Raw genomic sequence first — 144,179 nt, 5'->3', positions numbered from 1 at the left:
AGAACTGGATAGCCACATGTAGAAGACTGAAACAGGATCCACACATTTTATCTGTCACAAAGGCCAACTCACAGTGGAAAACAGACTTAAACCTAAGGCATGAAACTATAAGAATTCTAGAGGAAAACGTTGGAAATACTCTTCTAGCCATTGGCCTAGGCAAAGAATTTATGATGAAGACCCCAAAGCAATCACAGCAACAATAAAAATAAATAAATGGGACCTGATCAAAATAAAAATCTTCTGCACAGCCAAAGAAATTATCACAAGAGCAAACAGACAACCTACAGAATGGGAGAATATATTCACATGCTACACATCCAATAAAGGGCTGATAACTAGAATGTATTTAGAACTCAGGAAAATCAGCAAGAAAAAAATCAAACAACCCTATCAAAAAGTGGGCAAAGGACATGAACGGAAAGTTTTCAAAAGAAGACAGAAGAATGGCCAACAAACATGAAAAAATGCTCAACATCTCTAATCATCAGGGAAATGCAAATCAAAACCACAATGAGATATCACTTATCTCCAGTGAGAATGGCCTTTATCAAAAAGTCCCAAAACAATAAATGTTGGCGTGGATGCGGAGAGACAGGAACACTCATACACTGCTGGTGGGACTGCAAACTAGTGCAACCTCTGTGGAAAGCAATATGGAGACACCTTAAAGAAATACAAGTAGATCTACCATTTGATCCAGTAATCCCATTACTGGGCATCTACCCAAAAGAACAAAAGACTTTCTATAAAAAAGACATCTGCACTCGAATGTTTATAGCAGCACAATTCACAATTGCAAAGATGTGGAAACAACCCAAGTGCCCATCAATATATGAGTGGATTAATAAAATATCGTATATGTATATCATGGAGTACTACTCAGCTATAAGACATAATTGTGATATCGCACCTCTTGTATTTTCCTGGATAGAGCTGGAACCCATTCTACTAAGTGAAGTATCCCAAGAATGGAAAAATAAGCACCACATGTACTCCCCATCAAATTGGTTTCACTGATCAACACCTAAGTGCACATACAGGAATAACATTTATCGGGCGTTGGGCAGATGGGAGGGGGGAGGTGGGGATGGGTATATACATACATAATAAGTGCGATGCTGACCGTCTGGGGGATGGACACGCTTGAAGCTCTTTCTGGGGGAAGGGGGCAAGGGCAATATACATAACCTAAACATTTATACCCCCATAATAACCTGAAATTTAAAAAAAGGATGAATGAATGAATGCTATCTCACATACATTAGGAAGGCTATTATCCAAGAGGATTGGAATCAACTTCTTCCAAACTCCCATAAATACTGATATTTTGACCTCCTCCCATGAGTCACAAATGTTCTTAATGGCATCTAGAATGGTGAATACTCTCCAGAATATTTTCGATTTACTTTGCCCAAATCCTCAGAGGAATCATTATCTATGGCAGCTATAGCCTTACGAAATGTATTTCTTAAATAATAAAACTTGAAAGCCGAAATTACTTCTTGATCCTTGGGCTGCAGAATAGGTGTTGTGTTAGCAAGGCATGAAAAATCACTAATCTCCTTGTACACCTCGATCAGAGCTCTGGGATGACCAGTTACATTGTCAATGAGCAATAATATGTTGAAATAAATATTTTTGTCTGAGCAGTAGGTCTCAACAGTGGGCTTATAATATTCAGTAACCATGCTGTAAACAAGTGTTCTGTCATCCAGGCTTTGTTTCATTTATAGAGCACAGTAGAGTAAATTTAGCATAATTCTTAAAGGGCACTAGGATTTTTGGAATGGTAAATGAGCATTGGCTTCAACTTAAAGTCACCAGCTCCATTAGCCCCTAACAAGAGAGCTAGCCTGTTCTTTGAAGCTTTGGAGCTAGGCAGTGACTTCTCTTCTCTAGGTATTTAAGCCCTAGATGGCATCTTCTCCCAACAGAAGGCCGTTTCATCTACATTGAAAATCTATTGTTTAGTGTAGCCACCTTCATCAGTTATCTTAGCTAGATATTTTGAATTACTTGCCGCAGCTTCTACATTAGCACTTGCTGCTTCATCTTGCACTTTTGTTTTAGTTTTAGGAGATGGCTTCTTTTCTTAAACCTCATGAACCAAGCCCTGCTAATTTCCAACTTTTCTTCTGAAGCTTCCTCACCTTTCTCAGCTTTCATAAAATTAAAGAGAGTTAGGACCTTGATCTGGGTTAGGCTTAGGCTTAAGCGAATGTTGTGGTTGGTTTGATCTTCCATCCAGACCACGCAAACTTTAACTATATTGGCAAAAACGTTGTTGCTCTTTCTTATCATTCACATGTTCACTGGAGTAGCACTTTTAATTTTAATGTCCTTCAAGAATTTTTTCTTTGCATTCACAATTTGGCTGTTTGGCATAAGAGGCACAAGAGGCCTAGCTTTTTTTTTTTTTTTTTTTTCAGAGACAGAGTCTCACTCTCTCATCCAGGCTGGATAGAGGGCAGTGGCCTGATCATAGCTCACTACAATTTCAAACTCCTGGGCTCAAGTGATCCTCCTGCCCCAGCCTCCTGTTTTCTTGGTTTTTGACGTATCTTCCTCACTAAACTTAATCATTTCTAGATTTTCAATTAAAGTGAGAGACATGTGACTCTTCCTTTCATTGAATACTTAGAAGCCATTGTAGGGTTATGAATTGGCCTAATTTCAATATTGTTGTGTCTCAGGGAATAGGGAGACCCAAGGAGATGGGGAACAGCCAGTCAGTGGAGCAGTCAGAGCACACACATTTATTAAGTTTGCTTTCTTGTACGGGCATGGTTTGTGACACCCCAAACAATGACAATAGTAACATCAAAGATCACGATCACAGATCACTATAACAGATATAATGATAATGAAGAAATCTGAAATATTACAAGAATTACCAAAATGTAACAAACAGACACAAAGTGAGCACATGTTGGAAAAACAGAGCCAATAGACTTGCCTCAAGGTTTGTCACCACGAACCTTCAGTTTGTAAAAAACATAATACCTTTAAAGTGCAATGAAATGAGGTACATCTGTACTTTAAGAGTGACTTTATCATTCGTGAATTATATCTCATAATATTCTCATAAATAAAGATTATATAATTATATCTCACAAATAAAACTGTCATTTAAAAAATGAGTGGACAAATGAGGCTCTAAGTATATCCAGATCATTGAGATTGTTTTAATTCAGTGTCAATTCCAGCAGAGGGAGGTTGTCATGAGTGATTTGGGTCAGAAATACAGGTATCAAGAGGTTCAAATAGGTACTGTTAGCAAACCTTAGTCTCAGAGTCCCAGGAACCTTTGGGATTTGCTGGCTAATAGCCTGCCAAGAGCTGCTGGAAGCCCTAGGGCTAGGTGTTGACGGAGGACCCACATCTCTCTGGAACCACTAGGTTATCATCTAACTAGGCAGTTTCTTCAAGGCCCTAGGACTAGAGGCAGTACATCTATTCCTCGAGAAACACCCTACAGGGAATTCAGTTTACTACTTGCCATTATAATGATGTAATTGCATGCTACTCATCGATAATGTGCAAAAACAATCACGAGAGAGTATAAACAAACAGCTGGTGAACAACCTCCTTGCAAAATGCTAAAGGCAAACTTCAAAAGATTTTTTTTCAATCAGTTTTAAAAGGCTGATGCAGTAATCCCAAATGTGCAGCAGAGCATATGTGACAGCTCGGAAGCAACAGTGACACATTCTGTAAAATGGCACATTGTCAGCACCATTCGCAGGAGAAAACCTGAAGGCAGTGATGAGGCTGAAAGTGGAACTGCAATGCACTGGCAGGTCTTTATTTCCATCAATGATCCAAACTTTTCATGCTTAAAAACACCTTCTGTCCCCATAACACATTTTCACACAGCACATAAATTTCCAGTTGCTTCTCCTGAAAACACTTTTCTCACCCACCCGACAGGATCCTGGAAGACTTATTCACAAAGCTCTGCCCAAACAAGTCTTTTGTGCTTGTTGTCTGGGGTAACGTCCAGAGCATGTCTGGTTCCCAACCCCACCAACCCACACTGCACAAGGACCTGGAGCTATATTTCTAACAACCAAAATGGGGCTTCTAGAACTGAGTCTTGGAAAAACAACAGAAGAAATGAAGTATTTGAAACTTACAAAACCATCACTATGGTTCAAATATAATCACATGTAAACACTTCTTATGGGCCTGGATATAATAATGATTATAAACATAAGAAGCATAGTTTTATTCATTGCCTATCCATCTTTACCAAGGCATTGGTAACTTCTGCAAGCCCCAGCAAAGAAAGGCAGAGTCTTGGGCCCATCCAGGTTCGTCATCTGAACCCTACTGTATTTGATGTCCTTCCTGCCATCTCCTGTGGGTTCCAATCGAGGCATGACAAGCTCTGAGCATTTCCTTAGTTCTGATCCACAGAACATGAGCTGACTTCATTCCCTGTGATTGCTTCATTTTTTTCTCTTTTAAAATTAAGATATAATCTGCATGCCATAAAATTGACCCTTTTGAAGGGTACAATTCAGTGGCTTTCAGTATATTCACAAGGTTGTACAGCTATCACCACTATTTAATTTCAGAATATTTTCATCACCTCAAAAAAATTTTCCTGCCCATTAGCAGTCATTGTCATTTCCTCCTTCCCCAGCCCCTGGACACTTATTTCTATGTCTAATGTCTATGTCTCTAGATTTTCTTATTCTGGACAAATTCTGTCTAAATGGAATCATACAATATGTGGTCTTCTGTGTCTGACTTGTTTCTTAGCATAATGTTTTGAAGGTTCATCCATGCTGTTGCATGTATCAGGACTTCATTCCTTTTTCTGACTGAATAATGTTCCACTGTACAGATATACCATATTTTGTTTATCCATTCATCAGTTGGTAGAGATTTAGGTTGTTTCCACTTTTTGGATGTTATGAATAATGTTGCTGTGAGCTTGTCTATAGGTTTTTATGTCAACACGTGTTTTCAGTCCTCTTGGATATACACGTAGGAGTAGTACTGCTGAGACATCTGGGGACTCTATGTTAAACTTTTTGAGGAGCTGCCAGAGCAGCTGCACCCTTTTCCATCTGTGGTTGCTTATTGCTATGGCAGTGGTAGGGCCTTTCCTTGCCTTCTCCATTTCATGCCCCTCGTATTCTGCCTGAGCCCCAGGTGCCTCCTGCAACATACTTCTAGATATGTTCTTATTTTCTCCTCCAACTTGCCCTATGTCAAAGAGGAGTAACCTGCTCCCAAGCAAAACGCAAGGAAGGAGAACAAAAATGCAGCAAGAGCCAGCTCCACACCAAGCACTGTACTGCGTGATTTATGTATTTAGTTTTTTTGTTACTCACAATGGGATAGATGCCATTGTCCCCTCCTTATCAATGACGAAACGGAAAAGGCTGTGCTAGTTTCATTGCTTTAAGCTGCTTCTCAGGCCTCCAAGAATGTGCTTCTCAAACTGTGCACCACAGAAACTGATGGTAGTGCTTCAGGGGTTCAGCAAAAAATAGCATTTTCTGCCAAGCATTGAATCTTTAACATTCTTGAAAAAGTCACGCTTCATTTTTATCTATTTTGTAGTTCCATGAAGACCTTATCAGCCTCATTCACCACTGTTTGCCCAGCGCTTAGAATAATACCTGGCATACAGTAATTGTGCAATAAGTATTTACCTCGTGAATGAATTTTTCTGCTACAAATTTGGCAAATCATTATGCTAAGGCATTGCTTCCCAAACCTGTAAAAGTCAAAAATTGCCCATTGAGTATTTGCCCATTGAGTAAATTGCCCATAGAGTACCTTGAAAAACATAGTTCACTGGGCCCTGCCAAATCAGACCCTGTATGGTGGACACTGGAATCATTGTGATCAAATCTGCCCCGGTGATGCTGATGGAGCTTTCTGCAGATGCTATTTTAGGTGCCACTGCTCTGAAAGGTGCTGGCTTTGTTCATCTGGCTTCAGTGCCAGTGACATCTGGTTACCTTCCCAGGCCTAGGAGATCTTACTCTGGTCCAGAGCCACATCAGCAACTGTACAATCAGGGGTCTTTTTCTGGATCCGTTGTCACTATAGTCCACTAACCACTGCTGGCTTCACTCCAACCATTAGACCTTTCAATGTGACCATCTAAAGAGCACCAGAGGTCAGTCTTTCCCCAGACCTCTGCTTCACACCTGCTTTCCTATTATTAACTAACAGGGATTAAATCCATGCTAGCTTGAACATCAGAAGTTCTCTGTGGCTGGAGAAAATAATCTTAACACTTCTTATATTCTATAACTCTTCACCCCGACATCTCCCCAAGGACCTGAGGGATAAACACACGCCACGCAAGCAAGTATGTGGTTCCCCATTACCCTCCACCTATAAAAAGGTGTTCCCATAAGTTTAGTTCCCATAAGCTCGGTTCTGCTTTCAAAGTCAAAGACAGTGTAAGAAGTTGTAATATCTTCCATTCCATTCCATTATTCTGGGTCCCCCCACTGATGGGGGACCTAAAGAGAAAAAAAAATTCCTGACTCACTTTTATTTTCTCGTTTCAAGTCTCACTTCCCCTTTTCTCCTAGGAGGAAGAAGGACTTTATCATACTAGCAAATTTAAAGATTCTCTAGAGATATTCAGTTATTTATCTACAATCAGAGTAGTCCCACAGAATAAGGAAGAGCAGGCCATGGCACTAGAGCTGCCCCTGAGGCAGAGTAGGGGTAGCAGAGTGAAGGGAGGGAAGGGGGAAGCAGGAAGGCAGGGTGAGTCTGGAGGACCGCTAGGTAGAGCACAGTCAACACAGCACAGTAGCCACAAGGGTGCAACAATCTCCAACCCCAGTGCAAGCAAACCATTGGCACCAGGGACTTGAGAAGTCTCAACATGGGCCCCACCAGTAGGCATAAGAAATCAAAACAGACTCTCTAGCATTTGCCACCCAAAGTGTGGTCCTCCAACCAGCAGCAGCAACATCACCTGAGAGTTCGTTAGAGACGCAGAATCTCAGGTACCACCACCCAACTTAACAAGACCTCTGCATGATGTGAATGCATACTTAAAATGCTCTGAACCAGCTTGAGAACAAGCACAACTCAGTATTAATCACAGTTCAGCTGAGGCTGGGACTGAGCAACTCTTAATCATTAGAATTGCCTGGAAAGATTCTGATACAGTAGGCTTTGGGTAGGGTGCAGGAACTTGTGTTTTTAGCAAGCATACAGATGATTCTGATTCCAGAGGTTCCAACTGGTTTAGGTCTGGACAGATGACATGAGGTTCCCACTTATGTGTGTACAGAATAATATTTTAAATTCTAACTAATTTTTTCTGTGTATTTTTCTCTTTTGCCTATTGTCTATTTCTAGCAGAAAGGCCATTTGGTGCCCATTGCCATTTGGAAGGGATGTAAGAGGAGGGAAAGCTAAAGAACAGTGACATACAGACAGACAGACAGACTTCTTCCTGACTGTGGCTCCCAAAACTCTAAAGCTCTTAGTGGTACTAGAGGCACTAGACATAGCCCAGTGTTTAGAAATAGGATTGGGGAACAAGAGGACTTTCCCACATTAGAAAAAAAGTGCTTCATGGTGGAGAAAGGAGGGACAGGCAAAAGGACAGATGTCACTGAGGCCTGGAGACTGGGACTTTGTGCTGTAATTGCTGCAGAGAAGAAGTGGCCACCTCAGAGTTATTCCTATACCCTCAAGAATGGCATGGAATCACCCAGAAAAGGCCACGTGACTTGGAGAAGTCTCTGCAACTTGCATGTTGGGGGACCATTTTGGCAGGCACCTACGTGGACATGACTAGAGATCAGATGGGCCTTGGCCACTGCCACTACCATCATGCCTTGGTATTCTGAAGCCCTCCAGGTGCAGACGGAAACTCAGATAAATGCCCATAGAAGGGACAGGGTATTGAGTGTGAAGCCCAGAGGGTTAGGGACTCAGAATTAAGTTGTTACAAAAAATAAAGAAAGCTAGAATGTGCAGTGAAAATTATACCAGATACATGGGAAGGTTGGCAGGACTGGAACTCAAGAAAATTCTTCCAGATAGTCCTCCAGTGGGGCCCTCACGTGGCCCCTCTTGTGCAGCGGCCCCTCTTGTCACTAACTCCAACTTTTCTCCTCAGAATCCCCGCCTTTTCTCCCCAGAAACCCTATTTTCTCTGTTCTTTCTTTGTGTACTTTCTTTATTCACCTCAAAACTGCCTCTAATGGTCCAGCAGAAAACACCTCCATGACCCTTTAAAACTAGACAACCCAAACAACAGCGAAGGGAACAGCAATTCTCTTTTTGATCCATTTTCTCCTGGGCTAGGGAGAACCCAATTTTTCAAAACACATGGCTTCTGCTTCCTTCCCTGGAGAGAGTGACCCATGCGAATCCTTCCTGGAGAGGCCAGCCTTGGGCCTAGGGTGGGCTGAGGTGCTCTTGAATGGGCAGAGAAAAAGGCAGTGTTTCCATATTAAAACAAGATTAACTTTCTCATCTGGTTCTCAAGTATTCTCACCAACATAGTTTTTCATTTGAAGTCAAAGTGAAATATGTCTTAGCTTTTGGGAGAAATGCCAGCTAATAACAGCTAAGGTAGTATCTTGATTTCCACATCTCTAACCTTCCCAAGCTCAGTTTTCCTAAAGCTTCAGGGATTCACCACCTGAAAAGTCAGCCCCAGAAAGACGAATTCCTATGAAAAGCATTTGCCCTGTAATTGGTTATGGAAATGAACCTTTAAGTGAGTTTCCAGGAGTAACAGTGGTCTGTGAGAGGCAATGGAACCCAAACCTCCTCCTTCCCGAAGTGAGCACGTACCCAGAATAGGAGACAATCCCAGACACATCTCCAGTCTCTGTTATTTCTGTGCAGAAACTTTTCCTCCTGGATCCAAAAAAACAACAGGATCTGGCCTTGCGCCAGCCCCACATCTCCACACCTGCCAGCAGCCTCTCTAGCAGCCTGCCCCAGTGCTCCCTGGGGGCCAGCAGCAGGAGGCTGTCTCTCCTCCGAACCCAGCAAGGTTTTTGCTCACTTTCCCAGTCAAAGAAGTGGAATGAGCTTCCTAGAAGTGGGCACAGACAGTTAACATAAGTGACTCAAATGACAACTGCCGCCTCTGCCTGCCCCCCACTTCCTCTTCCCTCTCATCATTTCTGAGAGCTCCCTGTGGGTGCCTCCTGCACGTACACCCTCGTAACCTTGGCTGAGGCATCTATATGACAGCATGACCCCACCCCACTCCAGAGGCACAGCCAACTGTAGGGGAGTCCATGGATTCTGGGGTGGCCTCCTTTGGTCATGTTTTTCCTTAAAAAGAGAGAGAAGGCACAGTTAGAGAGAAGAAACTGTGAAATGGGCAAATGAGAGAGGATCAGCCAGTCCTGGATCCTGGTAGTTCATTTCCTGCTTCCCTACTTCCTGAAGCCCGATGGCCCAGCACCACTGAGCATCAGCGACTGTCTCACGTCTCTGTCACAGCTACCCTATTTCTTCACTTCTGTTGTCTGTTTCTCTCACAATGAGCCAGGACACCAGGGACCTTTTTTTATTCATATTTGTAACTCCAGCCCTTGGTGGAGTCGTCTGACACAGAGAAAGTGATTCAAATGTCAGTTTAATAAATAAAAGGACAACTTGATTGTCACACATTATCCTGAAAGAGCATGTGTTTCATAATGAAAATTGCTGGACATCATGTTTGGTGCTTTACACACACACAAAGACAAATACATACACACCACACAAATATTAAACATCTTTCCTGATATCTCCTTTGTAAATAAACATGACTATTTATATAGAACATATGGCAGCCAAATAAAAACACTGTATGCACATGAATGACTTTTAAAAATCACATGTAATGTTGTAGGGAGTGAATTTAATGCTTGTGGGGGTTTCTTGCCCAGACAGAACAGGGGTGAGCACATTTTCTCTGTGGAATCCAGGAGGCTTTGTGGAAACAATGGGTTTTGAAGGAAGAGGTACCATCTAAAGAGTTTCTGAAACACAAAGAAGGGGACCACAAAGGTTAAAGGCAGGGATGGCCCAGCTCAGGGAGCTCCAGGTGCCGGCTGGGGAGGAGCATGCAGCCAGTATACACCTTTGAAGGGAGCAAGGGCAGTGAGAAAGTCAGGGTGTTTACGTTTGCTGGGGCCACTGTAATAAACTACTGCAAACTGGGTGGCCTAAACAACAGAAACTTATTGTTTCACAGTTCTGGAGGCTAAAAGTCCAAAAATCAAGGTGTCAGGTGTGTTGATTCCTTCTGACCTCTCGCCTTGGCTTGTAGACAGCCATCTCCATGGTCACATGGCATTCTCCCTATGTACATGCCTGTCTCCAAATATCCCCTTCTCATAAGGACACCAATCATATTGGATGAAGGCCAACCCTATTGACCACTTTTTAAGCTGATTATCTTTGCAAAGATCCTATCTCTAACGAAGATTACATTCTGAGGTATTGGGGATTAGGACTTCAACATAAGAATTTTGAGGGAGAACATAATTCAACCCATAACACAGGAGTGCTCTGGAAGTGCTATGAGATCAGGGTATGTTCATGGCCTAGTTCAAATTCTAGATCTCCAATCAAAAGGGTTTTTTTAAATCACCCATTAGCACACCACCACCACCCTTGCCCCCAAATCTCCTCATTACATGTGCTTTTCTATGGCTGCTAGAAACAAGGGTGCTTTGGTGGGACCTATGCCTGTGGAATCCCCTACAGGACCTTCAGCGTGAGCTGCGGCCTCCCTAGCAATCATTTAACCTCCTGGCAGCAGCACCAACATCCTGCCGCAGAGCTTAGAAATGCCAGACTCGCAGATTCTCAGTCTAGTTTGTAGCCAGAGCACAGGAAGGTGACCCAGTCTTGGCTAACGGGATCTGATGTGGCTTCTGCTGGAAACTTCGGAAAGCACATCCTCCTTAATAACTGAATGACACAGAATGGGAACATCCCTCCCTTCTTGCTCTGGACATGGCCTGGTGAGGATGCGCTGCTTGGAGCTCCAAAGTGATTTTAAAACCATGAAGGGAGATGGCACCAAAACACTGAGCATGGCAGACCAGGAAAATGAAAATTTCTTAACCACTTCGGTAGGCTGATATCCATGTCCTAAGCCCTGGAACCTATAAATCTTACCTTACAGATGTGATAAAGTTAAGGATCTTGAGATGATGAGATTATCCTGAATTATCTGGGTGGACCATAAATGTAGCCATAATTGTCTTTATAAGAGGGATGCAGGGGGGTGTGCCTACAGAAGCAGGAAAGGTGATGAAGGAAGCAAGAGGTTGGAGTGATTTGAGGAAGGAGTCGTAAGCCAAGCAATGCATATGGCCTCCAGAAGCTACAAGGCAAGACAACAGATTCTTCCTGAGAGCTTCCAGAAAAAAGCGGCCCTGCCAACTGCCTTAGGTCTGGTGAAATTGATTTTGGTCTTCTGGCCTCCAGAACTATAAGAGAATGAAGTTGTGTCGTTTTATGCCAAGTTCGTGGTAATTTGTCATAGCAGCAACAGGAAATTAACACAATGAAACATCTCTGGGAACACCTCTGGATTTCTTGTAAAATGACATCATTTTTTAAACTCCTATGTTTTTAGGCTACTTTCAGCAAGGCTTGTTGTTTGTTACTTGCAGCCCAAAGCATGCTAAATAATACTTTTAGCATGATTTATGGCAGTTTTGGTAGAGCTATTAGGATATAAGTACAGCTGCTAACACAGAAGGAAGTTTTTTAAAAAAATAGAGGGCTGGTAGTGCAACTCTGCTTCAAGAGCTTTGCTTAGAACTAGGCTTCTTTTTTTAACATATTGGATACCTCCCACTTTCTTTTTTTTTTTTTTAGTAGAGATAAAATAAGTAACAATATTTTTAAATTACCATAAAACTAATGTCTCATTGTTCTGCCATTCCTGGAGTGTTGTTCTCATCCTCACGGCCTGAGATAACCTGCTACCATGACAATTGCAAGCCAGCCCAAGGGAAGAGCAGAAGGCTCAAGGACAAGGCACACCCCAGAAAGCTGCACTTCCATTCATAGTGTAATGGTCAGAACTTGGGCATCTGGCCAGGTGAGGTGGCTCACACCTGTAATCCTAGCACTCTGGGAGGCCAAGGCAGGAGGATCACCTGAGCTCAGGAGTTCGTGACTGGCCTGAGCAAGAGCAAGACCCTGTCTCTACTAAAAATAGAAAAATTAGCCAGGTGTGATAGCATGCACCTGTAGTCCCAACTACTCAGGAGGCTGAGGCAGGAGGATCGTTTGAGCCCAGGAGTTTGAGGTTGCTATGGGCTAGGCTGATGCCACCACATTCTAGCCTAGACAACAAAGTAAGATTCTGTCTCAAAAACAAAAGGACCTGGGCACCTGGCCACACCTACTTATCTGGGGAGCTGGAAGTCTTTAGTCCAATGTGCACAATTAGAAACTCAAAAAGGCTGGTGTGGTGGCTCACGCCTGTAATCTTGGCACTCTGGGAGGCCAAGGCAGGAGGATCACTTGAGGTCAGGAGTTAGAAACTAAAAAAAAAAAAAAAGAGAGAGAGAGAGAGAAAAAGAAAGCACATATTGGGGGACAACAAACGGTCTCTGTTTCAGGAAATATTACATGAGCACTAAAGTGAAAATCCAGGAGGCTTCAGCATTTCAGTACAATGACCTAATATTCAATCGTACTGATGAAGCTTAACTCATTCCAGACCTATGCCTGGTCTACCACCATGGTTTAAGATATACATATATATATTTTTTGGTAGCAGCAGAACCTGCAATATATAAGAAAAACAAATGGTAGTACCCTTCCTCCTTACTGACCCTCACACCTAGGACACCTCTTTGGAGCATTAGTGCTCAGAGCAGACACTTCGAAACAACACATTACTCTAAGAGGAAGCAAAACCGTGCTTTGCAGACAGAGTAATTCTTGGGGATTCCCAAGGCTGCTGAGTTTATTTCTCCTGTGAGTTATGCTGAAACACACCCCCACACACACCACCCCTTGGTAAAGAAGCTGAACCAGTCCTGTTGGTACATTCAGTGCCTGGTATATTCTCAAATCACTGCAGGGGCAACAGAAGCTGGAATACTCCACTTGCTAGGTGAGAAGCCATTTTCAATTACACCCTGTAGTTCACGGTGCTATCTGGGGCCAGAGTGAATGCTGGTTGCCATGGCATTGCTTTAAATTGTGCCTGTGCTAACACATCTTGTCACACTGTCACATGCTGCTCCCATACACTAGGTCCACATCTGTCTCTTCCTCCTGTTTGCTGAGTGATGCCTGAGCTCTGCACCGGAAATAGAGAGATGTCACCCAGAAAGCAAATCCAGTGGGTGCCACACCTTTTCCTCAGCTCATTTATAAGGTACGGGGGTTCGAAACACCTGAACTAGGAAACGAGATATGGGTTCTACCCACAGTTCTCCACTGTGTGGCTTTGGGCAAATCCTTTAATTCTTTGTGCCTTAGATTCCTCACCTGTACAATGAAAGAGATGGAGTAGAATGTGTCCAAGGTCTCTCGCTGATGTAACTGTCTCTGATTCCTGCATGCTGTTTTGAAGCAGCAGAGGCTCTGCAGAGAACCAAGATCAAAATGTGAGTGAGGCAATTCCTGTAAGTGGTTGCACAGTTCTCCCATGCTGACTGATTCTAAAACTCCCCTCCAGCAACTCTGAGCTGCTAGGGATTTGTTCTGAGTTAATTTTCTGGCAAAATGCCACTTGCCAAAAGGTCCCTTCTAATGTACTAAGGGGACTGTTTTCAGCTTGGGTTAAGTCATTATTTGCTCTGGAAATGCTTTCCTCTCAGGATAGTCCCCAGTTCAATGCTCACAGCTGTGGCCCCAAAGATAGCTATCCTCCTGAACAAAGTAGGTTCTAAAACTAGAGAAAGACATACATATGAGGCTGGCCTCTGGACCTGTTTTACAGAGTAGCATCTCATGGGATTGAGAGAGCTGGCAGCTCTGGTAATTGTCTAAGCGACGTGCAGCTGATCTCACTGGCTGGAGTACAAATGAGATCATCTTTCCATTTCTGCTTACATCACCCTGACCCCTAGCGCTCACCTGCTGATTGCAAGAACTGGGCTCCCACCTTCACATTCTCCTACCCACCCCACCTCAATTATGTCTGGGAATCCCCAGATGGGGTCTCACGTATATCCACCGAACAAAAATATGGCCTGGGAGACAAAGGGAGACGAGGGCAATAGGGTGTCTTGGCTTAAACCAGGGATACACAAGTCATAGAAAAAAATCCAAGGCCTCAATAACAATCAACATCTTGATAACAAAGATGGTGCCCCTCAGTTTACCTGATAGAGAATGAGAGAAAAATCTAGACAGACTTCACAGAGAAGGTGAAACATTAGCTGACTGAAAGAATGGATGCTGGATCAAATGATGATGGCTTTCAGGGAAGATGTCATGAAGCAGATGCCCAGTGCCTTGCTCCCCGAATGACTGAGCATCCCCACCCCAACCTTCAGTTGGAGTACCTGTTCATGCATTCTATTTTTTAACATGTCTAAAAGAATTAAAGCAAAAAGATAATTGCATGTCCTTTCACTGCCATGCTGGAGCATTGTCTAACAGGCCCACTCAAGTGTGATAACTCTGGAGAATGTACCTTAATTTGACTTATTAATTATTATTATTAGAGTCCAGATTCTATGAAGTTACTTGTTAATTTGGAGGTTTTTGTCTGTTAGAAATGCAAACTATTCCCATTCAGTAGGAAAGACAATACCAAAGATTAAAGTGTATTGGCCTGTAAGACATTAACCAGATTTGCCTTTAATTTTGCTAATTTATTTCAGCATGCCTTCTCTAACTCTGTATAAACCTCTGTTCCTTGAATTCTCCTTGGACCAGCTTTATTATCTTGCTGGTTCCTTTATTAAATGAGCTAAATAAATATGCAACACATGCTTACTATATATTTGATGACAATATGTTTTTAACTCAGGGAAAATTATTCCTTGGCATTCATGGAACAAATATTTATTGAGCAACTATTATAGCTGTCTTAGTCCATTTAGGATGCTATAACAGAATACCAGACTGGGTGGTTTATAAACAGCATAAATTTATTTCTAACGGTTCCGGAGGCTGGGAAGTTCAAGATCACAACACTAGCAGATTTGGTATCTGGTAAAAGCCTGCTTACTGGTTCATAGATGGCCCCACAAGACAAAAGGGGCAAAAGAGTTCTCTGGGGCTTCTTTTATAATGGCACTAATCCTACCCATGAGTGCTCTATTCTTATGACCTAATCAACTGCCAACGGCCCCACCTCCTAATACCATCACATTGGGGGTTAGGACTTCAACATATGGATTTGGGGGAAAACATACGTTCAGTCTATGGCAATAGGCAAGGCACAGTGCTAGGGACAGGGTATATTACAGAGAACAAGACAGACAAGGTCTTTGCCCTCATGGAGCAAACATTGTACTGGGTCAGGGAGGGAATTGCAAATAAATCACTATATTATAGATTTGATTAAGGCAATGAAGAAAAATACATAAAGTGCTGTGACAGAGATTAATGGGGGAAGCAATCAAACAAGGCCTCTCTGAGAAGGTGACACTAAGCTGAGATTTGAAAGACAGAAGCCAGCCCTACAAAGAGACAGAGGTGGAAAGTTTACAAGAAAAGGAAAGCAATGAGCACAAGGACCTGCAGGGGGGCCAGGTGCAGCATGTCCTAGGAACTACAAGAAGGGCGGCATGCCTAGGGTGGAATTGATCAAAGGAAAGATAGCATGAGGTAAGGTCAAAGACGTAGTGTGGAACTTAGAATTTTAATGTCAGAGCTTGTCATTTACTGAGAATTAAGGAAGAAGGAAACTGTTCACCATCTAAAGCTGGTAACCTCCACACTTTAGTTATTTTAATTTGTCAAATTATTAGCCTTCTTAATGTTAACATCTCGCATACCGTGGTACAGTACATTTCTCAAAAATAAAAAAATTGACATTGGTACAATGCTATTATTAATAATTATACAACTAAACTCAGTTTATTCCAATTTCCCAAGTTTTTCTACTCTATTGTTTTTTCTGTTCCAGGATCCAATCTAGGACACCATATCACACCATTTGTCATGTCTCCTTAGTCTTCTCCAACCTATGACAGTTTCTCAGTCTTTTCTTGTTTTTCTTGACCTTGACACTCTTGAAGAGTATCAAATAGTTTGTAGAATGTTTCTCAATTTGATTTGTCTAATGTTTTCTCATGATTAGACTGAAGTTATGAATTTGGGGAAAGAAAACAACAGAGTTGATGTGACAATTGTTCTTTTACATTTTTTTTTCCTATGACAGGCTTTCTTTCAACACAAATACAACTTAAGAGCCTGGCTGATAATTGTCTTATGGTACTTAGGGGAGGCAGGATTTTCTGATATTCAGGCTAGAAAATGAGAAGGTTCATAAAACTGAGGTGAGGGAAAAGGATTTCACGTTATTCCACAGAGGAAGGGAAGCATGATTGTAAGTGAGCAAATGCAAAAGGCTGGCTTCAGTAAAAGATGTTAATAGCATACATATCAAATGGAACAGAGTGTCCAGCAAAAAACTTAAAGAGCTGGGATTTTGCTAAGATTTTAGCTTTTTCTCTAACTGGCTGTTTGAGTAATGTGAAGCTCTATTGTTGGGAGTTGTTTTCTTTATCGGTAGGCATGATGAAGAAAAGGATATAGTCACACACAATTATGATCTACTTTCTGTTTCTATTAATTTTCTTATTCTGGACATTCCATATAAATTGAATCATTCAAAACGTGGTCTTTTGTGTCTGACTTCTTTAACTTAGCATAATGGTTTTTAAAGTCCATCCATGTTGTAGCATGCATCAGAACTTCATTCCTTTTTATGGCTGAAAATATTCCATTGTTTGGATATACCACATTTTGTTTATCCACTCATCAGTTGAGGGACATGTGGGTTGTTTCCATTTGTTGGCTATTATGAATAATGCTGCTATGAACGTTCATGTGCAAGTTTTTGTATGGACATATGTTTTCATTTCTCTTGGGTGTACACATAGGAGTAGAATTGCCTGGTCATATGTTGACTCTATGTTTAACTTTTTGAGGAACTGCCAAACTGTTTTCCAAAGCGGAAAACAAAGTGGCTGCACCATTTTACAATTCCATCAGCAATGTATGAGGGTTCTAATTTCTTCACATCCTATCCAATGCTTGCTCTTGTCTATCTTTGTTATTTTTCTCATCCTAGGGGGCATGAAGTGGTATTTCATTGAGGCTTTGATATATATTTCCCTAATGACTAATGAGGTTAAACAACTTTTCACATACTTATTAGCCACTTATGTGTCTTCTTTAGAGAAAGTCTATTCAAATCCTTTGCCCATTTTCTAAATTGGATTATTTGTGCTTTGATTGCTGAATTGTTAGAATTCTTTATATACATATTCTGGATCCTCACACTCTTTTTAAAACCAGCTGAAAGGCATCACTAACTGTGATCTTTCCTCTGTAGATTTTTCAAACTGTACTAGGCTAGGACAGGGGACCCTTGTCAAGACTTTTAGGTGGTTCTCTTGCAAGTATGGCCCATAAATCTCTCTCTAATTTCCAGTCTTTTTGATCTTCAACTCAATCTTGACCTTGAGATGGATGAGGGGATAAGAATAACAAAAGTACTTTTTACCTGCTCCCTTTATAAGCCCTGCATGGTTAAGGTGACTAAATAATTTATCATTCAAACCAGAACACTTTTCAATGAAAGTGGGAACTAAAATACTGAAAATTATATAAATGATTAGAATATTTATTCATTAACTGATAGATTGGCCTTATTTTATCAGTGGAGTTACCTATAGTAAAATTCTTTTCAAAACCTACTTTGAAAAATACATTGTTTCCTAAAAAATAAAAATAATGAAAACTATGTATAGCAAGAACCTTCTTTACATTGGTTATCTACACATTAAAAAACAACCTAAGCACAACCAATTATCCTGGCATAAATTCATGTACCATAACCAATTTCTCTCAGCTGTGCTCCTTCCCTCTTGCCTTACCTACAGGAACTATGACCTCCCCTCCACCACTTGGGAGCCACAGGAAACTTAAGGGATATTTCCTGGCTGCCTCCCACTAGTCTCATGATGCCAACATCTCTTCCGTTCTCCTGATGTGGTGGTGGGCCATCTCTGCCAGTCTTACATTGCTAGATGAGAAGCAGAGGATAAGCCCATGTTGCTCTTAGATCTCTGTACAGAAAGAGAGATTCCTGCCCCCAGGGCCATTGAGAGTGGGGTAGGAACAGAGCATATGGCCCTTATACTCTTTCTAACTCCCTCTCAACTCCTTTATTCTTCTCAATTGGAAAGACTTTTTCCTTGTTGGGGAGGGAGGGGGCCAGAGAAAAAGGGTTCTTGCCATTTGCAAATCCTTTCAAGTTTTCTATTTTAGACTTTAAACTCTCAGCTCTAGAATTAGAAGTTGAGAATTTGGCTACTTTGCTTGCCCATATCTGGCTCTCTCCTGAGATCCATGGTGAACCCATGTTCCACGGTCTGAACCAGGGCGGTCAAAGGAGAGAAAAACAAACACTACTTTATTAATTTTATTATTCTGGACTATACATGCATATATGTGTGTGTGTGAGAGATATTTATACATCAACTTATTGAAAGAGGTAGACACTTAGAAAGAAACACTGCAACTGGTCACTAGTTGATATTTAAGAGTTCTTTCCTCCATTCTCTAAGTCCTTCTTCCCCTGACCTCTGGCCAGTACCTCAGCTAGATGGCAGTTATTTCACCCAAGGTTGCATTACTAAATGATCTCAGCCTTTGGTGGCCCTGCCAATGAAAGGTTGAAATAATCTTCCGCTGCCCATAACTACTGGGCATAGAAATATATGATAGAACAAGGAGGGATCCCTGAGGAATTTTCTGGGCTTCTTTTGTATACCCCTGCTCCCATTGCATGCCAGAAATCTCATTTCCCTTTGAGTAGTACCAATCTAGGGTGACGCCATAACCCTTTTCGGTACCTATCCATGGCTAGGTACCTGGGACAGAAAAACATTATTGTGTCCGCTAAGGGAAGTATTTCTCCTTTGGAGAGTAAAGCCACCAAGACAGCAAGACTCAGAGTTGTATAAATGAGAAGCAAACATTTTATAATTGGGTAATTAGACATAACTTTGAAAGGCACCACCCTCAAATCTGCTACCTGTATTTCCATCCAGGCATCAAATGCTTCAAGTTACTAACTGAGTACATGAAAAAACTAGTTAACTGGTTAGCACAGTATCTCATTGCCTTTCTAATCTCCTTATGAAGTGAGTTCCTCAATTGAAAACTTATCTCCTTCAGACACTTGGATGTCCCATCACTGTATCTGCTGAGTCATAAAGGAAAATTGGCACCTCCTCTTCCTCTGTGGTCTAGATGAGCTGGAGAGGTTTTTCTTGTTCTGTACTCAAGGCTGGCAGATCTGGGTTCACCAGTAAATGGGTTGAAGCAGGGCCACCAAATGTGTTGTCTGTTTCTTCCAAAACAGAGAGGATATCTATACATATTTCAGTCCAATAGGTCATCCCATAGAAGATAAACTGATGAAGCAAGTCCCGTGTATTTTCATAGGATTTATTTTTCAAACACTAGCATATATGGGTCTAAGATATCTATATCAATATCTGTGATACTGGTTTCTTCCTACTCCCCAGGCCTTCTATGTGTAGTGGACATTCAATGAAGACCAGCCTTATGTCCTGTAGGATGATGAGATGGCCAAGATGTCTATTGGACTTGACATACCCCTGAGGCAGTATGGGAAAGGTACATATTTCTATTGGGTGAAAGCTATCTATCTCTGGAATATCCTTTATCAGAATAAGAAAAAATGCACTTACTAGATTAGTTGCTGGTACCAGGGACTATGGTAATATGCTCCAGAAAGGAGACTATATCTTTACTAGTCACTGCCATAGGAGTTACCAACTAATTAGGCTTACTTAATCCATTGTTGTTTCCAGAATTTATCCATCCTGGTACTGGCCATACTGGGAAACTAAGCTATAGCTTCAAAGTCTTTAACAGTGGTACTAATCTTTGTGGTTCCCCTAGGGGTGTGGTATTGGTTTGGATTCATTATTATGGTAGGGAGAAGAAACTTCAATGGTTTCCATTTGGCCCTTCCCACCATACCAGTCAGAGAGCCACTGTGGGGATTGTATCCTGTAATAGAAAAAATAATAGAGTAGAAAAATTGGGGAAATTGGAATAAACTGAGTTTAGTTGTATAATTATTAATAATAGCATTGTACCAATGTCAATTTTTTTTATTTTTGAGAAATGTACCATGGTATGTAAGATGTTAACATTAAGAAAGCTAACAATTTGACAAATTAAAATAACTGAAGTGTGAAGGTTACCAGCTTTAGATGGTGAACAGTCCCCTTCTTTCTTAGTTCTCAGTAAATGACAAGCTCTGACATAAAAATTCTAACTCCCACGCTCCTCCATTGACTGTCTCTTTCATTTCATCAGCCAGAACTCTGCCATGTGTCTAACCCTAAACCAAATACTAGAACAGGTGAACCAGATGATCATGTTTGATTGAGATTAGTGGTCCTCAGGCCAGCAGCATCAGCATCACCTGGGAACTTGTTAGAAATGCACATTCTTGGGCCTCACCCAGACCTGTTGAATCAGAACCCCTGGGAGTGGGGCCCAGGCCTCCAGATGATTCTGATGCAAGCCAACATTTGGAAGGTCTGGCTTAAATCTATCACAGTCCATTCAGAGGTTGGGGGAGGAACCTGAGCATCTTGCCTCCTAGAATAAAATCAGGGTTCTATAAACTAAGGAAGAAGAGAGTAATGCTGTTGGGTGAATGGCACTCTTCTATTATTTCCATTTAATTATTCCTAATTACATTATTTACCCATTGATTTCCTTGCTGACTCCCCGATCCAACTGCACACTTCTTGAGAGCATGAACTTTGTCTTTTATTAGTGTTTGTGTCCCTAGCATAATAGTAGGCACTCAATCAATGTTTGCTGGACACACAGATAAATGTTAAAGTGTCTCTCCTTTCTAATTGCCCAACCCCTTAACAGCTGCTTCCTGCTGCTTTCCACTCAAGGAACATTTTCACATCAGTTCACGTCAGTGAGCCAAGCGCTGTCTCTACCAGGGGCTCTGAGAACAATTACTCCTTTGCATATGGGTGCAAGTAGAAACTCTGGTTTCCTTAATGCACATTGGACCTTTATGCACATTCATTTTTGTTCAGGGGTGTTCTCAGAGAGCACTCCCATACAATAGCACAGAACTGAACACAATTGTGCTGAGTTCTGGCTGCCGACTCCTGGCTGGCAATCTTTCCCAGAGGCAGCTGTGTACTCAGAGTCAGACACAACCTGGAAATAAGCCTACAGGCTTCATCCACAGCAAAAGCAGCATTGAGGCAATGGCAGCTAGCAGCACTTATTTTGTTCTGCTCAGCACAGTGACCTGGACAAACCTCTTGGACTTTCTGAAGCCACTTGTATTAGGTCGCAACGCTTTGGGTTGCCAGCAACAGAGACCCAAATCCAAAGTGATGAAAATAAAGGCGTGGGGGAAGTCTCGTAGGCAGATACACCTAAAGTATCCTGGGGTAGTATCAGTTGCAGCTGCAGCTGGATCCAGATGCTCAGACAACATCCTCAGGAACCTTCTCTCTTCATTGCTCAACTAGATCTTTTTCTACTTGGCTTCATTCTCCAGCAAGCTTTCAAAAAGCGCTCCAGACTTGTATCCCATATGCTTGACACTCTCAGCAGAAAGCCCCTCTTTCACAAAAGTGTCAGCAAAAGTTCTGGGGCTGACTCTCCTCATCCTAACTTAAGTCACATAGACATTCCAGTGCAATCAATTGCTTAGGTTGGCATAAATGCCCAGCTTGGAGCAGGAGCATTAAGTAGGGTGAGTGGGGTCAGTCTCACCTGAACCACGTGGACTGATAATGAGGAAAGGTGTCCCCCCACCCTCCCCCAGCTAAATCCTAGCACTGTTACTAGAGGAGAGGGGAATGTCTGCTGAGGAGGCAAAAATCCACAGATGCCCAGTCTACCACTGTTTCTTATTTTGGGTCCCTGAGTAGCACTTCATAAAAAAGGCACCCACGTGCATGCAGAGCCAGGTATAAAATGATACTAAAACAAGGAAGAAAATAGAGTGCCTCCTAAAGACAGTACAGACTCTTTCCCAGCTATTTCTGGCTGGAAATAGCTCCCAGCGCTACACAGCAGGGCTGGGGGACGGCACCAACAGCCGCACTCTCCGTGTAATTTAATCCTCCGGAGCATCTGCCTGAACACTCAGCTCAAGAACGAACGTCCACCCCCTCCCACCCAGGGTTTCTTGGCCTGCTTTACTGTCTTTTGTAATCATCAGCTAACATCTGCGATATTTTATTCTCGGCAGGAAGGATTTTTTTTTCTCCCTTTCCCTCCTTCCTCCCTAGTTGAATGCAAAATAGAATAATAAAACAAGGCAGATGGGATTCTTAACATTATAACCTAAAGATCTGTTAAACTGGGATCCCTCCCCTCTGCCACCCCCTGAGGGCAAGCCCTCTCTTTCCAGCACTCTCCTGGCTCAAAGCCCTGGATCTATCCAGGAAAGAACTGGATGAAGCATAGTGACGGAGGATTCTGAGGAAGAGGGCACAGGGGTTAAGGGAAGAAAAAGCCACGGTAAAGAAGTAAAGGAGGTAAATCCAAGGGAGATAGAAAAGAAAGGGAAGATGTCCTTTGCTGTCTTTCAGGGAGCCTGTATATTTTCTGCAAGTAGACAACAATGCAAGCTCCATGTGGAGGTGAGTCTTTAAATTGATGACAAAATTGAGAACTTAATGCTGGACACAGTGGTACGTACCTGTAGTCCCAGCTACTAGGGAGGCTGAGGCAGGAGGATAGCTTGAGCCCAGGAGTACAAGGCTAGCCTGTGCAACATGGGGAGACCTCCATATCAAAAAAAGTTTTTTGTTCCAAGAAAAGCAGGATTACATTTTTTCCTAACAGATTTAGTTGACATAGTGTGTCCTTGGTTACCAAAATACTCACATAGCTTTGGGATTTTGAATTGGTTAGTGTTCATGACATGTGAAAAAGCATGTCACGTACTGTTCCATCTCAACCCCATAAAATTGGAAGTTGTGTATTTATACACACAGGACCTAGAAGGACACGTCAAACTGTAAACTGCTCATGATTGTGGATGACTTTCTTCTTTGCTTCTGTTTTTCAGTTTCATATACTGTACGTACTAATTTTAAAACATAAAGGTTATTTTTAAAAAAAATTTTTTAAATCAAGGATTTATTCTCTTCCCCCAAACCTAGCTCTTACCAGAAGTTCAAGAACTAACAAAATGACTAAAAGGCAGATAGCAAAGGAAGGAGAGACAATCTGGCTCAAGCAGTTCTAAACTGAGGTTTTCCACAGCAGGAGGAAAACTACAAGGCAAAGCTGGCAAAATAGGGCAGAGAGTACACCCCCAAATCTCCGGCTGCCCTGTGGACCCTCTAACAGACATTCTTCCAGACTCAGTGTCTGCACTTCATCAGCAAATCCATTTGTGCAGTGGATCAGACAGTTACTTCCTTTCCAACGCAGGGGTAAACCAAAGGGATTACATATTTATTTATTTTAAAAGCATTCAACTAGTAAATCACAAAGCATAATGCATCATAAAAGGGATATTTTGCTGATTTAAAAATTCTCTATTGAATTTGTTTCTCAAGTGAATATATTTCTTCTCCTCTACTGAACCTGTAACATTCCCCTACATGTGAATATTATAAGTTCTTTTCAAGGAACTTACTCCATCCTCCCAGAGGTTAAGTGAAAGCTAACTTCTCTATTTCTGGGTTTCTTCCTATGGGACCCTTCTCTTCCTCTTACAGACCCCAAAACTCTTGCGTTTCTTCCTCCTCTCCTCACTGGTTATCTTTTGTGTCTGCATTGGTCAGGATTGTTAGTGATAGACAAACACCCTCTCTAGTTAGTTAAAACACAAAGAGATTAATTAAAGAGCATTAGGTGGACTCAACCTATGGTGAGTTGTATAACTATTTCATTATATATTACAATGTAATAATAATAGAAATGAAATGCATAATAAATGCAATGTACTTGAATTATCCTGAAACCATCCCCCCCTCTCCAGTCCATGGAAAAATTGTCCTCCATGAAAACGGTCCCTGGTTCCAAAAAGGCTGGGAGCCACTGGCCTAATGCATTTCTGAGAGGACTAGGGAAACACTCAGTAGAATCTTCTAACTACAACCCCACTATTACCACCACAGGCCACTTAGCATCTCTGATCAGGATTCTCTTTACAATGCCAGGACATTCTGGTCACATCGTAGACATCTTAGATTTGTTTATTATAATTCCTAGCAGATAGCGTCTTATTTTAATATATTGGCATACTAATGACAAATTTTTTTACAGATGGAATTAAAATGCTTTAGGCAAAATTAGGTATCTTTTTTTAATTAATACAAAGATGCCAGCAGGTTAGCAGTAACCATGGCCATGACATCATATATGAAACAATAGAAACTTCACCACGGCTGTTCCAGAAGAACCAAAACCTCCACAGGGGTGCTTTCCAGAATGTTACCGAAACCAAAAGGGGTCCACCCTAGGTCCAGTTACTCCCCATGCAGATAGACAATTATTTAGATAATGAGGATTTGGGTAATAGGGATTGCCAAGGAAAAAAGGAAATTTTAATTCAGTCATTTTTAATGTGGGGCTAAGTGCACTGGGGCAGGTTGTATTGAAATTAACAAGGGGCTACGCGTAGTGGAGCAGATTAGTGAGGGATGGGGAGTCTTGGCATCAGTAAGTCTGCCTAGGGGTTGTCAGAATCTCAACTCCTTTGTCTTGCAGAAATTCTGCCATTTCTGAGAAACTCAAAAATGGTCAAGTAGTTAGTTAAAAGTTATAGGTTCTAGTCATTAAGCCCTACCGCCCTGAGAATCTAAAACATGAGAGGGAAAGGATTATAAAAAGTATATAGGAATCACTGAAATTCATTCATAGAGGCAGTTACAAAAATATGTAGAGCCTTCAGCCAGGGTCTCACTTCCACTTTCACGTGTCACCCAGTGGGTGGTCTGGTGGAATGGCAGTCTCACGAGAACCCTAGCTGCAAAAGAGTCCGATGCTGTCCAACCCCTGCACATACGAATTTGTGGAATGGTGTTCTTTGAGCCAATCCACAGGGCAATCTCTGAGATTTGCAGTGGAGCATATCACATCTCCTTGTTCCCCCTTCTTTGCTGCCTCTGAAAAAAAAAACTGCTTAGACTCTGCTCTTTAAATGATTCTGCTGGGACAGGGCACAGTAGCTCATGCTGTAATCCTAGCACTTTGGGAGGCCAAGATAGGAGGATTGCTTGAAGCCAGGAGTCTGAGACCAGCCTGAGACCCTGTCTCTACGAAAAATAAGAAAAATTAGGCAGGTGTGATAGTGTGCACCTGTAGTCCAAGCTACTTGGGAGGCTGAGACAGGAGAATCACTTGAGCCCAGGAGTTTGAGGCTGCAGTGAGCTATGATCGTGCCAGCGCACTCCAGCCAGCCTGGGTAACAGAGAGAGTCCCTGTCTCTATAAAAAAAAATAAATAAATGAAAGGTTCTACTGATACCTATAGTGAAAATCTGAGGAGCCATGCAGGAAAGAGAGATTCTGGAATCAGCAAAAGTATCCCTTTTTATGATGTATTATGCTTTGCAATTTACTAGTTGACTGTTGTATTATATTTGTAAGGCTATTGAAAATCTCAGAAAGTTCTCTGTGTTATTTCTTCAGTTTATATTGAAATGCAAATGAGCTCTGGTTCACCTCGGTAATCTGAGCACGCACATTAATAATTACCCCTGCCAACACCTGATACTTCATCAAAACTACTGTGAAGGAAGAGAATGGAAGGAAGGTATCAACAGCTGAGGGATTTCAGAGGCCTGAGGGTGGAGGAAGTCGCTGCCTCTAAAATACAGGGAGTGCCTGACCCAGAGGAGGAAGCAGACAGCCCGACAGAGGGTCTGTGTCAAGTGGTCAAACTGTCCCTGAACAGCAGCAACTCCTGCAGCTGCCAGGTCTGCTGCCTTGCCAAGCTTCCATAGATCTGGCCATGCCAGATAGTTGTAGTTTATCGCTCACAGCACAGCAGGCAGCACAAGCCCCATGTTCCCATCAATTCTGCTGGCCCCCCAAACCTCGCAGGGGCAATACAGTGTCAGCCAGGTCAATGCTGTCACTGAGGAACACTGAGCCTATGAAGCCCCCAATTTGCTGGGGGACCTGCTAGCAAATCTGCCCCACCTTTGCCCCAGAGGAATATATTACCTTTATTATAGTGGTCAGGAAGCAAAACTGTCCTCTGACATAGAGGGAGACAATAGCTCTAACGTTCAGTGATGTTTGCTAAGCAAACAATCTTGAGAAGACTGGTCAAAAGTTGTCAAAAAATGCATAGGAACACCAGAGAGAATGACCTCCCAACATTCTGTGGGTATGAGAGAGGCAGGTGAAATGAGGTGTAAAACGAGGGGTTAAAACAAGGTCTTCAGTGGGAGGAGCCATGTCCAAGTAGCCAGGGCTCCAACCCTGGCAGGCAGGTGGGAGTCTTAAGCTATAGCTTTCCACCCCTCAAATTCCAGGACCAATGTAGGGAGATCTCACCCCATGAGTTTTAAGGATATAGCCTCTTTTCTGGGGCTTAGTGAAGTCACAGGATGTTATGAAGTGTAGGATAAACCATTACAGGAGCTAAGCAAAGGTTTGGGGACAGACAGGAGCCGCTAGGTTGCACTGATATGGAAAGAGGTGCTGCCTACTACTGAAGAGGTTCCCAAGGGGTGTCAGTGGGAAGCAGAGCCTGCCGAGCCCCTGGGGGTATGTCATGACCAGTGGAGACCACTGGTCTGCAGATGACTCAGCTCCCACTCTGTTCCGGTCCTTGAACAAAGCCCTTTCATGAAAAGCCCCTTATTCCTGTCCACGTGGGCCCCTCAGGCCAGGCCCTCTCTCAGGGGAGCCCTGAAACCTCCATCCACATTCCCCTCCTCCCCTGGAGATGGTCACCTCCTAGGACCACGCTAGAGAGACAAAGCCTGGGGGAGTCAATTGTGGCTACAGAACAGAAGGTAAACCCTACCAGCCTCAACAAGGTGAAAGTAAAATTACAGATGTCAGGAATTGGCAAGGAGAACATGCAGAGATGAGTTTAAGGGAAAGTCAAGCTTTTTTTTTTGCTTTTAATGAAAGGAGAAGTCAAGAAGATACTGCTTGAAATCACTGGAACAAGAAAGAGAGATTTCAGTCTGTTACTTAATGTTAAAACAGTAATGTAGAAGAACTAAAAATAACAATGTCCCTCTATGGGGAGGGGAGTGTGAATGAGCGAAATCCTTATCTATCACAACAGGAAGTCAAGAGATAATGTCTAAATCAGGAAATAGCAGCATAAGCATAGTATTTAGACACACAGAGGTAATTACCTAAAAATTGAAACCAAGCAGCTGCCTCTAGGCACAGGGATAGGTGTGCACATTTGTAGAATTTGATTTAAAAAAGAAAATCATGTGCCTGTAATACTTTGGTTAATATGTTAAACAATTTTAAGAGCTATAAATGGGGTTATGCCTGTCTCCCCACTCTTCCTGTGTGTTTCCATGAATTAAAAGGTTCTTAAGCGTTTTCCCTTCTTCCTTTACTTCTGGTAAGAATTATCAATCTAGCCCTCTCTTCCCAGTCCCACAAGCACCGATACTAAAGGATGTTCACCAAAATTAAGGATGTCCGGGCCGGGCGAGGTGGCTCACGCCTATAATCCCAGCACTCTGGGAGGCCGAAGCGGGCGGATCGTTTGAGCTCAGGAGTTCGAGACCAGCCTGAGCAAAAGCGAGACCCCGTCTCTACTAAAAATAGAAAGAAATTAGCCAAACAACTAAAAATAGAAAAAATTAGCTGGGCATGGTGGCACATGCCTGTAGTCCCAGCTACTCGGGAGGCTGAGGCAGGAGGATCACTTGAGCCCAGGAGTTTGAGGTTGCTGTGAGCTAGGCTGACGCCACGGCACTCTAGCCAGGGCAACAGAGTGAGACTGTGTCTCAAAAAAAAAAAATTAAGGATGTCCAGTGTATCAAACATTTGGCTGAACCAAATGCCCAAGACCAAGATGAGGAATTTCCCTGTTAAGTATTTATTCATTCATTCACACATACATTCATTCATTCAACATATACTTTGTGACTGCTTAATACGCACTAGACACTGGGGATCCACCGGTGAGTTTGACAGAATAGTACGCTGCCTTCGAGGAGATTATAGTCCATTAAGAGAGAAGCCTGATTAACTCATGACACAATAAACTTTGCTGTGACAAGTGCCATGAAGTAAAAATAAATGTATAGGAAGCCATGAGAGCTAGATGTCACCTCTGAGATCGAGAGGCAGGGGAAACTGTCAGGTGAGAGGAGCTCTAACATATTTCAACTGTTTTCATATTTCTGGGCACTCACAGCCCAATTCTCAACTATTAATAGTACAGCAGTCTCAGATACAACTGTATCTGCCTGGCCATACCTTACAGCACTTTGTCCTCTTTGGCACCTTGCCCTACCCTGACGCTGCATCTGAGAAGACAGGCAGAGTTCCTTCTGCCCCCAGGGTGTTTGTCTTCCCCCCAACCTGCCACCCCATCCCTGTGTGCAGAGACCAGTGTCCTCTTACGTGGGCATCCATCAACTTCCACGCCCACAGGGCTTCTACTCCACTTCCCCCAGTCACAGACATCTTTATGAAGTCCAGGGTGCCAGGGTGCTGGGGCATGGCTTTTGCATCAGATGATTTCTAAGTCCTTCCCGTTCCCTTCAGTGCTGGGCCATTAAAACTCAAGCTGAACTGAATGTGGAGGAAGGTGGCAAGGACATTACAAGAAATACACAGTGAATAGATGAATATTGCCCTGCCCTGTATTTCTAAGGGTGACTATTCACAACTGATAATAAATGCTTGTAATATGAAACAGTTATTTATTGCTGCTCTTATTATTTAATATTTATAACAGGTATTTATTCCACACAATAAAAAAATACATATGATCAAAATATAAAAGACAATCGAGTAACACTTTGGTATAATGATGACGACTCCGCAGTGGAGCCAGTGTCCAGTCTAACTGTGCTAGTCCCTCCTGCCCTACTGTGTTAGGCCTAGGGGAAGGAGGGAGCTCACACCAAAAATAGGAGTTGTCGAAGTGTGTCCTTGGTGGCTTCCCACCCCTTCTGATGTTACTCCTGCAGGCTCTTCTCAATTCTCACTCCTGCCCCAAGTACCTGATGCCCCATTAGTGGCTGATAACTATTTTTTTTTTAATTTTAAGCACTTTCTTTAGAGTACAAAAATGTATATAATTGGATGTATATCATATGTAATAGGATTTCATGTTTTTTTAACACTAAGATTCATGATACCAAGGAGTCTGTATGACAACTTAGTATTCCTTTAAAGCCGTGGTTCGGCTCTGTCGCACAATGGACAGTTCATTGGAATTCTAACTCAAAGGTTATGGGTGCATATTTTTAAAAAGTAAAAAAAATCATAAAACTGTGGTTCCAAAGCAGAGACATTTTTGTCCCCCAGAGAGCACTTGGGAATGTCAGAAGACATTTTTGGTGGTTACAGCTGGAGGAGGGGGTACTACTGGTGTCTAGTGGGTAGAGGCCAGAGATGCTACTTCCCGTCCTATGTGCAGGACAGCCCAAAACAAACGGTTGTCAGGCCTGAGATGTCACCTCTGAGATCGAGAGGTGCTTTAGAGTGTTAAAAAATTTGTTATTAAGATGTACTCTACACACAGTAAAATTTGTCCTGTTAATGTACTGTTCTGTGAGGGTTTTTTTTTTATCATTTACATTTGTATGCTTATATCTGGTATGTTTAGTAGATAAGGAAGGCTGCAGTTTTTAAGTCTCTATCTTTTGTGGTTTGCTTTGGTTTGGATGTTGTCCCTTGAAGTCAGGGAGAGCCCTGCTTCACGAGGGGGAGGAATAAATTACTGTGACTTTTGCCAAATGAGTAATGAGGCGGAAGGAGTTAAGTATCTAAAAGGGTCTCACACTGCCTGACACATGCGAGAAATTTATTAAATATTGATCCAGCACATGAACGAGAGGAACGATGTTCTGTTCGAGCTGGAAATCCATGAGACCCCTGTTTCTCATATTCATCACCCAATCCTATTGATTTTACATTTTTACTGTCTCTTGAATCAGCACTTTTCTATCTCCAATGCTTCCTGCTGGCTCCAGTGGCCATTCTTTCTCGCTTGGACTACGAGGCAGCCCATGGCCAGAACTGCCGCAGGCCTGATGCAGCTTCCTGGACCACTAGACTTACGGGGCAATGAGACCCAGGAGACAAGACCGGAAAAGGGGAGCTGGGGGCCTACAGAGCAACCTAGGAGTTTATTACAACTAAGAAATTTTTTAAAAAACAACGGTCTTCCACACTAGCTATGGTGCATGACTTCATCTAGCATGAAGTTAATCCAAAAACGGAGCTGTTTCATGTCAAAAACAGGAAGACAGACTCTGGGGCACTTTGGAGAGAGCTCTAATTTTATTGGATCTACAGTGTCAGGAATAGGAATCAGAGGGAGGATAAAATCCATAAAAGAAAGCAGAGTGGAGGAAAATAAAATCTGACATGGAAACTTTGAGCTTGAACTAACAGATCTCCCAAGGAACGCTGCAACTTACAAGGGATTGTAAATCGTCCAGACCGGGACCCCAGCCGGCTTCCTGGGTTTGTGACCTGCACAGTTGCACAGGGCACCCTGTGCAGAGAAGGGCCCTGCTCTTAGTTAATGCTTTACTGTCAACATCTTGAAATTCTTAATAATTTTTTAATAAGGGCCCAAACATTTTCATTTCTCATCAGTTCTCGTAAATTATGTAGCCAGTCCTGAAAAAACCACCTACTTTATGGTACCCGGAAAACAGAAGCTCTAAGTAACTTTGCGTTTTCACTTTAGGTAAAGCTAATTCCTTTCTTCAAGGAGAGGCTCCTTTTTCCCTATACTGACTTCACACTGGGGAGTAAGTTAGGGGGGAGCCAGAACGGACATGAGTGCCCCACCCAGATCCTCTTGACACTGCTGCACTCTGAAGGCCGCTCACCACCGACACCCACAACTCCTCCTGAAGACTCTTTTCTGGCCACGGAAGCCTGCCTGGCCTGCAGGCAGTGCAATCCTGAAGTACTAGACAGAAATAGCCGTCACAGGGAGATGAGGTGAGCTCCTAGCACAGCCCACCCTCTGGATGGATGCCTCACTCACTCTTTTCTAGTAAGCTGTGACTTCCTTTGTTGTTGATGCAGCTGGGCCATCTGCTCACAGCCTTGAAACAAAACAAATACAACTGACAAACAAAAGATGGAATGTAGGTTCTAGGAATTTCTGTGTCAGTTTTCTCTTTTCTTTCTGTATACAAGGAGAGGGGTCTTTTCTTGTGATGTAGTCTTTGATGACAAAATTGAGAACAAATGGTAGTCTCACCCACTCAGTTTTTGCCATATTTGCAGAGAACTGATGACATGGTCTAAAAGTAAACTAATAAGAAAGAATAAGCAACCAGCTCAAAGAGTTTTCAAATGAAAACTAAAATAATCTAGAGTTAAATGCAATCTTTAATTCATTGTCTTTATAAGCCTGGTTTAGCACCAACAGCTGTAGGGTATTGGCCAATTGAAGGGTTAACAACTTCTATGGCCTCTGCGAAGAGGCTGGGAGCCCCCCACACCTGGAAGTAATCATCTGCGCCTGGCTCCTGCCCAGGCCCAAGCCAGGTCTCTGACTGAAATCCATGCGCCCCCTGGTGGTGGAGGTAAACAACACTAGAAAATCGCCGGTTTTTATATTCTTGTATTTCACCTCTCTCTTCCATTCACACCTACACAGAGCTTTTTCGGGGATCTGCAGGTACAGAGTCCTCCTCAAAGCTGCAGCGGAGCTGTTTGACAGGTAAGAATGTCATAGTTCTGGTGGCATCCCCACACATAACCTGTACACATCAAACGTTTGCTGGGTACTTTGATACTTCACAAATGTAGACATTGAGCAACTCTTAAAAGCACAGTTCTTGTCTGGCCCAATTCCTACACACAAAACCAGGCTAACCCACTAGTATATGGCACAGAAAGCAGTCAATAAAAATCAAGCCTCAATCACTTCAGCCCCACGTTCAGCCTGGATCCTCTGGCTTCCCAGCACCCCCACCAATCCCAGTCCTGACCAGTTTCTCCCCTCCCACACGGGGTCTGCTTTTCCAACCCAACACTCAGCCCTCATTGTGGATCCCAGAATCTGCTCCCAAGGCAGAGCTTACATTCACTTTGTAATCCTGAGGTCCCTGTGGCCAGCACATCCACCCCCTTCCCACCACTCCAGTTAGAGAAAATCTCACAACTCCTAACCTGGAAGTAATAGAAAAAGTCCTACGAACCTTTAAAAGGGGCTTGGCATTAACCAAACACTCTACTTACACAATTTTTTAAATTTTAACTATAAATTACACAGACACATTCTGTTGTTTTTAAAAATTCAAATACAACATACAGAATCCATTGTTATTAGTTTGCCACATGTCCTTCCAGAATTTTCTATATATATTCACATACATACATGTACGTAGAGTTTTGTTGTTTGTGGAGCTTTTTTCCCCACATAAACGGGGCCATATTGCACCTATATTCCGCTTTTTCTTTTGTAGCTTGATTTTCTAAATTAACAATGAGACTTGTTTAATCAATAAATCTTTCCATGTGTATACCTATGGAGCCACTTAGTTCTTTTTTAACTGCTGTATACTACTCCACAGTATTTAGAAAGGCAGAATAATATTCCTTTCTTCCTTTCCTAAGTCTAAAATCAATGGAGAAATAAGACAATGAAAGCAGACAGATACAAATCAAAAGCTGACATAAATCAAATGCCAGCGTTGTTAGCAAGCTATTTGGAAAATATGTTTTAAGGGTGTATCTAAGAGAATTTGCCAATAGTTTACCCCTGAATGAATACAGGCTTACCTATTGGGTTGCATGCATCCCTGGACATCCACTGTGTGTGTGAAGTAGGATTCAGAGCTTGCTACAGAGCAGGGCACAGGCCAGAACACCCTCCAGACAGATACTTTGGAAGATGGCAGGGAAAGAACTGAGCTAAAGTGCCCAGTCCCTTGTACCTAACTCACCAATCAGGCAAACCATAGGGATGAGTGAGCAGATAAGGGTGGAAGAGAAGACAAGAGTATCATTCTAAAATCTAACAGAGGCCAGGGAAATAGAGATTCCCCTAAATATTTTCCAGATCTTTATTCTTGTAACTCTTTTACCTCAAAATCTGCATGAGCATGGCTAATTCCATTCCCTCAATACCAGCCACTGCTCTTTTGTAGATCTGTCTCATGGACAGTGTACTTTGGCCTCAGGAAACTAACATGGGTTAGGATAGTACATTAACTTCTAGACCATGATGTGTTTCATATTCTGTTTCCCATCAAAACATGCCCAGTCACATTGTTCACTGTAATTCACTAAATATCATATAACTAAATAAAATGATAGCAAAAAGATACTCCTTTCAAAAATGCAGTATCTAACATAAAATAGTTCATATACGAAAAATTCACAGCTGCCATCATATTCAATGGTGAAAGACTGAAAGTTTTTCCTCAAAGATTAGGAACAAGACAATGTTCCTAGCCAGAAGTCCTAACAAGAACAACTAGGCAGGAAAAACAAATAAAGGGCATCCAAATCAGAAAGGATCAAGGCATCTGCTCACAGATGACATCATTTTATACATAGAAAACTCTAAATATCTCACAAAAAACTGTTAGAAATAAATGAAATCAGCAAAATTGTAGGATCAAAATCAACACCAAAAAATCAGTTGCATTCCTATACATTAACAAAAAACAATCCATAAAGGAAATTAAGAAAACAAGTCCACTTACAATAGCATCAAAGAGAATGAATTACTTAAGAATAAACTTAACTGAGGAGGTGAAAGACATGTATACTGAAAACTACAAAACATTGCTGAAAGATTTAAAGACACAAATAGGCTGGGCATGGTGACTCAAACCTGTAATCCCAGCACTTTGGGAGGCTGATATATGAGGATCACTTGAGCCCAGGAGTTCATAACCAGGATAGGCTACATAGCAAGACCCTGTCTCTACAAAAAATAAAAAAAATTAGCCAAGCATGGTGGTGTGTGCCTGTAGTCCTAGCTACTCAGGAAGCTGAGCAAGAAGATCACTTGGGCCCAGGAGTTTGAGGTTGCAGTGAGCTATGATTACACCACTGCACTCTAGCCTAGGCAACAAAGCAAGACCCTGTCAAAAAAAAAATGACACAAGTAAATGGAAAGACATCCCATGTTCATTGATTAGAAGATATAATATTGTTAAGATGTCAGTACTACCCAAAGTGATCTAAAGATTCAATGCAATTCCTATCAAAATCCCAATGATTTTTTTTTTCAGAAAAAGAAAAATCCATCCTAAAATTCCTATGTAATCTCCAAAAACCCTCAATAGCCAAAACAACCTTAAAACAGAAGGATAAAGGTAAATGTCTCACACTTCCTGATTTTGAACTACAGTTATTAAAGCTGCAGTAATCAGGCTGGGCATGGTAGCTCATGTCTGTAATCCCAGAACTTTAGGAGGCCAAGGCAGGAGGATCACTTGAGCTCAGGAGTTTGAGGCTGCAGTGAGTTATGACCATGCCACTGCACTCCAGCCTGGATGACAGAAAGAGACTGTGTCTCTAAAAAATAATAAAAACAATAAGCTACCATAATCAAAACAGTGTGGTACTGGCATAAAGGCAGACATACAGACTAATAGTATAGAATAGAGAGCCCAGAAATAAACCATAATCCCTAACATATGTGATCAAATGATTTTTAACAGGGTTGCCAGGAACATGCAATGGGAAAGGGACAATCTTCTCAACAAATGGTGTTGAAAAAACTAGACAACTACATGCAAAAAAATGAAGTTGGATTCTTACCTAACACTATATACAAAAATTAACTCAAAATAGATCAAAGACCTAAATGTGTGAGCTAAAACTATAAAACTCTTAGTACAAAACACAGGGGAAAAGCTTCATGACATTGAATTTGGCAATGATTTCTTGGATATGACATCAAAAAACACAGAAACAAAAGCAAAAATAAACAAATGGTACTATATCAAACTTAAAAACTTCTGTGCAAAGGGCACAATCAACAGAGTGAAAAGGCAACATATGGAATGGGAGAAAATATTTGCAACTCATATATCTGATAAGGGATTAATACCTAGAATATGTAAAGAATTTCTACAACTTCAAAGAAAGCACAAAGAACCTGATTAAAAATGAGCAATGGACTTGATTAGACATTTTTCCAAAGAACATATACAGATGCCAATAAGTGCATGAAAAAAATGCTCACAATCACTAATCATCGGGGAAATGCAAATCAAAATCATGATGAGATACCAAGTCACTCCCATTAGGATGGCCATTATAAAAAAATACACAGAAAATAAATATTGACAAGTATGTGTAGAAATTAGAATCCTCGTGCATTGCTGGAGGGAATGTAAAATGGTGCAGCCACTATGGAAAAGAGTATTGATTCCTCAAAAAATTAAAAATGGAATTACCATATGCTCCAGCAAGTTCACTTCTAGGTATATACCTAAAGAACTGAAAGCAGGTACTCAAACAGATATATACACACCCATGTTTTTAGTAGCATTATTCACAATAGCCAAAAAGGGGAAAAAGCCCTAATGTTCATTGACAGATGAATTGATAAACAAAATGAGGTTTATACATAGAATATTATTCAGCCTTAAAAAGAAAGGAAATTCTGACATATGCTACAACATGGATTAGCCTTGAAGACATAGTGCTAAGTGAAAGAAGACAGTGTCACAAAGAAAAAAAAAAATGTATGATTCAACTTATATGAGGAACCTAGAGACAGAAAGCGTTAATAGAATGGTATTTGCCAGGGGCTGGAGAGAGGGGGAAAGGGAAATTATTGTTCAATGATTATGGAACTTCAATTTGGGAAGAGGAAAAAAGTTTTGGAGATGATGGTGATGGTTTCACTGAGATGGTCAATTTTATGTGTCAATCTGACTGGGCTAAGGGATATCCAGATAGCTGGTAAAACGTTATTTCTGGGTATGTCTGTGAGGGTGTTTCTGCAAGAGATCAGCATTTAAATTGGTGAACTGAGTAAAGTAGTTGGCTCTCCCCAGTGTAGGTGGGCACCATCCAATTTGTTGGACTTGGACTGAATCACACCATTGGCTTTCTTAGTTCTGTAGCTTGCAGACAGAGTATCATGGGACTTCTTGTCCTCCATAACTGCATGAACCAGTTCCTATTGTGAGACAAAGTAGCAAACACAAAAGACCATCTTTGCTAAATTCCGCTTGAACCCCTGACCCTGTGAATACATGCAGCTCTCCAGAGGAATGCTCTGAGAACAAAACAGGATAGAGCAAGTACATGCCCCCCCACCATGTCTCTTACTTAAGTCACTATATTCCTTAACAGATAAATGACTCTCATCCTTTCCTTTTCCTACATACAAGATAATGTCTGACAGGGTAAGTGATTATGCCTCTGTAATCTATAAGCAGATACTCTTACACCCAAATATTGATGTGATTCGGTAATTTCTGAGCAAGCTTGATGTGATTTTGCATGTACTGAACTCCCACCCCCTGTAAATAAGAAACGGGCTGAAATACTGTGCTGGTGTAGTCTGATAACACCTATCTAAAGGGCTGCTGCCAGGCTATGGTTTTCAGTAAGACTTCTAAATAAAACTAATTTTCATTCTTTAAAAGCTTCATTTTTTTCTTTAGTCGACACTATAATATATCTCTATCTACCTATCTATGATTGTATTAGTCAGGGTTCTCTACAAAGACAGAATCAAAAGGAGATAAATATAGACATATAGACAGATATTGAGGAGATTTTTTAGGGGGGTTGGCTCATGTGATTATGGAGGCCATCTGCAAGCTGGGGATCCTAGGACGCTGGTAGCATGGCTCAGCCTAAGTCCAAAAGCCTCAGAAGCCAACGATGTCACTCTCAGTTCAAGGCCAAAGGCCTGAGAACCTCGAGAGCTGCTGGTGTAAGTCCTGGAGTCCAAAGGCCAGGGAGCCTGGAGTTGTCCAAGGACAAGACAGGAAGTATATGTCCCGGCTCCAGCAGATAGCTTGAGTTATTTGCCTTCCTCTCCGTTTTTGCTCTCTCTGGGACTCCAGCAGAGTGGATGATGGCTGCCCACATTCAGGGTGGATTTCCCCACTTTGCATACTCAGACTCACATGCTAATCTCCTCTGGAAACACCCTCACATACTCCTCCAAAAATAATGGTTTACCAGGTTTCTAGGTATTCCTTAATCCAGTCAAGTTGACACCTAAAATTAACCATCATAATGATACACGTCCCTTGGTTCTGTTTCTCTGGAGAATCCTGACTAATACACACAGCAATGTAAATGTATTTAATGCCACTAAACTGTACTCTTAAAATGGTAAATTTTATGTACATCTTACCACAATTTAAAAATGCTATATCTGCAACAGAGATTTTTTAAATTAATTAATTTATTTATTTATTTGCTGAGACAGAGTGTCACTCTGTTACCCCAGCTAGAGTGCAGTGGCATCATGATATTATAGCTTACCGCAAACTCCTGGGCTCAAGCAATCTTCTCGCCTCAGCCTCCCAAGTCACTGGGACTACAGGTGTGTGCCACCATGCTCAGCTAATTTTTCTATTTTGTAGATATGGGGTCTGCTCTTACTCAGGCTGGTCTCAAACTCCTGACTTCAAGTAATTCTCCCGCCTCAGCCTCCCAAAAGTGCTAGGATTATAGGCGTGAGCCACCATGCCCAGCCCAACATAGAGATTTGAATGCACTGTCCTTCCTATTATGCCTCTCTCAGAGAAACATTAAAGTCCAAAAATTGAATTCCCTTATCCTTGTAAATTAAAATTTAAAGAGAATAAAGGTCAAAAATATTTAGTTAAAATCCAAAATTCTTCCTCTTCAATTTCTTACTATGTTCGGTTTCTGTCTGAGGGTTCTAAGACTGGTGCCCGGTAGAGTCAAGTTCATCTCAGCAAATCGCCCTCTCACTGATGTCCACTGGAATGAGTATCGTTCTTTTAAGATTTCAGACGTTGAATCCGTTCAATGATAAGACTCTAATGTTCCTCTCTTTTAAAGACTCCAAAGAGTAAATAGGACTCACAAGACTGTCATAGCACCAAGCCCATACCTATCATATTTGGAAACTCAAGCAATCCCAAATCCTGCCCCCTCCAACCCGACAATGTTTCTAAAAACTCAAAGCTTACTCTAGAAACTTATGATTACCAAAGATCGAGACAGTGGGTGAGATCTGGGAGAAGGAGAATAGGTGGAGAAACCCTTTTGTTTCCAGCCCTACAAGAAAGTTGGTCATTCCATGTCAGCTATCTGGAGACATAAAAATAAACTACATCAGAAAGAACTCCCTCAAGAGGCAAATTAGAGAACCTGACATTTGATATATCTAGAAGAAAAAATGCCTTCTCCTTTGGAGGGTGGCATTTGAGACGTTCCTGCCTCCTTACAAAGTCACCGTGTTTTATTTGAGGTTCCTTTCTTAGCCATCTAGCTGATTTCAACCCTCTCAGTTTCAATTTCCCCTTGTGTTCCTGGCCACTCATTCTCTGTCTGGTGATAGCCTGCACACTGTCTCCTGAGCAGACATTTTAGCCCTCTGCTCCTCTTGCCATAGAATTGCCCAAGCCCATGCAGAGCTGAGATTCAGTACAGAAGCCCCAGGAAAGCCATTCTTACCACCAGCATTCATTGGGAATCACCCCTGGGCCTTTGAAATCTGCCTCTTTCCCCCAGTCCCCACATTTGTTTCAGCTGGAATCAGCCCCAGCAAACTCCAAACTGAAGCATCTCTCTCGATGCCTAGAGGCCCAGGGAAAGCCTATACCTTTGCTTTTCACATCTTTGAAATTCTATTTGAATATCAGGTCTTGAATTGCTTTCCTGTGGTGTGCCTTTTTCTGCAGCAGTGGAATGTGCCTCTGGGGCTCCATGTTGCCCTGTAGTAGCTCCCAGGAAGATTTTAAGCAGTTTGGCCAGCTACTTGTGTTGGTTTACTCTCTTCTCTAACTCACCGGGCCTGAGCGCTTTCACCTCCACCTGCTTTCTGCTTTCTGGCCCAGATGTTTGTTTTTCTCACGTCATTCTCTGCAACTTATTTTGTGAGGTCCCAGAGAGAGAAACATAAAATCAGTGAGCCCTGGGTTTTCTGAAAGCATTCATTTTCAAACAAACAACAAACAAATTCTAACATCATCTTTCTGCCTCAAATAATTCTATCCTGTGGATAGGTATTCTCTCTTCAAAACATTTAACAAAGTCTAGACTTACTATTGTTCTGTCTGTCCCACCTTTTTAATGTTTCATAGTCCTTAGGCCTCTCCTTGGAGTCCAAGTCTATATATATATTTCAGGCATGTTCCCTCAGGGCCAGATAATATCCATTTCCCACCTACAGCAAATGACATTTACTCAGTAATGTCCTGGTTATGTGGAGGCTTATTTTTCTGATTTTTTAAATGATGGTAAACTATACATAACATAAAGTTTGCTATTTTAACCATTTCTAAGTGTATGGTTCAGTGGCATCAAGTCCATTCATATGGTTGTATAACCATTACCACCATCCAGCTCTAGCACTTTTGTTTTTAATCACTCACATTTTACACCCAGCACTTTTTAATCATCCCAAACTCAAATTCTGTACACTTTAAACAATAACTCCCATCTCCTCTCCCCTACCCCAGCTCCTGTCAATCAATCAGCCACCACACTGCCTGCTGTCTCTATGAGTCTGACTACTCCAGGCACCTCACATAAGTGGAATCATACAGTATTTGTCCTTTTACATCTGGCTTATTGCACTTAGCATAATGTCTTCAAAGCACATCCATGTTGTAGCATGTGTTAGAATTTCCTTCCTTTTTTAAGGCTTAATAACACTCCATCCTGATCTTCTAAATCTACCCCAGTCTTCTTATGTAATTCCCTAGTTGTTTATTGTGGATCCTCCATCTAAAGATTAAAGAAGACCTTTTGTTACCGAAGCCGAATCAGAAGAACAAGAACAAGTGGTTTGGGGAGGAAGGAAAGAGACATTACTTTGTCGGCCAATGAGGAGGGTTGAGACTCCTGTCTGAAATGCTATCATCCTAAAAGCAGAAATACAGAGCTTTTAAAGGATGGGTTCTCAGTTCAGGCAAGCACTGTTCAGCTACAGTTGATGACTCTGATGGTCCCATCTCCGCTGAAGACAATCCCCTGACCTCCACCCAGGCCCTCCCTTTACCAGCTCAGGCTGAGCCAACTTCTGTAGCACAAACTAAAGACTTATCCTGCCTCTCCCAACCACTGGCCTGAGGCAGGGATGCAGGTTTTAGTTCTCAAAAAGGAGTGGAGGATGTTTTAAAGAGACAGAAAATATTTTTGCCATTTTTTCAGGCCATTCTGTCTACTACATATTCCCCACTCTCAATATTTCCCTTCCGTATCTATGGGAGAAGGGGTCACTAGTCTGTTATACTTTCTCAATAGTTTCTTGAACCTGGCTCCTTTAGAGGAGTCCCTTTAATCTGTTGAGGTCGTATTTTCTGAAATCTAATTAGATTGCCCTGAGTCCAGGTAATCTTCCTGATCTAGTGATAACAAGATAATTCCCTTTTTTAATCTCTTCCTTAATGACTCTTTTTTTTTTAAGGACTGAACACACTTAAACAGAAGAGGAGAAACTATGTTATATTCCAAACTAATAGACATAGATAAATAATCTGAATCTTAGAAAATATTAAATTATATCTAGAACCCTTTGATTTTTTTTTCATTAAGCCCATTTCATTCTAGAAGAGGACTGTTTGATTTTTAAGACTGATAATGAATGATATATTTTAGAACAATTTGATTTTTTTTAAGTGGCTAAAAATAAACACAGTTTTGGCACTTGAAGGGGCAAGTTTGCATTACATGGAAATATCAGTTACGTGGAATTCTCATTCCCCACAGTTTTGCTTTTAGTTTTTTTCTGTTGCTTGTTTTGTTTTTCTTTTTTTTTTTTTTCCTTTTTTTCTTCTTTTCTTTTTAGGACACTCCCTAACAAACAATTTCCCCACAATTTTGGATAAACTAAGTGCTGCTATAATTCTTAGACATGAAGTCACTATAGAACCAAGCTCATAAATACAGACCAAGAAAGAGCTAATATTACCTGTAATTTTAAATAAACCTGAAAAAGACAGGTGCCTTCTCTTCTTATGCCAGGCGTGGGTACTACATTTCCCTGCAAGGGTGTGTGGCCCTTCGGGTTACAAGTTACAAGCTCTCTGTGTTCAAGTTCTCAGCCCTGTTGCTTCCTGCCAGAGAGAGATATGTTCACAGTCCTGTAATTTAAGCTTCCGAAAGGCTCAAATTTAGCCTGAAGGTAAAAATCAAGGAAGCTCAAATTTAGCCTGGAGGGTGAAAATCAAGGAATACTATCAAAGTAACAGTAACAAAGGAACAATCTTCTGCTTCTTACCCTTACCCTTGAGTTTCTCCCTTCTCATTCAAGATGTCTCCATGGTAACTCACTTGTGCCTCCAAACAGCCTGGATGGCCCTGTGGGAGACTGGATTACTGCTCTCAATTCTCCACTTTCTGCCTACAATAGAATTAAACATCCGCAGCCTTTGCCATGGGACTTTGCAGGGTCCCCACTAGAGTAGGCAGAGTACATTTTCATGACCCACTGATGTTGGGCTTGATTATGTGATTTGTTTGCCAATGGAATATTAATGGATGTCACCTGAGCAGAGGTTTTCAATGCACTTAGTTTGGGTTGGTTTCTTGAACCTCTGCCGTCTGCCGTGCTGGTCCCAGCAGGAAAGCCACGTGGGGTGAACTTAAACCAGACCCACAGCCTGAAGCAGAACCACCACAGCTGACCTGAACACCTATAGGTGAGAAACGTAAATGTGGTGTTGATGCTGTTGTAAGCCAGGAAATTCGGTGTGTTTTCTGACACAGAACCACTGCAGTAAACCCTGACTGATCCCACCCCTTCTTTGGCACATCCCTAGTGTTAACCATGCAGCTCCCGTGTCATTCCCGTATCACTCCTCACTGGACATGCCCTGTGACTCTTGCTGTACAGGTATGTACCCTCCCTGCTGTGGCCGGTGCCCTGTCTGTCATCCCTGTAACATCTCCCAAATCTCTGAGGTCAAAGGCAAAGTACAGCTCCCTTCCTTTGCTGCTGAAGTAAAACAGCTTTTTTCAACCCAGGTTAAACAATATGAGGCTGTAAAACACAGCCACCCTGTGCTGTTATCTACCGCTCTTAAGCTTGACTGAGTTTTTTCATTTTAGTACAAGAGCCTTCTCCCCAGGAGACAGATACATAACAACCAGGCCTAAAGATCATTTGAGATTCTCCTCAGGGCTACATTCAAACCATCTCTCCTACCAACTAAAACGGTGTTCAGAAGCCAATCATGAGCGCCCTTGCTGGGGTGAGTTGCTTTTTTTCTAGAACACCACCGGGAAGGTTAAAGTAAAGTCATTGTTCTCTAATTGGAAGTCCCTGGGGGCCAGCTGACAGTCTCAGTACACCAGGCACCAGGCCTTTTTGAAAGAAAAATTCCTGGTGGCCCAAGTGAAAATTGACATGAGCTCCATCATCTAAGCCTATACATACTCTGGGACTCTACCTAGGAAAAGTGGCTAGTAAATGGTATTTTCACTTTTCCATTCTCTAAAGAAGATATATCTGTATCAGACTAGTCTTGGAAGAGTCATTCATTCATCCTTCCAACAAAGACTTATTTACCTATGGTGCTAAGCACTAAAGACGCAAAGGTGAAAGAGACAAAGTGCGTGCCCTCATGAAGCTTACATTCCTGAGAGGAGGACGAGGGCAAGGAAACAGAAAATAAAGACATAGACACATAAGTATATCATTTTAACTGGTGATAAGTGCTACAAAAAAAAAAAAAGCAAGGCAAATGGCTGGAAAAAGTAGGGCTCTTTGACATAGAACGAGGGAAGACATCCCTGAGAACCTAAGTAGACACCTGAATCTAAGGATCTACCTGATCACAGGTGGGAACAAGCCATAAGTATGAAGGGAAAACAAACTAGAATAGGAAGAGCAAATATAAAGATCCTGAGGCTGGGCAAAATTCAAAGACCATGGTGATGGCCGGTGGCTGGAGGAAAGAGTGGGTGCACAGGGGCCAGGTCACATAGGGGTCTGTTGGCCATGTAAGGAATTTGGATTTTATTGCAAGTGGGAAAAGAAGCCACCAGAGAGAGTTGATCAGGGGAGTAGCTTGTGACCTAATCTTCACTGATACAAGGGACAAAGGAGGAAGCAGAAAGACCAGTTAGAAAGTTACTGCAATAGCCCAGATAAGGGATACCAGTGGTTGGGACTAAGTGGTAGGAGTGGAGGTAGTAAGAAGTAGTCAGATTTGGGGTAAAGTTTGAAGGAAGAGTCAATAGTACTTGGTGAGCAATTGGAGGTGAAGAATGAAGAAAAGAATCAAGGATGATGCCTTGGGATGGGCAGACCAAGGTGCCAGTGGGTCTCGGCAGGGGAATGATCCCAAGGCCTGTTTCACATATGGCAACTTTGAGATTCTCCTCTGTCATTTAGATGAGAATGTTGTGAAGACACTTGGATATGTGAGTTGGTGGTCAGGGGAGAGTCCAGGGATGGCAGTTTGAACACAGAAATCATTAGCTTTTAGATGAATTTGAAACTGTGAAGCAAGATGAATTCTCAAGGCAGAAATTATAATGAGAGAAGACCAAGGAGCTGGGGACAGCATCCAAGACATTCCAGTGTGTCTGGAATCCCCCAATCTGGATGATACCTTGAGAAATGTGAATCGTTCTCCCTTTGGAAATAATGGTGGATCCATGTTCTTGAGAGCAGAGGCTTCAAGGTTCTTGGTTACCCCTCCAGTTTTTTCATAGGCCCTGGTGTCTGTCCCTTGTTTCTGAAGCAGGAGATGTCTCAACTGGGGCTTCAGCTCTGAACCGGAAGGAACACAGCCAAATCAGGGCCAAGTTGCAGCCAGAGATTCAAAGTAGGCTGACAATTTACTGTGTGTTGTACATAGTTTCACACAAGTTCTGTGGCTAGGATGTCAATTCTGTTTTGTGGGAGGGGGAAGATCAGGATGAAGATTTCTTAGCATTTGAAATGTTCAACTGTCTTTTAAGCGAACCATTCAATTTTAAAAATATTAATAAGTCTTTCGTGGTTGCTAGGGTAGAAATGATCACCTGCAATCAAATTGTGCTGGCCATATCATAATTTTTTAAACCTTTCACTTATGAAGAATTTATACCTTACACATAAGTAGACCAAATAGTATAATGAGCCCCCCCCATATCTATCACCTAACCCTCAAAACCAACAACCCACGACAGTCCTGCCCCATTCACACCCTCATCCTTCCAAACTATTTTAAAACAAATCTCAGACATGACATTATTTGACCCATGAATACTTGAGTATATTTCTCTAAAAGATTAGTTTTTTTAATATACCCACATATAACTATCACACCTAAAAAAATTCCTTAATATTATAACATGTTCGGTCAATGTTCTAATTTCTAATTGTCTCATAAATGCTATAATTTTTTTTCTTTTTTTGGTTTGTGGAGGTTTTTTTTTTTAATGGGATCCAAATAATACCCCCACATTGCAAATGGTTACCATGTCATTTAAACCTTTTTAAATCATAAGTTCTCCTTTCACTGTGTTTTATAACATTTAGAATTTTTTTCTTTCTTGAGACAGAGTCTCACTCTGTCACCTGGGCTAGAGTGCCGTGGTGTCACCCTAGCTCACGGCAACCTCAAACTCCTGGGCTCAAGCAATCCTCTTGCCTGAGCTTCCCACGTAGCTGGACAACAGACACTCACCACCACACCTGGCTCATTTTTACTATTTTTAGTAGAGACGGGGGTTTCACTCTTGTTCAGGGTGGGTCACTTAGAATTAATCTGTTGAAGAAATCAGGTTCTTTATCCTGAGTAGTTTCTATCAGTCACAGATTTTGTTTATTTCATCATGTGGTTTATTAAACATTTTCCTCTGTCCTCTGTATTTTCTATAAACTGGTAGCTGGAATTAGATCATTATTTTGTAATGTAGAAAATTTTTAAAACCGAGAATTGCACAAAAAAAGAAAGCACAGAAGCACAGTTTACTCAAAGTTCCAACACTTTTAACCCTCTTTTTGAACAGTAAAGAGTAAAAAAGGGAGCACTCCCGTCTCCTGGAATCTCATCTCTCAGGAGTAATCACAGTTAACAATTTAGGGCTGGGAAGAAATAGTTCAAATTTTTAAAAATGAAGGAAGGTGTGATAGTTAATTTTCTGTGTCAACTTGGCTGGGTTTTGGGTTACCCAGACATTTGGTCAAACATTATTCTGAGTGTGTCTGTAAGAGTATTTTTGGATGAGATTAATCTTTGAATTGGCAGACTTAGTAAATCAGATTGCCCTCCCTATTGTGGGTGAGCTTTATCCAATCAGTTGAAGACACGAATAGAACAAAAAAGCTGACCCTCCTATTAGTAAGAGGGAGCACCTCCTGCTTGACTGTTTGAGCTGAGACATTGGTCTTTTTCAAGTCTTTGAACTCAAACTGAAACATCAGCTCTTCTTGGATCTCAAGCCTGCATGACTTTGGACTGGAACTTATACCATAGGCTCTCCTGGTTCTGAGGCCTTCAGGCTTCGACTGGGTCTATGCACTGGTTCCCCAGACCAGAAGAGGAGAAGACCAGACTGGAAGAGGAAGAGGAGACCAGACTGGAAGAGGGAGGCTACCAGACCAGAAGAGGAAGAGGAAGAGGAGACCAGACCAGAAGAGGGGGAGACCATAATGGAAGAGGTAACCAGATCGGAAGAGGAAGATGCAATGAGACCGTAAGAGACAAGACCGGCAGTGGAGGAGGAGACCAAATCAGAAGAGGAAGACGAGACCAGACTGGAAAAGCAAGAGGGAGGTGACCAGATGGGAAGAGGAGACCAGACTGGAAGAGGAGAAGAAACCAGACGGGAGGAGGCGATGAGACAGGATGAAGAAGAGGAGACAAGGAGCCTAATTTGGGACAGATCTATAGTGCAACTAGTAGAGAAGCTTTCATGACCTGAGCAAGTTGGTTGACATTGTTACGCTCATCAAATCACTTTGATGCCCTTGGGTCGGCCGGCACTTTACTTATGAGAGAACATTGATGGCTTACAACCTGGAAGTCATCCTCTACATTGGTGGTTCTTGACCAAAGTGACATTGCCTCCCAGGAGAATCTTGAAAATTTGTGTTGGTATTTTTAGTTGTCACAGTGACCCCACTGGCATTTGATGGTCAGAGGCCACAGATGTTCCACATGCTACAATCCTCAGGACAGTCCTGTACGACAACGGATTGTCCCACATCGTGCACTACTTTATGATATCAAAATGGACATACATGTATGTGTAAAGAGTGTTTGTAACAGTCTGAACTTAGAGTCTAAGTTGGCTTTGACATATAAACACAAAGTATTTTTTCCCAGTTCTTAACATGCTCTAGATTTTAAAGGAATATCATTACCATTTAAATGGAAGAGTGGTTATACTGTGTTCTGTTTAGCATGATAGCACAGATTGTTTTACCATTTCAGAAAATCTGTGTCACCTGTGCCTTCCTAATTACCTCGTATATTACTTCATTCAGTCTGCACTTGCAACTGTTGCTGCCATGGAGATTTTTATACAAGATGCAAGCACCTTATGTACTCAATGTCTTACAGAATAGTCATGACTAAACATTAATGTACTGAAATATACATATTTTATTAGAAAGTTTTTACCCTCTCATTTTTTCTTAATACTTCAGCTAAGGCACTATATCACTATTTTTAGCTATAACATTACATTTTTATTTTAAAAATAAAAAATTTTAAATTATGCACATAGTACATATAATTATCTACAACTTTCATTTTAGGAGAGTACAGAGGATGGTACAAAATATTTGTTATAGGCCGGGCGCGGTGGCTCACGCCTGTAATCCTAGCTCTGGGAGGCCGAGGCGGGTGGATCGCTCGAGGTCAGGAGTTCGAGACCAGCCTGAGCAAGAGTGAGACCCCGTCTCTACTAAAAAAATAGAAAGAAATTATCTGGCCAACTAAAAATATATATACAAAAAAATTAGCCGGGCATGGTGGCTCATGCCTATAGTCCCAGCTACTTGGGAGGCTGAGGCAGTAGGATCGCTTAAGCCCAGGAGTCTGAGGTTGCTGTGAGCTAGGCTGATGCCACGGCACTCACTCTAGCCCGGGCAACAAAGTGAGACTCTGTCTCAAAAAAAAAAAAAAAAAAAAAAAAAAAAAATATTTGTTATAAAAAGGGACCATTTGAGTTTGATTAAGCAGGGAACCACTGCTCTATGGGGCTATTTTTTTTTTAAGTAAAGGTTAGTTTGAAGTAAACACACATGCAGAAAAATACACAAATCATGAGTGACCACTTAATGAATTTTTATAAATGACCCATTTCTTACTCAATTTATACATTTATTAATTAAATTATATAAGTTACCCATCTCTTCTGATGGACCCTAATATTACCAGCCCACTCCTGACTTATAACAAAAGAGATTAATTTTGCTTGACTTTAAAACTCCACATAAATGACAACATATTATCTATACTTATATCTGGCCTTTGTTCTTGTTGTTCAACATTATATTTGCAGAAATCATCCATGCTGTTGCATCTAGCAATAGTTCACTCATTCTCATTGTTGATAATATTCTCTTTTATGAATAGAATAGAATTTATTTATCCATTTGACTACTGATAAACATTTGGGTAGTTTCCAATTTTAGACTGATATGAATAGTTGCTCCCATGAATATTTTTATAAACATATACACATATTTCTGAGGTATACCTGGGAATAGAATTGCTGGATCGTAAGTATGCACTGTTGAGCTTTAATAGATTCTGCCAGTTTTCCAAAGTGGTTGAAATAATTGGCACTCCCACCACAGTTATGACAGTTCCACTTGCTCCACCTTCTTGAATTTAGACATTCAAATGTTTTCTTCTAACCTTGCATCGCACAGAATCTTACCTATGTGCCTTTGAGATGTTGCTACCTGAAACTAGAGAGGTGGGAATGTGGCCACCTCAGCATAGAGTTCCTGGTCCATGTCATCTCTGAATGTACACCAGGTTGGGTGCTGCTTAAGGACATTGGTGGCAAGTCCTATGAGAGAAAGGCCTTGGCCAAGTCACAGCCAAGCCCACCAGTCAGCTCTGGGGCTTCCACTCTGTATCACAGAGAGGATGACTCACTCCACACACCCCCAACCCCACCAGGCAGAAGAAGGGGTTGTTCAAGTGCTCCTGGCCTCCAGCCCAGCTAGGGCTGCTGGAGTAAGGTGGGGCTGGCTGTGCACAGGTGGAAGGTCCTGGAGTAGGCAGAGGAGAGGTAAATGAGGGGGCCGTCCAACAGCTAGAAAGCAGATTCAAGGTAGGTGGGAGTGGGGGAAGCCAGGGTACAAATAAATGACTGTATTTCCAAGACATATGTAAATCAGACATACTCAGAACTAGATTTTTAATTGAAAAATTAATTCACTATATGGGGGAAAACGTTTTTTCCAACTACCACAGAAGAGCATATAATGAAAAAATAAAGACTCTTTTATTAATCCTTCTTAGATTCACAGTCCTCCTGGCTTCTTCTCCATAGGAAGGCATAATCCTTCCAGAAGCAGAAGCAGCCTGTACTCACACAAGCAAAGACACAGGCATCTTCAATAAGTTATTCAACTTCTCTGGGTGTCTTAGTCCATTTTGTACTTCTATAACAGAATATCACAGATTGGATAATTTATAAAGGAGCAGAAATTTATTGGCTTTCAGTTCTGGAGGATGGGAAGTCCAAGATCAAGGTGCCAGCATGTGGTGAGAGCCTTTCTGCCACATCATCACATGGTGGAAGGCAGAGGGCAAAGAGGAATCCTGTATCCTCACAAGGTAGAAGAGCAGAAGAAAGACAACTCACCCTTGCAAGCTCTTTTTATAGCAGCATTAATCCATTTTTGAGGGTGGAGCCCTCATGACCTAAACACATCCCATGAGGCGCCACCTCCCTACACTGTTGCATCAGGGATTAAGTTTCCAACACATGAGTTTTGGAGGGGACAAAAACATTCAAACCATAGCACTGGGCTTCACTGCCCTCATCCTTAGAATGATGAGGCTGGACACTTCCTTGCTGATAAGAATCACTTTGGGGAACTTGTTCAATATATGATTTCCCAGACTATAGTCCTTGGGATTCTGATTTAGTGGGACTGCAGTGGGATTCAGGAATTTGTATTATTGGAAGAATCTCTAGGTGATTCTTTTTTTTTTTTTTTTGAGACAGAATCTCACTTTGTTGCCCAGGCTAGAGTGAGTGCCATGGTGTGTCAGCCTTGCTCACAGCAACCTCAAACTCCTGGGCTTAAGCGATCCTACTGCCTCAGCCTCCCGAGTAGCTGGGATTACAGGCATGCGCCACCATGCCCGGCTAATTTTTTCTATATATACTTTTAGTTGTCCAGATAACTTTTATTTCTATTTTTAGTAGAGACGGGGTCTCGCTCAGGCTGGTCTTGAACTCCTGACCTCGAGCCATCCACCCGCCTCAGCCTCCCAGAGGGCTAGGATTACAGGCGTGAGCCACCGCGCCCAGCCTAGGTGATTCTTATCATCAGGAAAGTTGGGGCAACACTGGTTTTAGAGAGTCTCTAACATCTAAAATTTTTCAAGTACCTAGAATATTCTGTCCTTTAGAAATCTTAACATGATATTACTCAGTAGAGATCAGAAGGAGTTTCTGAAGGAGTAATAAAGAAGAAAACTTCTTTCATTGCAGCACATTAAAATTGTCAAAAACATCATCTCTCTCAGAAGAAGGACCAGGCAAAAAAAAAAAAAACCCATCATCTGGGCCTTTTGTCAATAACACTGATGACTGTTGGCCCCTCTCCTTGGTCTTGTGGCTTTTCTGTGCATGGAAGCCTGTAATGGTAATTGAGTTTCCTCTGATGACAATGACTCAAAGAGAGGAAAATTTTTTCTGGGCAATTCAGTGAAGAACAGAGAGCCTGCCTCAGTGGGGAGGGAAATGTATGAGACTTCTGTAAAAATCAGGAAATGCCTGGAGATGGCTATGGACAACACAAGGCAGACTAAGCCTTCCCCAGATAAGGGGTATGGCAGGCCTTTAGCCTAAATCACAGCTTGGACAGATAACATGACCCAGGCAAAGACCTAGAACTCAAGACTAGAGATGCAGCCCCCTCAAAAAGGACTTCTTATAGCTGAAGAATCCCTCAAGTGGTGCAAACTAGATGCATTATTTTCCCTACATGGACAGTACCTTCTGCAGGGCCCTGCCTGACACGGGTGTGTGTGTCTACAAATGTGCATGCTTGTATTTTCACTTAGTTTTTGTGTTGTTGGGGGAAGAAGGGATGAAGAACCTAAAGAACCAGGCTATATTTTTTCTAGTATTCCTGACATTTGAAAGGGAATAAGGGCACCTAATGCAAGTTTATTTTGCAAAGTTGGGGAGTTGTTATTATTGATGCTAATCATAAATAATAAATCTATATGACAAAATGAAACTGGCTTTGGGGTGAAAGTCAGGAGATGTGTCTAAATGTGGCACTGTCACTAAGGAACTATGTGATCTTGAGCAAGTCACATCTCTGGACCTGTTTCCTTATGTATGATAAAAGGGTAGATTAGCTGGTACCTTATTTCACTGATTCTAAGGTGCACTTTTTCCCGCATTTTAATATTTCTGAACTTGGAATGCTTCTTATAATCAATGGTAGCAGAGTTTTCTTCTTCACTGTTTTTACAATCTATAGCATATTAGATTCAATTAAATCCCATATCTAGCTCTATGAGTAGCTGCATGTCTTACATTTGTACATTAATCTAATACTCTGTATTCTTTTAGTTACATTCTAAATATTCATTCATTCATTTTTAGAGGATCCCAGCTGGTGGTTTTCTACTCTGGCTTCTGAGAAAAGAAGTCACTTGAGCTAACTCTTTTTTTTTTTTTTTTGAGACAGTGTCTCACTCTGTCACCCAAGCTGGGGTGCAGTGGTGTCATCATAGCTCACTACAACCTCAAACTCATGGGTTCGAGCAATCCTTCTTCTTCAGCCTCCCAAGTAGCTGGGATTACAGACGTGCACCACCACGCTCCGCAAATTTTTCTATTTTTTTATGTAGAGATGGAGTCTTGCTCTTGCTCAGGCTGGTCTTGAACTCCTGACCTCAAGCAACCCTCCCACCTCGGCCTCCCAAAGTGCTAGGATTACAGGCCTGAGCCACCGTGCCCCGCCACTTGAGCTGACTCTTATAAAAGAAGTTATCACACACCTGGCAGGTAGAAGAGAAAGAACATAACAGGCAAAGGGAGAAAATATATGGGGAAGCACAAAGGTGTGGAATAACAAGACACATTCAGAAAACATCAAGTATTTTGTATGGCTGGAGGACAGAGCATACACAGGTGGGTGGCGAAAGACCCAGGAACCAGATCTCTGAGGGTGTTGAGTACTATCCTAAGAAGCTTGGATTTCATCCTCAGGGCTAAATGTGCTAATGGTTTATAAACAAAGGGATGATGTAGCTGGATTCATGTTTGAAGTTCAGGAAAATCACTCTGGTGGCATGGTATATTTGGTTTAAAAGCGTGCGGGAAGGAAGATGAATTAAGAGGTTGTTGACATATCCAAATGAGAAATGATGAGGGCTTGAGCTGACAACTTGGGAGGGAAATGGAGGAGCAAAGATAAAGCTGAAAGATATGTACAGAATGTTGACCAAAGAGACACAGGATATAAGGGACAGGGAGGGATCAAGGACAATTCCCAGGTTTCTGGACTAGCGTTTAAACAAGTGACAGTGCTGTAACCAAAGCTGGGGGCTTACGGAAAGAAATGAGTTTGGAAAGCAAAGACGAGTTCTGTTTTACTCATGTTGATTTGAGAGAAATATTCGATTGAAGATGTTCATAAAATAAGTGAAAAATGGGTCTAGGTCTCAAATCAGTTTGACTCTTATAATATCTTTAGGTTAGAAACGTCTATTTATTTGCTCCTCCAAATCTACTCTCTACCATTCTCCACCCTTCTCCGTGTCCTGAGAGGCTGAGCTATATGGATCACAGAGTCATCTTACTAAGGTTGGCCAATCTAGAGCCCTGGCAGATCAGAGAGGGGGAGCAGAGGAGCTCTGGGTATTTGTGCGCTCCCATCTCCCTCCCTCCCAGGTCAACAGCCCCTGTCTGGTGGCGTTTTCCAAACGGCACTCTTTCTCAGGGTTCCTGGACCTAGTCCTTTCCTTGATCCTTTAGGTTAAATTACCCAATTGGAATGTGCTCTCTGTTTTCTGTTGGGTCCTCACTGTATAATGTAACAGGAGAGGCCAAGGAAGCAGAAATGGAAAAATAGAACTGGATTGCACCCATATTTGAGGAGCACATGGAACTTCACCTTGCCCAGGGGAACAGGGATATGAATAGACCCTGGCATGTGATGGCATCACAGGTCTCACATTATGACTGCTGGGTGGCATGAGACAATGTGAAGGGGCAGGACAATGCATTGGGAACTCAATTGACCATCCAAGTAAGAAAATAAGTTGTTACTTGGGAACCGTCAATGGCAGTTTTGACTCAGTCCCTCATCTCCTATGAGGTCATACGGAAGAAATGGCTAACGACCAAGCCCAGGGCTGAATGGTAAGGGCCAAAGAGTTTCCACACCAATTAAAGGCTGAATGTTGACAAGTGTTTAACTAAGGCTACAACACAGGTGGGGAAAGAGTGGAACCTTGAGACATGGGATGGGATAGGGACATTTTGGAAGGGACAGTCAAGGCTAAGAACTGTGAACCCCAAATCCCCCATACCACACTTGGCAACAGAGGCAGCCCTTCTCCAGTCAGTGGGAGCCCACCTACCCTCACAAAAGCTTTTTAATGCTGCACTTGGAGCAGCTGCCTCATAAGCTAATGCCTCCTCTGAGGACCCACATCCAAAACCCTTATTGCCCCAAGGCACATTGCTTGGTGGGCATCTTTGGAGTTGTGAGGCAATACGGACTATATTTGGGCATGCTACTCTACCCCACTTACTGGGCAACCCATAAGGCTACCAGTTTTGAGTATGAATCAGTTACGAAAAGGATCTGAAGAAGGTGCAGGCTGTGATCCCAGCTGCCCTGACACGGGGCCTTATGACCCAAGGATACAGTGGTCCTGGAAATGTCTGTGGCAGACAAAGATGCTATATGCAGCCTCTGGCAAGCCTCAATAGGAAAATCAAGCACAAATCCCTAAGGATTTGGAATCGAATTGTTTCTGCTAACAACTATTCTTCCACTTGAAAAGCAGCTCCTGAGAGGCTTCTGAGCCCTAGTAGAGACTGAACACCTGAGTATGGAACCCCACATGCCTATGAGAACTGTCCGTCATGAACTGCATATTATCTGATCCACCAAATCATAAAATTAAACTCTCATAGCAGCATTCCAAAATAGAAGTGGTTCTATAAAAAAACAGGCTGGAGCCATCCAGAAGGCACCAATAAACTATCACAAGCAGGTGACCCAGAATCCCATGGTACCTTGTACTCTCTTCCACCAGCCATCCTTGTAGCCTCACGGGGAGTTCCCTATGACCAGTTAATGAAAGAGGAGAACAAGGAAGACTCAAGGACCTGAATCGTTGATCAATCTGCATGGTATGTCAGTATTAGCTGAAATTGGACAACTGCTGCCCTATTGCCACATGCAGCAGGGCCTTGAAATAATAGTGGTAAAGGGTAGATTTGGGGGAGTACACCTTATTATCTACTTCATGTGTAAATAAAGATAGACTGAGTATGGATATATACTTATATACTTATAAGTATATATGCATATATACTTATATATGGGGACTGGCTGATGGGTTGGCTAGCTGATCAGGGACTGAGAAAGAACAAGGGTAGAAAATTTTGAGGGGTTGGCCGGGCAAGGTGGCTCACACCTGTAATCCTAGCACTCTGGGAGGCCGAGGCAGGAGAATCGCTTGAGCTCTGGAGTTCGAGACCAGCCTGAGTAAGAGTGAGACCCCGTCTCTACTAAATATAGAAAAATTTATCCGCGTGTGGTGGCACACACCTGTAGTCGCAGCTACTTGGGAGGCTGAGGCAAGAGGATCGCTTGAACCCAGGAATTTGAGGTTGCTGTGAGCTAGGCTGATGCCACAGCACTCTAGCCTGGGCAACAGAGCAAGACTCTGTTTCAAAAAAAAAAAAATTGTGAGAGGGTAGGCGCAAAAACCTATGTAATGGGTACTATGAACACTATTTGGGTGAGGGGAACACCTTTAACCAGGACTCAAGCATTACAAAAGTGATCCATGTAACCTAAAACATTTGTATCCCCTTAATATTTTGAAATAAAAAAAAGAAAATTATGACCAGAAGGACCGGGGGAGAGGTACATGGATATGCCTTTCTGAATGGTCAAAGAATATAAAGATATTCATGTCCCACGTGTCTTAGGCCCCCAAACCTAAGAATATGTCATCTTACATGGAAAAAGGAACTTTGCAGATGTGATTAAGTTAAGGATTTTGAGATGGGGAGATTATCCTGAATTATCCAGGAGAGCCCAATGTAATCACAAGGATCCTTATAGGAGGAAGACAGGAGTGTCAGAGTCTGAGAGAGATCTGAAGATGCTATGCTGCTAGCTTCGCAGACAGAGAGAGGGTCCACGAGACAAGGAATGTAGGCAACCTGTAGAAGACAGGAAAAGCAAGGAAATGCATCCTCCTCTAGAGCCTCTAGAAGGAATGCAGTCCTGCTGACAATTTGATTTTAGCCCAATGAGACTTCTAAGCTACAGAATTGTAAGATAATAAATATGCATAGTTTTAAGCCAGGAATTCTGGGGTGATTTGTTACAGCAGCAATAGGATACTAATAAACTATGTAAATACCCACCAGAGAGTGTTCCCAGTGGAGTAGACACTCCACCAATCAGGTGGGCAAGGTGACTCATTTCATGGATGTCAGTCAGCCTCTTTCTCCAGCCAGTCTTGTGCTAGCTTGATGGACCCATATACGAAATGTATTCAGTTATTTAATCCTCATATCAAATTTATGAGGTAGTATTATTGTTATTTATCTTGTTTTGTAAGTGGGGAGACCAGGACACAAGGAGATAAATTAGCCAAAGTCATATTGTCAGTAAGTAGTGGAGCCAGGATTTGAACTTAGGTCCTGACTCTACTAGTGTATTGTCTAGTATGGTAGCCACTTGCTACATGAGTATTTAAATTGAAGTTAAATAAAATTAAAAATTTAGTTTCTGCCGTACTAGCCCCACTTCAAGTACTTAACAGCCACATGTGGCTAATGGTGACCATATCGCACAGTGCAGATAGAGAAAATTTCCAACTTTAAGGAAAGTTCTACTGACAGTGTTGCTCTAGAGTGTGGGTTCTACACCAATATGCTTTTCAGCATTGCTCATTAACAATCATATCAAGCTTTAAATCAGGTCACAGTGTGGCTGAGACTCTTCTCAAGCCCCTAGTTAGCTATTCCTGTGGCTGCCTTGAGTTCTGCAGGTTTTTCAGATTCCTAGGGATGTGTTACTGATACAAAGAAAACCTTATAACACTGGTGTTGGGTGTTGAGACTTGGCAGCAAATAACACGTACTAAAATGTCCAGGGAACCAGGAGGACTAAAATAGGTTGGCATTTGCTTATGTGCCTAGTACCATGTCAGGTGGTAGTTGGGGGAGGGTGGAGGAAGATATCAAAAACATATATCAGAAAACCATTGCCCTCAAGAAATGGACACAAGACTAATTTCATTCATCCCACCAATATTTATTAAGTGCCTATTATGTTTTAGGCATGGTCCTAGGTAGTAGAAATTCAGTGGCAGATAAAACAGACACGGTTCCCCATCCTGTGGAGTTTCTTTTCTTTCTTGGGGGGAGGAGAGATATTGAGCAAGAAGTGACAAGTCTGATGAGTGTTAGGAAACGTGAAGTGTTGGATGTCTTGAAATGAAATAATTAGAGAGCCAATAATATAAGTGCTCTGGGGCTTTATAAATAAGAAATAGTCATATGCATTAAAATTGGAAATATAAAGATGACTCTAGTGACCCACCAGTAAGAGGACATGTTCTTACTTTAGGCAAGTGGGAATCCTTGCAAAGTTTTCAGCAGGGTAGTGACATGTTGTTCAGATGTGTGTCAGGGAGGCAGTATGTCACAGAGGTTAGGCATTCTGGAGACAGGTAGGCCTAGTTTAAATCCTGCCTCTGCCACCTACTACCTTTGTGAACTCAGTTTTATCATCTCTGAATGGGATGATCATAATAGTACCTACCTTATAAGTTTTTATAAAGGATAATGAGATAATTCATTGTAATGTACACTGTTGTTATTATTATTACTACTATTTTTTAAAATCTTAGATCCTTTGTTAATTGTGTAGGGATGGTTTGGGAGGATTAGATCCTTAGGAAGAGAGAACAATTAGTAGTTTGTTGAAACAGACTTGGGCAAGAGATGAACTGGGGCAGTGGTTGTAGACGGGAAAAGATATACCACCAATTCTACTCCTAGGGATATACTCAGGATAATTGAAAACACATGTCCACAGAAAAACTTGTACATCAACAATTCATAGTAATATTATTCATAATAGCCAAATAATGGAAACCCAAATATCCATCAACTTATGAATGAATAAACAAAATGTGGTATATCCAATGGACAAGGAAACTTGAACACGTTGTGCTAAGTGAAAGAAGTAAGATACAAGCCACGTATCATATGATTCCATTTGTATGTCCAAAATAGACAAATCCCTAGAGACAGAAAGTAGTCTTGTGGTTGTTGGGGGTTTAGAGGAGGTGGAAATGGGGAGTGACTGCTAATGGTATAGAATTTATGATGGGGATGATGAAAATGATTGACCTTACGAGTTGAGATGAGGGGCCAGAGCAAGTGTGGAAGGGGTTTTAGATTCCTGCCAGCACCATGAGATTCCTCCCTGAGCAGTGTCCAGGTGTCCAGGGTGTGGCCCAGACAGATCTTGGGAACCAGCCTAGAATTTCCCAAAAATCTCTGGGGACTAGCAAACCCCTGGTCTGTGTTTTTTGTTTTTTTTTTGGCAGTGGGGGGGTAGATGCCACACCCTCAGACCACACACCCTTGGGCCATACAAGGCGGATGTGGCAGATGCCTCAAGGCTGTTCACAGCAATTGCCCCAGACTCCTCCTCCTTGCTCCATCCTGATCCCATTCTAAATCCATCTGTTTGCTCCTGCAGTTTGCCTCCACTCTTCATTTATATTCTTGCTCCTGCCAGATGAACTTGATCTACATGGCTTTAGCATAAGCTCTCCCTCAAGGACCCAGTTCAAAGCCACCCTACAAGTTCATTCTATTTGGATTCCTCCAAGAGGAAAGGGGAAAGGAGGAAGAAAGGAATGCAGATAGGCTTACTTCCTGGTGTTTCACTGCCACACTCCAGCAGCTGGAGTCCTGAACAAGGTCAGATCTTTACCTTGAACTGTGAGCACTGTCCTACCTCACTTGGCCCTTCGGAGCCAGTCCGAGGGCTGGGTCAGCTCCTTTGACTGATTCTGTTGCCCTCCGCATGCTATCCCCTCCTACCACCACCTGCCTGTGTTGGTGAGGTCCCAGAATGCCTGGAGTCTCAGCCTGTCTGAGTCATGACCAGAGCTGGAGCCTCATTTCCCTTCCTTTATGTATTACCTCCAAACGCAATGACTGTAATTATCTGTCCTAGGAGGGGACCATGGGCTCCACATGAGCTTCCTGGCTTCCTTGCTCCCTTTGGGGGCTCCCAAGTACATTGAAACAACAGCAGTTTGTCCCTGGCCTTCCTATGACCCTCCATGCTGCTGCCCTGTCTATCCAGGTACCTCCCATTTTATGCCTTTGTGAGCCTGATCTTCCCCTTCCCCTACAAAAAACATGCCAATCCTTTAGCCATTTTCCAATTTTGATAAGAATGGGTAGTGGTTAGAATAACAGTGCACACTTACATTGTGCTTGCAAAGAGCCAGTCACCGACCTAAGAGCTTCATATCTAGGAAGTCTTTAACCTGACCAACAACCCCTGATGCAGATACTACTTTTGCATCTCCATTTACAGAGGAGGAAAAAATGAGGCACAGAGAGATTGCGCCAGAGAGTGACAGAGCTGGGATTTGAAGCTAGATGGGTCCAGCTTCAGAGTCCTTGCTGTTATTCACCCCACTATACTCCTCTTGCTATGGAGTAGCTATATGATATACTTTCTGGCTAACTTAACTGTATTTTAACAAGGCCTTTCAGGATACCGGGCCTTGATTCAAAGATGTGACTGAAGGTAACGATATATTTTGGTGAGTTTAGAGGCTGGCTTTCTCAGGCTAGCTCCACCTTGTGGCTAATTGACTGCCAAGGAACATTGACTCACTTGCCTTCAGATCCTAACTGAGGTTCGTAATTATGACCCTGAAGCACTACAGGTTCTTGAACTGCCTTTTGAATCATCAAAGAAAGAGTAAACTGTGCACAGCCTGGTTCATTCATTCTATAAGTACTTATTGGGTGCCTACCACAAGGTACCCAATAATGGCACCTTGCCCTCATGAAGCTTATAGTTTGATGGGAGAAATATATATTAATCAAATAATCACGCAGTAAGTGTAAGATTGCAGCTGTGACAAGGGCAACTAAGGAGAGACACCTCATGCTCTGAGAGCATAATAAGCGTCTGACCCATCAAGGAGGTCAGGGAAGGCTGAGGAGGGGGCGACTGAGTTGAGTTCTCCAAGCATGAGAGTTAACCAGGTAAGGAGATGAAGGAAGAACATTCTAGGCAGGAAGACTACGCAAAGTCCTGTGGTGGGCCGGGCGCGGTGGCTCACGCCTGTAATCCCAGCACTCTGGGAGGCCGAGGCAGGCGGATTGTTTGAGCTCAGGAGTTCGAGACCAGCCTGAGCAAGAGCGAGACCCCGTCTCTACTAACAATAGAAAGAAATTATATGGACAGCTAAAAATGTATACAGAAAAAAATTAGCCGGGCATGGTCGCGCATGCCTGTAGTCCCAGCTACTTGGGAGGCTGAGGCAGAAAGATTGCTTGAGCCCAGGAGTTTGAGGTTGATGTGAGCTAGGCTGGTGCCACTGCACTCTAGCCAGGGTGACAGAGCGGGACTATGTCTCAAAAAAAAAAAAAAAAAGTCCTGTGGTGGGAAGAAGCATGGCAAATAGGAGGCCAAGGTGGCTGGAATAAAGAGACTAAGGAGGAAGACACTGAAAAGGTAGGTAGGCTAGACCAGCAGTCTCGTAGGCCACATGGAAGGATTTTGCTCTATCCTGAAAGAGGTGGGAAGCACAGAAGGGTTTGATCAGGCTTGCTTTTGAACCATTTCTGGACATGATGGATAACAAATACATGTTGTAATTGGCTGCTTCAGGCCAAGTCTCTCATCTTCTGGTTTTTGGCAAGTGGATTGTAGACTGCCATGTTGCCTAGACTGGGTACTCTTCTAAGGTAAAGCCACTTTTTTGGTTGTAGGTGAGTGACCTGCACAATGCATTCACTTACTAGAAGGTTGATGTACAAAGGTTCACCATCATTCAGCCTAGTTTTTTTTACATAAAAAAGCTAGGTGTTATTTTACATAAACACTACTTCATTTAACCCCCGCCAAAGTCCCGTAAAGGAGATGTTATTCCTATCATATAGGCTCAGAAAGGTTAAGTAACATGTTCAGGTTATTCCACTACTAAATGCCCAGAAAAATACCCAAGTCTTCTTGATTCAAAGTCCCCACCAAAATTCCTTCCTTAAATAAGCCCAAGTAGAGGCTCTTCCTATAGGCTGCATATTTGAGGAGAACGCTGTTATAAACAATTTTCACTACCTCCTCTGACCCCTAAGAACAGTTACCAAAGAGAAGAGGCATATCTTCCTCTTTCCAGTTATATGCTCATTCATTGAGGTGTGCCAGTGCCATGCCATCTTCCAAAGGTTTGCCAAGCAACCAAGCATAAAATTGGCCTACACAGAGTCTTTTTAGGCAGGTGATAAACACCTGTCTTTTCTTCTCCAGTTTTATTCAAATAGCCTACTAATTAATAGGTTTATCAAAGCAGTTACAGTCAGTGTCTTCAGGCTTGATTGCTCAATGAAGTTCAAGGCAAATTACCTTTAAAATACAGTTCTAATATCTTATGTGTAGGAGATATTTTTTCCTAGCAACACACTTGGAGCATAAATAACTTTTGCCTGGGGAAACATCAGTATTCTCAAAAACAATGACATTGATTTTTCTCAAATGTTCTACATTTTCTCTTTTTCAAATGAGTAAGAGGACAAATCAGACAGGTTCTGAGAACCTGTACTTTTGTAGGAGGTGTGGGGGAGCAGGGTTGGCAAAAATAAGAATTGAGGCATTGTTTCTGTTCTGGCATAAGAAGGTGGGATAAAGCACTAAATTTCACGGGTGGGCTCTGATTCACCCTTTGCATTTCTTTTTACTGCTCATATCCAACACTGAGGAGAAATGAGTAGCAGGGGGACTGGGGGATGGGCCTGGGGAAGGTGAGGAACAGGTGAAATGGAGCACTTATGCATTGATGAAAGGCAGGAAAGAGGTAAGGTGAGAATAAATAGTCCATCAGAAGAGGAACTGTAATCCCAGCACCTCTGAAGGCGGAAGCAGGAGGATAGGGACCACGAGTTCCAGGCTGCAGTGAGCTATGACTGCGCCACTGCACTCCAGCCTGGGTGACAGAGCCAGACACCGTCAATTAAAAGACAAAGAAAAAGGAAGAGGGACTGCAAGAGGAAAGAGAATGGTTGAAAATGAACTGAGAAAGTAAAGGGAAACAGTGAGAAAGCAGAGGGAAGTATGAAATGCTTGCAGGGAGGAGAGTATTGTTCTGTCTTTACCGGAAAGATCTGGCACCTTTACTAAGCACTTTTCTAATCTGTTCTCCCTCAAACTCAGCTCCAGACAGATTGATCTTGTTGCTCTTGAACATTCCTGCGTTAGGACCCTTCCACTTGCTGCCCTTCCCCGAACTTCAGGCTCTACTCAAGTGGTCGTCCTAACCACGCTCTACATAAAATAGCACCTCCCTTCCTTCTTTATCCTGCTTTATTCTTGAAGCTCCAATTACCACCCACCGGACTTTCTATGTTTTGGCTATAGTGGACACTTGCCCCGTCCTAAAATATTGTAAATCCCATGTGAACAGAGACTTTGTTTTGTTCCCTGCTCCATCCTCAGTACACACAACGGTGTCTGACACCTTGTGGGGGGCTCAATATACGCTGAATGACTCAAAGAGCGGGTCCAGGTGGGGGAGAGGGTATGGCAAGAGGTGGGTTCAGGAGGGGTGCTGGGGTGTGTCTTCAGTCCAACAGAAAAGCACACTTTGCATTCTTTTTCTCTTTCTCTCCTCCCCTTCTCTCCCTCTGCACTTCAGAGGCTGGAGAAAAGCAGCGGGAATGAGGGAAATAAGGCAAAATCCTAATTAGTCCAGCTCAAATTCTGATGGAAAATGAACGGGTGAGGACAGAAAGGTAGCAAACAAACGCATACGCAAAAGTGGAGGAAACAAGTGAAAAGTAAAGAGGAAAAGGCGAACAGACGTCACTCTCTCTGGTCACGCTCCCCTACGCCCCTACGGCCAGGCGAGGAGCGCGTCGCATGCACCCCTGTCGCTGCGCTGCCGCTCGCGGTCCCCATCACTTGGGAGAAAGCCAGACCCCCCCCCCTTCCCAGCTGGCGTCCGGGTACCCGCACCCGCGGCCGCACCGCCGAGGCCCCGGCTTGCGCCCGCCTGAGCTGCGAAGGCGGCGGGAACTACAGCTCCCAGGGTGCCGAGCGCGGGTGCGCCTGCGCAGTGCGGCCAGAGGCGGCGGTCTGTTCTCCGCTGAGGAGGAGCGGGGCAGAGGAGGGAGGCAGCGGGTGAGAGTTCAGAGTTCAGCAGCAGCAGCCCGAGCCCATGATTCCCATATGCCCTGTAGTTTCTTTCACCTATGGTGAGTCTAATGTGGCCCGCGGGGCCTCTGCCTGGCCTTCTCCCCGGCCCGGGGCCGCGGGCAGGCGCGGGGGTTGGGGCTGGCTCCGGGGAGGAGGCGGCGGCCGCCACCCGGGCGTGCGAGTGAGTGAGGGAGTGCGAGGCGGGAGGGGGAGGCGGCGCGGCCGTGGCCCGGGCCCTGCCAGGGCGGCTTCTCACGGCGCCTCTCTCTCTCTCCCCCCCCTGCCCTCCCTCGGCGTCCCGGCCCCTCCACGTCTCTGCTCCCGCCATGGGACCTGACTCTCCGTGCCCGCCGCAGTGCCCAGCCGGCTGGGGGAAGATGCCAAAATGGCGACCGGCAACTACTTTGGATTCACCCACAGCGGGGCGGCGGCGGCGGCGGCTGCGGCCCAGTATAGGTAACGGCTCCCCGCTCTCTCCCTTCTCTTCCTCTGCTCGCCCCTCGGCCGGGATCCCGCCGTCGCGACGCCCCCGGCGTCCGCCCCCGCGCCAGCCCCCACCCGGCGGCCTCGATCCCTGTCCGCCGCCGGCCCGGCCCCACGGTCTCTCCCGCCCCGCCCGAAGCGGCCCCCCGTGGGGGCGGGAGGTAGAGGCGGCCTAGGTTTAGGGACGCCGAGGGCCGCGGGGGCCTTCGGCAGCCCCAGAGCCAAAATGGCCTCCCGCGGCTGCGGAGCGGAGCAGCCACCGCCGCCCGGCTGGCCCCCAGTCCCCGCCTCCGCCCGTCCACCTCCCACCTCTGTCTTCCTCCCACTTAGGGGATGGAGAGGGTGGGCGAAGGGAGCTCGCGGGGAGTGCCGAGTCGCAGCCCGCCGGCCTCTTCTGCGACGTCTCTTTTCGTCTTCTCCTGGTGCTCCAGCCCCCTAAGCCCAGATAACGTGTCTTGTCTCGGGTACCTTTTCCTCTGTCTTGTGGCTTCCCCTGGTCCTCCGCTGTGAGTCCTGCAAACTGCGGGTGTCACTGCGTTCATCGGGTTCCTTTAGTTTTCCCTACAAGGAGAGATGTTAACATACCAACCACCTGTGAATTGTATAGTTGCGAGACTGGAAAAGATGTGCGAAGTTTCTAGTGTTGATAAATGAGTGCACAGCCTTGTTTTAGCTATTGAGTTTAGGCTCCAGGTAGGCCAGTAATTCTCCTTGGGTTCTCTCCTCTCCTAGGAAAAGAAAATGCACATGAGATTGTACTGAGTCATTGTAATGCAGTGTGTGAAGTCTCTGTCTTAAGGGAAGCTCTCATTTCTGAAGTGTCTGTGTAGTTCATTATACATCTTACCGAAGACAAACATATACGCACGCACAAAAATACCTGGATTTTTTTTAAATTGTCGTCGTTACTTTTGAGTCAGTCTGAGACAAGCCATAAGCACACAGACGTGTGACGTGCTTTTAATATCTATATTAGATATCTGTATTAGGTACGTTGGCTATTGGTTAAACCCAGGTAGTTTTTTTCATCTGATTACTTCAGGAGGCAGATTGTGTAATGGAAAGGGCATCATCTGGAGCCAGAATACTCGAGTTTAGTCTGTTTTTGCTCTTGGTTTTATGACGTTGGGAACATCATATATTGGGTTTTCATTTTCCTCATCTGTAAAATGAGACACTGGGCTAATTAAGTTTTTGGCCTAAGAATTGTAATTCTGAGAGACGAAGTTGCTATATTTCATGGAATCCTAAGATACAATTTATTGTAAGAGGTACCATCATTTTATGTACTACTAAGAAAAATTGTTGCCAATTAAAATAAGACACAATGCTTGAGACCCCCCCATTGATTTTTAAGAGATGTCAAAATGTACAAATGTGCATTATGTTGATGAAATTGGCATTTTACTAATTGTTGAATGCCTTAAACATACCTGGCATTTTACAAGTCTTTTTTCTTGAGGCCTACATTTCCAGATAGAAGGACTGAGGTGACAAATAGTTAAAGCAAAATCTTGGGACTTTTCAAACATGAACAAATCCTTTGCTTACAATTTGTGATAATTAGACAGCTAACACAGTTTCAGCTACTCTGCTAGACCTTCTAGGGCTATTAATTTTTGGAAAGGGAGAGAAAAAAATCAAACTGTTTTCTGAGAAAGGAGGTAGATAATCAGCATCTGTGCCATAAATCTGCTAGTAAGTACTGTGTGTTCTAGAAAAGGGTGTATTTAATCATTAAAAATTTTGCTTGTTTAATACAATATTTTTCTGTTTTCTTAGTATGGGCTAAGTGATAGATTTGTTTGATTATTAACTGTTTATTTACTGAAAATTGGGTTTGTTCTTTGTGGCATTTTTGAAGTATTTTCTAAATGCAGACCTACAGATAGAAATGAATGGGGGAAATACCAATTTAAAGGTACTTGATTTTTGGTAAAATATTTACCTGTATGTGTTTTATCCCAATACAAGGAAACTGTTACAGAATTTCTGTACCTAATAGTTTTTTGGCCTTGAATCTCAAAGTTTCAATAAACTGTAACAATAGTGTAACTTACGAAATTAGAGAAAAGACTAGTATTTTGCCATTACTCATTTATGCATATATTACCAAAACTAATTAAAGTGCTTTTTCGTTATATATAAACATAGTACATGAAAATTGTTTGCATTTAATGGCAAGATATCAGGACCAATAATGCTAAAACTTTGGCTTGAGGAAGATGAATAAATAAGATTAATAACAAAAGCACATGCAAAAAATGCAGTAATGATGCTAATTTTTTTTCCTGTCTGGAAATAATTATAATGGAATTTTTAATTGTGGAAGACCAAGGCCTACTTTGCTAATTTTTTTTCTAATTTGAAAGATCTCAAACTCAGAGAAATTCTAAGCACAGTTGACCCTTGAACACTTACATGTGATTTTTTTTTTTTCAACCAAGTGTGGATAGAAAATACATTATTGGTGGAATGCAAAACCCAAGTATATGGAGGGCCAACTTTTTGTGCAGGCGGTTTCCACTTGGCCTACTTGGAGGCTTGAATATGTGTAGATTTTTGTACACATCGGGATCCTGGAACCAATCCCCTGCATACATAACTATATTTATATGTGGATAGTGTGATTGGAAATTGCTACACTTGATAAATACAGATAACTGAAAGTAAATATCATACACCTGAATTTAATTCTGGTTCTTAGTTTTTCTGGTTACAGGTGTGGAAGGTATTTGATTAAATTTATTTAGACTTCTTTTTGGCTTGTTAATATTTGAAATTCATAATGGCCACTAAAGATGTTCTGTAAGAGATATTATAAAGATCTCTAATAAAGAGATTTTATAAAGTTCTAATAACTTCATATTTAGTTTTTCATTTGCAATAATGCATATTAAACATTTTTATGGTAAGCATTTAGTCAATCCGTGTGCTGTAAGTTCTATGAGCTACTGAATGTTTTTCTTCCAGTTTTATGTGTGGGTATTTGGGTTTGTTTTTTTTTTTTTTAAGGCAAGTAAATAAGCGCATTATGCCATATACCACTCTTGAAAATATAATCTTTTTGTTTTCTGACTTTTTGTGGACTTTTCTCCCCCTCAGAAAAAAATTTTTTTTGAAGTATTCATTTGTATGTATTTATGTGCGTATATTTCTGTTAGAATGTTAATTTGTGGGTGCACAGGACAAAGCAGATCTCAGGCATGGTGAAAATGCAGGGATGGCTTCATGGCAGAAAGGGAACTTGGTTGGGTAGGTAACCTACTTTAGAGTACTTTTTTTGTTTGAGAAGATACACGAATTTAGGCAAAATTTTGTTTTATAATCTTAGGAACAGAACTGTTTTGACAGTTGTAGAACTTTAGGGGAGCAAAAAATTTGAGGAAAAATAGTTGTCAGTGGAAAAACATTTTCTAATAATTTCATAGGATCAATTTTTTTTCCCCACTCCTTCATTGACAATGAATGATATAGAAGTTCTCATAGGAGGTCTTCAGTTTTTGAAGAGGATTTATGGCATGTACATTAATAAGCATAAGTAATTTTAAAAACTATTTTTAAAAATCCCATTTTATTCTACAATTGGGCATAATCATTTCTTTGAGAGTTTTATTATATTTTTTTCTTTGAAATCTTTGCAGCCATATTTGAGAGTTTTAAATAGCCAGTTTCCCTTATTCTTCAGAAAAATCTTCAATTTATCAGTAAGTGGATTTTGACTGTTGCTGGACATTTAAATTAAGTATCTGCTAGTCAAAAGAAGGCACCTTGTCTAATGATTTTGAGATATCTTAGGGACATCCGTTCCTGAAGTATAAGGATCTCTTCACATCATTAAGATAACTTGGGTAGGCTAACAGGTAGGCTGATTAACCAATGAGTTTTCTTTTTTCCTCTTTTTTTTTTTTTTTTTACTTCTTACTTGAATGTAGTGTTAAACATATTGTGTCTTGAAGGAAAGAGTAAAAGTAACACTAGTAAGGTAGAAAAGGATTAATTACTAGCTGAGAAGGTGAAAAAACCAGGTGAACAGGTTTTGAAACAAACTTAGGTCATGGAAATGTACTGGCTTTATAAAAAAATTTTTTTTTACTGCAACAGCTAATCATATTGTTGAATCTTAAGATGCATGTTGCATGAACGAGTATGAAATAATGAAAATTTTCTTTCCAAAAGGATTGTTGCTATTATATTGATATTTCCTACATATATTATTAATAGCCACTAGTATTAATAGAGCAGGGTGAGCCAAAATATCCCTGTATAAAATGTTTAAGGTATATGCTTCAGTATGCTTTTATAACCTGTCTTATAGTATACTACAGTGAAAAGGGCATAAATTTGGAGCTAGACAAATTTGGGATTTGAATCCCAGCTGCATCCCTTCAGTCACCTGGCCAAGTCACTTAACCTCTCTGAGACTCAGTTTTCTCACCTAACTCGCCTTGAGGTGAAGATTAAATATAAAATTGCCTAGCCTAGTGCCTGATTTTCAGTAGGCATTCCTACCAATGTTGTTTCCTGTAGAGATCTGAATAATAATGTAAGGGTTTTGAGAGAACTCCTTGGTTGGTATCTATCATATACTTAATATAGAGAGCCTCATAATCTCACAGTAAAATGTTTTAAAAGTAGGTGCTTGAGTATCATTTGGTGGTCCTCAATATCAATTTCAATTTAATAGAGAAAGAAAACAGTTTTTCTTATTTGCAGGCAACATAATACAATTGTTGGACCAAAGAGTGTAAATTTTCTGGATCAGGCAAAAATTAGTAGCATTCTTATTTCAGCAATGTTAAATTTGTTTAAATTTCAAATAAGTCCTATTTATATATAGCCACCAAACCTATTAAGTAGGAATAAAACTAATGAGATACACAAAACACTTTAAGGAGAAAATATAATAGGATTTAAAAATCATAAGACAAAAAAATATGAGCTGTGTTCATAAGTGAAAAAATCAATGCCATCAAGTTGTCAATTATCTCCTAAGTAATCTGTGTATTTAATGTAATTCCAGTAAAAATCTCAACTAGATTTTTGGGGCAACTTGATAAAGGGATTTTATTGTTTATAGTGAAGGGAGTATTCATCCAAAAGTAGTCATGATAATCTTGTCAGAACTGATAAGAAAGGACTTGCAATATCAAATACCAAACTTTGTTAACAGAAAAAGATGGTATTGGTACAGGGATAGACAGATTGATCATTTGGATTAAAATAGAGATCCCAGAGGTAGACCTATACTTATATGGTCAGTTGGATTAGAATGTATAGTTGTTAAATAGAGATATTTTGGTGGGGGGGAGGCAAATCAGAAGTATGCTATCACGTTAATCAGAAGACAGTCTTTGGGCTTTTAAATGTAGTAATTGACAAAGCATATTAAAATTACTTAGATGCATCTTTAATCTACTGGTTAAAGGTGAGGAGTACACCTACTGTACTTGTCCATAAATTGTCCTTAATGCCACTCTGTCAGGATATAGGATTAGAGTCATTGTTCTGAGTGTGGCATTTCTTAGCATTTCTTGAAAGCCATGTGCACTACAGCTTTTAATTCATACTTAAGAGATCAAATAAATGAAATAAACATTGAACTTTTTTGTTTTAATATTAGTCTTATTGTATACTCTGCATATTAAAGTACATTTATAGGGAGTAATTCATTTATTTAATGTTTTGATGAACATCCACAATATGCGTAGTCCCTGCTTCCAAAGAGTTTGCACTTTGGGGATATGAGGGTGGGGACATGCCATGCCTATGCCATGATAACAGTCATAACTGAGTTTTAACTAGTTTTAACAAAATACTAAAGTGGGAAAGCGAAGGATTGTGACTGTGGAGTTTGAGGTAAACTTCATGGTGTTTCATTCTGAAAATCAGGGGAAACTCATTTCAGACAGAGGAAATGCATCTAGCTGCAATAGGAATGTGTGAATTGCATGATATGTTTGACCTGGGTGTGTTCTGAAGTCAAACTACCTGAGCTGAATCCGATTTTTTCTACTACCTGCCATGTGACCTTGGGCAAACAATCTCTTGGTAATGTAGTTTCTATTTCCATAAATAAATTAGAGATAATATTATCTTTCCCTCATAGGATTGAAGTTTTAACACATTAACTGCCACGTGAGTTGTATTTAACTCACACTAGTTTTGAGCCCCGGGCCTCATGAAGCAAAACTTGGGCAGGCACAACCTTGCAGTTATTTCATGAAAATCTTACTTGTTGATGTTCTTATTGTTATAATTAATATTGACAATTTAATTTTAAAAACGTGGATTAAGTGAATAGAAGTCAATAACAAATTTTTCATTAAATTAGGATCATTTTGTTTTTGAAGTTTTTATTCTATTTTTGTAATAAAACACTATGGCCCCAAGGAAAAAATTTTTTTTCTAGTGTGGCAATGTGTTAAAAACATTTTTTTATTGAAGTATAATGTGTATAAAAACTACACATACAATACAGGGATAGCTTGATGAAATGTCATAAACTGAGCACACCTGTGTAACCTGCACTCAAATTTTAAAAAAATGAAAAACCAGAACATTATCAGCATCCCAAGAGGCCTCTACCTTCTCCATTGTATTGTTTTGAGGATTCAGTATTATTTGTAAAGTGCTCAGAACAGTCTCTGGCATGTATTCTATATCCCGATCAGTGTTAGTCATTATTCAGTAGGCATTTGGAAATAGAGCTCAGAAAAGGGATAAGTTTATGTATAAATGTGGATGTTAACCATATGGTGGTGATCTACCGTTATAGCTGTGAATATGAATGAAACCAGAGAAAGTGCCTGGCATATATCAAGCATTTAGTAGACATGTTTTGAATGAGTTATAAATAGAGAAAGAATAGAGCCTGGTTACAAACTTGGGGAACATCTGTGCTCAAGATAGTGCCAGAGAAAGAAAGAGAGGGGACAGAGAGGCAGGAGAATGTAGTGTCTTAAAACCAAAAGATGATGAAGAGATAGCTTTAGAGAGGCTGGATTAGGGATTTAACATAGTAATCAAATTATTGGTGTAATTTTAATGAGTAGCCATTATAGGAAAACTAGAATCTGATCATTTGGAGCTATGGAAAGATTAGCATAAAATTTTACTTAAAGTAAGTTTGTAGTCTAGTGTTCACATAAATATTAATACTTAAGGGTCCTAGAGGTCACATAGGCTTACAGGATTGGGAAACAATGTGGTTCCAGAGAAATCAAATGAAAGTAAATTTTTGAATTAATATTTTATTTCTGGAAAAAACTATAGTATAAAATGAATTAAGTGTGGTAGTCAGCATAAAATGGGCAAAGCATATCCTTGAAAATAGATTTGAAGAAATGTGACACTTTTTTATAGGAAAAACAAGAAGAAAGCCTTTTAAACAATAACCATGTGGAAGAGAGCAAAGAATGCTATGATTTATGAAGGTGGCTTTGTAGCTTCTGTTCACTCCCCCAATCAAGTCATTTTTTACTATAAGCATAATAGTCTTTATAAAATGTAAATTTAATAACACCCCTCTGCTTAAGTTACGGACAGAATATCAGGTTATCCTAGTTTTATATTTAGAGGTCTGTAATCCTTTATCCACGTTTCTGAAGTTCAAACACTTCTGAAAATATAGTAAGTTTGTAAAAAACTTGACAGTGAAAACTGGACAAGAGGCTAGTTTTTTTATTTCCATCTGACTTAGTGTGAATATTGCTACCTTTTCCTGAAGAAATGTTAATATTGTTTGAGAAATGATGAACGATTTGTTTTGCTTTTGTGTTTTTTGTGTTTTTTTGTTTTGTTTCGTTTTGTTTTTTGAGACAGGGTCTAACTGTATTGCACAGGCTAGAATGCAGTGGTGTCGTAGTAGCTCACTGCAACCTCAAACTCCTGGGCTCAAGTGATTCTCCTGCCTGCTTCAGCCTCCCGAATATGCTGGGACTACAGTTGCGCACCACCATGCTCCGCTAATTTTTTCGTTTTTTATAGAGACAGTCTGGCTATGCTGCCCAGTTTCAAGGCTGATCTTGAAACTCCTGACCTCAAGCAATTCTCCTCCTGCCTCAGCCTCCCAAAGTGAGGCCTTGTTTTTCTTGAATATAGAAAATTCTAGAGAGCACTCTGGGTGGTTTTTTGGTTTTATTTTGAGACAGGATCTTTGTTGCATGGGCTAGAGTGCAATGACATCATCATAGCTTACTGCAGCCTCAAGCTCTTGGGCTCAAGTGATCCTCCTGCCTCAGCCTCCTGAGTAGCTGAGACTATAGGCACGTGTTACTGTGCTTGCCTAATTTTTCTCATATTTTGTAGAGATGAGGTCTGCTGAGTTGTCCATGCTGAGAGCACTGTGTTTTAAGTCACTTAAAGTATCTGTCACCTTTTATTATACCCATAGTTAGTGAGTTTGGTTTTTGAGCAGTTCTATTTACAAATAGAAAGAGTCACATTTCATGACTTATTTTCTTAGAATAAGAAAATAGACTTATTTTCTTTTTCTTAGACTTAGACTTACCTTAGACTATTTCTATTTCTAAACTTCTTTTCTTTTCTTGCCAAAAAAGCAAAACATTTGCTTTACTTTTCAAAATGGAATAAAATTTATCTTATCTTGCAAGATTTTACATTTTGGGATCTTAAACATTTTGCTATTTTATTACCCTAGAAATTATTTCCTCTTATCACTTATTCCCAACTTTGCCAGAAAAGAGTAATATATTGGAAAATGGAAGAAGTTTGGTATCACCTAGAAGGGTAGTACAATAGTGAAATAACTGAATGATATTGCATTGCCCAAGTATTGCATCTTCTTTGAAGAAAATATAAAAGAGACACTAACTTTATAGTTGGCTTTTAGTTTTCCCTCAATACAGTTGAGAATTCAAAATTGTTCATTCTCTGTCCATACTGGCAAAGAGAAGAAAGTGGACAGAGGAAGACGTTTCACAATTATTAGTTAAATACGAAGATGAATGTAAAAAACAGCACCGCTCTAGATCAGTTTTTCAAACTCAAGAATCAATAAGTGACAATATACTTCTAAGAATTAACAAGGAAATATAGCAGCCTTATCCAGTTAGTTATTCACTAGAAAGGACTTCATTATGTAATGTTCTGGGTCAAGAACAACAACATCCCATTTTGCTAAAAGGATAAGTGGCAGAATTCTTTCATCTTTTGTGATGTTCATGCACCAAAATTTACTTGATGATGGTTCATTAGTGGACAAATGCTGAAGACAGATATTGTGTACAAAGGTGTGATTGAAAAGAAATAAGTGGTGTAGAAATGAAGAGTTATTGGATTAATTATTCTAAATCCAAGATTGAAATGTTTTGCAATTATGGAGCAAAAAAGATAGCCATCTTTAACAAAATACGAGCCATCAAACATTTCAAAAATTTCTTTAGGCATTGCATTTGACCTTGCAGATGCAGGACGAAGGACCAGAAGTAACGATGAACTAGAACCCATTAGAGATATATTTCAAATCTGGAATCATCACTTATGAGATGGCCGTGTTCCAAGTTTCTGCTTGGAGAGTTGATGAACAGTTGTGTTCACAGAACATGGTCCATGTACCTTAGAAATCAGGGCAATGTGGAATAAAAATTTGGGTTTACTATACTTTCTTATTTAAATGTTTCTAATAGTTCTTTTTATTATCCCATATTGTTATGTAAATTCATTATTAAATGACTACAAAAATGCAAAAAATTTAAAAGGTCCAGTGGACCCAGATGGTAAATGGTAATGGCCGTTTTTCCTGTTATGTTGAGAGTTAAAGATCACAAGAAAATTAACAGTTTTCATATGACATTTAACACCATATGACACCTCCCTCCCCTGTGCTGTACCGGTCTAGTGAATTGGTAGAAATTGTAGGATAAGCTATTTTATTCTAGTTTTTAAGAAGAAATGAACCCGAATTTAAATTTCTTATGAAATTGTATGGTAATGTGGTTATTGTTTTAATAAGCATTGTAAAGGTAATGGGAGCATGACATTACAAAATCAAGTATAAGGAATAACGTTGGTTTTTCTTAGAGGTGATTCTCTGAGGAAGTTGGATTTGTATCTTTTTCAACATTATAAAATATTAAACCTGATTTTAAACCTAATTCAACAGTAAGTCTGTCAGTAATTTTGTAGATATAAAATGCCACAATTTGACCAAAGAAAGTCCAACAGTGTTGAGCATTAAATTGGACTAATGGAAAGGTCAGATTGTGTTTTGTGTGTCATGAAAAAGAAAGAAAAAAAATATTTTGCATAAGTTACTTTGCCGTTTTATCCAAAATTGAAACAAATGTGTGCTCATGCACAGTATGTTTTCCAAGGAACAAAAAGCACATCTAATAAGGTGAATGATAGAAACGTTCTACATTTTCTTTTTTGTTTTGTTTTGTTTTTTGAGACAGAGTCTCGCTTTGTTGCCCAGGCTAGAGTGAGTGCCGTGGCGTCAGCCTAGCTCACAGCAACCTCAAACTCCTGGGCTTAAGCGATCCTACTGCCTCAGCCTCCCGAGTAGCTGGGACTACAGGCATGCGCCACCATGCCCAGCTAATTTTTTTCTATATATATTTTTAGTTGGCCAGATAATTTCTATTTTTAGTGGAGACGACGCTCTTGCTCAGGCTGGTCTCGAACTCTTGACCTCGAGCGATCCACCTGCCTCGGCCTCCCAGAGTGCTAGGATTACAGGCGTGAGCCACCGCGCCCGGCCTACATTTTGTTGATTGAGATTTTTCCCACTTCATTCCCTTTATAAGGGGAGAAATCAAACATTCTATTTCTGTCCTATATTGGTTCCTCTAGAAATTTAACATGAATATTTCACTTAGTCTAAAGTTAATCATTAACTTTACTCCACTAAATAACAGAAGGACTTGAAATGTTTTAACCTTGATCAATTCCATGTTAATTTTTGTGCTGTTGTACAGTATTAGATTTTTAACCCCACAACCATCGTTGGACACAGCTAATTGTTTTATGTAGTCGATGATTTTTTAAATTTACCTTCATATTTACCACTCTTTTTTGCTCAACATTAATTCATTCATTCTGAGATCATTTTCCTAAAATAAATCTTTCAGACTTTCCTTTAGTGTGGGTCTAATAATAGGCTTGTTTTTTTGTTTTTGTTTTTTTAGTTTGGTGAGGGTTTTTTGTTTTTGTTTTTTGCTGCTTGAGGTTTATTGAAATTAATATTACAGTATAGCAGAAAGATTCCATGTGGTGTTTTGAAATTCATCCCAACTGTGGGCTAAGTGACGTGCAGGTTGGGCAGACTACCAGAGTCCAAAAGCTTTAGCATTTCCTTAGTGTTCGGATCTATTAATACTTCAGTGATCTCCTGATCCAAGGCTGAGACCTCAGGATATAGTTATCTCTTTTTTCTCTCATCACCCTCCTCCTGCGGTTTGATGGAGATACCTCTCAGCCGGCCTCTCTGAATTTACTTCATCGGATGTGTGACATAGCCTGCTATCTTGTTGCAGAGTTTTTGGTGTGAATAATGGCAGTCTCTTTGCATGCACGCTTGTTCGTGTGGAAGTCATTGCCCAGGCACATGTAATAATACTTCGCAGTGATGACCAGGGCCAGGCCACCACCTTCACGGTTTTTGGTGCAAACTCAGCCAGTGTTGGCAGGTCCTTGGTAAAAGAGCAGGGTCGTTTTTGTTTTTTTCTTAAATCTCAGAATATCTTTAATTCTCCCTCATTCTTGAATACTCATCACTTAACTTTCCATAGGCAATTTTTTTCTACTGGCTGTTTAAAAGAGTTTGTCTTCGGTGTTTACAGTCTCATTTAGGTGGATCTTACTGTGAATTCCTTTTTATTTACTCCTACTGGGAATTTGTTGGGCATCCTGAATCTGAGAATTGTTATCTTTAATTTTAAGGACTCTCTGACATTCTTTTTAGATGTTTCTTTCCTATTTTTTTCTTCCATTTGTAATTCCAATTAGATGTAAGTTAACACTTTTTGTTGTTTCTTCCAGGTCTTTTATCTTCTTCCGTGTTTTTCATCTTTTTTTCTCTGTGTCCATTCCGGGTAATTTTTACAGATATTTTCTAGTTCACTAATTTTGTGCCAGTGTGCAATAACCTTTCTTAATTTCTGATTGTAATTTTGATATGCTATATTTAATTTTTGGAAGTTCTGTCTTAGTTTTATAATCTCCTTTACTTTTTAAAATGTGCTTATATTTTGTATCCAATAATTTTAATGCCTGTAGCCTTTTCAAAAAAAATTTCTTTTATTCTGCAGACTCTTGATCATAATAGCTTATTTCCTTTGAGTTTTGTAGTGATTTTTTTAATTGGATCTCCTGTTAGATCATCTGAAGCACTTAGAGAGGAGTATGTCTTTTGTGGTACCTGGAATTACTGCCAGCCTAGAGTTACACAGGTTGAGTATCCCTAATACAGAAATCCAAAATGCTCCAAAATCCAAAATGTTTTGAGCACCACCATGACACTCAAAGGCAATGCTCCTTGGAGCATTTCAGATTTTGGATCAGGCATACTCAGCCAGTAAGTATAATGCAAATATTCCAAAATCCAAAACACTGCTGATTGCAAGCATTTCAGATAAGGTATATTCAATTTGTGTTAAACTAATTTTTTGGCTTCGAGTTTGCCTGGTCAGGTAATATGAATTCCATAACCTTTCAAACCTAGAGGAAGGCTGTCTTATGGCAAGAATTGTCAGGGGAGATGTTTCTCCTCTTTACCCAGAGCCAAGGCTGAGACAGGAAACGTTTCCTTATAGTTTTCCCTTAAAGATGGAAGAGAGCTTTTTCCTAATTAATTCTAAGCTGTTGCTTCCCAGTTCGTTCATGTCTCTGCTAACACAGAAAATGGTATTTGTACAGCAGCACACTAAATAAAACTAAGTGGAGATTTTGAGCTTTGGATAAGGATACTGCAGCTGCAGGCAACAGACTTGGAGCTCTAGACACTCATGTACTGTGCATTCTCCCTGAGAACTAACACCAGGATCTGGTGGGAAGGTTTGCTTTTAGACCACTCAAAAGTGTGGTAGGCAGACTGGTGCTGCTCTATGACCTCTTTTGTTACCAGCCCATAAAAGGTATTTGTAGAAGAAAGTAAATCAACTGACTACATTACTAAACATACTGTTTAATTCAGCTCACATTTTTGGGGTAGCAAAATTCTCTTGATGAAGAAAGCAGTATATTGATTTGTATTCTGTGCTTAAGTTCCTTATCTCCTTACCTTCTTGCAGAACAGTGGTAGGCCTGCCACATTCCAGGCCTCCAGGGATCAGCAAATGCCAACAGAATAGTCTAGCTTACTCCAGGCTTTTAGCTTCAGAATTTTCTTTTTTTTCTTTCCAGCTTGTTCACTTGTTTAACAAAAATCAATTTGTCCCTATTTTTAGATGCTTTATATTGGGAGGCTTTTAGGGTTCTCTTAAATAAGTTTTGTATAAGAGAATGTTCATTTGTTTGTTTTTGCTACTTAAAAAATTATCTTAATTTGGGAGGTAGAGGCAGGAGGATTGCTTGAGCCCAGGATTTCAAGACCAGCCTGGCCAATGTACCAAGACCTCATCTCTACAAAAAATTAAAATTAAAAATTAGCCAGACATGGTGGTGTGAGCCTGTTGTTCCAGCTACTCAGGAGGCTGAGGCAGGAGGAGCTCTTGAGCCCAGGAGTTCGAGGTTATACTGAGCTATGATCACACCACTGTACTCCAGCCTGGGCAACAGAACTGAGACCCTCTTAGAAAGAAAGGAAAGAAAAATTGTTTCAGGTAACAGTAATTAAGTTGCAGTGAGGTAGTACTCTATTCAGAATTGTCACCAGGTTGTTGTTTTTTTTTTTTTTATTATGGTTAAAGAAAATAAAATTTGGCCAGGCACGGTGGCTCACGCCTGTAATCCTAGCACTCTGGAAGGCCGAGGTGGGTGGATCGCTTGAGGTCAGGAGTTCGAGACCAGCCTGAGCAAGAGCGAGACCCCGTCTCTACTAAAAATAGAAAGAAATTCTCTGGCCAACTAAAATATATATAGAAAAAATTACCCGGGCATGGTGGCGCATGCCTGTAGTCCCAGCTACTCAGGAGGCTGAGACAGAAGAATTGCTTAAGCCCAGGAGTTTGAGGTTACTGTGAGCTAGGCTGACGCCACGGCACTCACTCTAGCCTGGGCAACAAAGCAAGACTCTGTTTCAAAAAAAAAAAAAAGAAAAAAAAGAAAATTTATCATCTCAATCATTTTTAAGTATAGATACAGTTCAGTAGTTTAAGTGTATTCACATTGTTGTGAAACATCTCCAGACTTTTTTCATCTTGCAAATCTGAAACTATAACTATTAAACAATAGTTCTCCCTTTTCCCCTCTCCCCAGCCCCTGGTAACCACCATTCTATGATACTTTGTTTCTATGAATTTTACTCAATACCTGGTATAAGTGGAATTATATAATGTTTGTCATTTTGTGACTGGTCAATTTCACTTAGCATAATGTCCCTAAGGTTCATCCATGGATTTCCTTTTTTTTGAGACAGAGTTTCACTCTGTTGCCCAGGCTAGAGTGCCATGGCATCAGCCTAGCTCACAGCAACCTCAGACTCCTGGAATCAAGCAATCCTCTGCCTCAGCCTCCCAAGTAGCTGGGACTAAAGGTGCTCGCCACCACACCTAACTAATTTTTTTTGTTTGTTTCTATTTTTAGTTGGCTGGCTAATTTTTTCTATTTTTAGTAGAGACACGGTCTCACTCTTGCTCAGGCTGGTCTTGAACTCCTGCCCTCAAGTGATCTTCTCACCTCAGCCTCCCAGAGTGCTAGGATTACAGGCATAAGCCACCACGCCTGGCCAGGAGTTCTTTATATATTCTGGATATTAATCCCTTATCAGATATATGCTTTGCAAATGTTTTCTTCCTTTCCATATGTTGCCTTTTCACTCTGTTGATTGCACCCTTTAATGCTGTAGTCCCCAGCCGCCAGGCTGCAGACTGGGCTGCAGATCGGTACCTGTGTGTTAGGAACCAGGCTGCACAGCTGGAGGTGAGTGGCGAGTGAACAAATGAAGCCACATCTGTGCTTACAACGTGTATTTACAGCCGTTCTGCATCTGCCTCCTGTCCCATATCGCCCCGCCCCCATCCATGGAAAAATTGTCTTCCATGAAACTGTTCCCTGGTGCCAAAAAAGCTGGGGACTGCTGCTTTAACGCACAGAAGTTTTAAGTTTGTTGTAGTTCCATTTGTCTACTTTTGCTTTTGTTGCTTATGCTTTTGGTGTCATATCCAAGAAATCATTGCCAAATCCAGTGTCATGAAGACTTTCGTGTTTTCTACTAAAAATTTTATAGTTTTAGCTCTTACATTTAAGTCTTTGATCTATTTTGGTTAATTTTTGTTTGTGGTGTAAGGTAAGGATCCAACTTCATTTTTTTGCTTGTGGATGTTCAGTTTTCCCAGCACCATTTGTTGAGAAGACAACCCATTGAATAGTCTTGGCACCCTTGTCAAAAATCATTTGACTGTATATGCAAGGCTGTATTTCTGGGCCCTCTGTTCTTTTCCATTGGTGTGTATGTCTGTCTTAATGCCAGTTCTACACTGTTTTGTGGAATATTTTATTTTTTAGAGACGGGGTCTCGCTCTTGCTCAGGCTTGTCTCGAACTCCTGAGCTCAGCAATCCTCCCACCTTGGCCTCCCAGAGTGCTAGGATTACAGGCATGACCCACTACACCTGGCCCGTCTTGTTCTTGATCTTAGAGAAAAGCTTTTAGTCTTTCATCATTGAGTATGATGTTAGCTGTGGGCTTTTCTTAAATATCTTTTATTATGTTGAGGTTGTTTCCTTCAATTCCTAGTTTATTGAGTGTTTTTGTTTTTAATCATGAAATTGTATTTAATCTTGTCAAATGGTTTTTGTGCATCAGTTGATATGATCACACAGTGTTTGTGTTTCATTTTGTCAGGGTGGTGTATGACATTGATTTTTGTATGTTGAACTTGTCATCATATTTTAAACTATTTAAAAACACAAATGTTGCAGAGAATAGATGCGATGGTTAAGAGCAGGTGCACTGGGGTCACACTACTTAGGTTCAAGCTTTTCCTCTGCCACTTACTAGTAATTACATGACATCTTTAGAATAAATGACTTTCTGCTAGGTTTCTATTAATTATAAACTTTACTTTGCTGTAAGTGGTAGTTTTATTAATAAACTAAGCAATTTCATTTTCCTGTTGCATGATAGAAACTTTTTGGTTAAAGGGATACCCAGAGACCAATTAAATGAATGGTGAATAACCATTACAGATTTAAGTTAATGGTCCGTATCATAAAATGGAGGTTCTCAAAGTTTTTGGTTTTAGGACCCCTCTAACACTTAAAATTATTGAGAATCCCAAACAGTTTTTGTTTATTTGGTTTAGATCGATATTTTGCTGTATTAGAATCAAGAAATTTTCAAAATACTTATTAAATCATTTAAAATAAGAACAGTGAAACCATTACACATTAACCAGAAGTGTTTACAAAAAATAACTAATTTTTTTAAATAATGAGATTAGAGGCATTGTTTCACATTTTTACAAATCATTTTAATGTCTCAATTAAGACTGTTGGATTCTCATATCTGCTTTTGCATTCAGTCTGTTGCACTAAATTGTTTGAATTAAAATATACAAAGTCAATCTGGCTTCACACAGGTGTGTAATTGAAAAAGGGAGAACCTTATGAACCTCCTAAAAGGGCCTTAGGAATCCTTGGATCACATTTTGAGAACCACTGTTGTATAGAAACTAAAGAGTTAAACTTCCCAGAGACCTCCACCTTTAATGCATTCTGGTTTTCTTTCTTTTGGTGTTAACCTCCACATCGTTAAATAACATGCCTCTTCTGCTATTTTGTAGTTTATCAACTTTATGCATTATTTTTTGATTTCCTATAGTCATAGTTTAGGACTTAGTACATAATTTTCTTCTCATTTCTCCTGTTTCCAAATTCAGTGGTAGGCTATTTCTGTTACTTCAGCAATACACTCCATTTCCAGTTCCATCAAAAATAGATGGTATCTCAGTACTAAGAGTCTTGAAACTCTTGTGCTTCACTTCCCCTCTTTCCTCACCTCATCCCCAACTTAACCTATAGTTTTACTTGTGATGACATTTACATTATGTCCTGTAATCATGGTTTATCTTCTGTAATTTAGGTTGATTCTAAAATTTTAAAGCTAAAGCCTGTTTCATTATTATGACTGTGTAAATAGTATTTACGGTGGAGCCAAGTACCATTCTATGATTATAATGCCGAATGCGTTCCATTTTACAATCCTATGCCACTTAATAGAAAATCTTCCTAGGCTTAAGTTCAAATGGACTTGTCCTTTTTTTACACTGTACTAATTGCTCAACTGTGAAATCTTTCACCAGAATCATTCCTTTCTTGAGCACTTTCATTACCTTTTTTAAAAAAGTCTTTCATTACCTTTTTAAAAAAATCTTAATGTCAGTAACTTAATCATGTCCGAAGATTTTTCTAAGCTCCTTGTCTGCTGTCTGTCCTATCCAGTCCCTGTTTTCCTGGATGTCTTTTCTCCTGGAGGCTTCTGTCCTTCCTCTGATTCCAGTCTAGGCTCACTACTCTCTTGGCCTGCTGCACCTAGGCTTTTATCTTTGTCCACTGTTTGCATGATCTCATGTTTGTTGGTCTACTTTTTGTTTAGCCTGGAGTATATCTTCATGTAGCTTCCTAAGAAAACATATATAGGAGGTAAGCTCCTCTCATCCTTGAATGTCTAAGAAATCTTTATTCTGCCTCCATAGTTTGGCTGAGTACAACGTTCTAGATTAATAATCATTTCCCTTGAATTTTGAAAACATTACCTTATTGTCTTCTAGCCACTAATGTTACCAATAGGAAGTCTAATTTTTCATTTATTTGTAGTTTTTTCCCTCTCTGGAGAATTGAATGATCTTTTTTGTTTTGAGATGTAAAATGCTGTGTCTCTAGGTTTGGTTCTTTTGTTCTATTTTGAAGTCCTGTGGGCCCTTTGAATTTGAAAACGTGTTTCCCCTCAGGAGTAGGAAATTTCTTTTCTCTTTGCTTTTTCCTTTCCTTTCTGACAGGGTCTCACTGTGTTGCCCAGGCTGGTCTCAAACTCTTGGCCTCAAGGGATCTTCTGGCCTCAGCCTCCCAAACTGCTGGGATTACAGGCAAGCCACCACACCTAGCCTTGTCTGTTCATTTTTAAGAAAAAAGCAATAAGACTGTCTGTAAACTCTATTTCAGTAAGGCCTCTGGCTCACTTTTTGATAAGTAGGCAGGGAGCTGGCCATTAATTTCCAGGGTAATTCAAGAAGATTGTGTTTTTACTCTTTAATGTTAATAATTCCTAGATACTTTCTTTTTCTTTTTTTCCCCAAGAGAAGTTCTCTTCTGTTTTGTCTGACTCTTGATGTATTTCTTAACCTTTCTTATACATATTATTCTTTTATGTTTGTTTCATGATTTATTAGTTTGCCCCAGTTTAAAACTGACTGAAGCTAATTAGATTTTATTTATTCACAAAGATGTTATCCCCATAGAAGCTTCTGCTATACTGGATGCTTACTAAATGAAAGTCTTTTCATATTTCACAAGTATACTTTTATGGCACATGGATTGGGTTTTTATTTAATTTATGTTCTGTTTTATTCAAGAAATAATTTAAAGACAGTTAAGTTTTACATTGTAAATGTAGGGAGATAACACCTTTTATTTTAATACTCCAGACTAGGCAGAAACCTTGATTTGACCTATTTTGACTTAAGATTAACTTTACTTTAACTAATTTGAACTTGATTTGACCTGAATTTTTAAAAGTAAATTTACATTTAGACTTAGCCACTAGATAGCTAATTGAATTAGTATAGTCCAGCATGGTCATCTACATCATGTAATAGGTAGTTTTCTAAGATATTTAAAATTGAAAGAGAATTTTCCAGGTGGGTCTAGGATAACAAACCAGGGAGTCTTTAATGTGAACGGTAGTTGTCTGCCCTAGCCCCTGGCCTACTAGAAATTGAGACTAGATCATCACTTTTTCTGATGCTTTTGGTAGAGGATATGATTCCAGTCTAGGAGATGGGTAAAGAGACCTGGCTATACAGAGCAGAGGCAGCTTCAGGGGTCTGTATATAGTAATTCCTAAATGCACTGGCATCTTTTTATTTGGTTCCTAGGGTAAGTGACTGTATAATTTAATGTTCAAAGTGAGACACTTAGGAGAGTGAAAGAGAATACTATTAATAATTACACTGGGGCAGCAGGCATAAACCAGAGCATATGGTTATTCCTTCCCTAGTCACATAGACTTTGAGGGTTAGGATCAGAGGCAATAAAAGTCAAATTGTCTGCTTGGTTGACTTGACATTCCCATTCTATTCCTACTTGCTTTTTGTCCTTTAGGACACATTTTGGGACCAAGAAATGTGGACAGATGATGGAACCAATATTCCTCCTATGCAATGTAGTCTGGATGCGTGAAGTACCCTATTAGTACATGTTAAATATGAGTTTCACAGACATGGTGTATTTATATTTTAAATATAATCTTTTTTCTCCTAGGAATTTTGAAGAAGTATAACATATTATTGTCATTTTTTCTTAAGGATGTGGAATTGTTCATAGAAAATGTTATTCCCAACCCAATTTGCCACTATTAAAATGTAAACTTTCCTTTTCCTGTCTTACTGGCATATATGTAGAAAATTTTAGCTAGTTTTATTCCAAGTAAGAATTATAAGCATTTCTTTCGACTCTTAAGTTTTTTGTTTTTTGGGTTTTTTTCCTTTTTCATATTGGACTGAAATCTCCCATCCTGTAACTTCCATCTGTTGGTTCTAGTTCTGTTCTCTGGAGCAGCATGGAGTGTCTTCTGTTAGAAGGCGGCTATCATCTTTTCTAGACTGAATTTCCCTAGGTCCTACTGTTTTTATATGAAATAAAACCCATTATCTATAAGCTTTACTTTGATTTCTTTTGGACATAGCCTAGTTTATCAGTATCCTTTATAACACAGTTAAAATATGATGGCCCAAAATTTTAATTCTGTATCATGTATCTGTGACACCAAGCACACCCAGTACAAAAGACCCTGTGCTGTAACCCATGATTCAGATACTCTAGTTTATTTATTAGTGCAGCTTTGGCTTATGTCAGTTTTTTTTTTTTTTTATTTCTTAGCTATTCTTAACCGTTGGCTCATATTAAAACTTGTGGTCAGCTAAAACCTGCCAGCTAAATAACTGTTGGGGCTTTCCTTTTTTTAGAAAGTGTTTCTGCCTTGGAGAAATGTAGCTTTAGCAAGTGGAATTGAGTGTATTACTCAGAGAACCTAGAACAAGAAACAAATATTTTCATATGCCAACTTCGGCAGGCCTTTGGTTTTATGTGACATAGGCTCTCAGCTTAAACACATTAAGAACTTTATCTGGAAATTTATTTGATTACTGAAAATATTTTGCCTCTTTAAAGTTTAAATGGTTATAACTGCAAAGTATCCAACTTAGGTCTCCTTTTACAACATGTGCTATTATATTTTTAAGAGAAAAGTAAATTTATATAATGAAATACTGACTCTAAGCTAGAAAATTTACCTAAAATAATAGATATTTCATTGTAGGTTTTGTACCCTAGAGCAAGACTTCTCAACCTCAGCACTATTGACATACATATTTTAGGTAATTCTTTGTTGTGGGGGAGTGTCCTATGCATTGTAGAGTGTGTGACAGCATCTCTGGCCTCTGTCCACTAGATACCAGTAACACATACTACTACCACCTTCTCTGCAGTTTGATTATCAAAAATACTTCCAGATATTTTTGGCCATCTGTCCCCTGGGGGCAAAATCTCCCCTCGTTAGAACCATTGTCGTAGACCAACAGAAGTGCTTTTTTCTTAATCAACTGGTCAATAGTTTCTACCTTAAATGTTTTCTGTAATTGGGGTTAGAATATAATATTTTTCTTATTTCTTTGTAGAGATTTTTTTAAACTATAGATCATAACTTTGATATGTGCATATGACAAATACTTTTTGAAATTCCTTAATTTTTCTTTTCCTCCTAATACTGTTTCTTATCCTAGTTTGTTATCCCTGTTTTCAATATGATCTATGACCTGAAACAATATGTGTGATTATATAATAAGATTAAGGAAAAATTAATAGAACAATAGCAGATATAGTATTGAGTAGGAGGTTTATTGAGTTCAAATACTTGGCCTTTTGTAGTCCATGATTATATTACACATTAAAAAACAAATGTGTTTTTTATTTAAGTTGGTAAATAACTTTTTATTCAAGTTATTTATTCCTGGATTTTAAAATTGTATTATATTTATTCTTCTACTCCACAATATAGCCAGCAGCCAGCTTCGGGTGTAGCCTATTCTCATCCAACTACAGTTGCTAGCTACACTGTCCATCAGGCTCCAGTAGCTGCTCACACAGTTACTGCTGCCTATGCACCAGCAGCCGCCACAGTTGCAGTTGCCAGGCCTGCTCCAGTAGCTGTTGCAGCTGCTGCAACAGCTGCTGCATATGGAGGCTACCCCACTGCACACACAGCCACTGACTATGGTTATACCCAGAGGCAACAAGAAGCGCCACCACCACCACCTCCAGCTACTACACAGAACTACCAGGTAAGAAAACTACTAGGTTCGATAGCCTTAACATGCAGGCTTTAGTGGCCTCAGGGTATAATATGATGTTCAAGCTAGTGCTTTTCAAACTTGGGTCTTCCAAAATATACATCTAATGATAGAAAAAAGTGAATGAGTATTCACAGGTAGTTTTGGGACATAGTCCTACCACTAAGTTTCCTTGCAGTGAGCTTTATATTAATAATTCTCGCCCGTCTACTTCACTATATTATGTATACGTATGTTTGCTTTAATTTTGAGGAGATTTTACATCAATTACTGGTTAAATAATTTAATTTGACCTCAATTTTATTAAAAAAAAGATAGAGAAAAGCTGTCCCTTATTTGTACTATGGCATTATTTATTCATTTGAAACACAGGTATATCTTCTGTTTTGAGAATCATGGGCCTAAGCTATAGGGCAAACATAATTACATATTTTCTTGAAACTTATCCAAAGTAGAAATTCTGTTGTCTGTACATTTACCCTGTCAAGATGTTCATTTTTAGTATATAGTATAACAAAAATTGATCATGCTTTTATTCAACCAGTTGCCTCTTTTTTTTTTTTTTTTGGAGACAGAGTCTCACTCTGTTGCCTGTGCTAGAGTGCCGTGGCGTCAGCCTAGCTCACAGCAACCTCAAACTCCTGGGCTCAAGCAATCGTTCTGCCTCAGCCTCCCGAGTAGCTGGGACTAAAGGCGTGCGCCACCACGCCCAACTAATTTTTTCTATATATTTTTAGTTGTCCAGCTAATTTCTTTCTGTTTTTTTTTTTTTTTTTTTTTAGTAGAGATGGGGTCTCGCACTTGCTCAGGCTGATCTCAAACTCCTGGCCTCAAGCAATCCTCCCACCTTGGCCTCACAGAGTGCTAGGAATACAAGCGTGAGCCACCATACCCGGCCCAGTTGCCTGTGCTTTAGTCTTATGGGACTTATAAATTCCTTTTACAGTATTGTTTTAAAACAGTACTAGTTTACTACTTGTTTATGTAAATAAATTTGGTTTTAATTTCTTCAGTCCATTTCTTATTTGTTTGCTTTTAGGATCTGTATTTTAAACTTTGATCCTTCTGAGCTTTCCCCAGGTTTCTATATTCATTCTAAAGCAATAGGAATTTACTTTGTGAAGAAAAAAATTGAAATATAGATCAACAGTATTAGTATTTGCTGTTAATTTTTGGCAGATTACTAAACTTACAATTCCTTTTGATGTATGTGATTATGTTTCATTATGTCCAGAGACAGAATATGATAAATTTTGTTGTTTTTAATAAGGTCTGTGAAACCCATCATTTTCTGGGCCCTGTATGCTTCTTCAGCCTTTCCACCTACATGCCTTCCCATCCCTCCTTACTTTATGGAGTGCCAGAATTCATCTAGCTTACCTTGATCTTTCTTGAAAAAAAGAAACAGTGAAAAGGCTGGAGTAATCACAAAGCTTAGTAACACCCAGATGTTCTTTTTCTGATACTGTGGGATCCATCTTTAAGGCAAAACTGCCATGAATTTTTAATAAAATTAATTTTTACTTAAGTATTTTAAATGTTTCAGTGATTGCTCTGATTATAAAAGTTAAACATGTTGCTAAAATGCTTTTGCTCTTATTTGATGAAGTCCAAAATTAATCCTCTTTGTATTGAATTTGATTCTTTATGTTTAGGTCTGACGTAAAACTACATATTTAGTTTCTTATTTTCCTTTTTTTATATAGTAAAGATATTTTTTTTTTCTGCCACTTGTCTCATAGCAAGATTTTTTCTCATTCTTTTTCTTTAGGACTCATACTCATATGTAAGATCCACAGCTCCTGCTGTAGCTTATGATAGTAAGCAGTACTACCAACAACCGACAGCAACTGCTGCTGCTGTAGCTGCCGCTGCCCAGCCTCAGCCTTCTGTTGCTGAAACCTACTACCAGACAGGTGGGTTTTATAAATACACACAATTTCATTATAAACTATTGAAGTATATGATTTGGGATATTTTTTAATGAAGATAAGCTTTTGAGTCCATCTAAACTCATTATGTTATCTCACCTTGAGAGTCGCGTTCTAGCCATGTCCTTTTCTTCCTCCACTAGAATGCCTTTGAGTCACAAAGAGAAGGCCATGGCAGCAATTCATAATCATGCCCTTATCTCCTAGAAATGTACTCCATTTCTGGACTTACAGCCTACCATTCTTTTCCTGCTGAAATAAGCTATACAAAACAAGCTGTGATAATAGCTTCTGACCGCATTCTTATCTTTGCCAGAAATGCCCAGAACATATTACATTGCCAGCTGCCTTTGTAACTGGTAGAAACTCTTTAATGGGCCCATATTTTTAATTCATCTTTCTCTGATCTATGACAATGGTTGGTTTCTATTACAAGCCACCTATAATGTTAAATATAGTATTTAGAACGGCTCAAATGCAGGAAGTGTTGTGTTGCAAAAATGCCTAGATATTTGTAGACTTTAAAAGATGGATTTTGGCTGGGTGTGGTGGCTCATGCCTGGAATTTGAGAGGCCAATGCAGGAGGATTGCTTGAGGCCAAGAGTTTGATACCAGCCTGGGCAACATAGCAAGACCCCATCTCTACAAAAAAATTAAAAATTAGCTGGGCACAGTGGTGTATACCTATAGAACCAGCCACTCGGGAGGCTGAGGCAAGAGGATTTTGATTAAGCCCAGCAGCTAGAGGCTGCAGTGAGCTATGATCATGCCACTGCACTCCGGCCTAGGTGACAGAGCAAGACATTGTCTCTTTAATGAAAAAGAAAAAAAGATTTTTATGTGTTTGTAGAAATTTAATTGAGAACCTTTAAGACAAACCTCTCTGAGTTTTGAAAAGTGAGCAACTCGTTTGTTTGTTTGTTTATTTATTTATTTATTTATTTATTTATTTATTTTTTGAGACAGAGTCTCGCTCTGTTGCCCAGGCTAGAGTGCCGTGGCATCAGCCTAGCTCACAGCAACCTCAAACTCCTGGGCTCAAGCAATCCTACTGCCTCAGCCTCCCGAGTAGCTGGAACTACAGGAATATGCCACCATGCCCAGCCAGTTTTTTCTGTATATATTTTTAGTTGTCCATATAATTTCCTTCTATTTTTAGTAGAGACGGGATCTCGCTCTTGCTCAGGCTGGTCTCGAACTCCTGAGCTTAAAGGATCCACCCGCCTCTACCTCCCAGAGTACTGGGATTACAGGCGTGAGCCACCGCACCCGGCCCATTTAATTATTTTTTGAAAGACCTGAGAGTATGGATTAGAAGCCTTGGATTAGGAGAGAATAGAAATGGCTTGCAGTACTGGCTTTACTACTAATGTGGGCAAGTAATTTTTACCTTTCTTCATCTCTGTTTTCTTATCTGTGAATGAAGTTACTGACCCAGATCTCTCTAGAGTCCCTTCTAGGTGTAAGATTTTATGAGTCCCTTAAAAGTGGTTTTAAAATATTTTGAATTACAATGACTGACTTTTCTTATGGTCTCATCTCTGTTGATTTGTGTGTATAATAATCTATGTGGAACTTTCTGGTTAATTACTAAGGTTAGATTATGCTTCAGAGTGCTAAATTATCTAAGAGTCAGAAGATCTTGTTTTAGCCTAAGTTCTCATATTGACTATGTGACTTTTGTAAGTCATTTAGCTCTTGGATGTTAGTCTCCTCTGTAAAATGCTCATCTGTGTGCCATAGGGATCAAATTTCATAAGCAGATACAGATAAAAGCTCTAAGGTATCTTTACTTAACTGAGCATAAAATGACTTTGGCCTCCTGTCATTTGGGCCTTTCTCAGAAATAACATTTATGTGTTTCAGTGATCATTATAAGTGATTACTTGTTAATTTAACTGATTAATTTAGTGATAGATAGTAAGGCTCATACAATTCTTCGAAAATACATTGTTTTGAATATGGTCAGAGGAAGTAGAAAGTTTAGCAGAGACATTAACGGTAGCCAGTTAAGAATAACTGTACATACACTATTGACATTTGAAAGATTAAGTCAGTAGCACCTTGTGAGTTAGAATTAGATTGACATTTACTATGGATAAATTCAATGATATATGAACAAGTTCCATGTCATTAAACATTTTTGAAGTTTTTACTTTATACTTTGACCCTCTCTCCATTTAGTTTCCAGCATTAAACCTAACTCACAAGTAAACTGACTAACTTAAACACACACGCACCTCTTTTCAAAAAAAAACTTTATTTCTACCAGTTGTAATTAATACTACTATTTCACTTAGTTGTAAATTTTGCCAAAATAATCATTTTGGAAATACATAGAAAGCATTTAGGAAAAGAGGGTAAATTAGTTTATGCACTTTATTTATGTTGGTAATAAGAATTTTACCTCTTTTGCCAAGAAGAAATTGCTGGCATAAAATTTATAGTTAATGATGTTTAGACCTGTTCTTTCCACTTTTAGGGATATTGGTACAGTAACTGTAGTGGCTTATGCTACTAATTTTCTGGTGTCTCTTTCCCACTTTAGCCCCCAAAGCAGGTTATAGCCAAGGTGCAACTCAGTATACTCAAGCCCAGCAAACTCGACAAGTGACAGCCATAAAACCAGCCACACCAAGTCCAGCTACCACTACTTTCTCCATTTATCCTGTATCCTCCACCGTACAACCAGTAGCAGCTGCAGCTACTGTGGTGCCATCTTATACTCAGAGTGCTACTTATAGTACCACAGCAGTTACTTATTCTGGTAAGGCTGATAAACTGTGTTTAAATGAGTAAACAAATTAGAGACTTAGTAGAAACTGTTTTGATTTTCTGCAGAATTATATTACTTCCAATAATAGGAATTAAATTGATTGATAGGTATTAATATAAATATATGTGCATAATATGACAGATGGACCATACTGTAAGTTGTATGCTTTTTAAAAATACAAAAACAAAAAACAGAAGATCTTAGAGTATAAAATGCTCTTTGGGGATATGAAAGCTAGTTGTGAGTCTTGGGTCTAGCATTGCAATTAGAGGAAATAACAACCAGTCTTCTACAGGATCATTTTCTTTCTGACTTTTTCCAAATGAATTTGAAAAATCAAGGTTAACACTCAGGGAATACCACGAATTATTTGTATTGTTTGTCTAGGCCATCAAAGAGCTGTTTCTTTATATTTATTATCAGGGATAAGTAATCATGAAAATACCAGTGTCCTTTTGTAAACATTCATAAGATGGTGGTTATGCAGCATACCTCTTGGAAGGACGGAGTAGCTTTATTTTCCTTAAATAATTAAATATTTCCCCTAGAAAAGTATGATCACTAAAAGCTTATTATGTCCACTACTCTTACTCATTTTTAGCTGATTTAGTTCACAGTATTATGGTGATTAAAATCACAAATTGGTTTTTTGTAGACATTCGCTTTGTACTACTGTATGGTTTGTTATTGTTGTTTTACATTTTATTTATTCCTTAATACTCTGTCTTGTTCCATGGAAGATTTAAGGTGGCACAGGCAATTTCAGTTCTTAACTTTTTTTTTTTTTTCCCGAGACAGAGTCTCACTCTGTTGCCCTGAATAGAGTTCTGTGGCATCATCAGAGCTTACAGCAACCTCAAACTCCTGGGCTTGAGCAATCCTCCTGCCTCAGCCTCTCGAGTAGCTGGGACTACAGGCATGTGCCACCACACCCAGCTAATTTTTTCTATTTTTAGTAGAGACAGGGTCTCACTCTTGCTCAGGCTGGTCTCGAACTCCTGAACTCAAGCTATCCTCCTGCCTTGGCCTCTCAGAGTGCTAGGATTACAGGTGTGAGGCACTGTGCTCAGCCTTACCTCTTTTTTTTTTAAAGAGACAAGATCTTGCTATGTTGCCAGACTCGAGTGCAGTGGCTGTTTACAGGCGCAGTCCCACTACTGATCACCACAGTTATTTTGACTTCCGTTTTTGACCTGGGTGGATTCACCCCTCTTTAGGCAATTTGGTGGTCCCCTGCTCCTGGGATATCACCATATTGATGCCAAACTTAGTGCAGACACTCGATCAGCATAGCACACCACAGCCCAAACTCCTGGGCTCTAGCGACCCTCCTGCCTCAGTCTCCCAAGTAAGCTGGGAGTATAGGCATGTGCCATCGCACCTGGGCAGTTCTTACCTCTTAATACTTTGTTGTAGCTTGTGTATTAGAAGAAGCCTAGCTACTGAATTTTTTTAAAAGCCAATTTTTATTATTTACTTTTCAGAGGATAAGCCCTGAATGACATTTTATTTCTCAGAGATTTCTTGTCTCCTACTTTAGGGTGCTAGGAATACAATGATGATCTAGGCAGGCATAGAGTGTTTGAGAACAGCAGTTTGTTGTGGCTGGAATACAGGATATGTGGGGTAAATATCAGGAGATGAGGCTAGAAATGTCGGTGTCTAAAGCTTTGTGTGCTCCGCTGTGGTGTCTGTCTTTATCTTACTGGCAGAAAGGGTGCCACAGAGGAGATCTTAAGAAATGGAGCAATGGGAGCAGATTTGTAAGTTAACTGTGACAACCACATGGAAATGAACTGGAGTGAGGAGACAACTTTGAGAACTCTGGCTGGACTGGTGAATGATGAGGACCTGATCAAAGGGACTTAGGGTAGAAAGGCATTTTATAATCTATTAAAGACATAGTCGAGGATTCCCTATACAGGAAAGAAATCTTTTGTTAAGATATCAAGAAACTATTAAATTTGTTAGAATTTCTACATATTTCATTTCAGATTTTTTCTGGCCTTTTCTATCTGGTTTACTAGCTATAATTGTAACCATGAAATCTGATTTTCATTGCACTAATTTTTTTAAATGTCTGCATTAGCTTCAACAAAATAGGAAGTACCAGAGTAGCCTTTCCTATTCATTGTTTTTCTCTTACTTTGGCTTCCTTTCTCTCCTTTCTCTCTCTTGCACATGCTCTTTCTCTGTCTTGTTGCTTACACAATATGAAGATAATCTTTGTTTATTGCTTTATTACATGACTAATATATCATTATTTTAAAATTAGAAACTATAGATAAAGAAAAAAGTTAAACCACTAGACATCTACCCCTGGACACTAATTGTCATTAACATTTTAGTGCATGTCTCTCTCTATATACTTCTGTGTAATATACATATATAAATGTCATAGTTTCTTTATAAAAATGAATTTATCTTTTACCTGTGATTCTGTAAACTGCTTTCTTGTCACTGTGAATGTTCTTCCCATGTCACTAAGTATAGAGATATATTATTCCTTTGATCAGTGTTTTCCCCAAGTTTTTATCTCTCCTTTCTCTTAAAACCTGTTTTCAAGTGGTTCAACAGTATGTTTTATAAGTTGTAGCTGACATAGTACTTTGCCCTGAATTCTTCAGAATGTATTTCCCAAGAATAAGGACATTCTTTTATATAGCCACAATGCCATTATTGTAAAAAAGGAATTGAATATGGAAACTATCTAATATATCAATTTTCCCATTTGTCCAAAATGTCTTTTATGGCTGGGCTTTATAGGTGTTTCGTATGTATGTGTTTATGTTTGTGCTTTATTTCAAATTTCTGGTCCAATCAAGGATCATGGATTGTATTTGGTTGTCGTAGCTTGTTAGTTTCCTTTTAATCTAGAACAGTCCCCTATTTTTATCTTGTCGCTCATGAAATTGACAATTTTGAAGAGTTCAGGCCAGTTGTCTTATTTATGCCACAGTCTGGATTTACCTGATGATTTATGTTTAGATTCAGGCAGTTTTTTATGCAAGAGTAGTTTTCCATTTCATTACATAATAATATCAGCTTATTCCTTATTGATGATGCCTTCACTGGTTAAAGTGGTATCTACCAGATCTTTTCATTATAAAAATACCTTTTCCTTTTGTAATTAACAAGTAATCTGTGGGCCTGTTGCCCAGTGACCTCTCACCCTACGGTGTTAGATCCTTTGAAAATCTCTAACTGAATCACTTTCTACAATAGCAGTTGCAAAATCCTTTCACACTGATTCTTAGGCATCCTTCTCCAAAGAAGAGTCTCTTCTTCCCACTTCTTTTTTTGATATTGGTATGGACCCATTCTATTTTATTCAATGCACAGTTGTCCCCTGTATTCGTGTGGGACTGGTTCCCACATGAATCCTCAGATGCTTGAGTCCCTTATATAAAGTGGTGGCCTAGTGTTTGCATATAACTTACGTCCTCTTGTATATACTTGAAATCATCTTTAGGTTACTAACAATACCTAATACAATGTAAATGCTATGTAAATAGTTGTTACACTGTGCTGAGGTTTTTTTATTTGTATTATTTTTTATCGTATTTTTTACTGTTTTTTTTCCCCCTTGAATATTTTCAATCTACGGTGGTTGAATCCATGGATGCAGAACCCATGGATATGGAGGGCCGACTGTAGTATAATCCATTACTCTCATTTCTCTCTTTAAGGCTCACATTGTTCCAATTTGGCCAGTGGGATCCTTTTCAAATCAACTCCAGAGCCTTTTTGACATGTCCTCATTAGTTTTTGAATACTTCATTCCTTTTTGGCACTGTAAGTTGTTATATATATTGAGCTTTCCCTGCCCTGGACTCACAATCAGCCATTTCACAAAGAAGCCTTGGTTTCTTATAAATGCCAGTGGTATTTAGAAACCATTTTGGTGGCTACATCGTATTTTACTGTGTGGATGTACTATATCTTTAAAGTGTATATTTGGGGACATTAATTTTATATTAGAGAAAAACTGGAAACAGCACAGTGTAGAACAATCCTTCTATGTAAAGATTTGTTCATTTTCTCACGTTTTCCTAGAATAAATTCCTAGATGTGGAACTGTTATGGCAAAGAATAGGTACTTTTTAAAGATTATGGCCGGGCGCGGTGGCTCACGCCTGTAATCCTAGCTCTGGGAGGCCGAGGCGGGTGGATCGCTCGAGGTCAGGAGTTCGAGACCAGCCTGAGCAAGAGTGAGACCCCGTCTCTACTAAAAATAGAAAGAAATTATCTGGCCAACTAAAAAAATATATATATACAAAAAAATTAGCCGGGCATGGTGGCTCATGCCTGTAGTCCCAGCTACTCGGGAGGCTGAGGCAGTAGGATCGCTTAAGCCCAGGAGTCTGAGGTTGCTGTGAGCTAGGCTGATGCCACGGCACTCATTCTAGCCCGGGCAACAAAGTGACACTCTGTCTCAAAAAAAAATAAATAAATAAATAAAGATTATGTGATACACAATGTTAAACTGCCATCCAGAGAAATCATTGTTAAGGCTTCTGAGTTCTATATCTGCAATATTTAGCAGCTACAATTTAGGTCAGGTATTCTTTTTATCTGATTAAAATGAGTTCTGGAATATTGCTGTTTACTAAATGGGGACTTGTAGCATGATGGATTTACTGTTGAAATGATGTGTTTTTGTTTATGATATTATACATTTAAAAATTATATTTCAGCAGTTCTAATAATACAACTTACTAGTTGATAAGCATTTTTAATCAGCGTATTTTTTTAAGTGAACCTATTTTAGTTTCCAAAAATTTAGCTTTTACTTAATTTATAGACATAGCCTTATATTTGTTTTGTCACAATACTTTTACAAGAAATGTACATTGGTTTGTTCGTGTTCATAGGAGAATTTAAGGTGTTCTTTAACAGAGGTCCAGAATTTTTAGCCAACCTTTTAGTTCATGCTTTGATTTTTTTTTTAAACTAAGTAGTAAACTATAATTAAACTTGCCTTTTATTAGTTTTAGACTACCTGTGTGCAAATGAAGATTATTTTGAAAATATTAAGCTTAACCTGGTGATTTTTGTGGATGAATTAGTTCAGTGTTTAAAGGATCTCACAATCTCTAAGCCTCAGTTTTCTGATCTGTAAAGTAAGGATAGTAAGATTTTCTCATCTGCCTTACTAGATTTATTCTGAAAACTACACTGTGCCTGGCATATTGCTTCTCACATTGTGAACTATTGATTGAAAAAAACTAGAAGACCTAGTCATCCATCACTGTTGGCCTCTGTTGCCCTTCTTCTACCTTTTTTCCCTTGATACATAATTAATAAAGTTATATTTAAGTGGCATTTTTACAGTTTTCTATACAAAAGAGCCAAAAGTCATTTGGAAAATGTCTATTGTAAAGATTTCATATAAAAATCACGGTCCTGGCCAGGCACGATGGCTCACGCCTGTAATCCTAGCACTCTGGGAGGCCGAGGCGGGTGGATCATTTGAACTCAGGAGTTCGACACCATCCTGAGCAAGAGCAAGACCCTATCTCTACTGAAAATAGAATGAAAATTAGCTGGACAACTAAAAAATATATAGAAAAAATTAGCTGGGCATGGTGGTGCATACCTGTAGTACCAGCTACTCAGGAGGCTGAGGCAGAAAGGATCACTTGAGCCCAGGAGTTTGCGGTTGCTGTGAACTAAGCTGACGCCATGGCACTCTAGCCAGGGCAACAGAGTGAGACTCTGTCTCAAAAAAAAAAAAAAAAAAAAATCATTGTCCTAATAAGTGTTAATCTAAAAACAGCTTTATTATTTTCAATTGGCAATTTTATGGTATTTTTTTAACAGTGAAATTTAAACTATATGTGTTTTTGCCTATAAACTTTGGAATCATTTGTCTGTGAGCTTAATTATGTTCTTTTATCACATTCTTAAGTAATTGAGGACATTTGTAGGACTGCCAGTAAAAAGTTAATGATCTATATATTTTTTTTAACTAATCATATCAGTTGTTTTCTGATTTTTTTTTTTAAAAATCTGATCATGTGCTTATCATTGATAAAAGTCTACTCACTTTCATTTCAGATGTTTTCTTGTTTGTTACCCTACTTTCTATCTTAAAACTTCATAAGTATTTATATACTATAACAACCTGACATAAAAGTCTAGGAAGGCATTCCCCAAAAATTGTGAGACTTCTTTCTCTCCTGGATATGTCTAGTTCCAGATTCCTGTGATTCTGATTTTACATATATCTTAGCTCTCACCCTTCCAATTCTTGTTTTCTTCCCTGTGTGTATAGATTTATTAGAGTTAGTGGGTCTTAAGTCTTTTCAGTATACCAGTCTGCATTTGAGAGACCACCTTTACTAAAAGCACCATTCCTTAAGTAGTTCTGTACTATCCTGGCAAGTGTAAGAATCTCTCTCTTGAGGCTTATATCACTCTGTGCCCACCCATTACCACTTAAGGGAATAAAGAAATCTAAAGAAGTCTCTGAAATGCGGTGAATAAGAGAGTTTATCAGATTTCCAGAGATCTTAGCTTAGAAATGGTGAGTTTTCCAGTTTTCAGATAGGCTTATATATATAATCAGCAACTTTGTCAAATTTAAAATGTTTACAGATGTTAAAATCTGTAAATCCCTGAACATAAACATTATATGTATATTATGTCATTAGGTAGCATAATGTACTTTCTCAGTGGAGACTCTGAACAATGGAAATATATAGAATCCATACGTTTAACCAGAAAATGCAGTCCTTTTTCATCTTTTGGAAGATGAGAAACCAGTGTATTGGTCCTTAATTCCAAATTCTTTTGACTGTTGTCCTGTATTTTCATCTGATCTCCAGTTCCATATCACAAACTTATACTAAGCTTTATTTACCTTGCGTCCCCAAGCTAGCTTCTGTCAGCTTCTTGCTTTTATCAGTTATGCAACCCATCAGTTGATCAATGGGGCTCAAAATCTTGGTGTCATCTTTGTATGTTTTCTTCTTCTTTTATCCTCTTAGCCATCAAACATGTCAAATCTTCCTTTCATGAGGTTTTGTTTTTCTGATCTAGTATTCTAGTTACGATTCTTCCTCAAATCCAACATGTCCCAAATTGTGTTCGGAAGATTGTTGCACTTGGGAAATTATAAACAGATATTGTAACCACGTAAGTTTGTCACTCTTTCACATCCCTCCAATTGAACTATAAGTTTCTTTAAGGCAGGGACCAAATCTTATGCCTCTATAACACCTGGCATGCGCGGAATAAATACTTATAGAGTGACTTACAGAGAAGGAAGATAAGATTTTTTTTCTGGGTTCTGTGAGATATGCATTATTTGTAAATATGCCCATGTAAATTTACCATTATTACAGCATTTATTGAGTTTAAATTCTTAACTAACATTTAACTTGTCCTATGATTATGTAACATAATTTTTGTTTGATTTTATTTGTAAGGTACGTCTTATTCAGGTTATGAAGCAGCAGTGTATTCAGCTGCATCTTCCTACTATCAACAGCAGCAGCAGCAACAGAAGCAGGCAGCAGCAGCAGCTGCTGCTGCTGCTGCAACAGCTGCCTGGACAGGGACCACCTTTACTAAAAAAGCACCATTCCAAAATAAACAACTGAAACCAAAACAGCCTCCCAAACCACCCCAGATTCACTATTGTGATGTTTGTAAGATCAGCTGTGCTGGACCACAGGTACTTATGTTGTATGTTAAACCATGAGTCTTCAGTGGTTATTTTTGTAGTTAAGTTGATATTCTAACTCTTATGCCTACAAAGAGATTTACATTTTCTTTCCCATTAGCTTTCAGCTAATGTATATATATTTTGTTAAACACTGATTTTAAACTACTTGTATTGAGATAATGAGAATTGTATTCAGAAAAAAAAACTGTAAAAATGATTATGAATGTAAATGATAAATGGGCAAAGTGAGCTTTTTTCAGGAAGGAGACTTTGCTCTTTGAATGAAGCTTAAATTTAGTTAAAAAGTTTTATAATCAAATTATTTGGAATTTGGGAGTAAGATTGAATTTTTATTTCATTTCATCTTTAGCATCTGTAACTTAACTTTGTAAAGCCTTTATACAAAATTATCCAACTTAAGATAATTGGTTACTGCTAACCTATAATTTTCAGGATTGTATTTCTAATGAGACTGACTTTTCTATGTGTCTTACAGAATGTTACTTATTTCTATAACCTCTTCCATAAGAGGAATAGGTACTTTGGGATCAAGAAAGGTGTAAGGGAAGTGTTTTTTTCAAAAATACCAACTAATGAATCATGCAGGGCCTTTCTTTCTTTTTGATGTTGTTTTGTTCATGGTTGCTAAACCTTAAAATGGATGAATTTGTTTATAAAAGCTAATGGGAAGCTAAACTCCCTTCCCAGCCTTATTTGTTATTACTCTAAGAGCATCTAGTTTTTATATAAAAATTTGGTAAACAGCTTGGCAGATAAGTCATGTTATTTGAAAAGAAAAGATCAGATTTTGACTCTCTAGTAGTTTCTTCAAGTTATATCTGTCTCTCACCTCTGCCCCACTTATGTACATTCTTTTTAATTTACTGGAGTAGTTCTGTTTTTACTACTGAATTTTTGGAGTATTTTTAATTACTAGCATTCCCTGAGTTACACCAAATTAGGGAACATAATGTATGTGGCTAAATACATAATACTTCTCTCTCCCTGTTATGAGTATGATAGGAAATGGTTTTATTGTGGATTGCATGGCTGGTGGGGACAGATGAGGAATGTTTGCAGGGACACGGTAAACATGGAAGGGAGCAATAATAATGGTCTTAGTATTTGAGGAGTGTTTTCTTACTATTTTTTGACTGTTCAGAGGGGGTGATGTCATGAGTGCCAGACACTAACATAAGAGATTTATTGACTATGTGGGTATCCATGTGAAAGGATAGAACATGACACTAGGGTGACAGGTTAACAGCAGCATTTGGAATGAGTATATATGAGGCTGACCATTGATTTGAGGGTGCTGGATGGGTACAGAATAGGCTAAGGGTGCCTTAAGGGGTTAATGAGCCTTAGAGAAAAATATCATGGAGATTGTGAGAGACTAGGTGTGGACATAAGGGGAAGTGTAAGTTGATTCATATTTAGGGGGCCAAGATTAAAGTTCTGGCTGTGCCACTAACCATGTGGCCTTGGGCATGTTAGAGACCTTAACTTTGCACTTTTGTTTTCTCACTTCTATAAAAAGGACTTTTCCTAAATAGTTGAGGCTCAAACTGCTTCATAGAGCCACTTCAAATAATGAGAGGAGAATCAAATAGCTGGGCCTTAGGTCTTCTTTGTTTCAAAAACAACAACTTTCCCTACTGGTCTATAAGATTTCATTTGGAGAAAGGATTCTTATGTTTAAGAATTAGAAAATCATTGTTTTAGATAATCTCCAAAGTCCCACCCAGCTCTGAAATTGTATGATGAACATACAATTTTATGTTAATCATTGTCTCTCTTAAAAACAATTTTAAAAATAAAATATGAAAGAGAAGCCATCTGACCCCATTCAAAAAACCAAAACAAAATGGCCCAGCTGTTCTTCTCTCATTTTAATTAACTACCTTCCTCAATCATATTCCTTCAAGGTGATTTTTAATATCTAATTTTGCTATTTTGTTGGCTAATATTACCATAATTACTTTTTCCTTGCAAGTATATATAGTTTTGGCTCTTATGTACTTTAAATAAGCTTTTGTTCAGGGTGGCCTGGATTCTTATATAAATTCTATGTCAGAATACATTCTAAATTAGAGAAGTCCATTTTATAAATAAACATACCCGTTTGTAAAGAATCTTGTTAGCATACAGTAACTTTTTTTTCTTCTAATAGTGTAAGTACATTCCCACCCATCTAAATCCTGTAATTAAGTAATTTCTTTGTGGAATGATAACTGTCTTAGCATTCTCTGTCCAACATTATACATAAGCCATAAAAGATACCAATTCTTGAAACTGAAAGCTATTGCCTTTATACTATATTGTGGCTGTGTATGAAAGTGCTTTTTAATTCAGTGTTATATAAATGTATTCTTGGGAAACAAGGTACAAAGAACCACAAATATATCACATATGTAGGAAATGCTATATGCCTTTTTCAACTGCTTTTAAAATTTGTTTAGTTTTTTAAAAGAATAGTAGAGATTTGAGAACTGAATAATCTTAAATGATGTAGAAAGAAAATTAGTGAAGCAAAATTTGTCCTTTTTGTTTGAAACAGACTTATAAAGAACATTTAGAAGGACAGAAACATAAAAAAAAAGAAGCTGCATTGAAAGCCTCACAAAATACCAGCAGCAGCAACAACTCTACTCGTGGGACTCAAAATCAGCTACGTTGTGAGCTCTGTGATGTGTCTTGTACAGGAGCAGATGCATATGCTGCCCACATTCGTGGTGCTAAGCATCAGAAAGTAGGTGTTTTTTTCCCACACGCCCTTATGTCTTAATCTGTTTTCTTTTGCTTTTTCCATGGGGATTTAGCTAAAGGTGGCTTCAGATTTTGAAAACTGTGAGTGCATTATAAGCTGTTAATAATACGTAAAGGTAACACTGAATAATCATTGCTTAAAGAGTCAAGGACTGGAGACCTTTCTTTCCATTGAACTAAGCCATTTATCTCAGTAATTAGAAATTTTCATGTGATTATTTTCCTCCTTTCATCTTAATTATAGACTGTATGCATTTAGCCAGGTCATTTCATCTTTCTCTGCCGTAGTTTCCTCACCTGGTAGTAGACGGTGTATGTACCCATATCTGCTTCACAGGAATTATGTCGAAAACAATGAGTTTTGTGTATAAAAACATGTAACAGAAAAAATACAACAAAGAAAAATATAGTTTAGAATTTTATTCCATAATGTTGTTCCAGACAGACTTCAAAATCTATGCTTTTGAGTTTCCTGACAAATGTGCTTTTGTTTTATAGGTGGTTAAATTACACACAAAACTCGGTAAACCTATTCCTTCAACAGAACCAAACGTTGTTAGCCAAGCTACATCTTCAACAGCTGTATCTGCTTCAAAACCAACTGCCTCTCCTTCAAGCATTGCAGCAAGCAATTGTACTGTGAATACTTCATCAATTGCAACTTCTTCAGTAAAGGGTCTCACGACTACAGGAAACTCGTCTCTTAATAGCACATCTAACACTAAAGTATCAGCAGTGCCTACAAATATGGCTGCCAAGAAAACATCTACCCCCAAAATAAACTTTGTTGGCAAGTACTGAATATTCTCTGTGTTCCTCCTAACTCTGTTAAAGTGGTGTTTCTCCTCCATTGCAGCACTAACCTTTCTGTTTATGTTCTTGGTCCCATCTTCTCCCTTTTGTCTGGGACCTTACTCTTTCACACATCTGCCTGTTGTGTGGGATTTTTTTGTTTTTTGTTTTTTAAAGTTTTAGTCTGTCCTCTACTGGTTTCTTCCCTTCAGCCATACAGATATACCTATCTCTTCCCTGGTCATTAAAAAACTTAAAAACACACACACACACAGACCGTTTACCATTTCTGTAGTCTCAAGCTGTTAACCTAAGTCTTTCTCTGCTTCTGTACTTCCTGCCCAATCCTCAGTCTCCTATGGTGTTTCCACTCTACCCTTTTCTGAAACTCTTTTCACTACTCACCAAAGACTTGATTGCCAAATCCAGTGGCCAGTTTTCTGTTTCATCCTATTAACTTCCCTAATATTTGACACAGTTGACAGCTGTGCCTTAAAGCTTAATATATATTTCTCTCTCAATTATATGTCCCTATCCCTTTCTCATTGTCTTCATTGGTTCTCCTGCCTGCATGTTCATTAAATGGTAGTGTTACTAAAATTCCAACTCTGACTTTCATCTTACTCTGCTCCAGTCTTCATGGATGGTCTCATTCATTCCCATGTGTAAAGTGACTTTAAAATCTTTTTAGCAAGTTCAAAACTCCCACTGAGTTGGAGTGCCATGTTTTAGGTATTCTCTGGTCATCCTGTATACATCTCTGTAGATGCCTTCCCATGTGTCCCCTTCTAACCGATTCATTTATCACAAGAGTACCATGAAATAATCTCATAAAATTGCTGATTTCTCAAATGGAAAACTTTACTAACATTATTTCTTCTTATTTATTGTCTCCTCCAGCTGTTTACCTAGTCTTTTTGTTTCTATCTCTACAATATTTCTACAAAAAATGTCTTTTCTTCTTTATTACCATTGCCTTTTAGGCCTACAAAGTCTCTTCCTTAGAGCTTTGTCTCTTATTGCAACTAGTCTTTTCAACATATTCTTCAAACTTAACTTTCGTCAGTTATTTTATTAAAATACCTATAAAATTGTCTAGTCTTCTGGTTAAAAATCTTCCATGGCCTTCCCCTTGTGATAGGATAAAGTCTATATTCCTTAGTTATGTCATACAAGGCCCTTCATAATCTGACCTCTTCCTACCTTTCCAGCCTCATATCTTAACACTTTTTCCTAGGTGGTATGTCATCTCGAATTACTGACTCTTCCTTGAATTTATCATAGTCTTTTTAATACATTGATGCAGTGCTTTTATTTACATGCCTTTTTCTGTTCAGACATCACTCTCTTCTTTCTTCCTGACCCGTTCATATTCATTCTTCTTTCAAATCTCAGTTCAAGTCACACCCTTTCTTAACAGGAAAGAGTATAGTGGCTCCATTCCTCTACATTTCCGCAGTATCCAGTTCATACTTACTGCAGCATGTATCACATAATTATTTCTTTCTTCCCTTAAAATGTGGGCACTTCAAAGGCAGCTACATTGTCTTATTCTTACTCAATTACTAGAACTTATGACAGCATCAAGACTGTTGTAGATACTTAAAAATGATTTTGAAAGAAAGGTTTAAAAGCAGAAAATTCACAGTATGGTACTCTCTTGGACAGTTATTTAAGTAAGTTTAACAGATGATTAAAATGAAATCTATCATTGACAGTTCTACTTCAGTTTTTGAGGTTATTCATAATTCACTTCAGAACAACGAAAAAAAGTTTTGTATTGTAAATAATTCTTGATATAAGTTCATATCTGATTTTAGCAAATAATCAGTTGAAGGAAATAAGCAGTGATAAAACCTAAACTGGTTCTCTTTCCATCTTAGTTCTGGAAAGAGAACTTTAGTTGAAAACTTTATTTGAATTAAATTTTCAGAGAAAACTAATCATTGGACTTATCTTTTTTAAAAGGAATAAATACTATTCATTTGTTTAGTGATTTGCCAAGGAACTAAGGATACAAGCATGAGTTAGGCTTAGTCTCTAACAGTTCAGATATTTGCTGTTCACTTTTAGAGTATGGGGAGTTGTAGGGGTATGTCGTTGGATGTTCAGAGATGGAAAAGGAAAAAATTCAGAAATGTATTTCACTAATAGGATAAAAACAGCTAGTTTATGTGGTTCTTAAAAATTCTTATCTATTGTATGTCAAACAGTAGTTTGACTATTGGTAGTTAAGATAAGAACTTTATCTGAGGTTTTCATTGTATCAGGTTTATGTAATTATATAAAAATAAAATTACAGTAATTTTTTGCTTTTCTAGGTGGTAATAAGCTGCAGTCAACAGGAAATAAATCAGACGACTTAAAAGGAACTGAATGTGTTAAAAGTACTCCTGTCACTTCTACTGTCCAAATTCCAGAAGTAAAGCCAGATACTGTGTCAGAGCCAGTCACACCTGCGTCTCTTGCTGCTTTGCAGAGTGATGTACAGCCAGTGGGCCATGATTATGTAGAGGAGGTAATCTGTTTGAAAATTCCATTGCTGCGAAATTAGATAAAGGAAAAAGTGTCACTTTGTTGCAAGCATGCTTTACACGTAAAATTAAATTATACTTAATTAGATTTAGGTTGCTTATGAAAGGATCTCAGAGGAATCTTTGTTATATAAAAGAATGCCCTTTACGCCTGCCCAAGTGACATCACAATTTTTTTTTATTAATTTTCGTATATCCATTTCCTTGTTAACACTGTCACTGTGGAGTAAAGTAATGTTCCATATATTGGAGGACATTCTTATAACTCTTAGACTATCATAAAACAAAATGTTTAAAAATTCTGAGCAGCAAAAATGTTGATGGAGAGAGCCAGTATTTCCCTTTTTGAATAATCACTTAGTTTTCTGTGTAAAATTATAGTTGCCAACTTAACAGAACCAGTTTATTTGGTTTCTCAGGCTGATTACAAAACTATTCCTATTTTCCAGGTAAACTCAGTAAAATGGAGGAGTGAGGGGACCTCAGAGGGGCTTGAGTAAATATTTTCTGTTAGCAGAAAGACCATACAGTGGTGTAATACTGTTTACTTTCACTTTATTATAGAGCATGTATAAGTTTTCTGAACTTCAGTGTCTACATCTATAAAATTGGGATTTTCCCCAACAAAATTGTGAAGATTAAATGAAATAAAATACCTAGCACAGTGCCTAGCTATAGTAGGTTTTGGGTAAATATTTGCTCTTTCATCCATTTTCCTATCAAGGAAAATTTCGTATTATGTTGAGTTCTTTGTTTATAAGGTGGACACCTGCATTATTTAATTTATAAGCAGTTCACAGACAACTCTAACTTGAAGTGTTATCTCTTACAAGAGTAAGATTTGGCTGTCTAAAAAAATATTCTTGGCCAAAACACCATAAAGTCGGGTGATGATTACATTCAGAGCCAGTATTAAAGCTGGCACACTTTGAACTTAGTATCCATTATAGACTCCACAGTAACATTTCAGTCTATTTGTTCTCCTCATTGTGCAGTTAGAAAAAATTCATCTTGATTTTCCATAATGTTATATACATAAAATACTAAGCTTTGAGAAGTTTGTATACCAAAATAATGCTGTTAGTCATCTTTATCTCCAAGAACAATACTTGGCCAGTAGCAGGTATTCAGTAACTATTTATTAAAGAATTGAACGCATCAAGCTGTATTTAAATCTAAGTGTTTACATATAGGCAAAAATATTAAAATGGAAGATAATTACAAAAGCAAATATATGCTAACACATCTTGCGAAGTACAGTTAAAAATTCCAGGGCTCGGCCGGGCGCGGTGGCTCACGCCTGTAATCCTAGCACTCTGGGAGGCCGAGGTGGGTGGATTGCTCGAGGTCAGGAGTTCGAGGCCAGCCTGAGCAAGAGTGAGACCCCGTCTCTACTAAAAATAGAAAGAAATTATCTGGCCAACTAAAATATATATAGAAAAAAAATTAGCCTGGCATGGTGGCGCATGCCTGTAGTCCCAGCTACTTGGGAGGCTGAGACAGTAGAATCGCTTAAGCCCAGGAGATTGAGGTTGCTGTGAGCTAGGCTGACGCCACGGCACTCACTCTAGCCAGGGCAACAAAGTGACACTCTGTCTCACACACACACAAAAAAAAAATTCCAGGGCTCAGTGGCTCACTCCTATAATCCCAGCTAGGATGAGGCAGGAGGATCACTTGAGCCCAGGAGTTCAAGACCAACCTGGGCAATATAGTGAGACCTCATCTCTACAAATAAATTTTTTAATTAGCCGACTGTGGTGGCATGTGCCTGTAGTCCCAGCTACTGAGGCAGCTAAGCTGGGGGATCACTTGAGCCCAGGAGCTGAGGCTGCAATAAGCTATCATCCCACCATTGCATTCCAGCCTGGGCAACAGAGCAAGACCACATGTCTTTAAAAAATTTAAAAAAAAGAAGAATCCAACTTTTAGTTTCATTTGCAGTTTCTATCCTTTTTAAAAATTAGACACATTGCCACTCAGATTCTAATTGTTGACAGCTTTATCAAAATATTTGTGAGGGTTTATGAATGAAATCTTCAACTATTATAACATTTCTGTTAAGATTCTTGAATTTTTTTTGTACGCCAAGGTACGAAATGATGAAGGAAAAGTAATTCGCTTCCATTGTAAATTATGCGAGTGCAGCTTTAATGATCCCAATGCTAAGGAGATGCACTTAAAAGGGCGAAGACACAGACTTCAATATAAAGTGAGTATAATTTCAACCATTACCTTTTTTTCTTTAACAATTTGGAACATTCTTTATTTAAAACAAAGTATCTGAACACAATTTACCCAGTCCATGAATTCCCATTCTGAGATTAGCATGTCATGTTGATAGACTCATTTAACTAGGCTCAAATGTTTAGATTTTATTTATCATTATTTTATTGTTAAATGTAAGTAAGAACAACATGATTATGTTCTCATCAGTTTTAGTAACTGTGGCAGAATAAAACTGAAACATTGGATCAAGTAATCATGTAAAGATAATTGCTTCACATAGGCTCTTTGAAAAAAGTATCAAGTCTCCACCTGCCTCCTTTATTTTGGTAGATTTTCCACAAAAATGAATTTTGTGATGAGTTGATATGTTGGAAAGTCCCTTCATTTATCTTATCTTAGGAATTCCTTGTTGAATACACTTCAAGTATTAAGATAAATTCAAATATTCTATTTAAAGTTTTTAACTAGCCTGGACGAATGCCCCAGATGCATGTTTTCTCTTTTAAACACAAATGGGATAAAAATCAATAATCAGTGTTAAAAGTTAGTACTTAATATGAAAAGAAACTTTTTAACCATGACGCAGACATTTAGAATCATCTGTTTATAAACAAGTACAATTGACCCTTGAACAATGAATGCGGTTGTTAGGGACACTGACCCACCACGACCACCATGCGGTCTAAAATTTGCTTATAACTTTTGACTCCCCAAAAACTTAACTACTAATAGCCTAGGGTAGACTGGAAGCCTTACCAATAACATAAACAGTCTTAGCACATATTTGGTATGTTATATGTATTATGGACTGTATTCTTACAAAATAAAGTAAGCTAGAGAAAAAAATGTTATTAAGAAAATCGTACAGAAGACAAAATATATTTAGTATTCGTTAAGTGGAAGTAGATAATCATAAAGGACTTCATCCTTATCATCTTAACATTGTGTAGGAGGAGGAAGAGGAGGGGTTAGGGGTAGCTGAAGCAGAAGAAAGTGTGCAGCATATAAGTGGACCTGTGTAATTCAAACCCATGTTGTTCTGGGTCAACTGTAAAATAAAATTAAATATCCGACAGTCTCCATAAGGATTTCATATGACTTTCTATTGGTCAATACTAAGTTACCTACTTTTGGCGGGGCGCAGTGGCTCACGCCTGTAATCCTAGCCCCTGGGAGGCCGAGGCGGGTGGATCGATCGAGGTCAGGAGTTCAAGACCAGCCTGAGTGAGACCCCGTCTCTACTAAAAATAGAAATAAAAATTATCTGGACTACTAAAAATATATATAGAAAAAATTAGCTGGGCATGGTGGCGCATGCCTGTAGTCCCAGCTACTCGGGAGGCTGAGGCAGTAGGATCGCTTAAGCCCAGGAGTTTGAGGTTGCTGTGAGCTAGGCTGACGCCACGGCACTCACTCTAGCCCGGGCAACAAAGTGAGATTCTGTCTCAAAAAAAAAAAAATACTAAGTTACCTACTTTTTACATACTAAGTATGTAATTTTAAACTTCGTTAATTAAAAATTTTTGTTAATGTATTCTGAATCTTTTCTCTGATTCAACTTACTTATGCTGATTTTAGTCTATAACAGAAAATTTGCAACTAAAAGCCTCTGTGATGAAGGAATATGTGGAATTGAATGATTAAAAATACATGTAGATTGTTGGGGCTGCTATTTTTTTTAAATGTCTTATTATATTAACAGAAAAAAGTAAATCCAGATTTGCAAGTCGAAGTAAAGCCTAGTATTCGAGCAAGAAAAATTCAAGAAGAGAAAATGAGGAAGCAAATGCAGAAGGAAGAGTACTGGCGAAGACGAGAGGAAGAGGAACGCTGGAGAATGGAAATGAGGTAATATCTTTAACTTTTAGTAGCATGAAAATAAGTGGTTCAGCCTTCCTAAGAAACTTAGCTGTTCTGGGTGTGTGACTCCCATTCAAAGCAATCCAGATTTATTTAATGTACTTTTAATTTTCACTTTTCAAGAAGATCCTAGGTCTAGGAAAGACATGCATTAAAATTAAGTTATTGGCTACACTAATATTTGACTGTGGCCTTGGTATTAGGAATTATGTGGTAAGTGGTATCTTATATATATTAAACATATGAAATAATAATTTAATATTATAAATAAATGCCTAAGTTTAAAACAAGCAAAATAGAACTTACAGTTACCTATAATGTGTTTTTTTAAAAAAGGACTTCTATTAAACTTTAGGGGCTATAAATAAGAAAGGGTAGTTGAAAAAACATCTTTCGGAGATTGATTTTTGTGTATAAAAACATAAAATGTTAAGTTATGTTGAGATACAATTGGTATCTTTAAATTGTGCAATTCACTGGTTTTCAGTATATTCACAGAGTTTTGCAACAAACAACACAATCAATTTAGAATATTTCATTATCGTAAAAGAAACTGTGAACCCATTAACAGTCACTTGCCCCCTTACCCTGTACCTCCGCTCCCCAACCCTAGACAACCACTAGCCTACTTTTTATAAATTTTGCCTATTGTAAAAATTTTGTATAAATAGAATCATACAATATATGGCCTTTGTGTCTGGCTTTCACTTAGTGTAATGTGGTTTCTTTCAACTTAGCATAATGTTTTCATGGTTCATCCATGTTGTAGCATGTGTTAGTATTTCGTTTTCTTTTTATGGCTGAATAATACTTTATTTTATGGATATACTACATTTTGTCTGTTCATCAGTTGGTGGACATTTGAGTTGTCTCCATGTTTTGACTGTTTACGAATACTGCTGCTCTGATATTTTTGTGTAAGTTTGAAAATGATAATTAAAAAAAAAATCTCCACAGATAGAGTAGAGGCAAGTTCTCCTTGGGGAAGAGAACCATCCTTAAAATATAATTCTAAAAAATTATAGTTTTAAAAATTTTTAATTTTTTATTTATATTTTTAAAAAATTATATTTTTATAATTTTTACAAATAGGAACAGAAGCATACTGTACACATGTAACGTATTTTTTCATTTACATATCTTCAACTTTAAAAAAATTAATTAGGATTATTTTATCTTACTTTTCATGGCAATATAGTATTCTTTTGTACAGATGTAAAATTTTCTTTGTAACCAGTCCCTTACCGTTAGACATTTAGGTTGTTTCCAGTATTTCAATATTAGAATTGTTAATACATTGACCCTCCTTGAGGCTATATTTATACAGTGATTAGTTGCTAATAATAAAGTCCTAGAAATGGAAATGTTTGATTGAAGGATACTCATGTTTCTGCCTGTACTAGATAGTGTGACCCAGCAGTTCTCAAACTTTTTGGTCTCAGGATCCTCTATACTTGATTATTATTAAAAGGACTCCAAAGAGCTTTTATTCATGTGGGTTATATTTGTCAAGATTTATTATATTATAAATTAAAATAGAAATTTAAGTAATTTTTAATTCATTTTAAAATGGCATTTTTCAGTTTTTTGAAATATAGTTAAATGTATACTTATTTATAATATCAGATTAAATATGTTTAATATAATGTGGTAGAAAACTGTAACCATATTTCTTTCCTAGAATAACAGGAAAAGTGGAAAAATTATGCTGCTTTGCATTTTTGCATATCTCTTTAATATCTGGCTTAAGAGAAGGCAGCAAGATTCTCATATTTGCTTTTGCGTTCATGTGTTGTGATACCACATTTTGCCTCTGGATAATTCCACTGTACACTTAGAATGAGAATGGAAAAGGCAAATAAATTTCTTAGTATTGTGAAAATAATTTTGACCTCATGGATCCCCTGAAGGGGTCTCAGGGATCCTTGGACCACACTTTGAGAAACCTTGCTGTAACTTAATAAAATTTCTACCAATGAGATATTAAATATGATAGCCATTTTTGTTTCCATTTGAATTGTTTTCATGGTTGGCTATTTATATTTTTTCTGTGGTAAATTGCTTATTCTTTCAGTTTTTACTTTCCTGTTGATGGGTACAGACAGTTCCTATGTTATATTAATAGTTATTAACCCTTTTGTTACCTTCAAATAGTTTTTGCTATTATGTATCCGTTTTTGGATATGTATTATATGTATCAGTTTTGTCCTTTATGATGTTTCTGCCTTTGTGATACATTGGAAATTCTTCTCTATACCTAGATTATACGGTTATTTCATCTTTCACTGGTATATCAAATATTTATTAAGCACCTATGATGTGCCAGGAACTGTATTAGGGTACTGAGCATGATGGGGTAAACAATGGATAAAAGTTCCTGCCCTCATTTAACTTAAATATCTTTAGCAATAACAGTAAACTATCTGAAACTGGAATGAACATGATTTTCCAGAACCTTTAAGCTGTTTTTTATTATTTCTGAAAACCTCAATAACACAGAAGTATGGTTCTGTCAGTCCTCAGTTGGATGATCTAAAAAAACACTGTTTATTCCCAACCTGAGGAAATTGGTAGCTTCTGCTGTGGTGGTCAGGAAGCACACTTTTTTCTTGTTTTGTTTTAAATGGATTTCTGTAATAAAACCTTACTGCTACCAAAATTTCCTTTAGACACAAAGTGTCGTTTGAAATTTTTTGGTATCCTAGTTCGAAGCTGAGAGTGAGGATAGAACTGAAAGGTAAGGGCATGAAAAAGAAATTAGAATAGATTCTGAAAATCTTGACCAGTAAAGCAGAGGCTACCTACTAGTTGTCCACATTTCAAGTTCAGCTCCCGCGTGTTATATTTGATATACATAGTATTTTGTAATCTGAACCAGCAACCATGAGGTTTCACAGAAATCCTGATGACACCTTAGCAATACAGCATGTACAGTAGTCTACTCTTATCCAAGGGATATATGTTCCAAAACCCCCAGTGGATGCCTAGAATTGAAGGTAGTACTGATGCCTGTGTATGCTGGGTTTTGATCTGTGAACAAAGATGGCTGCAAACTAACTAATGGACAGATAGAGCTAAACAGCGTTCGAATATGCTGGACAAAGGGATGAATTGAGTCCCAGGTGGGATGAAGCTGGACTGCAAGAGATTTTGTCACACTACTCAAAACAGCACGCAGTTTAAAACTTATGAATTGTTTATTTCTGGAATTTTCCATTTAATATTTACATACCATGGTTGACTGTGGGTAACTGAAAGTACGGAAAACAAAATTCCAGATAAGGGACGACTGTTTCCGTAGGGCAGTAGTTAATAGGAACTGAGTTGCAGCTATTGTGTCTAGCCACGACATATACTTGTCGTTTATCATAGTCCCAGTTACCCTTAATATGTCCCCAACAATGAGACTATGAGTTGCCATTTATCACTGTCTTGTACCGTTGTTTCTCTTCCTAGAAGAGAAATATCTTTGTTTCTGCCTATATAAAAAATGGAGAAATTAAAATTAGTTCAAGAGGTTTTCGCTAAGGAAAAAATAGGAGAGAACACATTTCTTTGAGGACATGAAGAAAATTCCTAGATGTTCTATGTTCACTTTGTGTCTTTCACTCATGTATATTAGACTGGCCGCTTTAGGTGGCATTTGGATTTACAATCCCTACCTTAAAGGGGAAAAGGTTGGAAGAAACTCTTGAGGTTTCTGGTACCTGTTCTTTCTACTTTGTCCTCAGGCTGTGAAATTTTCTTCTACTTTTCTCTTTGTTCTCTCATGTTCTCTTTTCACTTCCATTTATTTCCATTTACTTCTTAATGAAAGCAAATAAGGAAAATCAGGTATAATTGGGAAGAAAAAAAGTCTTAGCTAGGCTTATTCAGGTCGGCGTTTTTTTAAATTATTTTTTATGTCATTATTGATGAAAATTCTTGGTTTGTGTTTTTGCTCATAAGTTTGTAATACCATTCTTTTGTGTTTCAGACGTTATGAAGAGGACATGTACTGGAGGAGAATGGAAGAGGAACAACATCATTGGGATGATCGCCGCCGAATGCCTGATGGAGGCTATCCTCATGGTCCTCCAGGCCCATTAGGCCTTCTGGGAGTCCGACCAGGCATGCCTCCTCAGCCACAGGGACCTGCAGTGGGTGTCCTTGTTTTTGCTATAAAGGATGAAATTTAAGACTGGTTTGGCATTAGCAGAAAACAATTTGAGGGGCTAATTTTAGTCTTAATCTTATAATCTCGATTTAAGTTTTTCATCTGATTTAGAATTTTCCCACCCATTTATTATAGGTTTTCAAGTCCAGTGTCTTATGTATAAGAACTTCATAGAGTTTCTATGAATCTTTCTTATTTTCAGTATATGCTGAATGGAAGCAGAGCTTCTTTTGTCAACTCTTCTTTCATATAAGAGACTATTGCCTTTGTTTTTCCTTACATTAGCAGGAACAACTGATTTTGAAGGCAACTGCTTTATCTTCAAATTTAGTTTTACCTTCCCATTACCAAGAATCTTTTTTCCTTCAAATTCTGACCATCTGAAACCTACTTTTTCTTGTAAATCAAATGAAAGATAAAGGGTAGAGAAATAGTTCAAGATAAGCATGAAAGTTGACGTGTTATGTATGAAGACTATGGGAAAGAAAGATCTACATCTTGAGAATTTGTTCTACGGAAGCTGCGTGAAATGGATGCTTCATATAAGTTCAGACTACTGAAGATAAGCTTTGTATTTTCTAGGGAGCAGTTACAAGAAAATAGCAAACTCCTTTTCTTTAACCTATTATGTGTTTTTGCACAGAGCCTTGGCAGTTACAAAACTTGAATTATTGAAAGCAAAGAACGTTTCAGAATCACTGGTTTTTTAAGTTTAATGAAAAGCATTTTCATAGCCTTAAGTTATATATGTATATGGTCTTGATGGTATAACTTTCCATAATTTACATTTTTACTTTTACTGGAATGAAAAAAAGGGGAAGATGGTTTTAAGTGGGCATTTTGCATAATTTACTCTTATTGAAAAGATATGACAAATACATGTGTAGTTGGAAAATAATAGTTTAGTTATGCTCAGGAAGCATTTTTTTTAAATGCAGTAACAATGTTTTTGTCTCTAGCCCTTACGTCGTCCTGACTCATCTGATGACCGTTATGTAATGACAAAACATGCAACCATTTATCCAACTGAAGAGGAGTTACAGGCAGTTCAGAAAATTGTTTCCATCACTGAACGTGCTTTAAAACTTGTTTCAGACAGTTTGTCTGAACACGAGAAGAGTAAGAGCAAAGACGGAGATGATAAGAAAGAGGGAGGTAAAGACAGGTGTGTTTTCAAACTTACTTACCTTGTGTATTTTTGGTTTTCCTTACATGGACTTCTTACATTTGAAATAAAGATTACAGAGTGATAACTCTGGTGTGAGTCTACATATCTTAACTATGCCTTTATTAGATATTTAATATATTCAGGTGCTTTTGGCTAAAATGAGAAATACGAAGTCCCACTGACAGAAACAGTCTCTAACCTTATGGTTTTATTCATTTTATGTAAATTTACATAAAATGATTTTGAGTCTGTTTCAGAGTGGCCCTTAATAGTTTCCTGGTTGCATTCAAACTGCTGTTTTTCTATCCTTATTTGTTTGTTGCACCTGTCCCATATTTAGTCTTTACTAATAATAACTATTTCCTTAAAGCACTGACCACAAAGCGTGAATAAGTCTAAACTGTAGCAGCGTCTAGAAAACAAGTTTGCGTTTTGAGCCATAATTTTTACCATTTGTAATTTTTTTTTTTTAAGAGACGGGTCTCACTTTGATACCTAGGCTGGAGTGTAGTGGCACAATCACAGTTCACTGCAGCCTTTAGCTCTTCTGCTCAAACTGTCCTCCCTCCTCAGCCTCCTGAATGGCTGATATTACAGGCATGAGCCACTGCACCAAGCTTGGAAATATTTTTGTATTATATTAAACATGACTCTTATTATTCTAACTTGTGAAATAAGAAACAGAAGTGTTAAATAACCTTTGCTTTGCAGTTGTCCCTGTGAGAACTTGGCTCTTGATTTAACTTTTTTATCCATATTGGTTATCTAGATGAAATATAATTCAAAAAATACTGGATGTTTTTCTACTGTGGTTGACGAAAATTTTAATGGTTATTAAAAGGTTATTTCAGTTACTATTTTGTGTTTAGAGAATATCATGGTTCTTGTGGAGAAGAGAAATGTTATATTGTAATATAATTTGATTTCACTGCAGAGCTTTGAAAGGAGTTTTGCGAGTGGGAGTGTTGGCAAAAGGATTACTTCTCCGAGGAGATAGAAATGTCAACCTTGTTTTGCTGTGCTCGGAGAAACCATCAAAGACGTTATTAAGCCGTATTGCAGAAAACCTACCCAAACAGCTTGCTGTAAGTATTATAGAAATGTTAATTTTCAAACCCTTGTCTGGTTCAAAAGTTTTTGGCAGGACTAACTGTGCTTCAGTTTAAACTTAAGCCAGCCTTTAAAATTTTGGCTTGACTTTTCATATTGAGTTTTTTGCTTCATTGTGCAAACTGGTGAAACTATTTTCTATCTTTTTAGGCTTTATAGTACTTGTATTTGGCATGAAGTCATCTTGCTAATTTATTTAAAAATGTAAAATTACAGCATATGCCCTCCTTTTCTTGTTCTTTTCCCAAGACTTGAATCACAAGGCAGTTGTTCTGGGAAAAGTGATTTTTTAAAAAACAAATTCCATATATAACAAACTTAAATGTTTTAAATTCATGAACCTCTTGCTTATTTAGTTCAGTACATGTTTTTAATAAAATACAGCAACTAAAATAGTCTTGCTAATTTTAATTTCTCTAGTTTTATTGTGAATATTTTTAGTTTTCTACATGTTTATAATGGTAGACAATACTTCTCTTGTTTCTGTCCTGCAGATCATGCCAGTGCACAATTTTAATAGAACATTCCCTTTGGGTCCTATAAAAATAAACTTTTTTTTTTAAATCTTGAATTTTAGAAAATTTTACATATTAGGTTGTCAAAATGAGATTTAAGATAAAGATTCCTTCACTGATTTAAGGTATAAAACTTATTTCAAAACCTTGCAATTTAATTAGGCATTCTAAATTCAAGGCTTGAGATTTCATTGGTAATGTATATTCTACAGTAGCGAGGTAGAATAGTACCTGACCACAGGAGAGCAACTGATACAAAAAAGGGACAGTGAAGCACACAATTTAATTTAAGCTCTGACAGCTCTGGCACTTACTGTTGCTTATTTTATATTACTGTTGTTCCAGACATGAAGTTTCTTATTGTAGGTGAGTCTTTTTAATAATTAGGAGCCAGCAAGATTGGCATTGTGCGTCTGTTTCTTACCCCTCTACTAAGGCTGCTAGGGCAATGAAGGGGGAAAAGAAAGGTTTGGGGACCTTGGAAGAATTGTGGAATTTGGAAGAAACATCTTGATTCTAATTGTTGTGCTTAGTAAAACTATAAAGCAGGAAATAGATCCTCACTAAATAATTAACAATTAACCAGTTAAGCTAAAAGCAGAATACTCTTTCCAGATCCACTTGTATAAGTTGATAAGCAAGTGAAATAAAATTAATTCATAGTTAACATTTATGTAATACTGTATTAAGTGCTTTATATAGTTGATTGATTTAATCCCCCAGTGACCCTATAGATTAGATAAAATTATTGTCTGTTTTACAGAAACAGGTGCAGTGTAGTCAGGTAATTTGCCCATCTTCACCTCACTAGTAAAGTAGTAGAGCTAGGATTTGAACCTAGATACTATACTATAAGCACTCCATGTAATTCTGTAGTGTCTTTGTTTATATAAACGGGGACTTATTACATGTCTCTGAAATTGCAGTGAATCCTGGTTTTTCTGGATATTGACTGGGAGTTTCTGCTCCCTGATGAAACGTAGATCTGTTGATTTCACCAAGAATATACATACAATAGGAATGGTTAAATTGAATTAGGTTCAGATGTCGATTTTAGTTTCATTCATGTTCTGCAAATGTGATAAATATGGCACTGTTTCTTTTATCCAGAAATTCACCATCTAAGAAAGAGCCATAATGAACCTGCTTTTGTCTGTTAATGCAACAGATCTAATTAATTTCTTATAATCTTCATTACACAGGTTATAAGCCCTGAGAAGTATGACATAAAATGTGCCGTATCTGAAGCGGCAATAATTTTGAATTCGTGTGTGGAACCCAAAATGCAAGTCACTATTACCCTGACGTCTCCAATTATTCGAGAAGAGAACATGAGGGAAGGAGGTTGGAAAGCCATTAAACATTCTACTTTTCTATTAACTGTTTTTTTTCATTTATCTACTCTTTAAGGTGGCATTATGCCCTAGAAGGCAACATGCTGGCATTACATGTGAATTTGATAGATTTGACTTATTTAGCAACCAGTTTTGCTTAAGATCATTTCCCACAAAGTAAATGCTCTTTTTAGTGATGTATTTTTATATAAAACACTTGTAGTATGATTCATTTTCTTGATTTTTTTTTTCTTGCTAACCTCAGATTTCTGGAAAAAAAACTTCAAAATTATTTTTACTGACATAGTTTATGCACGAAAAAATTTTAAAATGTTGCTAGTAATTAGGGGCCACAATTTTAACTTCTATTAAGAAGCTTGCTCTTGCCTTCCTTGTCTTACAAAAAAGACAAGAGTGTTTAACAAAAAAAAATTGGCTAAAATAGTCGTAACACCCATGTTTTTAAGAGGCATTTTTATATATGTAATCATGGATTGGCTTATCCTGAGGTAAATATTTCTAGTTCTCTGAGGTTGCTCTTTGATTTGATACGCTTTCATAAATGCATTGCATTCTGATGCACGCAGATTTGGGCATTTGACCCTTATACTAGAGATACTGAAAAATAGTGTAGATGTAGCTAGTGAGTTACAGTACAATTCAGGGTTTTTAAACGTAATACAGTTGTAGAATATGAAATTTTGCTGGTGCCAGCAATGTTGCTTTAGGGACTGTTCTGTAACATTTTCAAAGCATCAAAAGCTTTTAAGCCAAAAAGCATGATCAGTGTCTGCAGTATGTTGGTTCTGTTGTTTTATGGGTCAGATAAAATTTACTTTGTTTCCTTTCATGCTGTTTTTAAACATCTTAATGTACTGAATAAGGAGTTATAGGGTACAGGAGTATTTCTTTGAGATACAGTTTGAGGAGAGAGTACTATATATTGAATATTAAAATTCATTTGTATAAAATAGCATCCATAGGCTCTCAATTACTGTCTGTTTAAATTTGTTTTCTCACAGCAAAGCAATTTTTTTTTAAGGCACTGGGCTTTTCACAACCCAGGAAAAAAACATTTTACAAAAAATGTCATTGGGAGATAAGTCTAATTTTGCATACTTTGTACATACACTGTATTAGGATTCATATGCTATATCTTAAGCTTTGCATCTTAAAAATAAATGAGTTTTATGTAAAAGGTTTTTATGTGAACACAAGTTGCTGGGCAAGGTTCCTGAGTCAATCTGGTCAGGTCATATACAACGTATGACTCAGGATTTGAAAAAAATCTTCTAATATATATTATAAATAAATATTGCTATATTTAGTATGAAATTACAGTCATTTAACAATTTAACTTTATTGCAGAATACATTTTGTTCAATTATATATATGCTTAATTAAGTTTGTGTGGTATCAAGCAATTTTATGTTGCAGAAGTCTAAAGTTAATAGTATCATATTTCCAATAAATGGTAACCTATCCCTTCTAAAGGAAACAAAATTATATTTTTGTCTGACCCAAACTTGAGTTAGAATTATCATTCTGAATTTCATAAATATTTTGGCGAGGGAAATGGTCAGTCCAAAATTGAAAGATTTTGCTTCAAGACACTGAGCTGAAAAGTTGGATGTGCAAAAGTATAGAAACATTGATAGAGTGTTCCTTGCTGCAGATAACTGCAGTAAACCATGTCTTTAGCTGCATTATGAAGATTGCTTCTTTCTTGCTGCAGAATAACGGTATGTATTCTCTCTCACTGCAGCTCCCAATGCTCTGTGTCTTAAAATCATTTAAAGCCTATAGCTTGCTTTGGGGAGTTAGTACAGGGGTTGAGGAAGGCTTTGCCGGAAGAATAATTGTAAGTCATAAAACTTTGTACTTGTGCGTAGTTTGGTAGCCTCTTTAGTGCATAATGATCCTGTTAAATAACCAAAAATTATTTTTAAAAGGAAATGATTAAATTGTCCAAATAACTGTTAAACACATGACAGATCTATTTTATGGTACTGTGTTTGACAGTTAAACATTAAGTAAACATTTAATTGACTTTAAGCTCGAAATGTTCAAAATGTTCTAACCCTTGCTACAGAATTTTCTGCAGCAAGTCAAGTATCATAATGTGTTTTTTTCCACCTGTAGCTTATCAGGCCCGGTCCAAAGCCTTCTAGCAGAGGGGATTGATTCCTGTCAGGGGTTGCTGCCAAGACATCGGAAGGATTTTTGACCAAGGTTTTCAAAAGCTTAGTGTCACATCTGCCATTTGATTAAGGAGAGATTTTGGATGCAGAGCCTGGCATTTATTGTTCTTTGTGTGGCTGTTTTGTTTGTTTTGTCTTTGTCTCTTCTAGAATTGAGCAGTGTTCACACTAGTTTTTAAATGGTTGAGTGGATTATATATTTTACATGACCATGTTAATTTAAATTAATATATTCCCATTAACTTTTAATCATAAAATAGTGTGGACACAGCATGTCTTCTAATTGGTGATTAACCCCTTAAAATTTATGAAATACATTCATGTAGGATAAGAATTTGCATTTTGTTTTTATAAATTAACTGATTTTTGCTTTGTTTTGTTAACTGGGTGTTAGGCAACGAGTATGATTTTAGCAGAATATATCTAAGGGGTTAATCTACTTGAAACAGAAAATGGGTGCAAAAATCCACACTCTAAATTTAACAAAAATGTCCTACTTACAGTTCTAATTTGTTTTTAATTTGCAATAGGTGTCTTGGCATCTTTGAATTTGCACCATTAAAATTTCCAAAGTTACGAATGCTTGTGTGCAGAAAGAAAAATTTTCTTACATATGGAGGGAAATTATAAAAGTGTGAATTAACATCAGAAATTTAGAAATATTTTTAGAAAGAGATTGCACACTGTCACCTATTTGCATTCTAGCATTAGCAAATAATGTAAGTATTAATAAATAAGGGACATGGAAAGTGGTCCTTTAGCATGTTCTGTAACCCTGCTTTGGTGAGTGGTTTTTTTTTTTTTTTGGTGTATTCTTTTTTCTTTCTTTCTTTTTTGTTTTTAAACTTCTTAGTTAGCTTTGCTTTTCTGGGTTCCTTTTCCTTAGAACAGTTTGTTTCTTACATTCAGGTTATTTCTAGGTTCAATAGTCTTACAGGTTTTGAGATTATACTAACATTTTTGTCTTGATAGTTTCTTTTTAGCATCAAATACCTCTTATAGTGTTTATTCTCAAAATGCCACATAATTTTCCTTGATTATCTGTGTCTTGCTTCTAATATGTCTTCTGAAAAATCTGTATCCATCTGATTACTTTTGAGAAGTAAGAACTGAGACCAGAAAATTCAGACAGGGAATGAAATTCTCAGTTTTTATATGTTATCTACTCAAGTACACGTTATACCTTTAAAATTTCTGAATGCTCATAATGAGATACACAATCAAGTAACTTGCCCAGAGTTGCAACTATAATAATACTCTTAAAATATTCTTTAACTTTTTCTTAATTTTTATCATGTATTTATTCTTTGTCCCTCATATGCATTTGATGTACTCAGTGAATTATTAAATTATATCCTAAATGCCCAATGATTTCAGTACTCTTTAGCCAAAGAACTATTATATTCAATAGATTACATAATTTTTCTATAGTTAGAAAATATTTATACTGTTAAAAGCACTGAGAGCTGTGAATTAGGTTGAATTGCTGTTTGTTACTAGTTTGATTAGCAAATTTGCTTTTATTATACACATTTTACAGATAACCTTTATATGGATATAAAGCTAGGCCTTTGACTGACTTTTATGAATGACTCTTATTAATGTAAGTTAACTTCCTGTCCGGGTTTAGTTTCATATTTTCCTCTCGAGTTTTGTGTAGCTCACTTATGTTTTAATGTTTTAATAAACTTTAAAGATTTTACATATATATCATCACAGCATTCTGCTTGTTGCATCTTTTCTATTCTTAATTCTACTTAACCATGCTAGTTTTTATTGCCCTTTTCTGCTTTTGTTTCTCTTCAATTAATTTTTGGAGTACTTCATGGGAACCTTGAATTTTAAATGGCATTTCATACTCACAGCTAAAATTCTCTTGTGGAAGAGAAAGCATTGAACTCTTAGAAATGCCTGTTTTTGGTTCTTCATTTTTTTCCTATGGTTATTACTGTATTGATCATGCCATATCTATCATCAGTTCTTTGTTATAGTAGCCCAGAATAACCTATGACCATTTAGAATACTGAACAAACTCAGTAGTTCATTGTACATTCTCATTTATTAAGGTGGATTTTTGTGTTCCCTCTTGTCTTGTCTTTGTGCTAGCGCGCTGTGTCCAGTAATCTTTCCTTTAGATTTCATTTTGGTGGGTAGGGTTTATAGTTTGAGAAATTATTTATTATATTACTAAATTAAGAGTTAAACTTAATTCTTTTGTTCTTCATATTGAATTAAGTAAATTTATCGAAAATAACTCCTTGGGTACATTAATAAAGTGCTGACAAACTCTCAAATGGCTCATGTGACACTGGTGCTACTTTAAGGAAGTGTCTTGCTCACCTGGTCAAACACCCATTCCTCACTGCATTTTGCCAATTCAATCCATTTTAGATGTAACCTCGGGTATGGTGAAAGACCCACCGGACGTCTTGGACAGGCAAAAATGCCTTGACGCTCTGGCTGCTCTACGCCACGCTAAGTGGTTCCAGGTTCGGAACATCATTTTACTTTTTTCTTGTAGCCTTATGAGAGAGTAGTTGAGTACATGTTTAACTGTGCTTAAACATTTCAAAACATTGCCCAAGCAATACTATTTTAAATTAAATCTCAGAAAATATGTTAACATAGAAAGTTGGGTATGAAGATCTGCATATTGCAGTTACTATTAATTTGACAATAAACTTAGGTTTGGGGGTGTTTTATAGTTTGGGTTTTTTTATTTTTTTATTTTTAGTGACTATATTTAAAGCTGACTTGTTTAGGAACATCACATGTTTGTGTATATATATTATATTCCATAAGGCTGCAGATTAACTTTGCTTTAAATAATGGAATATGTGTTTAAAGCTTTGTGTATAGTTTTAAGATGTTTTTCCCTCTTTCTCTAAGTTAATAAGTGTAGGGAGTGAAAGGTGAGGAAGCAGCTGTTTGGTTTAGTGACTTTGCAGTCATGCAAAGGCACAGAAGGGAAACCAAACAGATTTCCTTAACCTTTCAGTCCCTAGACAAACTTTTTAGCTCTTTACTTTTTCTTTTATTTCTAATGTAGGCAGATTTTTTTAAGTTTACTGTTTTAAATGAACACAGGTCAAGGTTCACAGGGGATCAAGAAATATTGTTCTTGTATAATCTGTTTACTTTGACCTAAATACCAGCTTTTAAATACTAACACTGGCATAAAATATTGCTGTAAATGGCAGCTCATTGAACCCAATTTTAAGTGTGGTTATTTTTATTTTTATCTGAGCTTCCATTGAACAGTGGTATTTTAACTTTTTTTCATCAAGGGATATTTTCAGTATTTCTAAGATTAATTCAATTGGTTTTTGTGTTGCTCTCAAGGCTAGAGCTAATGGTCTGCAGTCCTGTGTGATTATCATACGTATTCTTCGCGATCTCTGTCAGCGAGTTCCAACTTGGTCTGATTTTCCAAGCTGGGTAAGTAGTATGTAACCGTATGGTGTGAAAACATGTAGGAAATATTTCTGTGAGTTTTATCATCTAAATGTATATTTAATTATCGGCTTTATTTTTATTTAGTAAATTAGGTTTTCCTCTTCTAATGAGAAATCATGAGGATCTTAGAATATAATTTTCTCAAAATTGGCTATGTAAAGAGTTGTAATTCCCCACTGCTAAATTTCACTGGCTAAAAAAAAAAGAAGAAGAATTGTAATTGATGTTTCTTTTTGTATTTTTCTTTCCATTTTTTCTCTTCTCACAATGTTATTAATTTTTAAAAAATATTACAGCATTTATTGACTTTTACGTATACAGATGTACAATGAAGACTGAAAATGAACTGTTAATCTCCGTTGCAGGGTTCTATTGACTTTTTAAAAAATAATGTTATAGGACTAGGGATTTTAAAAATTGAGATAAGTACATTATTCAAAAATAATACATAAAATCAAGAAATTGAATAAAGCAGAAGGGTACAAAATAAGACGTGAAGGCCTTCTTACTTAAAGACAAATTATCTTAGTGGTCTGCTGTGATTTCTTCCAGGGGAAAAAATGTATGCGTATGCATAATATATTTCTATTTTAATATCCTTTGTATTTCAAACTTAGTGGTTCCTAAATAGCAAGAATTCTGATAGAGAGGGATTCATTCAAAAATAAAACTGAAGGCGAGGTGCATTGGCTCATGCCTGTAATCCTAGCACTTTTGGAGACCAGGGCAGGAGAATCACTTGAGGCCAGGAGGTCGAGACTAGCCTGAGCAACATAGCGAGACCCTGTCTCTACAGAATATTTAAAAAAAAAAAAAAATAGCCAGGCATAAAGGCATGCACCTGTAGTCCTAGCTAGCTGCTTGGGAGGCTGAGGCAGGAGGATTGCTTGAGCCCAGGAGTTTGTGGTTGTAGTGAGCTATGATGACACCACTACACTCTTGGCCTGGACAATACATTTAAGACCTTGTTTCAAAAAAAAAAAAAAATCAATCAGTCAATCAATGAAAACAAAACTTAACCTATTGACTCTAGAGTTGGATTAGTGAGAGTTGAATAGCCAAGGTTACCTTCTTTTTTATTTTTGTTTTTTAAACACAAGAGTGACTGTGCTATTTACATTATTTGCATCTTTCTTAACAAAATGCATCTTGGAACAATTTGAAAAGGCACATCTACAGCATTCTCTGTATTGACTACGTAGTATTCCCTTTGTATGGATGTGCCATATTTTATTTAGCTGGTATACATTTGATGGACATTTGAGTTACTTAGAGTCTACTGCTATTAAATTGTCATACCTCATTATATATATTGCTGTCAAGCTTTTGAGGGTAGGATAAATTGCTAGGGCTGATATTCCAAGGTCAAAGAACATGTGCTAATTGTTGACCAGAAAGTTATTTTCTACAGGTGTATATATGTGTATATTCAAATACATAGCAAAAATTCCTGGAAGGATATATTCTAACTTAAAATAGTGATTATTTCTGAATAGTGTAAGGAAGGAATGATTAGTGTAGAGATCTGTGTTTAATTTTTCTGGATTAAATTATATGTGTATATTACTTGTGCAATTAAAAATTATTTTAAAAATTTTAAATAGATCAAAGATCGGTTCATTCCAATTATTCTAATACCATTTAATAATTTATTTAGTGATATCTCTTTCCCCAGTCCTCAATTTGAAATATCACTATTATCATAAACCAGTTGTTCTCAGCCAGGGTAATTTTGCCCTGTAAAAGACGTTTTTGATTATCAAAACTGGGCATCTAGTGGACAGAGGCCAGGGGTGCTGCTGAACATTATGCAATGCACAGGAAACCCCTACCCCATCCCTGTGCACATACAACAAAGGATTATGGACCCTAAATTGTCAGTAGCTATGAGGTTTAAAAACTGTTACAAACAAAAGTTTCTTTTTTGTGGGCCTGTTTTTGGAATCATCTTTCATTGTTCAGTCTGTTTTCTTCTCTAGTACTAAGTAAACTCTTAATTATTGAAGTTCTATGATGTATTTTAACATTCGAATTTTCCTTTCCATTACATTCCCTCCTCCCCATTCTCTGTCTTCATTACATATAGTTTTCTACAGATTTTGTTTTTGTTACATGTTTATTTTTCTAATTGAACTTGACTACTGTTTTGTTCAGTTTTGTCAGAAGTCCTCTTGATGTATTTTAACTAGTGTATTGCATTGAATTAAGAAATTAATTTGGAGAATATTATCACTTTTATAATATTGACTCTTAGATAAGAGTATGAAATGTCCTACTTAATGAAATTGATTTTATGTACCTGTTTAGATGTGAATAGTTTCTGTCATGTTTCTTTTTTTCTTTTCTTTTCTTTTTTTTTTTTTTTTTTTTTTTTTGTGAGACAGAGTCTTGCTCTGTTGCCCGGCTAGAGTGAGTGCCGTGGCGTCAGCCTAGCTCACAGCAACCTCAAACTCTTGGGCTTAAGTGATCCTACTGCCTCAGCCTCCTGAGTAGCTGGGACTACAGGCATGCACCACCATGCCCGGCTAATTTTTTCTATATATATTTTCAGTTGGCCAGATAATTTCTTTCTATTTTTAATAGAGACGGGGTCTTGCTCTTGCTCAGGCTGGTCTTGAACTCCTGACCTCGAGCATCCACCTGCCTCGGCCTCCCAGAGTGCTAGGATTACAGGTGTGAGCCACCACTCCCGGCCAGTTTCTGTCATGTTAACTTTTGTTGTTGTAGATTGTTTATACCTAAGTATTTTATCTTGGAGAGGTTTTTTTCCCCCTCACATTGTGTTTTCTGGTTATTGTTTATGTATGGAAAAAAGCTATTAACTTTGGTAACTCACTCCCTTACTACCTTCTCTTACTTGTAATTTTTTCACATGAGTCTTTTGGGTTTTCTAGTTTTAGACTCATATCTATAAATGATATTTTGACTTCTTTCCAATATTTTTACTTCCTTTTCTATTTTAATTAATTGGTATTTTTACGCTAGAATAAATATAGAATTTAAAGAAATACTACTTGAAATGCATATTCCTGATTGTATTGAAAATGCTTCTGGTATGTAAAGTGTATTAAGCATGATGGTAAAGCCTTTTATTTGACATATTTACTCGTCATGTTGAAGTATTAATCTTTTCCTAGTTTACTAAGTAAGCTTTGAATCAGTAGTGGAAGTTGAACTTTATCAAAAAATTTTTCAAGATTCATTGACATGAATGTATCGTTTTTCTCCTTCAACCTGTTATAACCTATTAATAGTCTGTATTGGTACATATAGATTTTTTTCATATTGCATTCTAGGGATGATTTGTATATATAGCAGAATAGTCTTTTAATGAACTGTTAAGTTCTACTTGCTGATAGTTTAGGAATTTTGGAGTGATATAAAATAAATTTTTGTAATTTTGTTTCTGTGCTTTTTGTCAGATTTAGAAGCAGTGATCACTAACTGTCAGATTAATTTGGAAGCTTTTGTTCTTTCTTTAAACTCTGAAGTAGTTTTAGTACATCAGAACTTTCTATTCCTCGCTGGTCGTGGTGGCTCACACCTGTAATCCTAGCACTCTGGGAGGCCGAGGCAGGTGGATGCTCGAGGCCAGGAGTTCAAGACCAGCCTGGCCAACATAGAGACACCATCTCTACAAAAAATTTTTTAGAAATTAGAAAAACATGCAAACTTTCTGTTACTTGACAATTTATAAAAGTTTATGTGACATCGTCAGTTCTCAGTCCCTTTTAAGGGAGTAATATTTTCTCTATTTCTTCTATTGTGATTAGTCTCTCTCTTGGGGTTAATTTTGGCAATTTGCATTTTCCTTTAAAATCAACCCGTTCAGGCTTGGCACAGTGGCTCATGCCTGTAATCCTAGCACTCTGAAAGGCCAAGGCAGGAGGATTACTTGGGTTTAGAAGTTTGAGATCAGCCTGAACAAGAGCAAGACCCCGACTCTACCAAAAATAGAAAAACTTAGCTGAGTATGGTGGTGTGCACCCATGGTCCCATCTACTTGGGAGGGTGAGGCAGGAAATTCACTTGAGCCCAGGAGTTTGAGGTTGCAGTCAGCTACAGTGACACCACTGCACTGTACCCAGGGCGACTGAGTGAGACTCCAAACAAAAAATAACAAAACCATTCAGTAGAGCTTTGCTCTCGGGTTTTTTGTTTTGTTTTTTAATGTCTGTCTATCTTTATTATTCCATATTTTGCTTTAATTCTTGTTTTATTGATTAGTCAGTAAAGCATTTGCCATATGGGAACACAATGACAACATGAATGTTTCAGTATTTAAGTGTTCAGAATTCATTAAATTCCTAATAGATTTTAAGCATTTGGAATTATTTGTAAGCATTGTCACTTCAGAGTTTAAAAAAATATGAAAATACAAGCATTGTATCTCATCATTCTACCTCCTGCATCCTTCAACTTCGGTCTCCTCTACCCAGTGTACCCTTAGAGCATTCTCTGTTCTAGTAAGTCCAGGTTTCAATACTTGTATGAATGGACTCTCAAGACCATTCCTTCTGGGCCACTGTTGCAGTCTGGAGTTTCAGCAGGACAGATTGGTCCATCCTTGCCCAAGGTCGTCTTTGAGAGAGTCATTCATCCATTTTAGGTGGCATTCTCTCCGTTCAGAGTGGAGAGCCATAAGAACTGAGTGGAAAAGAGAATACACAGGAAAAAGGAATTGAGAAAGCATTGGCCATGGAAGGGGAAATGATGGGAAAGAATGTCAAGAAGAGTGAACAAAGGTGCTGGCTGATTTTTTAAATCATGTACATATAAAAATAAGTACACCAGTATTTTGATACTTTAAAAACATACCAAAATGTCAGTATTTTCACATTTAAAAATCCTCCTGGTATTCTTTATGCAGTGGTTTATCTATTTTAAGGTTTTTTTCCCTCTACTCAGAAAATCAGTTCTACTGTATTCCTCATTAATAAATTACTAGCTTTTGATTTCCTCTGTATTTTCTATTTTCCTTGGGTTTATTTTATTATTATTTTACAAACTTCATGAGTTTGATGCTTGATTCATTCATTTACTGTGATTATGTAGTGGTGGTTTTAAAGCGATTTAAGGCTGAACACAGATTTTTGGCTGCATGTATGTTTTCTCTTTATTTTCTATATAATCTGAAATTTACTGTGATGTTATCTTTAAGCCAAGAATCGTTTTGATGGAATTTTAATATTCTGTATGGTTAAAGGGGGGTTGCTTTTGTTTTTGAAATTAATTTTGAGTTTTATAGTATTGTGATCCAAGAAATGTAGTCTACTATTTGCAGTTTTTCTTTGTGGCCTAATATATGTTCAATTTTTATAAACCATGGCTATTTACAAGAAGATGTGCTTTCAACAAGATATATACCTCCTAGTCTGTTGAACTTAATCAGTCATTTTTTGCCTATCTTCTGTATACTCTCCTATGTGTTTGTTTGTCTGCTTCATCATCCTTGGACTGACAGGAGTGAATTAAAGTCTACTTCTTTTGTGTTTCTATTTCTGTTTGTATTTCCTACAGTTTATGCTTTATGTATTTTGTTGCAATGATATTTTGGATATAAACACTAATGACAGTTGTGTCAGCATTATGAATTTGAACCTTTTGACGTTATAAAGGGCCGTTCATTTAACGTTTTAGGCCATGAGTTAATAAGCTTGTCCATTTGTTAATACTGAGAACTTAGCTTTCTTTTTGTTAACATTTCTCTGATAGGATTCTGTTCGTGTTTCCTTTGCCATAATTTTTATCCTTTCCTTATTCTTTTTTTTAAATCTGTGAATGTGTTTTCCTTCTGATGATTTAGACAGTCAGAGGTTGCAGTTATAATTTTACATGGTACTCTCATTCATTGGTTTTAGATAGTGTCAATTTCTCATCAAGAAAGGTGAGAAAATTAGCGCTTACATTTCTAACCCTTCTCCATCCTCCTTTGGATTTTTTTTTATTGTTGTTATATTTGTTCAATTGTTTCGTTTCTTTAAGTAATATATTCAAACCTGATTCTTGATTTATTTATCTTAATATATACTGATTCCACTAAGAAAATGTGGAAATTTATAACATACTTTTTTAAACCTTGAAAGGATAAAAGTAACATTTACCTTTTGTAGTTATTTATACCCTATAGTTGTTTAATGTTAGTTCTATATAGGTCTTTATTGGAGCTTCTTTTTATTTCTTGGTTGACTACATTTTATCATCAAATACTATTTTTTAAATTTCTTTCATGTTTGAGAATCTTTGCCAGTTGTCACTACTTTAATGAGAAATATTTTGTGAGGTAACAATTATTCCCTCTCCATTTCTTGATACTGTTCCATTACCTTCTGGCATTTATTATTACAGTCTGAGTCCAGCCTAATTTTTCTGCCCCTTTTCTACTGGCTGCTTAAAGAATTCTTTATTTGTCCTTGAATTTAGTAAGTTAGCCAAATTATGTCTTGGAATCTATTGTTCAGTATCAGTATTCTTTGAAATCTTTATGTCTTTTTGTCCTACAGCTTTGTTTTTTTCCCTCAGTAAGAGGGAAAATAAATTTTCTATTATATTTAATTAATATGATCCTCTGTTTTAGGGCCAGTTACCCTATTGTTGGATTATCTTTGTCCTACATATCTAGTTTCTGTAATTGTTTTAATCTTTGTCCCCTTTTTGTCTTGTGTTCGCTGTGATTGTTTCTTTGGCAGTAACTTGGTTTTCAGCTATGTCCTATTCTTTACTATTCATAATTCATTTATGAGTTCTATAATGTTACTTTGCATTTCAATTTGCTTTATTAGCTCTGCAATCTTCCTTTTCATCTCAACTTGTGAACTCTTATTGATTTCATGTACTCATCAAGTTTTCTTAGATCAAAATATTAGCAGATTATATCTTTATCCCTATAAATTAAGAATAGATTTTTTTTTTTTAATTTTTTTTCTGGGTTTTTGTTTTGTTTGGTTGAGATAGGGTCTCGCTCTGTTGCCTGGGCTACAATGCAGTGGCATCATCATAGCTCACTGCAGCCATAGATTCCTGGGTTCAAACATCCTGCCTCGGCCTCCCAGAGTGCTAGGATTATAGGTGTGAGCCAAGTGCCCACTAAAAAATTTTTTCAGTAGACTTTATTTTTAGAGCAGTGGTTGGTTCAGTGCAAAATTAAGTGAACAATACAGTTGACTCTTGGACAAAAATGGAGATTAGGGGCACTGTCCTGCATATAACTTTTTACTCCCCCCAAACCAACTAAGAGCCTACTATTGATGGGAAACCTTACTGTTAACACAAATAGTTAATTAAAAGAAAATGTTATTAAGAAAATCACAAGGAAGAGAAAATATATTTACTGTTCATTAAGTGGAAGTGAATTGTCATAAAGGTCCTCATCCTCATCATCTTCAAGTTGATTAGATAGAAGAGGACGAGAAGGGGTCTTGCTGTCTCAGGGGTGGCAGAGCCAGAAGAAAATCTGCATATAAGTGGACCTGTGCAGTTCAAACCCATGTTTTTCAAGGGCCAGCCATGTAGAGTTCTCATGTATCCCTTGGCCCTGCACATGCATGGCCTCCCCACCATTAACATCTGGCACTAAGTGGTGTATTTGTTAAAATTGGTGAACCTATATTGACACATCATTATGGCCCAAAGTCCATATAGAATAGATTTTTCATCTGTTTTTCATGCCGTGCTCCGCACAAGTACAAAGATGTTGTGCAAGTCTATTCCCATCTTTTTCAATACCTCTCCTTTTTCTTCCCCTATGAGCTCTGAGTTGAGGATTGTTTATGGAAAGTAGGATTTGGCTACATACAGTCTTGTTAGCAGGTGTGTTCTGTGCTCTTCCCTGTGTCTGTACCAAATGTACTGTGGAATTCTATACGAGGGAGTCTATTGGCACACCTTTATCTTCAGGTTTCAAATCCAGGATGGATTCTTAGAGCCTTTGCCTTTGCAGAATCTGCTGTCTTTGTTTCCTGAACCTGTTTAACCATTTTTTTTCAGGAACAACTCATCCCCTGAACCAAGAGAGCATTTTGGGTATGTGAAGCCAGTTTGGGGTCCTTGTGTTTGAGAGCTCACCATCTTTGAGCTTATTTTTTTCCCTACTTCTTTTACTCCTTTGGAAGTTCTTATTTATTTTTTCTTTTATCTATGTGTTAGCCAAATGTCTGTTTATTATTGGAGATAATTAGATATGGATAATTATGATTCTTCTGCTCTTTCCTAATCTTCACAGTCTTTAGGATGGCACATTCTAGTGCTTTTCTTCCCTCTGGTGAGATGGAAGGTGGTCAGAACGGGTTTTTACTTTTAAAAAAGTTTCTTTTCCTGGTACTGCCTACAATGTGATTCATTCGTTCTCCAAATTGGAGGCTACTGGTGAAAGTTTTCGGATTTAGTTCAGTCAGCTACCAACCCTACCGCATCTTCTCTTTGAAGAGTCAAGTTAGGGCCTACATGAGAGTTGCCCAAGCAGAATAAACACTGTGTTTCTTAGAAATGTTCTCTCTTACTGGCCTTTTCCTCTGTTTGATTCAAGCTGTTAAATTTTTGCTTGGATAGCAGTAGTGTATACATTCTAACATATTTCTTAATCATAATCATGTCAGAGGGTAATAGATCTTGCCATTTAGCTCTGTGCTATCACCACAAACAGAAGTAACTTCTTGATTTTCATCAAAGAAATTTGAAATTCTTATGAACCTTATTATCTTGAATTTTATTTAGCCTTCATATTACTTAGAACAAATTTTTAAGTAACAATGCCTGCTTTTATGGCCTTTCCTTTACCATTGCAATGAATATTAACAATGGTGTTCTTCCTTTAAATTAGTTCTATTGTCATGAATCCATGATGATGAAATAAAGAAAATATAAGTAGAATTGTGTTGTAAGATTGATCTGATGTCAGAATTGCTATGTGCTAGCTAAACCTCTCTTAGAATAGTATACCTGCAGTAATTTACAAAAGGCATATAATTCTTTAAAATTTTTATTTATTTTATTTCTAAACAGTATATTAGGATGAGGAGTATTTCACAAAAAAAAAAAAAAATCTGTCATTGAGCTGAGCACAGTAGTTACGTACCTGTAGTCTCAGCTACTTGGGAGGCTAAGGCAGGAAAGATCCCTTGAGCCCAGGAGACCAGCCTGGGCAGCATAGACTCCATGGGGTTGGGAGTGGGATGTGGGAGATCTGTCACAGTATGGATGAATCTCCAAAACATTTTAAGTGCAAGAAGCCAGACACAAAAGGTTATGTATTATATGATTCCATTTATACAAAATATCAAGAGTGTAAATCCAAGACCCGGTATGGTGGCTCATGCCTGCAATCCTACCACTTTGGGAGGCCGAAGTGGGGGGATCGCTTGAGGCCAGGAGTTTGAGACCAGCCTGAGTAATGTAGCAAGAACTTGTCTCTACAAAAAATAAAAAATTAGCCTATAGCTACTCAGAAGGCTGAGGCAGGAGGATCACTTAAGTCCAGGCATTGGAGGTTACAGTAAGCTATGATGCCACTGTACTCTATCTAGTACAGGCAACAGGGAGAGAGACTCTGTCTCAAAAAAGAAAACAATGTGAATCCATAGAGACGGAATGCATGTCTCTATGGGAATGGGGAGAAACTGCTTATTGGATAAGAGGTTTTACTTCGGGGTGAATGAAATGTTTTGGAACTATTAATAGAGGTCGTTGCACAATGTAGTGAAGGTACCAAGTACTACTGCATCATTCACTTTAAAATGGTAAATTTTATGTGAATTTTACTTGTTATTTTTTTTTAAAAAAGAATGCTCTATCAAATGTAAAGGAACCATTCCCAAAGAAAAGTGGAGAAAACTGCTAGAATTATACTTTCTGCCTAAAAAGCAGCTGAAATAGTTGAATTTATTCTTTCCACATATTTTATTGGTTTTCAGGGGTATTTATAAGTAATATAGATTTTAGTGGTTGTGGCTTGTAATAAGAAAGTTCCTGGCTGTCACTGGTAGAACCAGTGAAGAATTTTAAAATGATAGGACAATGATATCTCAGGACAAAGAGCTAACATTCTCTTAGCTTGCAAAAGAATCAGCACATGTTGTGTGTGTGTGTGTGTGTGTGTGTGTTTTGTTTTGTTTTCTGAGACAGAGTCTCACTCTATTGCCTAGGCTAGAGTGCCATGGCATCAGCCTAGCTCACAGCAACCCCAAACTCCTGGGCTCAAGTGATCCTCCTTCCTCAACCTCCCGAGTAGCTAGGACTACAGGCCTGCAACACCACGCCCAGCTGGTTTTTTCTATCTTTAGTAGAGGCAGGGTCTTGGTCTTGCTCAGGCTGGTCTCAAAACCTGAGCTCAAACAATCCTCCCACCTCTCCCACCTCAGCCTCCCAGAGTGCTAGGATCACAGGCATGAGCCACCAGGCCTGGCCAGAATCAGCAACTTATACATGAACTTTATTGTCTCATTCACTTTAACTTTAATATAATAACTCAACATTTAGATACCCCCTAACAGAAACCATCTGTTTAACTGCATACACAGCCCTGAATCCCCAAAAGCTGTAAGTAAACTTTTCCTCAGAAGACGTGACAGTTTTTATTAAGACTTTCTATATCTTTCACCATATGAAATAAAGTGCTGTACATATATTACAGAAGTACAACATCCTGCAAATGAGCTTACAAATGAAAGTCTGTCATGCATTTATCAATAATCTATGTCAACTGGAATATATAAGTGGCTTTTTTATATACAGTTGCTTGTTGTAATTGTATTTATAAAATCCTATTTTAATAGCACAAACATCTTTATCTGTAAAATGGAAATAATAGTCGTGTCTACCTCCAGAAGGTGATGTAATGATTAAAATTGGTTAATTAATGGGAAGACTTAGAGCAGTGCTTAGTGCTGGATGAGCACTTAATAAGGGGCAGCTGTAATGGTGAAGAGGGTAACTGCTACTACTACTGCTGTTAGTTAAACAGACCTCCTAGTGCTAGAGATTGTTTCCAGTCTGTTGCAGATAAGCAGCTGCACTGAACATTTTTTGTGGTTTTGTTAAGTATGATACCCCTATTGTAAATCCTTGGTACTGATGTTACTAGATTAATTAGTATATACCTTTTCAAATTTTGACAGAGCTTGCCAGTTGTGCTCTAAAAAGGTTTCTGCTGGTTTATACTCTTGCCAGTGAAAGTGCCTGTTTTACTGTAATTTCATCAGATGTTTTTTTTGTTTGGGGCTTTTTTTTAAAGATGACTCTTTACCTCTACCAGAGCTAGAAACTAATATCCAAGGAAACCAGTTAATATGTTCTCTCTGGATCACCCACTGATGAAGGATACTTGTTGAAACATTGGTGGTTATAGGGAAAAATACTATTTTGAGTAGAAAGACATGGGTTCAGATTTTAGCTTTATTACCTAGATACATGACCGTGGACAGAACTACTCAACCTCTTAAGTTTGTTTTTTTACTAAACCTTGAATTAAGTGAAATTATGCATTAAGTGGTCAGTTAACATGGTGCCTGCCACTTAGTAAGGGTTATTCTTATTAAAACTGGAGATGACAAGGAAAAAATACACTTTATAAGTGTTTTTTAAAAGCAAATATTACAGGCAGGTACAGTGGCGAGCGCCTGTAGTCCCATCCACTTGGGAGGCTGAGGTGGGAGGATCACTTGAGCCCAGGAGTTCAAGGCTGTAGTGCTCAATGGTTGCACCTATGAATAGCCACTGTACTGCAGCCTGGGCAACATATCAAGACTCTGTCTCTAAAACAAAAAAAATTATTAATAAAAGTTAAATTTTAAAAACTCAAATATTACTCCTTGATTTTGAATTATTTAATATGTAGAGCATTTCTCTTCAATAATTCTAGCCATCAAGATGCTTTACATTATAGCCTGAAGTGTCATTTCCCTAATTTGATTCTGTTCATCTTTGATGCTGTCCTTTTACTTCTGAATACATATATTTCAGAGATCTCTTAACTGTAGACATCTTGCAAAATAACCATGTTGTTCAGGAAATTAATGTTTTAATTGCTTGCTTCACAGCAGATCTCAGAAGGCAAATAGATAGTTGACTTTTAGATTGTACATGTTTAAGTATTAATATATTGAGTTTTTGATGTCTTGACATAAACCTAAATTATAGCTGATTATTTCTTTTCTCATAACATTCTCTAAAAATACTCAGTAAAAATTTGAGGCATTTATGGCAAGTTACATATTTTATGACTTCAATTTTATATTTTAAGCACAGCATCAATATTTTACTAATTATCCTTGATTTTGTTTATCACTGATTTGTCCGAGTTATTCTCACATTACTTCATTTCATAAACATTTCCTGAGTATTTACTATATGCTGGCCACTCGTGCTGTGCAGGGGAGTTCAGAATAAATGGCAATAGCCTTATCCTCTAGAATCTCAGTCTTTTGTCGTCTTAAAGTATGAGAGAGATTCTGTACATATACATAGAATTTTCTAGATGACTGAAGCTTATTTCTTAAAATAACGTCTTGAACATCTTCCTGCATTCTTCAGCTGAATAAACTGAATCATCTTCATCTTTTTCATTGCATTTATCATTATGAGCATCCATTATTTTCAGGGGTTTTTTCAATCTCTCATGCTGCCGTTTGTCATTTTTCATAGCTGTTTATGTGCACTGTTTCTTTAAATTCCCATCTCTCTTAAAATGTATTCCTCTTTTGTTTGGGACTACAATATCCGTATGTCCAAACTTTTTAGAATTAGTCTTATTTAAGCAATACTGAGAAATGGCCTTGGAGTGAATAGATTGACAGAGTTTTTATCTCTTGGTTAAATCTCTGAGCTTTTTTTAGTGTATAACTAAAAGTGGGTTCTCACTAATGTCTTCCCAGCTTCCGTTGTCATCTTAAGGATTTCATTGTGGTTCCAAACTATTTGGTTTCTTTGAATTGCTATTGGTAGTTTTATTTAAAATTCAAGCAAAGGCTATAGCATAGATGAACCTTAAACATGCCGCTAAGTGAAAGAAAACACAAAAAGCCACATTTTGTATGGTTTCATTTGTATAAAATGTCCAGAGTAGGCAAATCTATAGAAATTGAAAGAGGTTTTGTGGTTGCCAGGCATTAGAGGAGTGAAGAATGACTGCTAATGGCTATGGGGATTTCTTTTGGAGATGATGAAAATGTTCTGAAATTATATAATGGTGACAGTTGAACAACTTTGTAAGTATACTAAATAATCCAGAATTGTACACTTTAAGAAGATGAATCTTATGTGAATGATAGTTCAGTTTTTAAAAATCTAAGTGAAAACAAGTTTTGCTAATAGACCCTTCAAAATAATGGGTTGCCTGCTTTCTAAATTTATACTTTTACTTTGGTCTTTTATTCATTGGTTTAGAATTTGAGTCTCTCAAATATAATTTACAGTGAAAGCATAATTTGTATTTTACTTAGGAATAATAGAAGTCTAGTTATGCCAAATGAAAATTTAGATAATACTCATTGTTTATAAAGGAAAGACAAAAGTGTTTTTTACTTAGTAGAATCTTACTCTGCTGTAACTCCCTAGCATCATCATCAGTCTATAGCTGTGGTCCCCAACCCCTGGACTGCAGCCTGTTAGGGACCAGGCTACAGAGCTCTTCCCCCCAACCCTGCCCCCCCCCATAGAAAAATTGTCTTCTGTGAAACTTAGGAGGGAGGTGGTGAGCAAAGCTTCATTTTACAGCCACTCCCTTCCCCATCTCTGCCATCACCGTCTGAGCCCCCCACCCCCATCCATGGAAAAATTGTCTTCCATGAAACCAGTCCCTGGTGCCAAAAAGGTCAGGCACCGCTGGTCTATAGGTATCAGAAAACAAATGTATATGAGCCCTAAATATCTAAACAATTTTTTTCAAATGAGAAGCCTCCTAATGTAAAGAATTTTAAGAGCTGTCATATTTTAATAGTAAAGGATAGCAATAATTAAAAATTTGTTACTCTTTTGTATTTTTCTTCATTAAGCACAAATTGTAGAATCTTTTCAAAATGTATTTATTTATTTAGACAGTGTCTCGTCTGTCACCCCGGCTAGAATGTCATCATAGCTCACTGCAACCTCAAACTCCTAGGCCTTAAGCAGTCTTCCTGCCTCAGCCTGTCTGTTAGCTGGGACTACGGGTGCAGCCAATTTTTCTATTCTTAGTAGAGATGGGGTCTCACTCTTGATCAGGCTGGTCACCAACTCCTGAGCTTAAGCAGTCCTCTGGCCTTGGCCTCCCAGAGTGCTAGGATTATAGGCATGAGCCATCTCACCTGGCCTGCATGTTTTTATAGTATATGTAACTTGACTTGTTCTATGTAACTTTTTCCCTCTTTAAAATTTTTAATGATGCTTCATAATTTGTCATTGTGTTTGAAAGTGAATAATTCCTTTGGTGTGTAAGCTGTTAAACATATTTTTATGTTTTTAGGCTATGGAGTTATTAGTAGAGAAAGCAATCAGTAGTGCTTCTAGTCCTCAGAGCCCTGGGGATGCGCTGAGAAGAGTTTTTGAATGCATTTCTTCAGGAATTATTCTTAAAGGTAAGTTTTACCTTTTTTTTAATGAAGTAAAATCTTTGCTTGTTTGATGGCTGAGTAAGAGCTCTTCTTTTACAAATAGATAATGCTAATGCTCTTTTCTCCTTATTGTGATTGCTATAGGTAGTCCCGGACTTCTGGATCCTTGTGAAAAGGATCCCTTTGATACCTTAGCAACAATGACTGACCAGCAGCGTGAAGACATCACATCCAGTGCACAGGTACTAGTATTCCTAAGTCCAAAGCTTTGTTCAGCTACTGTCCTTTTAGATGACATTACTATATAACGTTCATTCTTCTACTTCTTTAGTAAGTAAGCCTTTAGAGAGGGTATTTAAAAATTTACCTTTTACTAAATTTCACTAATAGAATCTTTTTTTTTTTTTTTTTTTTTTGAGACAGAGTCTCACTCTGTTGCCTGGACTAGAGTGCCGTGGCGTCAGCCTAGGTCACAGCAACCTCAAACTCCTGGGTTCAAGCAATCATTCTGCCTCAGCCTCCCGAGTAGCTGGGACTACAGGCATGCACCACCATGCCCGGCTGATTTCTTCTATATATATTTTTAGCTGTCCAGATCATTTCTTTCTATTTTTCGTAGGGACGGGGTCTTGCTCTTGCTCAGGCTGATCTGGAACTCCTGAACGCAAGCAGTCCTTCCACCTTGGCCTCTCAGAGTGCTAGGATTACAGGCGTGAGCCACTGGGCTCGGCCAAGTTAGTTATAAATTTAAGGGAAAAGAAATTTAGCATTAGGAGCAGGCACTTAAAAACCAACAGTATGCATTTTTTTTTTTTTTAATGTGGCCTTGAAGAAAGTGGTCTGGTTTTAGGAGGTAGAAATGTTTTTATTAAAAGTGAAGAAATTACATAACTGTATGATTCATTTATGTAACATTCATGAAATAACTGTTATAGAGATGGAGAACAGATGAGTGGTTCCTAGGAGTTAAGGATAAGAAGAGAGAATCAGGCCGGGCGCAGTGGCTCATGCCTGTAATCCTAGCACTCTGGGAGGCCGAGGCAGGTGGATCGCTTGAGGTCAGGAGTTCGAGACCAGCCTGAGCAAGAGCGAGACCCCATCTCTACTAAAAATAGAATGAAATTATCTGGCCAACTAAAAATATATATAGAAAAAATTAGCTGGGCATGGTGGCGCATGCCTGTAGTCCCATCTACTCGGGAGGCTGAGGCAGTAGGATCACTTGAGCCCAGGAGTTTGAGGTTGCTGTGAGTTAGGGTGACGCCACGGCACTCACTCTAGCCCGGGCAACAAAGCAATACTCTGTCTTAAAAAAAGAAGATGACAGAATGGTGTGGCTCTAAAAAGAGTATTGTAGCAATGGTAAAGTTGAGTACTCATCTTGATGGTGGTGATGCTTATATAACATAAGGGCTGCACATGTGATAAAATTCCATAGAATGACACACGTGCACATGTAAATGAGTGCATGTGTAACTGGTGAAATCTGAATAAGCTCTTTTTTTTAGAAAAAAACAAAAATCATAGAAGGCTTCCATGAATAAGCTCCTACACTGTTCCAATGTCAATTTCGGTTTCTTGTTGGCCTGTAGTGCCCATGTTAATGTTTCTCCCTCTTTGTCTTTATCTTGTTTCCTTCCATAATATTTACCTTTGTTCTTATATACCTCTATATATCTTTTCTCCAGTGATCCTTTTTAAGTTGCTTCTGCCAGATACAGCCTTTATCATTTATTAAAATCCTTTCTATAGGTGTACAACGGATCAACATACCTTTAAAAAGGTAACATTTATAGGGTTAATTAATCTCCCCTCCTCATGCCACGCCAAAAAGGAAATGGATTATAAAGTAAACTTTAAGTCCTTAATGATGTTTAAAATTCGAAGATGTTTTTGGGAATAATTTGTGTCAGTCATTAAATTTAGTTTGCTTTTAAATAATTGCTGATTATAATGGTAGAATTTGCTCTTCTTGTCAGACATTAGAAATACATACAAGCATTTTGGGAGGCTGAGGTGGGAGGATCACTTGAGGCCAGGAGTTTGAGACCAGCCTGAGCAGCAAAGCAAAACCTCAGCTCTACGAAAAATAGAAAAATTTACCTGGGCATGGTGGCACATGCCTGTAGTTCCAGCTACTTGGAAGGCTGAGGCAGGAGGATTGCTTGAGCCCAGGAATGTGAGGTTGCTGTGAGCTATGATGATGCCACTGCACTGTAACTGGGACAACAGAGCAAAACTCTGTCTCAAAAAAACAAAACAAAAGAAAAAAAAACTCAAGAAATACATACAAACCACACACACAAAATGAGATTGTAGAGCACCCAAGCCTCAAATGATAACTTGGTTTACTTATCGAAGTATTCCTCCATTTAGAAATTCCTAGTATTAGAATAGCTGATGATCAGTAAGAATGTTCCCTGTGGTAGAAATGTATTAATATGCATTATCATAAGCAGATATCTTTGGGTATTTTCTATTAATGCAGAAGAAAATAGTATTTTGTTATCTTTGGGAAGGACCTTTTATAAGTCTCTCAGTAAAGAATTAGTATATTATGATAAATATTCTTCATTCTCACCTTCGAAAGTTATCTGTACAGCTTAAATGAGATAGAGAAACACCCAATACTGGCAGAAAATCTCTAATAATTGTATACTAAGTAGAATGCTATATAATGTCCTGACCACAGATAATTTTGAGACTTTCAGGATTTTCAAAGCAGGTATATGAGGCAAAGTTTTAAGGAACTGGAATTGTCTAATCTGGGGAAAAATTTTGGAACAATAAATTCACACATGAGTGACTGTAACCAGTAACTAGTCTGTATCTCAGCTGAAGAAAATAAACAGGGATTAAAAATATTCTGAACAGCAGCCACTTTGAAAAACAGGTTAGCAGTTTCTCAAGTTAAACATAGATTATCATATGCTCTAGGAATTCTTTTTGATTCCTAGGTATATACCCAAGAGAACTGAAAAAAATACGTCCACACAAAAACTTGTACAGGAATGTTCATAGCAGCATTATGCATAAAAGCCAGAAAGTAGAAACAATGTAAATATCCATCAGTTGATGAATGTTAGGGTAAGCAAATATAGTACATCCATACAGTAGAATATTATTCAGCCATTAAAAGGAATGAATTACTCACGCATGCCCCAACATGAATGGACCTTGAAAACCTTAAGCTAAATGAAAGCTGTCAGACCAAAAGCCACATATTGTGTGTTCTTATTTATACAAAATGTCCATTATAGGCAATAGTAGTTCTCAGGGCCTGGGGGTAGAGGTGTTGGAAAGTAACCTGCTGTTGGTTATAGGGTTTCCATTTAGGGTGAGGAAAATGGTCTAGAATTAGACAGTGGTGATGGTTGAACAACGTTGTAAGTATGCTAAAAACCTCTGAATTGTACACTTTAAAAGGGTGAATCTTATGATATGTGAATTCTGTCTCAAAAAAAATAGTCTGAACAATTAAGTTGAAAGTTATAACTCTATAGTGAAAGCTGCTATTTAATCAAGTGACTGTGAAACCTCCTTGAATAAATTGAGGAATAAATTAAATCATATTTCAGAAGTCCCTCTTTCTTCAAGATTTTATGAAATCTTTTGACATTGATGCCAAAGATAGTCTTTTTTTTTTGAGACAGAGTCTCGCTCTGTTGCCCGGGCTAGAGTGCCATGGCATCAGCCTAGCTCACAGCAACCTCAAACTTGTGGGCTCAAGTGATCCTCTGCCTCAGCCTCCCGAGTAGCTGGGACTACAGGCACATGCATGCCACCACACCGGCTAATTTTTTCTGTTAATAAAGACAGGGTCTTGCTCTTGTTCAGGTTGGTCTCAAACTCTTGAACTCAAGCAATCCTCCCACCTTGGCCTCCCAGAGTGCTAGGATTACAGGTGTGAGCCACTGCACCTGGCCAAGGATATTCTTACATAGGCATCATCATGTAGTAAAAATCTTTTTTTATTCATGAAGTAACAAGGATTTTCTAGTTTTAAATCATAAGGATTTCAGTGATACACAGTGTTTTTATTATATTCATATTTCCACAGTGGCAGAAAATTAATTTGCTTGAGCTTGGTTTGTTGCTTAATGATCAGTATTTCAGGAACATATTCTCATAAGTTATCCAGCGTTACTGTAATTTTGCAAATTAGCCTTTTTTAATTGTATTACTGAATAGTACTTTTTTTGTGTATACCAAGCAAGGGATCATTTGGGCATTGTCTACTGTTAGGAAGCAGTTTAGACTCATTCATTGTAAAACCAGTTTTCAGTATTGGTACATTTTTAAGACTGCTTGTAGTAAATACCAAATCCTTCTGGTTGAAGGTAAATAAACAGTCCATTTAAGTGATACTAGCATCATCTTCAAGGCTTAGAATTATAGTGAAAGAAGAAAATGAGGTAAAAGATAAGATGATGGGGTTCAGTGCCAACGTTTGCCTTATCTTGTCTTACCTTAGACAACAATAGGGTCTCATTTTGGCTCAGAGTTCTGCTGACAGCTTGATGGTAATTAACATTTGATATGAACGTTTCCCCCTCTCCCTTTTTTAATTTAAAAAAATTTTTGAAGAATTAAAATTCCGGTGTGGTGAGGAAGATAAAGCTTAAAAAATTAATTTTAATTTTCAACTGGAAATACAAGAAAGTTGCCAGGAAAAGTTCAACTCTGCCAAATATCAAAACATCCTATAAAGCAACAAAAATTTAAACGATATAGTTGTGGCACAGAAGTAGACAAACCTTTAGAATGGATGAGCCTAGAACTGGACCATTAGGTATAAGGGGGTTAATGTATAACAAAACTGACACTTCTAATCAGTGGGAAAGGACAAGTCATTATTGAGATAATTGGCTAATCATCTGAGGAAAACAGATGCATACAAATTATCAAAGTATCAAGAGAAGTATAATTTTACATAGGAAAGATCTTTTTAAGGAAAATGTAAATATAGAAAGCCATGAAGAATTATCAGAAATTTTGCATAGTATCTTTAAACCTAAGGCAAATAACAATCAGGTATTGTTTGGCCCATCATATTTATGAGGTTTTTTTTGTTTTTTTGCTTTTTGTTGTTTTTTTGAGACAGAGTCTCACTCTGTCGCCCTGATTAGAATGCGGTGGCATCATTATAGTTCATTGCAACCTCAAACTTCTGGGCTGAAGTGACCCTCCTGCCTCAGCCTTCTGAATCGCTGAGACTACAGGTGTGAGGCTAATTTTTCTTTTTAGTGGAGATGGAGTCTCCCTTTTGCTCAGGCTGGTGTCAAGCTCCTGACCTCAAGCAATCCTCCTGCCTCTGCCTCCCAGAGTGCTACGGTTACAGGTGTGAGCCACCACACCCAACAGAGAATTTTTTTTAATGTACAATATCCAGAATGGGGAAGCAAACTTGCATATACATTATTGGTGGATAGTTAATTAATATAATGTTTTTGGAATTCTATTTGTCAGTATCCAACAGTTTTACATGTTCAGCAGTTCTACTGGATAAAAGTTCATTCTACAGAACTTGTCACTTAAATGCACAGAAACATCTTTAGACATTCATTGTAGCACAATAATAAAAATATTGGAACCAATCCACTGTTTACCAATAGAAAATTAGTTAAATAAGTTTGGTACATCCACATGAGTATAACTGCAGTTCCTAAATTATATGCTCTCTACCACATGCCTAGAGAGGCCATGACCAACCACTCTATTAAAGCAAGTATTCGTCTCTTCTCTGTGGGATCTCACAAAAAAAAAAAAAAAAAAAAAAAAAAAAAAAAAAGTAGCTCCCATTTTTCAACATCCTGCTTGTTTCCTTGATGTCACGTCTCATAATTTGTAGTTAATTTAGTTTTATTTTTCTTGTGTTCATTTCCATTAAATGTCGAGCTTCATGAAAACAAAAACTTCGCTTATCATTTATACTGTAGCATAATAAGTGCTTAATTAGACATCTGTTAGAGTGAACAAGCATATGAATGAATGGTTAAATGAAAAAACAAATTGAAGAAGCCTGGTTCTCTTTTTGGAAGGTGGGTATGCACCCTGTGCCTGAGCCCTGTATACTTGGGCATCCAAAGAAAACGTGGGAAAATATGTAAATTATGAACAAAAGAAGGGCTCACTCAATGACACAGACATTTTTTTCTTTTGATTTATATTGTTTCAGGACAGTTTTTTTTTAATGTAATGCTAAATATGTTTAAACAAATTTTTTAACTTGATGTTTTAGAAAACAAAATAGCATGCACCTAGAAAAGCCTGGAAATAAAAACATCAGAATATATGGATTATTGCAGTTGTGAAACTAATTCATTGTTCTTTCATTAAACATTTTTTTATATTATATGGGGGCTGTAAATGTAATAATTACTATTTGGGTTTTTTTAATTAACTCTAAATTCTGACTCTTTTTGTTGCAGTTTGCATTGAGACTCCTTGCATTTCGCCAGATACACAAAGTTCTAGGCATGGATCCATTACCCCAAATGAGCCAACGTTTTAATATCCACAACAACAGGAAACGAAGAAGGGATAGCGATGGAGTTGATGGATTTGAAGCTGAGGGGAAAAAAGACAAAAAAGATTATGATAACTTTTAAAAAGTTTTTGTAAATCCTCAGTGTTAAAAACAACAGGTGCCCGTTTGTTGGCTGTTTTTCATTCATAATAATGTCTCCTTTGAAAAATTTATCAAGAATTTAAAGAATTTCATAGAAGAACCAAGTTTTTCTATGACATTAAAAAGTTAATGTACAGTGTTAGGTATTATATGAATGGAAAGACACCAAAAAAAAAAAAAAACATTGTGCTCTAACTAGGGGGAAAACAGTGGTTCAGATTTTTTTCCCCATTATTTTTGTTTTATTTTCTGGTTACCCTAGCTCCCCCCACCCTCCATTTTTGTGTCTTTTATTAACTAGTGCATTGTCCTATTAAATCTTTACTGTATTTAATGCAGGATTTGTTCTTCAGTTGGCTCTGTGTATTTTGATATTTTTATTTAGAGATTTTGTTTGCTTTTGACACTAGTTGTAAGTTACTTTGTGTTACCCCTTCTTAATATTTTACAGCAGTACGTTTTTTTGTAACGTGAGACTGCAGAATCTTTTCTTTTTTTCTATATGTGAAGGATTACAACACAAAAAGTTATTTTGCCATTTGAGTGCTCAGAACTGAATGTTTCTGCGGATCTTGTGGCATTTGTCTCTCTAGTGTGATATATAAAGGTGTAATTAAGACAGATTTCTGTTAATCTAATCAAGTTTGCTGTTAGTTGTGCATTAGCAGTATAAAAGCTAATATATACTATATGGTCTTGCAACAGTTTTAAAGCCTCTGCATAACAGATAATAAAAATGCATGACATTTTTGTTTTTAATAGACTTTTAAAATTATAATTTTAGGTTTAACACGTAGATCTTTGTACAGTTGACTTTTTGACATAGCAAGGCCAAAAATAACTTTCTGAATATTTTTTCTTCTGTATAAGTGGAAAGGGCATTTTTCACATATACGTGGGCTAACCAATATTTTCAAAAGAACTTTATCATTGTTCAACTAACAACAGTAACTAGCCCTTAATTATAGTGACAGCTCCTTATTGGTGTGTGTGAGATTACTCTAGCAACTATTACAGTATAACACAGTTGAATGATCTCCCCCATACACCCCATCACCCAGATAATTTACAGTTCTATTAACAGGTTGGTAAAGTATTACTGATAAAAAATTATCTAAGAAAAAAACAGAAAATTATTTGGTGTGGCCATCTTACATGCTTATGTCTCCTACACAAAGCTAAATATTCTAGCAGTGGTGTAATGAAAAGTTACATCTTACTGTTGATGTATGTATGCTCTGGTACGCAGATGTCATTTTGTTGTCACAGCACTACAAGTGAAATACACAAATAAAAACATTCATGTAATGACTTAAATGTATGTTAGAGTTGACATCATAAACTACTTTTGCTTTGAAATGACTTTAAGGCTTCAGTAAAATCATATTCAAATTTATTGGGTACTATATTTTGTTATTCCTAACAAATGTTTATGGCATGAGCATTTCTAGAAAATTTTATAATTCAGTACCATATTGGTTAAGTTTCTTTGTAGGGTCAGAGTCTTCCCCCAGAATCTTAGAGGACCAGGAAACTATGGGAGACCACTGGTGAAATAGAACAGGAAACTCGGGCTTTCTCAAATACCAGTTAAGTATCCCTAAATTCAAAATTTTTTGAGCACCAACATGACATTCATTGGAGCTTTTCGGATTAGGGATGCTCAACTGATACAATGCAAATATTCCAAAATACTTCTGATCCCAAGTATTTTTGCTCAACCTGTATTATCTGTATAACTTGAGCAAGCATTTTTTCTTTCTTTCTTTTTTTTTAAATATATTTTTACTCTTTCTGGATCTCATTTTACTCTTCTTTGAATATTTTGTCATCCAGTAAAATTTAGAGTTTTGTTTCTCACAGCTCTCTTAAGAGAAGGAATCAACCTTTATTATTCACTGATTGCAGGCACCATTATAGGTCTTTTTACATGTTTTCGCATGTAAAACTATCATGACAATGAGTGAAGATGCTATACTTCTTATTTTCCAATTGAA

At 38.5% G+C, this 144,179-nt stretch overlaps 1 protein-coding gene across 3 annotated transcripts; it reads left to right on the top strand.

Annotated features, from left to right (window-relative positions):
- The first annotated feature begins 62,274 nt into the window (after positions 1-62,274).
- Positions 62,275-143,578, top strand: ZFR (zinc finger RNA binding protein). Of its 3 annotated transcripts, XM_045565796.1 has the most exons (20): positions 62,275-62,414; positions 62,712-62,811; positions 84,234-84,516; positions 86,297-86,441; positions 89,006-89,224; positions 96,667-96,914; positions 99,466-99,657; positions 100,173-100,464; positions 102,788-102,984; positions 105,093-105,212; positions 106,932-107,077; positions 111,066-111,228; positions 112,205-112,410; positions 113,348-113,498; positions 115,241-115,382; positions 119,965-120,062; positions 120,916-121,011; positions 135,464-135,575; positions 135,696-135,793; positions 141,983-143,578. In XM_045565796.1, the coding sequence occupies exons 1-20, from the start codon at positions 62,378-62,380 to the stop codon at positions 142,160-142,162; spliced, it is 3,225 nt and encodes a 1,074-aa protein (XP_045421752.1). In that variant the 5' UTR covers positions 62,275-62,377; the 3' UTR covers positions 142,163-143,578. The 3 variants fall into 3 exon arrangements, with proteins under 3 accessions (XP_045421752.1, XP_045421754.1, XP_045421753.1); XM_045565797.1 differs by lacking the exon at positions 62,712-62,811 and having other exon boundaries at positions 62,307-62,414; XM_045565798.1 differs by lacking the exons at positions 119,965-120,062; positions 135,464-135,575; positions 135,696-135,793; positions 141,983-143,578 and having other exon boundaries at positions 62,295-62,414; positions 120,916-121,012.
- The last annotated feature ends 601 nt before the right edge of the window (positions 143,579-144,179 follow it).

The sequence above is a fragment of the Lemur catta genome, chromosome 12, assembly GCF_020740605.2.
Source record: "Lemur catta isolate mLemCat1 chromosome 12, mLemCat1.pri, whole genome shotgun sequence".
Classification (NCBI taxonomy): Eukaryota; Metazoa; Chordata; class Mammalia; order Primates; family Lemuridae; genus Lemur; species Lemur catta.
The sequence above is the reverse complement of the archived record's forward strand: the minus strand, read 5'-3'. Positions and strand labels throughout refer to the sequence as shown.

Coding starts and splice junctions, on each gene's coding strand:
- ZFR (XM_045565796.1), top strand. CDS start 62,378: ATGATTCCCATATGCCCTGTAGTTTCTTTCACCTATG. Junction 86,442..89,005: donor TGAAACCTACTACCAGACAG/GTGGGTTTTATA, acceptor TTCCCACTTTAG/CCCCCAAAGCAGGTTATAGC. Junction 120,063..120,915: donor GCCACGCTAAGTGGTTCCAG/GTTCGGAACATC, acceptor GTTGCTCTCAAG/GCTAGAGCTAATGGTCTGCA.